This window comes from Carcharhinus amblyrhynchos, chromosome 34, assembly GCF_965287045.1.
Source record: "Carcharhinus amblyrhynchos chromosome 34, sCarAmb.v2.hapA, whole genome shotgun sequence".
Lineage (NCBI taxonomy): Eukaryota > Metazoa > Chordata > Chondrichthyes > Carcharhiniformes > Carcharhinidae > Carcharhinus > Carcharhinus amblyrhynchos.
Genome location: NC_137357.1, coordinates 21,284,243 through 21,428,421, shown reverse-complemented (window position 1 = coordinate 21,428,421; position 144,179 = coordinate 21,284,243). Strand labels below are relative to the sequence as shown.

Genomic DNA, 144,179 nt, shown 5'->3' with positions numbered 1-144,179 from the left:
TTCTGCGGAGTCCTGTTTCCAGGATTATCCTCATCCTAAATCACTCAATAAAAGTTCACTTGTCATAATTTAACATATTTACTAGACCCGGCACACAATGAGTTTAAGCGATGGCAACTAGTTGTACAAAAAAGAAAAACCTTTAAAATGTATTGCAAGATGATGCAGCTCATGAAATACTTGCAATACCTTTCAGTTATAAAACAAAGGTTTTATAAAATCAGGTACATTTTGATATTTTAACATGCATCTCGAATGGTGAAACCTTGTTATCAGGAGAAATCATCAAATGTAGCCCAAGCAAGGAGCTGTGAAAGAATATTGAAACTGACAACCAAGCTGAAAGTCTTTTTAAATCTTATGTTGCAGTCTGTAACTAATTTCCTGGGTAAAAACAGAAAATGATAGAATACTGAGTAGATTCAATAGTAACTACAAGGAGGAAAATCAAGTTACTTTGTTTCACAACTCATTCACAACCAAACAAGTCTATTTTTTTTCTCCTGTTTCAGCATGGCAGCTTTTTTTCTTGCTTGATTCCTAAGGTTGCTTCAGTTTATCTTTTGGAGTATGACTATGATTGCTCCTACTTTGATAAAAATTACAAAAGCCAAAGAGGAATCATTGACAAGTGTTGAAATCAACTATTTTCTGATTGTTTGAATGGAATTGCAATGAAACAACTAAATTATTACTTGAAGAATTGTGTGCTGACATGTAATATAAACATTATGACACTGGGTTGATTATCAGTTTCCTTTTCTTTATAATTTTTTCCCCAGGGAGTTCCATTTCAAACATCCTAAGCATTCAGTCACTCTCAGTATGAGAAAGACTGGAGCAATGAAGAAAGGTGGCGTATTTTCTGCGGAATTTCTGAAAATCATCTTTCCTTCTCTGCTTCTATCTCATATTTTGGCCCTTGGCCTGGGGTAAGTGTTTAATCATGTTCTGAAAACTACTTCTTCCTCAGCCCAAACAATTTGTCTCAGTTCTGAATTCAGAATAAAACTCATCAGCACCAGTAACATTTCCACTATCCTCATCAGTCACTTGTGACCAAAAATTTCAATTTTGTACAATGTGTGAGGTGTTGCTGCAATCAGATTCTATGACTTCTTGGTTTGAAAAATATTTGATTCCAGGTCCTTGCAATTGGCAAAGTCATTCACTTCATCCATCTAGGCTCTGGAAGTTGAGAAATTCTGGTGGTAAAACAAAGTATGTGAATCTACTGTATAACTCAATCCTTTCACAGCTGTTTGTAGATCCTGAATGATAAAATGCTATAAGCAGAGTGCTAGCTCTATCAGCTACTGTCAACAACTCACTCTCCACAATATAATTTGCGGATTTTTTTCTTGTTTGTTTTTAAAGCATAATTTCGACTTCCTGCAAACTTGGAAATTCAGGTCTCCATTCTCCTAAGGAACTGTTCTGCTGACACATGGTTATAGATTGGGCACACACAAGTGTCAGCTCTGGTGACCTAAATGGAAGTTGGTGCTTCAGGCCAACAATGCTGAGACTGGTATCGAGCCAATGTAATTTGGGGAGGGATGGGGTGGGGTGGGGTGGGGGTTGGTGGTGGGAGGGATCTATGTGGATTCTACTGAAAAGTCAGTTCATGTTCAATTTTCACAAACCGATGATACCAAATCAGTTTTATCACCAACAAAGTTAATGGACATGTATGGACGTTTCCAAAAATACAAAGCAAAAAGCTGAAAAAAACGAGGCAGCATCTCAAACAGCAGACCTTAAAAGCAAAACACAATCATCACTGTAAAATCTACTGAAGCAAATGGAAGAAACATGAATGAGTATAATTCATGCAGCCAGAGCTGATAGTCCTTTTGCACAAACTTGATTTTGCTGAGGAACTTGATGATAAGTTTAAAACAGTATCAAAAAAATCAAAAATTGGGTGGTTTTCAAAGAGGAGGGGATATAATGTTTAATGTTGCAACTGAATGATGGCACTAGCACTTTGTTTAGAATCCATCCAAGGTTGGTGGATTTGTGGATAGCGACGAGGACCATCAGAGGATACAGCAGATATAGATCGGTTGGAGACTTGGGTGGAGAGATGGCAGATGGAGTTTAATCCAGACAAATGTGAGGTCATGCATTTTGGGAGATCTAATATAAGTAGGGAATATACAGTAAATGGCAGAATCCTTAAGAATATTGATAGGCAAAGGGATCTGGGTGTACAGGTACACAGGTCACTGGAAGTGGCAATGCAGGAGGAAAAGGTAGTCAAGAAGGCACACAGCATGCTTTCCTTCATGGCTTGGGGCATTGAGTTTAAAAATTGGCAAGTCGTGTTGCAGCTTTATAGAAGCTTAGTTAGGCCGCACTTGGAATATAGTGTTCAGTTCTGGTCACCATGTTACCAGAAGGATGTGGAGGCTTTGGAGAGGGTACAGTAAAGATTTACCAGGATCTTGCCTGGTATGGAGGGCATTATGAGGAAAGGTTGGAGAAACTTGATTTGTTCTCACTGGAATGACGGAGGTTGAGAGGTGACCTGATCAAAGTCTCCAAGATCATGAGAGACGCGGACAGAGTGGATAGTCAGAAGCTTTTTTCCAGGGTGGAAGAGTCAATTACTCGGGGGCACGGGTTTACGGTGCGAGGGGCAAGGTTTAAAAGAGATGTACGAGGCAGATTTTTTTACACAGCAGTTGGTACCTGGAACTCGTTCCCAGGGGAGATAGTGGAAGCGAATATGGTAGTGACTTAAGGAACATCTTGACAAATACATGAATAGGATGGGAATAGAGAGATATGGACCCCGGAAGGGTAGGGGGTTTGAGTTCAGTCGGGCAGCATGGTCGGTGCACGCTTGGAGGGCCGAAGGGCCTGTTCCTGTGCTGTAATTTTCTTTGTCCTTATAAAGCTAGATATCATCACAGCTATTTTTAGATTGGCGGTACATCTTTGTTTACCAAGAGTCTGCTTTTGGCCTTAACATTAAAGACCCTAAAACATGAGACCCAAACTCAGATTTCCATCAGAATCCCCCCACTGCAATTAACAGATTGCCACTTGATGGTGTGTCGAACCTACTTGTTTCATCTCAATTGTCTCAATTTTTCTGTCCTGTTAAATCATTCCAGTTAGACTTCAGTTGGTACTGAGAGCCTCTTTTCCTATAAAATCTCATTCCACTGCAATAAGAGATGTTACAAACAGAAATTTCATCTGACAGCTCAGGCAGACATTAAAAAAATGATATAGTACCTTTCTGAAAAAACACAGGGAGTTATTCCTCCTTCAACCAATACCTTCACAACAGGTTTATTGTTCACTTCTCTTGGTGGTGTGTCCATATCAGCTGCAATGCTTACCAAAAACATAATATCTCCCATACGTCTGAAGTAATTTATTGCCTGTGGACTGCTTGGAACACAGCTTGGTTGTGAGAGGTGCTATCCAAGTCTATTATTACTTCAGTTTTCACACTGAAGCTATGGTGGCTCAAAGTATTTTGAAGTGAGTTTTCCCTTGAGTCACTCATCTTTGATTTCTAAAATGCATTTGACAACATGCTGGATAACAGGCTTGTGGTTCAAGTAAAAGCCTTTGGAATTGGAAGAACTGTGTTAGCATTGATTAAAAACTAGCTGTCACAAAGAGAGAGAGTTGGAATAAATGGATCTGTTTCAGAGTGGAAAGATGTAATAAGCGGAGTGATGCAGGGGTCAGTTCTTTGCCCACAATCATTCACTATTTACATTGATGAACTGGAGGCAGGAACAATACATAAGGTTGATAAGGTTTCCAAATCTGCTGATGATATGAAGATAGGTGGAAGGGCACATTGTGATGTGGATATAGTGATTCTACAATGGGATATCGATAGATTGGGTGACTGGACAAAACCTGGCAAATGGAGTTGAATGTGGGGAAGTGTGAGGTCATGCACTTCGGTAGGAGAAATCAGAAGGCAAATTGTCTAAGTGGAGAGAGGTTGCAGATGAGTGAAGCATAATGGGATCTAAGAGTTTTAGTCCATGAATTACAACAGGTTGGCAGGCAGGTCCTACAAGTAGTTGGACCTCATCTAATTCTTCATTAGATTTTACAGTGATGAGGGTTATTCATTAGATTTATTTATTTGACTTTATGAATCTTCTATTTATTTGACTGAAACTGACATTTTTGCAGCCACTCTGCTCTCCAGGATAAATTACACATAATTTTAAATTTGTCACCAAGTTCCCCAGCAAAATCCAGTCAGTGCAAGAGTACAGTCAGCTCTGGTTGCATGAATCGTAATCATGTTTCTTGACAAAGTTGTTTTTGCATATTAATTTGAACAGTCCTGATCAAGCTCATGTGCATAAATTGTGCAATATAAATGTGCCCCTGACATGGCACAAAATTATCAGTCTCTCCAAAATAGGCCACAGGATGGCCCTTATGTAACATCAGAAGTGTCACGCAAATTTAATTTTTCTTATGCATATGATTGGAAGGGAAAGTTTAATTAAGAATATTGTTAACATGTACAGCAAGAACGTTTAACAATTACAGACAAGAATCACAACAACCATGATAATCTAAAACTGTTAAGGAAATATCTCTGTGTTCCAACCAAAACCAACATCCAGTACACACAACACTCCAAATAAACACAATACAGCATAGGTTATTGCCCACTTGTTACAGGAATCCCGCCTCCTTGGTTGAATGCTGAAAATCCCTTGTCAAGAAATTCAGAAGGGGTTGTAGTCGAATCTGTTTCCCACAACAGTAGGGAGATAAAGGGCCCGATTTTGCAAAAACTTGGTAAAGTCGGATGTGAGGCAAGTAGCGCGATCTGTGCCAATTCCCCTTTACTGAGCGCCCAAAATGGCCATGATTGGCATCGTGCCCGAAACTGGTGCCGTGTCAATTTAAATGTATTTGCATTTAACAGACATGATCTGCAAAAATCTATTTCATGCACTCCAGCTTCTGGAGATAAGTTCAGAGCTTCCAACAGCTCTCTAACTCAGACTGGTGGTGGTGGGGAGGGGGTTAGGTCATTCACTGATTTGTTGGCGGGGGGGAGGGAGGCGGGTCAGATCATTCTCTGATTTGTTGTGGGGGGGGAGGGAGGCGGGTCAGATCATTCTCTGATTTGTTGCGGGGGGGGAGGGAGGCGGGTCAGATCATTCTCTGATTTGTTGCGGGGGGGAGGGAGGCGGGTCAGATCATTCTCTGATTTGTTGCGGGGGGGAGGGAGGCGGGTCAGATCATTCTCTGATTTGTTGGGGGGGGGAGGGGTAAGTCAGATCATTCTCTGATTTGTTGCGGGGGGAGGGAGGCGGGTCAGATCATTCTCTGATTTGTTGCGGGGGGGAGGGAGGCGGGTCAGATCATTCTGTGATTTGTGGGGGGAGGAGGGGCGGGTCAGATAATTCTCTGATTTGTGGGGGGGAGGGGTAGGTCAGATCATTCTCTGATTTGTTGGGGGGGAAGAAGGCGGGTCAGATCATTCTCTGATTTGTTGGGGGGGGGAGAGGGGCGGGTCAGATCATTCTCTGAATTGTGGGGGGGAGAGGGGCAGGTCAGATCATTCGCTGATGGGGGAAGGAAGGCGGGCCAAATCATTGTCTGGTGGGGAGAGGAGAACACAGTAAAAAGTCTGACAACACCAGGTTTTAGTCCAACCTATTTATTTGATAATATACTCGCAAGCTTTCGAGGGGTTACCCTCTTCGTCAGGAGAGGAGAGACATGGGCCGCATCATTATCTGGTTGTGGAAGGTGGGGTGGGGCCACTGCCACTCTGCATGTGATCGGTGTGGGGCAGGATGCTGTGATCCATCTGAGTAGCAGGGAGAGGGTGGTGGGTGGAAACGGCGCAGTGTCTGTGGGGGGGCCATCACTTCTGGGCCACTTTATGCGTGATGTGGCAGGAGAGCGTTTTTCGATTTTCTTTTTACTGCGCATGCACTGTTGAAGGCTCCAATCGGAGCTGCAGTGTTTCTGGCACAAAAAGTCCCACCCTCAGGCTTTTGCAGCGCAGTTCAGAATCACTGCTTTTTTTTCAGGCAGAGTGCATATGGGGATGCCAGAGAATAGATCGGATCTGGGTCACTCCCAGATTCAGCACTTAAAATCAAAATGATCAAATCAGGCCCAAAGAAACTGCTTTTTAGCTTGCTGCTAAACTGCTTCCAACACAAAGTCCAAAACGAAACTAAAAACCCAAAGAAAAAAACCCCTATCACCTGACTGCCACAGCTTAGCTCCACCCCCAGTGGCATCACTGAAGCTGAAGCTGAAGCTGCATGATTTAAAAAAACCTTTCTTAAAGTGGACACTCAAATGACACTTACATTATACTCCACCTGACATCTTGCTGCCCACTCAGCCTGTCTAAATCTCTTTGAAACCCCTCTATGTCCTCCCCACAGCTTTCCTATCCACCTGGAATGGTATATTGAGAAAATCTTGACACATTATCCTTTGTCTCTTCATATAAGTTATGAATGTCGATGGTAAATAGCTGAGGCCCCGACACTTCACTATTCACTGCTTGTCAATCTGAAAATGTCCACTTTATGCCCACTCGCTGTTTTCTGTCCATTAACCAATCCTCTTGCTATGCTAGAATACTATCCCACATCTTGAGCCCTTATCAAGATGTGTTGTACAACTTATCAGAGTTGTACACAACTCTGGTGCGGCCGCACTTGGAGTATTGTGTGCAGTTCTGGTCCCCACATTACAGGAAGGATGTAGAGGCTTTGGAGAGGGTGCAGAGGAGGTTTACCAGGATGTTGCCTGGTATGGAGGGGAGATCCTATGAGGAGAGACTGAGAGATTTGGGGTTGTTTTCGCTGGAAAGAAGGCGGCTAAGAGGGGACCTTATTGAAACATATAAGATGATTAGAGGTTTAGACAGGGTGGATAGTGATAGCCTTTTTCCTAGGATGGAGAAAGCTAGCACGAGGGGGCACGGCTTTAAATTAAGGGGGGGGTAGTTATAGGACTGATGTCAGGGGTAGGTTCTTTACCCAGAGGGTGGTGAGGGACTGGAATGCCCTGCCAGCTGCAGTTGTAAATGCGCCTAGTTTGGGGGCGTTTAAGAGATCTGTGGATAGGTTTATGGACGAAATGGGATTGGTTTAGATTAGTGGGTTAGTGTTGTTTTTTTTAAAAGCTGGTCGGCGCAACATCGTGGGCCGAAGGGCCTGTTCTGCGCTGTAATGTTCTATGTTCTATGTTATGTTCTATCTTGCCTTTTGTGTGGCACCTTTTGGAAATCTACTTCTACTCATTTCCCTTTAACTACCCTGCTGGTTAGAACCTCAAAAAACTCTTCTAAATTTGTCAACAGCATTTTCATTTAGTAAAATCATCTTTATTTGTTCTAATCCGACTGTGCTTTTCTATGTGCATTGTCAAGACTTCCTTAATGATAGATTCTAACTAATGCCCTCTGTGTATTTTGCTGTTTGTAATAGTGAGGAAAGATTTGAAATCCAGTGAATGATGTCCCAGAGGTTTTGTGATTTTAAGTAAAAATAAATATTTATTAAATAAAATAAACAACAATAAGTCAACCAGAAGCACACTTAATTGAAACAGTGGCTATACACAACATCACTAACTTTACCCAGTTCATTCATTACCTTCAGAGTTATTCCTCCTCAAACTTCCAAAATATCTTGTATGTTTTTAAAAACTATAAACACTATCCAGTAACGATTTCCACACCAGACAGTTGTCCCTCTCGGGTTGCTTCTTGGATAGAACAAACCAAAGTCATGTAGACTTGAGACGTTAACTCTCAAGCAGGCTTTCTTCACAGATATGGCTAGCTGGGAGTTCAAACAACTGATCCTGCTGTTATCTGAGGTCTCAGAACAGCTCCCCTTGCATAGGTTAAATGCTTCTGGTATAGAATTTTTCTCTTTTGATCTTCCTTTGTCTGAACTCACCTCTTCAGAGATCAAACTTAATTGGCTTCATTTTGTGAGTCTACCTTTTAGAATGTAAATGCCAAGTTCACACCTTAATCAAAACCCATATGTTCTATTCCCTCCTGTTTGCTTTAGGCAAACATTTAGTTGCGATGTTGCTTGGCTCATGATTTATCAAAAACACTAAATTAAAAACACATGCTGCTGATGTGGAAATCTGAAATTAAAAGAAAGAATGCTGGATAAACTCAGCAAGTTTGGCAGACCTGCTTGAGAGTTAATGTCTGAAGTCTATATGACTCTGACACTCAAAATATTAACTGCTCCTTTTTGTCAGACCTGCTGAGTTTATTCAGCATTTTATACATTTACACCAAAAGCAGTAGTTCCATTAACCTAACCAAATTGTCCAAGCCTTTTAACAGCTTCCAATTTTTCAAAAGTTTTTTAAAGAGATCTAATCAGCAGAACATGTTCCAATTTATTGCACTTCCTGTTATTTTTAAATCATTGCTATTTTTCCTGACACCAGATTTGAATGTTAATTTTTTGGTGAAAGGAAGAATGAAAGCTGAAGGATGAAAAATCTGCAGTGTACCAAAAGGAAACTTTTTTTTTGCATTGAGTGTTAAGTGGTGAATTTAGTTTAACAAAAATAAAATGTATTTAGGGTGCAAATAACATGCCCGCTGGTGTTTCCAATTTACTTAAAATCTTAACTGTAAACTGAAACCAATGTTTCCATTATGCAAAAATGAATTTGGAAAGGCAAAATCTACTTTATTAATTTGACTCCTTTTGTTTTAGGATCTACATTGGGAAAAGACTGACAACTTCTTCATCCAGCACCTTCTGAGAGCCAGATTCAGGTTTTAACATGACCTGTGAAATTGTGTTGCTGTTCTGTCAGTATATTTGAATTGGAGGAAGAAAAAGAACACAAGCACAAGACATCCCATTCCATTGCATTCTTCCCATTGAAGGAACTGCTTGACCACCTGAGCACTAAGTGGGCTGATCACTGTTGTCCTCAACTTTGACTTGTTAAACAGGATGTACATCATGTGACAGAAGCCTAATCTGCTTTAATTAATAGTTTGCTTTGGTGTAAAATAGATTCACCAGCAAGCACTCTTATTCAAGGAGTGTTCACTCCATTTAGATTAGATTATAAAATTGCAAAATCTATGCAGTTAACACAAAATACCAGTGGGGATGGGAGAGGAAGGGGTCAGTGCACAGCAGCAGCATTGAACCAATAAAGCTATAGCGGGCAATACAATCTCATGTTTTGAAATCCACATTCTTTTCCGTTTGAGCAAGGCATACGATCTGACATTAACAAAGCTGACAATGTGCTGCTGTTTGGAGCTGATGCAGGTGGATTTGCTTTTTGATCATAGAAATTGGCATTACATTTTTCTTTTTGTTAAATGCTATATTTTCCTCTATCCCCAATCAGAAATTGTAGTTTTCTTCCAATCCTCTGCAGGAGCAGGCATGCAGCTTGACTTTGACCATGCTTCGAAGGAGCAAAGTTGTTTGTCTCTGGCTTCTAATTCTTCCAGAGTTCTGAAGTTAGTTGTGATTGTTTTTATTTGCTAATTTTTACATTGGAAAACTTAATGCATCTCTCCAAGCTTCTTAAGCGAGCAGAGAACCTTGGCAGCAAGCTTATTGATCAAAGTATGTATAACTAAACTGAGTATCCTGACATGGCATTTCCAGTCTGGGAAATCACTGACTTCTCCATCCTTGAATTCTGTTGCTTTATAAAAGTGATGTTGCATCGCAACAAAGAGTTACGAATTCAGCCCCAAACTAATAATTGTACTAAAAATGAAAGATCTGAATTCTGAGCTATCAGGAAAGAAAGTAGCCTTGAGGAACTTGCCGTTTTCTCTGGCTCTATGAACTGCTTTCATCTTACCTATCTGGGCCTATAAATAATAATTTCCACTATATTGCACTGCACCTTGTGAAACTAACCCGACTCACTGATCACTTCGCCTTTGCTCTATTCCTTTTACTAGGAAGGAGAATGGTACGAGTACAATACCAGTATCCTGTAACCTTTCCAAGTTTTTATCAATTGCTCGCTTTCAGCTTTATGCACTTCAGTTTTGAACTTCCGTTCAGGTAAACAATATTTGAGGATTGAGTGAAGTTTATTCCATTATTGGTTTTTCATGATTGAGCTGTTCCATTTTATTCCAGCAAGAAGGATCCCGGACAAAATGTGTTTGATAGTTTAAATTAGTTCCCAAAATATCGTGTCTGTAACACAAAATTGCCCTTAGTTCATCACTAAATTCACAATCATGCTCAGATCAGCCCCATCGAACTGACTGTGATGTGGGGATGCCGGTGTTGGCCTGGGATGGACAAGATGCAAGCTCGCATGACATCAGGATTGTCGTCCAAAAATCTTATTTGAAATCACAAGCTTTCGGAGTGCTGCTCCTTTGTTAGGTAAAGCCCAACGAAGAACATAGAACACTACAGCACAAACAGGCCCTTCGGCCCACAAGTTGCGCCAATCATATCCATACCTACCAGGCCATAGAACTATCTATAACTCCCAATCCCATTAAATCCCACGTACTCATCAGTGCTGGTGTCATGTGACCTTGCATCTCAGAAACCTGGTTCGTGTGAGAAATAGAAAAATGTCAGTAGAAGAGGCACTTAAAGATTGAAGCATGCAAAGCAAATTTCACCCTACACTCACTTGTGTTATGCTTGTCTTTTGAGTGCCTCAATGCTCTGACGGGGTAATGAAAAATGTTCCGCTCCCCGGCATGAAGACATTGAAGAATGCAAAATTTGCAAAAAAAATGAAAGCATTTAACTAAGGCATTGCATAAAGCAAAAAATAACAGATAACATTGACCGAAAGGTAAGGTCATTAATTATGTAGTACTTTAAGAAAAAAGACAGAAGTACAATTCTAACTTCAGTGGAACTGTTTAAAATACTCCTGCGATTGTGTAGTTCCTGATATAATCAAGTTTAATTCTGATAAATTAGATATATCAGCAAAAGATTATTGTTTTAGAATATATTGATTTGTGATGAATGTGACACTTGCAGAGGAAACTACCCTCACCAGATTAGCTATTTGGCAGCAAGTAGAAGTTTGGTGCAGTTTGAAAATGTATTCTATTCTCCTTCCATTCCAGTTCCTGGGATCCGCACAATTTATTTTACTTACTTCACTTCGATGGAGGTAATGTCTGATTATCAGAGAATCATTCTTTTATTGTGTGCCAATCTCATGTTAAATTCTTAAGAAAGATGTTTATTTTCTGTATTTAAGAAATTGAAGCAGGAAATTGGGAGGTGTTTGCACACTTGTATATTTTCAGGAAATGAAAAAAACATCATCAAGATTGGAATTCTGAGATCAAAACAAAGCGTTGAAAACATCCAATAGATTAGATAACACCTGACAGAAAAAAGGCAGTCAAGATGTGGATCGGACCCTCTCCAACGCTGAGAAAGGGTCCCATCTGAAACTTTCCTCATTCCTCTTGGTGTTGCACCATGCATTTTGAGAATTTAAATGTTTTCATGCCTTGAATGATCTGTTAGAATGGATCAGAAATTGATAAAGGACAGTTGATTGTTTGCATACAATGAGAATGATGCTTTCATTTTGGAGAGGTGGGATGGGTTCAAAAATGATTGCCATCTTAAATTGCTGACGCCTGAATTGATGTAAGGCATTTTTGTAGACTGAAACAATAGAATTGTCTCCCAGTCAAGAAAAAAGTAGCAGAAAGGACCACATTTTCAACTTGAATACAACAAACATACAAACCTGATGAAGAGAACAGGTATTTGTACGTAGATTAAAAGTAACATGCATACTTGCACATTTCTGTGTTGCATGTGTAGCAGTGAAAAAGAAATGAGCTGCAGCACAAACTTTTCTGACTTAAGATATTGATTTTAAAAAAATGAAGTGTTTTTGTTGTTTTCCAATTGGGGGCAGGTTTTGCAAAAAAGAAACTATTGAATTTAACTGAGCCGAAGTAATTATCAACAAATCTGACATTTAGCTAGATAGCACTTTGTATATTGTATGAAGTTTCATGTAAAATTAGTACCATAATCGTTTTTGTGCCATTAAACGCATCAATGCAAGTTTGTATTTTTTCTTTCTAAATCTATTCATAAAAAGCCAAAATTGTTGCATACTTTCAGCGACTTGCTGTGTCATGTGATTAACACAGGAAACTATCTGAAGGTGTGAAACGAGGCTCACTGAAGCACTGAGCAGGAACTTGGATTGAATTTACGCAAACTGACCAAAGGTGACAAGGGAGAAAATATTTGAGGAAGATGTTTGAAGTGGTGAAAAGATAGATCAAGATGGAGGGTTTTTTATGGTGCTATGGTTGGATGGTACCAAGAAATCTTCCAAGAGTTAAGGGAAAAGCATGATGCCTGTTTATGTATGAAGAGATTTTTGTGCAAAAATGTGGCATAAGAACTAGGAGCAGGAAATTGAGCTCCTTGAGCCTGCTCCATCGTTCAGTACGATTATGGCTGATCTCATCTTGCCCATTCTGCATAACCTTTTAACCTATTGCTAATTAAAAATGTCTGTCCCCTACACAATGTCCCGGCATCCACTGCACTCTGGGAGAGAAGTAGCTTCTCCTCATCTCTTTTATATCTATTACCATTTATCCTAAAACTATGACATTTTCTTCTACATTGTCCCACAAGCGGAAGCATCCACTGTACATCTACTTTATCAATATGTTTTATCATATTACCTACCTTAATTCAATCTCCTCTCATTCTTCTAAACTCTAAAGAGTATAGGCCGAAACTGTTGTTCGAAAGACAAATCCCAAATAGTTTAAATGGTGACAACTGGTCATTGTACATATGCGAACCTGAGTGTTTTGGGTCGGCATGTTGATTTTGAAAGGCTGAGCTCTTCTCTCATCTGACATCAACTCATGCACATTCCAACAAGGAATACTGGATGGTAATCAAGTCTGGCTACACTGGCTGATTTTTCCTTCTGAGGGCATTTGCATTGATTCAGTTGCTACCTAGCTGAGATTAGATGACTTCATAGAGACCGAAGTATGAAAATCTTATTGCCATTCCCTATTACCATGTAGTGTATTTATGATTTAGAGCGTTGGGGATCTTGATGCTTTTAAGACAAATTAGCTTAATGATTTTGTTTTGCATCAGCAACTCGTGAAAATGCTGTATTTTAGAAGTTCAAAGTAGACAAATAGATGATTTGTTTTTCAAAATTCTGAACAGGCTGGGGAGTCAGGATATCCTGCACTCTTAGATAACCTGCCAAGTAGTTAAAATAACAAACAGCAGTACAGTTCATTGTGATCATTCTTCCAGCACACTCTAGTTACTCAAAGCAAAAGCAAATACTTTTGTCTGTGTTCCATAAATGTTGAATGATAACTTTTTATTATTTCATAAAAAGTAGAGCATGGACCAGTTGGACTGAATGGCCTGCATCTGAGCTTATGTTTAACATTATTAAATCAAGAGCAAAAATAGAATCTGAAACTTTGTAACCTATTCAGTGCAGTAGAAAAGCCTTATGGACATCAAGGTTCAATCCAAGGTCTCTACTGAGACAGCAGATGTCAGCCAGGGCAACACCGCCAGGATAGAGAAGGACCAACATGCTCTTTTATTTCCAGAGTTGAGTTTCTGCTTTGGTTGCAGTTGGTGATCTGAAGTCATTTTGTGCTTGTTTTAGGAATTGAATTCCTAATTAAACTCTTTTGCAAAGAACGTGGAACCTTTGAAGCATCTTTGAAACAAAATTCCTGGGTTTAATTAATACAGCTGTTAATGCATTATTTAAAAAAATTGCACTTTTAATCAAGCTCTGGTTCACCATCTGAGAGTAATCCAATTTCAATACCTGAAATGACTTCAAAAGACTAGATAGAGCTACTCACTAGTTTACACGGAGTAGTCAATTTCTTCATAAATATTTCTACTCATTAAACAATGCCTGGTACCTTAATTTTAATAGCCTCTTCAAATCGTTAGAAACCCTTCAGTCTAGAAAGAGGCCATTTGGCCCATTGAGTCTGCACTGACCACAATCCCACCCAGGCCCTACCCACATAGCCCTACATGTTTACCCACTAATCCCTCGAATCTACGCGTCTCAGGACACTAAGGGGCAATTTTAGCATGGCCAATTAACCTAACCCGCACATCTTTGGATTGTGGAAGGAAACCAGAGCACCCGGAGGAAACCCGCAAGGAGAATGTGTAAACTCCACACAGACAGTGATCCGAGCCAGGAATCGAACCCAGGTCCCTGGAGCTGTGAAGCAGCAGTGCTGACCACTGTGCTACCTTTTGCCAGCAGAAGGAAGCACTTGGTGGAAACTTGCCATGTTAACAATTCAGTCTGTGAGCAAGAACAGCTTCTAGGACAGTGTCTTTTTAACCAGCACAGATGATCATTGAAACCTGAAATGCGCTGGATGTGATTTTCTTTTGAAATTCCTCCATCTTCCTTGTTCCTTCAGACAAATTGTGCTGGAAATACAAGTCCCAATACAGGAGTATCCTAGGAAGGGAACCTTTGCCTACAGGATAGAGAAGGGCAAAAGAAAGAAACCTTTTACTGATATGAAAGGGAACTTGGCAGGTAATAAATATAAATTATTTTATTTTCAGGTCGATGTTGAACCAACTGTATTTTCCCAAGTTTACTTTGAAGCCGCTGGAAATTTAAAATTTATAATTGCATTTTTCTCCTTTCATCTCTTCTGTAGTACTTTTGCCAGAATGTTGTGTTAAAATTTATTTAGGACAAGAACACCCATTGCAGACCATCTTGCATCATAACAAACATTTTTTCCTTTTGTGTGAAATTTGGAAATAATTGCAAAGTCACCTCACCTTTAATACAAACCTGATACATAAGAACAGAGATGTTAAAGATCTTGAGGAGTATAAGGACTGTAGGAGGGAACTTAAAAGGGAAATTAGGAGAGCCAGAAGGGGTCATGAGAAGACCTTGGCGAGTAAGATTAAGGAGAATCCCAAGGCCTTCTATAAATATGTGAAAGGTAAAAGGATAAGAAGAGAAGGGATAGGACCGATAAAAGGTGAGGGGGGAAAGGTTTGTGTGGAACCAGAAGAAATGGCGGAGGTGCTTAACGAGTACTTCGCCTCAGTATTCACGGTGGAAGCCGATCTGGGAGATTTTGTTATGGATTTGCAGCAGATGGAAAGGATTGAGTACGTGAATATTAAGGAGGAGGATGTGTTGGAACTTTTGAATTCTATCAAGGTAGATAAGTCGCCGGGACCAGATGGGATGTACCCCAGGATACTGTGGGAGGCGAGGGAAGAGATTGCAGAGCCCCTGGCGATGATCTTTGCGTCGTCAATGGAGACGGGAGAGGTTCCAGAGGATTGGAGGATTGCGGATGTAGTTCCTATTTTTAAGAAAGGGAACAGAGATAGCCCGGGAAATTACCGACCGGTGAGTCTGACCTCAGTGGTTGGTAAGCTGATGGAGAGGCTTCTGAGGGACAAGATTTACGAACATTTGGAGAGGTTTGACATGATCAGGAATAGTCAGCATGGATTTGTCAAGGGCAGGTCGTGCCTTACAAGCCTAGTTGAGTTCTTCGATAATGTGACTGAACACATTGACGAAGGAAGTGCCGTGGACGTAGTGTACATGGACTTCAGCAAGGCGTTTGATAAGGTCCCCCATGCAAGACTTCTTGAGAAGGTGAGAGGGCATGGGATCCAAGGGCCTTTGGCCTTGTGGATCCAGAACTGGCTTGCCTGCAGAAGGCAGAGAGTGGTTGTGGATGGGGCTTTTTCTGAATGGAGGTCAGTCACCAGCGGAGTGCCTCAAGGATCTGTTCTGGGACCCTTGTTGTTTGTCATTTTCATAAATGACCTGGATGAGGAAGTGGAGGGATGGGTAAGTAAGTTCGCTGATGACACGAAGGTCGGTGGTGTTGTGGATGATCTGGAAGGATGGCAAAAGTTGCAGCAGGACATAGATAGGATGCAGGACTGGGCGGAGAAGTGGCAGATGGACTTCAACGCGGATAAATGTGTTGTCGTCCATTTTGGCAGAACCAACGGGATGAACGAGTACACTATTAAGGGCAGAAGTCTGAGTAGTGTTGAGGAGCAGAAGGATCTTGGGGTCCGGGTCCACAGGACTCTTAAATCGGCCTCGCAGGTGGAGGAGGTGGTCAAGAAGGCGTATGGTGTACTGGCCTTCATTAATCGAGGGATTGAGTTTAGGAGTCGGGAGGTAATGCTGGAACTTTATAAGACCCTTGTCAGGCCTCATTTGGAGTATTGTGCGCAGTTCTGGTCGCCTCACTATAGGAAAGATGTAGAAGCTATTGAAAGGGTGCAGAGGAGATTTACAAGGATGTTGCCTGGACTGGGAGGCATGCCTTATGAAGTTAGGTTGAGGGAGCTGGGACTCTTTTCCCTGGAGAGACGAAGGTTGAGAGGCGACCTGATAGAAGTTTACAAAATGTTGAGAGGAATAGATAGGGTGGACTCTCAGAGGCTATTTCCCCGGTTTGAAATGGTCGCTACGAGAGGACACAGATTTAAGGTGCGGGGAGGGAGGTTCAGAAGTGATGTTAGGGGTAAGTTTTTCACTCAGAGGGTGGTGAGTGAATGGAATCGGCTGCCGTCAGTGGTGGTGGAGGCGAACTCGCTGGGGTCTTTTAAAAGACTTCTGGATGAGTATATGGGGTTTAATGAGATTGAGGGTTATAGATAGGTCTGTAGGTTGGTAGGTGATGTGGTCGGCGCAACTTGTGGGCCGAAGGGCCTGTTTGTGCTGTAGTGTTCTATGTTCTATGTTCTATGTTCTAACATAACTTATATATCTGTGTTACTTGTCAGAAGCGCTTAACTAAATAGCGCAAAGACAAAAAATATTCCCACACCTCTTTGTACTGAGTACACAACAGTAGAAATTTGTTGTAGGTAACTGGAAAAGTGATTCTTTGAAACTTCCCACAATGAGATGAATAATTGTGTAGTATATTTTCTGGTGCTTTTTTTTGAGGGAGCAAATTGATAAATTATATGGAGAATTCCCTGCTCATTTTTGAATTGTGTAGTATAACACCCACCTGAACCTCATGGATACTTAATTTCAGCGCATAATCCGAAAAAAAATTGCCAACAATGTAGATTAGTAGTGTACTAGAATTTCAGCTTGAATTATGAGACCAAATTCTGGTGGGACAAATGCACTCCGCTTTCTGACCAAGCTTACTACCAACCAATTAAAACCATAGAACACTACAGCACAGAAACAGGCCTCTTGGCCCTCCTTGGCTGTGCCGAACCATTTTTCTGTGTAGTCCTACTGACCTGCACCTGGACCATATCCCTCCACACTCCTCTCATCCATGTACTTGTCATAAATGTTAAAAGTGAGCCCACATTTACCCCTTCATCTGGCAGCTCATTCCACACAATTTGGCCAATTTTCCCATCAGTTGCTTCAATGTCAGACCCTCCCATTTTTGAAGACCAACTAACTCAGGCATACGCTAGCAAAATTGTTCAGTTTAAATCTCTATGGTGTGATGGATAACGAAATGATATGTGCTGTAAGTATCCAGCAGGGGTCACTGTTGTAAGTAATAACACTTGTCGAGGTTATCAAAACTTAACCATTTTAGTATTATATATTTCAAATGTATTTTGAGCTGTGACTTGACAAACAACCCCCTTGGTTGAAAATATGATTTTAAAAACCAGTTTCTTGTTCTTCTCTTTATCCCAAAGCAAACATGTTCTCACATGTTTGTAAGAACGTGTTTGATTTGGGATAAAGTTAAGAACTTAACAGTTGAGAAAGGTCACGATAAAAGCAAATTACAATGGATGCTGGATCTGAAACAAACAGAAAATGCTGGCAAACCTCAGCATGACTGACAGCACCCTAGAGAGAATAGAGCCAACATTTCAAGTCTGGATGACCCTTAGTTAGAGCTGGACAATGTTTTGAGTCTGATGACCCTTTGTCAGAATTGCCTCTGAAGAAGGGTCATCCAGACTCCAAATGTTGGCTCTATTCTCTCTCCACAGATGCTGTCAGACTGGTGGAGATTTTCCAGCATTTTCTGTTTTTTTGAGTTGAGAAAGGCCACCTGACTCCTTTTTATTCTTCAGCCCAGAGAAACTTAGAACTGGTGAGTAATTCCAAAGTTTTCATTTTCAGTATTTTATGGAGAAGCCCATCCCATGAATTGGTTACTTTGTGAAGAACTTCGTTATGTAATTTGAAATAGTTTGATGTTTGGCTTTTCAGTTTACTTGCTTTAAAAGCAAAGGTCATACTTTAAGGCCATAAATCTAATGTTTCTCCTGTCTTCCTCAAAACTTAGTCTTTTGATGTTGCCTTTTGTCTGTGACCACAGCTGCTCCAGAACTCATTTAACAGTTAAAGTATAATTTGGTTCACAAAGAGATTTTTCCTGCCAAAATCAGCTGACATGCAAAATAGGAGTAGGACAAGTTACCTGAGGACAGCTGAATCTCGTGAGTCTTCAGGAGAAAGCAAGAAAACATGATGGAGTTTGTCAACATGTTTGGCAAATTATCAAGAAATCGTCTTTAATATCGATTTGGATCCACATTTAAAATGTTCGCTGATCTTGCCTCACGTATTTTGAAGTCATTGGCAGGGTGGTATCTTTTCCCAAGATTATCAAGAAATCTTCTTTAATATCTATTTTGGATCTACTTTTCAGATGCTTGCTGATCTTGCCTGATGTATTTTTAAGTCACTGCTCGGGTGGTACCTTTTCCCAAGTTGTCTTTTCTCCCTGCAGAAATCTAGAAACTTTTCATCTTTGCTCGTTGCTCAATTTTTTTTCCCTGGAATCAGAGTTCAACTTTTGCTCTCCAAACCTTGAGTGTGCTCTGCAGCAGCATTAACCTGCTTTAGAGTAGATTAAACATGTGGGTTAGTAGTTTCTTTTTGATAACACACAGTAACAGCTAAAACCCTTTTGTGGCAAAATTTTATTATTTCAAGTTATCTCCTTTGACTTTGTCAGTCAGCTTTTGAATTGGCCCTCTCATTAGCAATTCAAATTAATCATTTAATCTGATTACTATGAACCATTTGTGATTTGAACTGCATTGATCTTTAAACAACCCATTTGAATTTTAGTTGGTCACAATTGTCAGTTTTGAATGGCTTCTATGGTTCAGTTGGAGCATGAGGGGATCATTCCTTTTTCATTAGCTGTTGCTGCCACATTGGTGTGAACGTTTACGATTATGGTATTGTCACTTTAAAGTTTAGCAGCAATGCACAAAATGAAATTTCATTGGTCACTATATCTGTTGTCTAGAAAATTGGACATTTACACCTGCCTTGTGCAGTTTTAAATGTTATTCTGTTTACTTACAATTCAACAGTTTATTGAGACAGTGCGATTCAAGATTGACAATTTTAGAGCTTTCGAAAAGTGGTTCATTTAGCTCTGAAGTGTGAAACTTCCTACACATGGGCATATTTTGGTACTGCAATTGATCAGAATTCACCTAACATAGGCTTAGCTATGGAACCCTTCTGTCTGGCTGAGACTGAGGAAGTCAGTACGGAACTGTTTTCAGGTCTCTTTTACCTTGGATATTGACCTATTCTAATCCAATTCCCAATTAAGCTTAATGAAGACAGATAGCTAATTATCAATGCTGTTTTTCCCCAAAGCACATAGTTCATACTATCCAAATATTTTACAGAGGTTGAGGTGTAATTACACAGGAGTTAATTACTGGAGGTGAATAAAGGAGCCTTTAAAAATGCAGTTTTGTACAAATTGTGAGCCATACAATCTGCTGATATCTTGAAATCATTTGTGTGCATTTTCAACCCAATTTATGCCCAGTATTGTCCCTCATTTAACATCATGAAAACAGGTTTGTTGATTTGCTTTATTACTGTCACAGGTATTGCTATACAATGAAAATTATTGTTTTTTGCACGCTACACAGACAAAGCATACCATTCATAGAATCCATGGGGAGAAGGAAAGGAGAGGATGAAAGTTTAAGAGAGTTAGATTTAAGTTTAAATGCATAGAAATAGAGGACATGCTACTCGTAAGAAGTTATCACACCTCGGTGCCATCTTGACACATTGGCCCAGGTTATTTGGTCATCACACTGCTGTGGAAACTTGCTGTGAACAAATTAATACTCTCTTTCCTTCATTACAACAGTGCCTTCACTTTAAATGTACTTCATGGAACATAAATGGTTTGTGGATATCTCTCATTAGGTTTCTTATTAAAGACACTTGTGAATTGCAAATTAATTTGCTTCATTTCAACTAATTCCTGACAAAATTGTCACGGAGTTCAGTTTGTAAATTTGAATTTAAGGGAAGAATATTTTAAACTAATTTTGTAAATATATTTTAAAAAATAATGAAATACCTATTAAACCAGAAATCTAATGTTTGTCCAGGATAAATTGGCAATCTAGTTGTGAGAGAAGCCTTGGGTTTGAGTGACTATAACACGATAGAATTCTTCATTAAGGTGGATAGTGAGGTCGTTGATTCCGAGACCAGGGTCCTGAACCTCAGTCAAGATAACTGTGATGGTATGAGGCATGAGTTGACCCACTACTGAAAGAAATGACAGGGGAGGCAATGGGAGACATTTAATGAATGAATAGGTGAACTCCAGAAATTGTTTATTCCTATTTGGCATAAGAGTGGAAAAAGAACTGTGGCCAATCCATGGCTTAAAGAGAAATTGGTGATTGTATTAGATTCAAGGAAGAAGCATTCAAATGGGCAAGAAAAACATTAGACCTGAGAATTGGGAGCAGTTTAGAATTCAGCAAAGGCGGACTAAGGGATTGATAAAGATGGGGAAAATGGAGTAAGAAAGTATGCTAGTGGAGAACATAAAAAGTGACTGTCAAGAGAAAGAGATTGACAAAAATGAATCCAGGCCCCTTACAGTCAGAAACAGGGGAATTCATAATGGGGAACAAAGACATGACTAAGAAGTAAATTCGAACTTTTCTTCTGTCTTCACAGAGGATGAATTAGATAAAGTACCAGAAGTTCTGAGAGAAACAAGTTTCAGCGAGCAGCTGAAGAAAATCAGTATTAAAAGAGAAATGATTTTGGGGAAATTAATGGGATTGAAGGTGGATAATTCTTCAGGGCCTGATAATCTTCATCCCAAAGTACTTCAGGAAGTGGCCCTGGAAATAATAAATCCATTGGTGGTCATTTTCCAAAATTCTTTGGACTCTGGAATGGTTCCAGATTGGAGGGTGGCAAATGTAAGCCTGGTATTCAAAAAGGGAGGTAGAGAGAAAATGGAACTATAGGCTAGTGAGCCTCACGTCATGAGTAGGGAAATTGCTAGGTCCATAATCAAAGATTTCATGGCACAACATTTAGAAAGCAGCAGTATGATCAGACCAAGTTGATATAGATTTACGAAAGGGAAATCATGCTTGACAAATCTACTGGAATTTTTTGAGAATGGACAACTAGAGTTGACCAGGGAGAACCAATGGCTATGGTTTATTTAGACTTTCAGAAGGCTTTGGATAAGGTCTCACATTGCAGGTTCCCTTGTAATGTCAAAGTGCATGGAATTGTGGTAGTATCTTGAGCTGGATAGAAAGCTGGCTAGCAGACAGGAAGCAGAAAGTTGAAATAAAGGAGTCTTTTCTGATTGGCAGGCAGTGACTAGTGGGGTACTACAGGGACCTGTGTTGGCACCCCAACTGTTTACATTATAAATCATGTGAACTAGGGAATTAAATATATTTTCTCCAAATTTGCAGATGATATAGAGTTGGGTGGGAGGATGAGCTGCGAGGAGGATGCAGAGGTTCTTCAGTGTGATTTGGACAGGCTAAGGGAGTGGGTATATGGATGGCAGTTGCAGTATAGTGGATAAGTGCGAGATTATCCACTTAAGTCACAAAAACAGGAAGGCAGATGGATGGATATAAATTGAGAGAGGTGGATACTCAGCAGGACTTATGCGTTCTTGTGCATCAGTCACTGAATGTTTGCATGCAGGTACAGCAGGCAGGAAAGAAGGTAAATGGTATGTTGACCTTCATAGCGAGAGGTTTTGAGTACAGGAATAGCGATGTTTTACTGTAATTGTATAGATGTTGGTGGGGGCCACACCTGGAATATTGTGTGCAATTTTGGTGTTTTTAATCTGAGGAATGATATTCTTGCTGTAGAGGGAGTGCAGCGAGGGAATCCAGAACTTAGGGGTCGTAGTTTGAGGATAATGGATAAATCTTTTAGGACTGGTGAGGAGAAGTTTCTTCATCTAGAGAGTGGTGAATCTGTGGAATTCACTCCCATAGAAAGCATTTGAAGCCAAAATATTATGATTTCAAGAAAAAGTTAGACATGGCTCTTGAGAATCAAGGGATATGGGAGAAGATGGGATCAGGTGAATTTGACAAACAGCTGTGATAATGAATGGCGGAGCAGGGCTGAATGGTCTATGAATGTTTATATGCTGGTTCAGTCCATGGTGAGTACTTAGCAGTACTTAAGAGATGGGTCTTTTGCCTAAGTACCAGTAACATTTCAAACCAAAAATAAAGCATTACTTTCAATAGATAATTGGAGTTAATTCCCAGAAGTGAATTCCCAGAAGTGAAGTGCAGCGAAGGTTACTGACGAATATTAGGATCTTTGACAGAAAACATGGACCTTATTGATGTAAGTAAGCTTCTCAATTCTGCCTAAAGAATGCAACTGACTTCAATAGTGCTGCATCCATCAAGCACGAAATAGATCTTTTAAACTCTAAATCTGAACTGTTATTTCCACCATACGCAAATAGGAAGAACAGGTGCTTGGTCCTGTTAGGTAAAAATTTTCTCATCCACAATATGTGCAGTATTTCAGCGCTCCACTTTTTTATTATTTTCTCTGTTCCCATTTTGGAAACTGATCAGCAGAAACTGATAGCCAAGTTCCACACATATGAGGACGGCCTCAACCAGGATCTTGGGTTCATGTCACATTATCTGTAACCCCCACGACTTGCCTAGGCTTGCAAAATCTAACTAACTGTCCTGGCTGGAGACAATACACATCTCTTTAACCTGTGCTTAACCTTCTCTCCACTCACATTGTCTGTACATTTAAGACTTGATTACCTGTAAAGACCCGCATTCCAACCGTGATTTTATAAATTGAGTTTGTGTCTTTATATGCCTTATTTGTGAACAGAACTCCTACTCACCTGATGACGGAGCATGCTCTGAAAGCGTGTGGCTTGTGCTACCGAAATAAACCTGTTGGACTTTAACCCTGTTGTGCTGACCCCAGTCCAATGCCGGCATCTCCACATCATGGCCCATTTTGGAAACCAAGTAGTTGGAGGGCTCTTCGCTCTTTAGTTTTCATCCTTCTGGCAGAGGACATGGCCTTCACTTCACATGATAAGCTGAGACAAGAGATTATGTAGTATTATACAGTATCCACAGAAACAGGTTTTCAGGCCAACAAGTCCATTCTGATGTTCAGCTCCTCATGAGCCTTCTTCCAACATGCTTTAGGAAATCTGAGCAACACATTCTTTTGTTGCTATCTTCCTCGGGTGCTTCTCTCGGTTCCTCTGAAATGCATTGTTGCTTGTCACTTCAACTGCACTGTATAATAGCCATTTTTACATTCTATCCAGTCTCTGGGTAAAGAAGTTTATCCTGAAATATCGATAGGATTTATTATTAACTTATATTTATGACATCTAAACTCGTCAATCAACTCAGCCTATGGATAATTTTAGAGCAGTATTATTGGTTATTTGGTCTGTGTCATTCAGCTTCTTAACTGGATAAACTCTGAATCATTGAACCATTCTGGAATCTGAATTCAAATGTAGCTGATACCAAGATTGTAGCTGCAAGAGTACTGTGTAAAAGTTTGGGACAATACCAATTCCTAAAGGGCTTTACTACAAAACACCCCGTAATTTAGGAATAGTTATCGGGGAAGATGTTATACTGATAGGGTAAGGATTGCTTTTCAGAGACAGTGCATTGCAGCGACTGAGCTGTGCACTTAAGCTGCATACACTTGACCTGCATATTAATATCTCAGTTGGTGTTACTACTGGACAGGAAGGTCTCAGAATGGAACCCTGGCTCAGAAAATGTAATGTTTACTTTTTCTACAAAATGTGGAGGAGTCACAGGATTGCCAATTTTTTTTAGCAACAAGAGAAATGTATGTAATAAACATGAAAAGTTTGATTATAATGGAGTCTTCACTCCCCCTTCACAGATGCACACATATTTCAAGGGTCGATGCCACTATTTTGTGGATTTCTCCTCAAATAACCCCCAGATGATTGTCACGTGTGTTTCCAAATTCCACTCACAAAAGTCTTTTTTCAAACAATGTTTCCATCACTTGTTTTTATCAAGAATCCATGTGCAGATTTTCCAACCATCATTTCAAACAAAGCTCCCTGATACTGTTTTAATAAGGATCCACCTCCAGGTTATCAACCCTCCTTTTAGGATTCCTTTGTCTTTAATGCTTTTACACAAACTATGATAGCCAGCCCCAATTACTCCACAGTTGTTTCATTGAATATCTTATGAACTGTAGTAAGATACCCCAATACCACTTCAGATGATCACAGAACTCTACAATGCAGAAAGAGGCCCTTTCGCCCATCGAGTCTGCACTGAACACAATCGCACCCAGGCCCTACCCCCATATCCCTTCATATTATACCTACTAATCCCCTCTACCCTATGCATTTCTGGACACCTAAGGGGCAATTTCTCAGCATGGCCAATCGACCTAACCCGCACATCTTTGGACTGTGGGAGGAAACCGGAGAACCTGGAGGAAACCCACGCAGACATGGGGAGAATGTGCAGTCTCCACACAGACAGTGACCCGACCTGGGAATCAACCCCAGGACCCTGGAGCTGTGAAGCAGCAGTGCTAACCACTGCTACCATGCCATCCACCTTTCTAGCTTCTTACTAGCCAGCCCCTTTTCAGTTCTCTATGACTTCACTGAATGGTATCACATTCTAGTCACCGTTTCCTCTTCCTTTAACTTCAGGCTTCCTGAAAACTTCATTTCTCTAGTTTCCTTAACTAGCTGTCCTTTTGATTTCTGACTCTGATGTTCTTAACCATGACTCCATTCTATGGTTTTTCCTCTCGCAAAGCTGAGAAAGATCGTCCCTCTCCTCACCTCCAAAACTCAACTGCTCTGAATTCAGTTAAAATAAACCACACAAAGCCGCCTTACCCTTAAGGTACACTGGTTGCTAAGCAATCACTGATTCCTTCTCCAATTTTATTTATTTTTCATGCTGTGAGCTGTCTAAGCACAGTAGAAGCACAGTTTGAGCCGCCTTCTAGCATTCTTTAGCAAACCACATCAACATATTCTTTTGTTCCTTTCTTCCTCGGTTGCTTCTGCAGTTTGCTCTGAAATGCATCAATGCTCGTCACTTCACCTGCACTGTGTGGTAGTCACTTGCATTCTATCCAGTCTCCATGCAAACACCTTTGTCTAATGTAAAGCTAACTAGCGCTGTACTCGTTTTCTGTACGCAGAACCATTAAACTAAACCCACTTCAATCTATGTCTTATTTAACAATACAAATGTAGTTTCCTTAGTTTCTTGAAGTGTTACAAAAAGGAGGGGGATCAATTATGATGGCACCGTTTTCCTCTTAACCTCCAGTCCATTCACAGAAAGTGTTTTGAATTAGTTTCTTTTCTCTGAACACATGGTGGTGTATTTTCCCAACTCCTTGTTTTTTCTGTAATCCAATTTTGCTAATAATGCCACAGCATACTTGAGTTTGGATTAATTTAGCAGGTTAGTTTATTGTACACATTCAAAACCCACAAAAAGAAGTGTTCACAATCTCCTGCATTCTCACAATAAAGGGAGGGACTGAGGAAAGGAGTGCAGGAGCCACAGAAAATGTGAATCTTAGCTTATGTAAGTTCCAGGATATCTCAGCCAGAGTTGAATGAGGAAGTCTTTTATGTGTACATTTGATGGTCAGTTGGCTGGAGACCTGTGTTGTAAGATTTGCTTTTTCAGGTAGCAGAGATTGCATCAGTTCTGTCGGTGATGATATAAATTTTCCCATAAAGTCAGATTAGATGGACTGTGGTCCAATCTGGACAGAGCGTGTTTCTGTGTGACTTACCAGTTGGATGTCAAACAGTCGGCTGGCTGCACAGCTAGGAAAGGTAATAAAATGCTCAAAAAAATCAGAGCCCTGGGTCACTTGATCTTCCTTCTTTACAGTGACTTCAACAAAGGATGTTGATCCAGCATCTGAGATTTGGCTTTGTTTTTGGGGCCAATGATATTTCACTCATGATAGGCTGATGTCCTTACAGACCCATGGACTCACAAGCAAGGATGACTCAGAAATGCAGATGGCTTTTCTGTTATTTCTTTTGAAATTGGTTTGATTGGTTCAGAGACGGTCTGTTAGAAGCGCCTTCAGCATATTGAGCTGTGACATTTCAAAACTGAAGAAAATTCTTTTGTCTGGAGGTGGCTGGGGATGATTTCCATACAGAGGATCAACCATCTTAATTATATCTGCCGCAGAAAACTCAAGACGGTGGCACAGTGATTAGCATTGCAGCATCACAGTGCCAGGGACCCAGGTTCGATTCCCAGCTTGGGTCACTATGCAGAATCTGCACATGCTCCCATGTCTGCATGGGTTTCTTCCAGGTACTCCCGCTTCCTCCCACAGTCCAAAAGACATGCTGGTTAGCTGCATTGGCCATGCTAAATTCTCCCTCAGTCCACCTGAACAGACACTGGAGTGTGGCGACCAGGGGATTTTTCACAGGAAATTTAATGCAGGGTTTATGTAAGCTTACTTGTGACACTAATAAATAAACTGAAAGAAATAGGTACAGGATGAAGTATTTAACTATCTACAGGATTGGGTTTTGGTTCCATGTTGGAAGAACACAACAGTTGGCTTGAAGCTAATGTCAAAAGTAGGAAGTGTACCATGCAAATCTCAGATGCTGGATCAACATCCTTTGTTGAAGTCACTGTAAAGAAGGAAGATCAAGTGACCCAGGACTCTGATTTTTTTTGAGCATTTTATTACCTTTCCTAGCTGTGCAGCCAGCCGACTGTTTGACATCCAACTGGTAAGTCACACAGAAACAAGCTCTGTCCAGATTGGACCACAGCCCATCTAATCTGACTTGATGGGAAGATTTTGTATCATCACCGACAGAGCTGATGCAATCTCTGCTACCTGAAAAAGCTGTAAACTGTCCGAGCCTTTTTTAATCAAAAGTGGTATTGATATTATCAACTGTTCATAACTGACAGTTATGCATGACATCTTTAGTTGACATACTTTTGTCCCAAGGCCACACTTGTAATTGCTATTGAATTAAATAGTTGGTAGCATGGAGAAGATTTTCAACTGAGTTTACAACATGGAAGCTGCTCGGAAATCTGACTTGGTGCCACCCAGTGGAAATGAAGTACTTGTGTCTGTTTTTGTAATGAATGCAATAGGATGTGACTTGGAGGAGAAATGGGTTGTGCGCAGCTTGCTTATTGCACTGTGCAGTACTTTCCAGATTACTCTGTGGCCACACATTCGACACAATTTAGAGGACACGTTGCTGTTGACGTTTACAGCATTCGTTCTCAAGCTAAAATGCCTTCACGGTCATGTAGTTTACCCTAATGCCTTTCCTCCTCCCCAAAAAAAAAGGGTGGATTAGAATTGGGGACTGATGGCTTTGCATGTTCAAAATCCTTCAAACACCAGCGTGTTTCAAGTTTTGATTTGCTAACTTGAATCGTGTCAAACTGCAAATTTTTTAAAATCAAACTTTCTGCTCCTTTTTAAAAAGCAGAGACAATAGAAGCTTCCAATGCACTGCTTTTCAAAATGGACAGAGGTTTGTTATTGAAGGATTGGCTGCAGGCTGGTGAAAAGAACAGCAGCTTTACCTTTTCATGAGCAATTATTGCTTCATTTATCTGGTAAAAGATGAAATTGTTTTGGTGATTCTGCACCATTGCTGAGAGCCTAGGTCAAATTATTCAGATCTTTCTGTAACGAGCTGGCGTCAGTCCAGGCATTTGGGAAGGCATCAATCGAAGAAATAATACAGACTATCAGAGAGTGGATATCTGAAGCAGGGGGCCAATCCACAGCTTGAGTGCTTGCATTCTGTGATTGGACCGTTTACAGTGTTCTGATGTTGTGCTACATACTGATTGGTTGGTTCAATGTCATGACAATAGGCCTCACCTATTAAAAACTCCATATATCTGTCAGCAATATGGTGCCATTTATAACAGGTCTGGCAGGCTGCACTAAACCAGAGAAATGTGGAGTTTGATTTCCACCAGTTTAAACTTTGAATAATGAATATTTGATATAATACATGTTACATACAACTTATTAGTACTTGCGCAGGAACTGGATGAATGAAATTTTGTGAAATAAAATTACAAATAACACTTAAAATTTCCTCTGATGCTTTTGCTGTGGATATTGATTCCTGACTTCCAGCTGTATGTGGGTACATGGTTATTGATATGGATCAAGGCAGTGCCAACTGGCTATTTGACTGCTGAGGGTAGCATAGTCAGGCCTGATCCTATCCTCATCTGACATTCTCTGTTATCTGCTCTGTCAGGAATTGTTGGTTTGGAGATAGGAATGTGCTGAGGACAATTGCAACACTCCAGCTGCCGACCTTATTAGATTAGCTAATTTACTAGGAATCTGGTTTGAGACCTCCTGGTGTACGTGCCCAGTTTAAATGACTGGGCTCGCAAGAAACTACCCAGTTTGACCTCAACATATAAAGATGTTTCAGAAAAACCCTTTCATTTATATATGTATCCTTTTACTTTCATGGGATGTGGACCCAGCACAGGCAGAACGATGGCACGGTGACTCGCACTGCTCACAGCACCAAGCACCCGGATTCAATTCCAGCCTGAGGTCACTGTCTGTGTGAAGTTTGCAAATTTTCCCTGCATCTGCATGGGTTTCCTCCAGGTGCTCAGGTTTCCTCCCACAGTTCAAAGATGTGCAGGTTAGGTCGATTGGCTGTACTAAATTGACCTGGGTGTCAGAGGGATTCGCAGAGTAAATATGTGGGATAATGGGAATAGGGCCTGGATGGGACTGTGGTTGGTGCAGACTTGGTGAGCTGAATGGCCTTCTTCTGCACTGTAGAGATTCTGTGGTCCAGCATTGATTATTCATCCTCAGTTGCCTTTGAAATGTAGTGGTTGGTTGTTTCCTTGAACTGCTGTAGTCAGTGTAGTGAATTGGTACTGGCTTTTCAGCTATATGTTCCAAATTCAGGACAACTGTTCTGTGATGGCAGCAATGGCTGAGGAAAGAATATTTTCCGAAATAAGTCCATATTGCTGTTTTAAGCAGGACCATGGAATCTTTCACATTCATAGAATCTGACAGTGCAGAAGGAGGCCATTTGGCCCATTGAGTGCACCAACCACAATCCCACCTAGGCCCTATCCACATAACCCTGTGCATTTATCGTAGCTAGTTCTCCTGACACGAAGGGGCAATTTAGCATGGCCAGTTCATCTAATGTGCACATCTTTGGACTGTGGAAGGAAACCCACACAGACATGGGGAGAATGTGCAAACTCACACAGACGGTGACCCAAACCAGGAATCCAAGCTGGGTCCCTGGTGCTATGAGGCAGCAGGGTTAACCATTGTGTCACCCTGCAATCACTCCCCACCGCACCACACGCCCCCCCCCCCCCCCCCCCGCCACTTGATCAAGGACGTTTTTTTATTAATTCATGCAATATGGGCATTGCTGGCTGGGCAGCATTTATTGCTCATTCCTCGTTGCCTGAGAACAGCTGAGAGTCAACCACATTGCTGTGGCTGTGGAGTCACATGTAGGCCAGACTGGATCCTGCCCTAAAGGACAATAACGAACCAGATTACTACAGTGAATGTTAGATATTGGGTGGAAATGAACAATTCATGACATACAAGACCTGAATGATTCCATATCCAGACCTAAGCAGCATTACCATTCACCAACTTTCAAATAGGAGAGCTGATTTTCAAGGGTTGCTATCAGGCAGTTGGTAGCAGTGCTCCACTTTTCAATTACTCAATTTAACATAACATAATGTGTATATCTTACATACTGCTTTCATCTATTTTTATGGACAAATGGTTCTGTTTATGCCAAGGGTTCTTTTTTATTTTTTCCACCCCTACCCATTTCTGAGTGAGTGCAGTGATGAAGAAAGCCTGTCAAAAAAGGAGAGAGGTAAGAAGTAGGAAACGATAGGCTGGTGAGGTTGACCTCTGTTGTGGGGAATTGCTGGAATCCATCATTAAGGAGGTGACTGAGCATTTGGGAAGGCAAAGGTCAATCCATCATTGCCAACATGGTTTTACTAAGGTAAGAGCGTGACAAACTTGCTTGAGTTCTTTGAGGACGTAACCAGCGAGGTGAATAATGGGGAAGTCTAAGTATACCGAGACTTCCAGATGGCTTTTGACAAGGTATTGCATAAAAGACTGATCCAGAAGGTGAGATTGCGGGTAGAGTACTGGATTGGATTGAGGATTGACTGACTGACAGAGGCATAGGCTTGGGATAAACAGGTTCTTCTCTGGCTGGCAAAATGTACCTAGCAGGGTGTGGTGGAGTCAGTCCTCAGACCTTAACCATTTACAATCTATTTAAATGATCTACAAGCAAGGACAGAGTGTAACATCGCAAAATTTGTGGATGATACTAAAATAGGTGGGAAAGCAGGCAGATTTTACAAATGGAAATAGATAGGCTAGGAGAATAGGCCAAAATTTGTCACATGGAATTTAATGTGGATAAGTGTGAGATTATCCATTTTGGCAGAAAAATTTGGCTAATTATTATCCAAATGGAAAGCAGATTCAAAATGCCTCTGGGCAGAGGGATCTGGATGTCTGTTCATGAATTGCAGAAAGTCGGTGTGAAGGTACAGCATGTCATCAAAAAGGCAAATGGAATGTTGGCATTTATTGTAATTGGATTGGAGTATAAGAGTAGAGAAGTATTGTTGCAATTGTATGGGGTGTTGAAGAGACTGCATCTGGAGTATTGTGCCCAGTTTTAGTCTCCTTATTTGAGGAAGGATGTGGTGCCATTGGAGGCAGTTCAGAGGAGATTCACCTGATTGAAAGGGTTGATGTAAGAGATTAACCAGTTTGGGCTTATACTCCTTGGAGCTTAGAAGGATAAGAAGGGATCTGATCAAAGTATATAAAATTTTTAAAGGGCTTGATAAAGTAAATGTAGACCAAATGTTTCCTCTTATGGGGCAATGTAGAACAAGAGATCACAGGTGTAGGTTGAGAGGTGGTAGATTTAACACTGAGATGAGGAAGAACTACTACTCACTGAGGGTGGTGAATTTGTGGAATTCGCTGCCTCAGCGCGGTGGAGTCTGAATCATTGAATAGTTTTAAGAAAGCAATAGACATATTTATAATTTAAAAAAAAGGGGATTTGGGGAACCTATGGGGAGGTAGATTTGAGTTCAGGGAAAGGTCAGCCATGGTCTGACTGAACAACAGAGCAGGTTCGAAGGGCTGAATTTGCCTACTTTTGCTCCTAATTCCTATGTTCCTATGACACTGTTTACAAGCCCAAGTAAAACGGTCCTATCTGGTGTTTTTTCGGAGACAGACGTAGAATTCCTGTTCATATGAGATCAGGGAGTGATGCACAGGGCCCAGGGACAGAGGAAGCATTCTTGTTGGCATGGACCCCGGAGACTGCATTCTTCTTCCGAGGAAAAGACAGAATTCCTGTTGGGTGAGAATGGTTGAGGTTGTTTTCCTTTTGTTTGGACTGGTGAACCGTTTGAAGTCATGAAGTCTGTAAGGTATTATTGGAAAATATACCTTTTTGTCTTTTGTTACTTTAGTTAATTGGTAAGTGTATTGTTTATTTTATTCTTTATTCAATAAACTTTGGTATAAATTTGCTAATTCTGTGTCTCAGTCTTTGCCTGATGGCTATATCTCTGTCAACCTAAAGCAGGCAAAATGTTAATGTAGGATCCATTAATTGAGCTGTGCACAGCCAAATTAAATCCAGACTAAATTGATTTAAAAAAAACCTTTTTAAACTTGAACACTTCAACTGGAAATATACTAAACGTAGTTAATTCGCTGGCTTGGAATAATGAAACACTTTTTTACCACTTATTGACTCTCTTGGTGGGTATTTGCACGGGCATTAGCCACTCTTGTACTACCTGGTTTGAGTTCTGATCCTCCTTATACTTCTCAACATGAATGTTCATGAGTCACTCAAATATGAAGCTCATCATGGTCAAGAGCAATCAGTCACTGCTCTTGCCTGCAGAGTCTCGAGGTAACAGGAACCCGGACTGATTTTTCTCCTCTAAGTTATGGACATCAAAATAATCCACTGCTCCCACTGTTGAGATTAGAACAGGAATTGAATTTCAGGTTGGTGAAACTTGGTATGATACAGGCTACCAGCTTTTATCTGTTGAATTATTGAAGGACTGTTTCTTCATCTCATATCATTTTTCTGTAACTGTTTGCAGATGAGCTGGATGAGGGATTGGACTTTGGTTATTGGTATGAGATACATACCTTCCTCCTAGGATTGATATTTTCAAAAGAGTAAGCAGCCTGTCATAATGAGCATGTTAAATCCACAGAGAATGTCCAGTATAGGCTGGTTAGGAATGTACTGGGAATAATAAGCAATGGTTATGAGAAAATATTTTATAAACATGAGAAATCCTGGGATTCTTTACATCAGAGCAGAAGAGGCAAAGAGAAGCCTGAGTCAAGGTATTGAAAATTATAGAGGCTTTACTTTGACTGGGGAGCAATGACAATGTATCACATATTTTAAGATCGTGGGAGCGTGGAGAGACATTAAGATGTATTTTGTGTTCAGAAGGTTAAGTCTCTTATCGTGGGCATCAGTTGCAGCGTAGACTGCAACATACTTGAATCGGACAACAATACTGAAGCTGTGGAAGTAGAGCAGGAAAGCATAGAAGATAAGAGCAGGTGGAGGCCATTTGGCCCTTCGAGCCTGCACCACCATTCATTACGATTATGGCTGATCATCCAACTCAATAACCTAATCTTGCTTTCTCCCCATAACCTTTGGTCCCATTCACCCCAAGTGCTATATCCAGCCGCCTCTTGAATACATTAAATGTTTTGGCATCAACTACTTCCTGTGGTAATGAATTTCACAGGCTCACCACTCTGGATAAAAAAAAAAGTCTCCTCACATGTGTCCTAAATGGTCTACCCTGAATCCTCAGACTGTGACCTCTGGTTCTGGACTTCCCCACCATTGGGAATATCGTTCCTGAATCTACCCTGTCTAGTCCTGTTAGAGTTTTATAAGTCTCTGAGATCCTTATTCATCTGAATTCCAGTGAAAACAATCCTGACCTAGTCAATCCCTCCTCATACATCAGTCCCACCATCCCCGGAATCAGCCTGGTAAGCCTTCACAGCATTCCCTCGAGAGCAAGAACATCCTTCCTCAGAAAAGGTCCTGCTGCAGACTTCCCGCTCCCAATTAACAGCCATTTAGATAGTAATCTGCCTTCTTGTTTTCCTTCCAAAGTGAATAAAGTAAATGTGGGCTTCTTCTGAGCCAACACAAGCTCAGTGAATTGAATGGCCTCCCCCTGTGCCATAAGCTGTCTTGGTTCTCTGGACTGCTTCCAACAATGTGGAGAACATCCTAGCTGGTCAGGGATGTGTATAGTACAAAGCAGATACTTTAGCGATGAGAAGAACTAAACTTGGAAAAGCCTACTAACAGAAACAGCTGACTTGATGGACAGGCTCTCTAATTAATGGTCAGGCTTCGTGCCATTTGTTAAGTTGAAGGTCTGAACAGAACTGAATAATGCAAACACAAGGGGTTTATTAATAATTAAGTGATAAATGAGAAGACAGAAAGATAGACTTGCCTCTTTAGACAGAGAAATGTACCATTACCCAAGAGCAAATTTCCATTTCTTTGATGAGCAAAAGATGGTTTTATCCCACTTTGTGTCTCGCTGCATTAAACTGGAGGGAAATGAGAAGCACAGTTAATACCTGAGAGACTTTATACTCAGTTAATTGCCACTGGTCTGATTTGATCTAATATCTGTTTGTCATCACTGCTAATGGGAGATAAGAGAAACATTTTCAAAGATGTAAGTGCATGTTCCTGTCTAATTCTGATATAAATTTCAAGCGATGGAAGGAAAATTAACCAGTTTGCAGCCTCATTATTTGAGAGGCACAGTCAGGAATGAAGTAGAAAGATTCACTATGCAGACGGGAAAAAACAGCTTTAAACAAATCTTGAGGTTGCTCCAAATCTTGGGTAAATTTAGCAAATAAATTTAGTAAATTTATCAGTGAATCAGCATTAGAGAAAGCAAAAAAATTACTATTTCAGTTGGTTCACCTTGGTAGTAAGCATTGGAAAGTGTAATTTTTTCAAAAGCTGAAACTTTTAAATGTTGATGTTTGGTGTATTCATACAAAAAACTGAAAATTCACATGCAGGTACAGCAAGCAATTAGGAAAGCAAGGGTCATATTGGCCTTTATTTCAAAAGGGAATGGAGTTCTGGAAAATGCTGTCGAGCTACAAATATATTTAAATTTTTTTATTAGTGTCATAAGTAGACTGATATTAACACTGCAATGAAGTTACTGTGAAAATCCCCCCCAGTCACCACACTCTAGCACCTGTTTGGGTACACTGAGGGGGAGTTTAGCACAGCCAATGCACCTAACCCACATTTTTCAGACTGTAGGAGGAAACTGGAGCACACGGACGAAACCCACACAGGCACAGAGAGAATGTGCAGACTCCACATGGACAGTGACCCAAGCCAGGAATCGAACTTGGTTTCCTGGTGCTGTGAGGCAGCAGTGTTAACCACTGTGCCACTGTACTGTGTAGAGCTTTGGTAAAACCATAGTTGGAACGTTGTGCACAGTTTTAATCTCCAAATTGAAGTGGTGATATGGTGAACGTTTCCTCAATTTGGTTCCTCTGTCAAGAGGGTTGCTTTGGGAGAAGCTAAGAAAATTGAGCCTATGTTCTCTGAGAGTTTTCCTCCTTGAGAAGTACAAGACTGTGAAGAGACTTGACAGGGTAGATGTTGAGAAGCTGTTTCATGTGGCTGGAGGATTCATAATGCAGGTACACAATCTCAGGATAGTGTGTCCATAAATTATTATAGAGATGAGAAATTTCTCCATGCAGAGGATTGTGAATTTTTGTTGTTGCCTACGTATACTCATTATGTAAATTTAAGATTGAGATAGATGCCGGAATTCTACCGTTAGGAAATTGGAACAGGTAAGGGGCGGACAATGGAAATGGCTGTTGACGACAGGCGGGATTTTCTGGTCTAAGGTCGAGTGAGGCTGCAAAATCCCACCCAAATTTTTTGTGTCTCTAAGAAATCGAGAGTGTAATGTTAGATAGGTAATGAGCCAGAATCTATAAAGGACCATTGCCAACTCTCTCTCTATTTAGAGAGACAATTGGTTATCATCAGGGTGGTGTTGAACTCATCCAGGCAAATAGAGAGGATTTCAACTCACCTTTTATGGATGATGGATGAACTTGGTAGAGTTGGGAGCTGAGTTACTCATTGCAAAATTGCAAGTCTTTGGATCTACATTTGTAGCTGCATTATTTCTGTAATTGGTCCAGTTCAGGTTCTGGTCAATGGTAACCCTTGGGAAGATGTTGACGGGCATTCAGCAATGGTAATTTTATTGAATGTCAAGGGATTCTTCCTGGTTAGAAATGGGATTTGCTTGACAACTTGTGTGTGCAAATGTTAGTTGCCACTTGTCAGCCCGAATCTGAATGTTGGACAGGTTTTCCTGAATGTGGAAATAGATTGCTTCAGTATCTGAGGAGTCATAATTGATGCTGAACAGTGCCAAGACTTGGCTTCCATTTGTTGGAGGGGTGTAGATGATGGTGTTTTGACAAACAAATGCAAATTACAGAGTCAGAGAGGTTTACAGCATGAAACAGGCCCAACTTGTCCATGCTGCCCAGTTTTTACGAGTGAGCTAGTCCCAATTGCCCACGTTTGGCCCATATCCCCCTCTATCCATCTTACTCATGTAACTGTCGAAATGCTTTTTAAGAGACAAAATTACTACCGCACTGGCAGCTCATTCCAGCCACTCTCTGCTCTGTGAATGATAAAATTGCCCCTCTGGACCCTTTTGTATCTCTCCCCTCTCACCTTAAACCTATGCCCTCTAGTTTTAGACTCCCCTAACTTTGATCCAACTCGGCAAGATTAGATGTTAGCAACTGACATAGAAAATGATGTAGAGGGAAAATTTTCAGACTGGAGGCCAGTTACCAGTGGTGTAACGCAGGGATCAGTGCTGGGTCCTCTGCTATTTGTGATTTTTATCAATGACTTGGAAGAGGGGGCTGAAGGGTGGGTCAGCAAATTTGCTGACTGGTGGAGTAGTGGATGAGGTGGAGGGCTCTTGTAGGCTGCAAAGAGACATTGATAAGATGCAGAGCTGGGCCGATAAGTGGCAGATGGAATTTAACCCTGATAATTCATGCTAACCCTGAGATGATTCATTTTGGTAGGACAAACTTGAATGCAATTACAGGGTCAATGGCAGGGCTGTGAGGAATGTGGAGGAACAGAGAAATCTTGGGGTTCCTATCCACAGAACTCTGAAGGTTGCCGCTCAAGTGGATAGAGCCGTGAAGAAGGCTTATAGTGTGTTAGTGTTTATTAACGGGGGTTTGAGTTTAAGAGCAGTGGGGTTATGCTGCAGCTCTACATGATCTTGGTGAAACCACATTTGGAATATTGCGTGCAGTTCTGGTCACCTCACCATAAGAAGGATGTGGAAGCTTTGGAGAGAGTGCAGAGGAGATTTACCAGGATGCTGCCTGGTTTGGAGGGTAGGGTCTTATGAGGAAAGGTTGAGGGAGTTGGGGCTTTTCTCTTTAGAGCGGAGGAGGATGAGAGACAACTTAATGGAGGTTTATAAGATGATGAGAGGGGTAGATAGAGTGGACGTGCAGAGACTATTTCTTTGGCTGGATGTAGCTGTTATGAGGGGGTATAACTATAAGGTTCATGGTGCGAGATATAGGAAGGATGTCTGAGGTAGATTCTTTATTCAGAGAGTGGTTGGGCTGTGGAATACACTGCTGTGATAGTGCAGTCAGACACTTAAGGAACTTTCGAGCGATTATTGGATAGGCACATGGAGCACACCAGAATGATAGGGAGTGGGATAGCTTGATCTTGGGTTTGGACATAGCTTGGCACAACATTGAGGGCCAAAGGGCCTGTACTGTGCTGTTCTGTTCTATGTGTTAGTTTTGAAGTAGGCAATTCAGTCTGTCATATCTAAATTTCTCCTTGTTCTTTCTTCCATTGCTCTAAAATATTCTTCAGCTATAAGTTTTTATCAGTCTCTGCATCATTGACCCCCATGTCATGTAAAGTTTACAGCACAGAAAGAGGCCGTTTGGCTCATTGAGTCTGTGCCAGCCTTCAAACACCTATCTATTCTAATCCCATTTTCCAGCACTTGGTTGTAGCCTTGTATGCTACGGTGTTTCAAGTGCTCATCTAAATGCTTCATGATTGTTGTGAGGGTTTCTCTCTCTACCACCCTCCCAAGCAGTGAGTCCCAGATTGCCAACACCCTCTGGGTGAAGATGTTTTTTCCCAAATCCCCCTGTAAACCTCCTGTTCATTACCTTCAATTTATATCCCCTGGTTATTGACCCTTCTACTAAGGGGTGTATGTTTCTTCCTATCTATGCCCCTGATAATTTTGTTGGTTCCCTTCAGCTTTCTCTGCTCGAAGGAGAACAGCCTCAGCCTGACTAGTCTCCCTTCAGAGCTGAAATGCTCCAGCTCAGGGAACATCCTGGTGCAATCACATCCTTCCACCCTTCATGCTAGTTAATTAATGTTTACATGTTTTCTGTCAGCTTGAGCAGCCTTTCTGAAATTACATCGAGCAGTTCAAATGCAACCTAACCAACTAGTTGTACTGATCCATTATCACTGTGCTGATGACTGTCAGTTTTTTAAGAAATAATTCCGATGATGGGAAGAGAGTAGGAGCTAATGTTGATCGATAGGTCATTTTGGCAAATTCCATGCGTGTGCTAAGACAACAGTTAAATAAGGTCAAACAGGACTTGCACAATTCATCTGTAACATGGATGTCAAATATTGGCTTTAGGGTGCATGATTTGATCCTGTTCAGGGTTTGATTAGCCATAATGTTGGCTAATGGTTCCGCATTGCGTAGTTATTAATGAAGATATCTTTGTTAGATGCAACAGTCAGGCTGTTGAATAATAGAGTTGGTTATTTGACTGGTGAGGGGCCCCATAGCTGAACAATGACTCAATATCATGATGCTCTGGCTGATGATTTCCTTGATGGCACCCTTGCCATTGCTATTAAATATCATATTCCTACACACGTACATACATAGCATGAGGATTTGGCCGAATCCCATGTGATTGAATGAACAGAAGTAAAAACCCTAAACTGCAATTAAATATTAAAATAGTTAAATTTCTCATTCCCAGAATCCTTCCAGCTGTGAATGACATTTAACAGGAATTTATTTTAAAATCAGCAAGCAGAGGCCTTTAGCTGGCCAGGAATCTTTAAAAATTGCTCAGTGGTTTTCTGGATGCTACGGTGAGTGTATAAGATGGTATAATAGAGCTAGGTTCAAAAGGCAGCTTGTTGTTATATGGGTGATTCCTCGTACAGGGGCCAATAGGTTCCAATATTTCCTTTTAGGCTCAAGGTTTTAAAATACCTCTGTGAGGTATGTGAATATTGACATCTTGCCCATTTAGCAAAGCAATGAAATCATTTGAAAAAGTGGGTTGAAAATGTAATTCAAATGGCAGTGTAATAGTACCGGTTCAGCAAGGCATTATTTTTTAATTGAACATTGAAGCCAGCATTGAAAATAGAACACGGAACGACATGTCTAAGTCCAGTCTTTACTCTATTTGACTCAGATTCCGTTCCCAGCATTGAAATCTGGTTTGTAAGGATCTCCATTTCCTATAGCAGATGACTCTTACTGGTCACCAGATTATAATTGCTTCCTTTAGAATAGAGGGATGCTGAATGAAAGTGAGATAATGAATAAAAAGAAAATGAAGTCCTTTGGAATTTGCCATATCATGGCAAAGGAACATAAAAATAGAACACTCGGAAGCCTTCTAGCATTCGTACAGAGAGAAGCAGAGTTAACGTTTCAGGTCAATAACCTTTTAATCAGGGCTGAGATAAGTTTGAAGTGTAATAGATTTTGAACAAATGAAAAAGGAGCAGAGAGGGAAGAAAAACAAAGAGACGGTCTGTCTGTAATAGGTAGAGATGGAATAATATAAATGACATGGGTTTCAGGTTGCGAGGCCAAAGGGAGTGATAATGGGGCAACTAAAGAAATGAGGAGCAGTACGTGTTGGGATTCTCAATAGCTGACATCCACCAGCAAAACAAACTTAAGAAAAACAAGAGAGAAAAAGATAGCAAAGAGAAATAAAATCTCATGGGTTACAATGTAGAATTGGTGAATCTGGAAAGTTATAAAGTGCCCAGTCCAAAGATGGAATTTGATATTGCAAAACTTTAGTGATCAAACAAACTGGCTAAGGAAGAGGCGAAACGAGTACATGTGTGATCACACCGCAGGGGTGCTTTATTATTGAAAGTCTAAATTCTGATGAAAGGTTGAAACTTTAAATCTGTTCCTCTACAGATACTGCCAGACCTGCTCAGCATTTCCAACCTTTTCTGGTTTATTTTCAGATTTCCGATGCCCAGTTTTGCTTGAGTGAATTATGCCCAGCTCTTGTAGCACATCATTTTGAAATATTAAAAAAAATTGCACTTCAGTTTCATTTTCCTTCTCACTTCAGTGCCCAACCCCACTCTGGGTCATTTATTTTGGGCTTCAGTCCTTCAAACGCTGTGATTCTCTGATAACATGACTGAATGGATATTCTGTGATTCTGTTTTTCCCACCTTTCACAAATGTACTATTTTAACTCTCTTTGTGTAATTTAATAATTGTGGACAAAACAATTTTCTAAGATGTTTAAATAGCACATTATGACTGTGTATTTCAAGGAGGTGGTGACGGAGCGTCACTTCAGTTCCACAGTAAATCCTTGATTGATTGGCTTTGATGATGCAGTGTCTGTGTGCTGGGAACTCATAACATCACTGCTCATTTGAAAAGGTTGCGTTTTATTTCCAGTTACTGGCATCAGCCTCTGCAAAACTGTATTCAAACCACTTGCAAGATCTTTGGAGGCTCTGCTGACAAGAGAGAAAGCAATAAGATCACATTGTGACTGAAAGGGAAATGAATAAAATGCAAACCAGACTGGAAGAACTTCCAGCTTGTTTTGCAAAAATGGGATCTGGTAGCCCAAAACCCCGACAGAAGTTTGGGGGCATGTTTGCAGCAGTGGAGGGTTCCCATGAAAACAAAACTCTGAATTTTGGTTCTTTGAGTCGTGACTCGAGCAGACAAACAAGTGAGAAAGAAACTGAATCTGTTCAGTCCCGAACTGATTCCAGTGCTGTTGAGAAAAACAGTGATGAGGAGGAATTGATTTTCAGCAAGGCAGATCAGGAGATTGAAATGAAAGAAATCCTGGAGTGCACTGATTTGCAGGTAAGAATTTTAATTAGTTTGCTGTCATTGCTTTGTGGACTACAGATTATTTGTTTGAGCCCTTTTAAGATTCACATAATCCTTGTGTTGCTTGTTTAATGCTAGCAATATCCAATTAAGTATTTCCTGTATGGAGGTCCTCAGAAAGAAGCAGTTTTGAACAATGAACAAAATTTCTCGATAGCATGAAATGTAAGATGTTGGATATATTGCCAAATCAGACATGTCTTTGCTGGTCATGTCTGGAATTAGTACATACTTTTTTTAAGTTTATTTGTTAGTCACCAGTAAGGCTTACATTCCCTCTGCAATGAAGTTACTGTGAAATTCCCCTAGTCGCCACATTCCGGTGTCCGTTCAGGTCAGTGCACCTTACCAGCACGTCTTTCAGACTGTGGGAGGAAACCAGAGCACCCGGATGAAACCCATGCAGATATGGGATCAACATGCAAACTTCGCACAGACAGTGACCCAAGCTAGGAATCGAACCTGGGTCCTGGTGCTATGAGGCAGCAGTGTTAACCACTATGCTACCATGCCACTCCATGTGCCATCATGCCACTTTTAAGGTATTCCTTAGAGACAGCAGTTCCAAGGTTTGCGAAACTGCTGTGTTTTTGGTCAAGTCATTGTAAAGATGTCGCACTGCGGTGTTTGTTTACGTTGCAGCACTAAAATTCGGAAAATGTAATCAGTTTAACAGTTGCATGTCTATTCAGTTTAGCACATGAATATTGTCAAACCGTTTGGAACCTAAATGAAACCACGAGATCATAAAACAGTTCCAACGATACAAACGGTCTCTTTATATGAGATTGGGTGAGCTCCTACCCCAAAAGATATTGATTGGCAGAACGCAAGTGTGTGTGATTGCACATTTCATTTGAGATGTGAATTGAGGGTATAAGCAGTAATAGTATTATTATTATTGTTTGGGTTTGTATCAGCCACTTCATAAATGGTCTCAGTAAGTAGGGCAGTGGTGGCAAATGGACAAACTAGGAGTAAGGGTGGCTCATTCAACCCTTGAAACAGCTCCATCATTTGGTAAGATCATGGCTAATCTGATTATGGCTTTTACTTTACTGTCTACCCCCATACCCTCAATTCCCTTGTTAATTAAGAGTGTTATTTAACACAGTCATCAGGTATTCAGTGACTCTACAACCCTCTGGCAAACAGAATTTATAGACTCAAACTCTCAGAGAAAAGCATTCTCATTTTCATTTCAAATGGGAGACCACTTACTTTTAAACTGTATCCCTCAATTCCATCCTTCCCTACAAGGGGAAACATCCTTTAAGCTTCCACCCTGTGAAATCTTCCCAGGATCTAGATTTCAAAAACATCACCACTCATTCTTCCAGACTCCAGTGGATACAGGCCAAATCTGTCCAAATATTCCTGATAACACAGCGATTTCATCCCAGTGATCAGTCAGATGAATCTTCTCTGAACTTCAAAAGCATCTATAAGGAGACCAAAACTAGACAAATTGCTCTCGATGTGGTCTTAGCAAAGCCTGGTAAATTGGATTAAAACTTCTGTATTCCATTCTCATCGCAATAAACACCAAAATTACATTTGTCTTCCTAATCATTTGTGGTATCTGCATACTAATGTTTTGTGATTCAGATCCTTCTATATTGCAAAGTTCTCAATTTTTGCCCACTCACATACTCTATCCCTTTGCACCCACCAACATGCTGTTGAGTTATCCACAAATTTAGCAACCATCCATTCTATTCTTTTATCCAAGTCATGAATGTAGATTGTAAATAATTGAGATCCCATACTGATCCCTATGGCATTCTACTGTACATTCTGCCAACCCAAAAATGACCCATTTATGTCAACTCTGTTTCCTTTTAGCTAGCTAGTTCTCTATCCATCTAAATCTATGCTAACCCCTACACTAAGCTCCTATTTTGTGTTGTCATCCTTGATGTGGCACCTTGTCAAATGCGTTCTGAAAATCTAAGGACAGCATATCAACAGGTTCCCCTTTGTTCACGTTGCTTCTTACTTACTCAAAGAACTCCAGTAAGTCAGGTAGTCAAACACAATTTCTTTTCACAAAACTATGTTGTATGCCTTTTGCCGTACTTGGAATATAGTGTTCAATTCTGGTTGCCACATTACCAGAGGGTGGTGGATGCCTGGAACTCACTGCCGGTGGAGGTAGTGGAAGCAGATATGATAGTGATTTTTAAGAAACATCTTGACAAATACATCAATAGGATGGGAATAGAGGGATATGGTTCCCGGAAGATTTGGGGGTTTTAGTTCAGTCACGCAGCACGATCAGTGCAGATTTGGAGGGCCGAAGGGCCTGTTCCTGTGCTGTAATTTTCTTTGCTCTTTAGATTATCCTAGTTCCTTGCTATATCCTCCTGAATAACAGATTCCTTCATTTTTCCAATGACCGATGTTCGGCTAACTGATCTGTAGTTTGCTGATGTAGGATAATAAATAGCGGCTGAATAGAAGAGTTTTTGGTTGATTACTTTTGATGAGCTCAATAATATCAAAGACATCCTTATTTCCCTGTTTGCTAAAGCCTCCTTTCCACATCCCTTACCCCACCCCAACCTCCTGTCCTCTAACTGAGTTTCCTTCCTCTACTGTAGATTTATGTTTCGGTTGGTGTTGACAAACCTCTTTCTACCTCAACCAAATACTTGTATTAACCTTGACATTAAACAGATAGTGTTTCACTCTTAGCAAGGGTGGGGTGAGAGAATGAGCATCAAAACTAAGCCCAATTCTTGTCCTCCCCAGATGTGTAACATGCAGATAGATTATGAAGCACTCAAACTAATCTGATGACCCAAATATTGATAGTCAATTGAAGGGAACTCCTGATATCTGTTATGATTTCAGTTGAGACCAATAACTTTTTTCAAAAGTAACCCAAAATCAGTGGTTGACTTGAAGAATTGAGCCACAAGATTCTATGGTTTCAACCAAATGCATGTTTTACTTTGCAGGTGTCTAACAAAGTATACACTTGGGTAAGCACTTTTATATTCTAACACCCAGAATCAATGGAAGTTAAACCTTAATTCTACAGACTGATCTGTTATAAACTATAAATCACATGTTAAATGGCACATACAACAAAGACAAATCTCACAAATTGGCGGTCCATTCGGCGTATTTGTCATTAATCTCAGTCATGAAGTTCTTGAGAACTGTCTTCCTCCCAAAGAGTTCCAGCCCCGCTTCTCCATTTAACCTGGAGTGCGCCTTTCGGCAAATGAGGGTTGGAATCCTTGGCTGTGAATGTCCCTTTGAAATGGAATGGCAAACACTTAAAATAATGGGAAAGGATTGTCTGAGTGCAGTAAAATACAAAGAGCCAAGTTGAAAGGTGTGTGAGACTGCTCTCCACTTTACTGCAGATTTTCACCCTTTGTTTTGAGATTGGATTTGCAACAAAAAAAACCAGTGAACAAAAATAAATGAAACAAGTCACCCTGGGACAAAGCTGATGTTGTGGTGGCTCCATCCTTTTTAGTGAACTTAGTTTTTGCAATGTGGCATCAAACTGTTTCAAATCATTGAAACACAAGGCCAGGAGAAGGTCTTGTCACAGATCAGTTGACAGAAACCAATGGGGACGGCAGGGGGGTTGGACTTACCTTCATGTTGGGTGCGGCGAGGCGCATGCCTGGTCTAATTGTGTTATTGCTGGAGTCTCTCCCAACTGGGGACGGTCTGGCATAACGGGGGGAGGCTGCAAGAGGCAGAAAAGAAATAGATTATTCAAGAAAAAAATTGTAACCGCTCTGTAAGCTGCAGCTTTTGCATTCTGCGTTTTATCGTTTGTTCGATTCCGATTGATAATCACAGGCATGTCTTACCAGGGCAAGAAAAATATCCCCCGCATCACGGTAAGGATTCAGGGGCTGTTTGTAAAAGGCAATGTCGGATTGATTTTGTAATTTTGGGATAGAAATACCAAGGTCCTGGTGCCTGACATGAACGGTGCTCATTGCAGACCTCGTTTAAGAAGGCTGGCTGCATAATTTGCGCAGTTTTTATCTGTGTGGGACCAAGGACAGCGACTGTGTAGCATTAGGAGGAGATAATGGCGGTGTGTGAATCAGGGCAGATTTCTCCCTCTGTCTGTCTTTCCCCGCCCCCTCCCCGTCTCTGATGATTGTTTATACAATTTGATTTAGAAATAATTCGGTAAAAAGGAAAGTCAGTTCAAAAAAAGGAACGCTTTACTCCAAGACAAGAAATGAAAACATTTTGCAAAATACCACCTATTGTGCAATTAATATCACTATTCATCCATTTGTCCCCAACCGCATTCCAACAAAGAAGGTGTTGAGTGCGACCAATTTAATAATAGCGACTTGAATTATTTAAAAATATTTTAAAAATGGAATTAATTTGTGTAATTTCAAGTTAAGTCAGAATCAACCTTGGACAGTTCTGTGTGTCTTGTAAATATAATGGTCTGGAATATTCAGGGTGGAGTAAATTGTCGATTTTTATTTGCCAAACCCATCCAGATAATGACCTAAATGTATGAAGCTAAAAAAGGAATAATATAACCTAGCCTAAAATTAACAACACAAGACAAACTGATCGAATACATAAATCTCATTGTTAATATTTGTGTTAACATGTAGTAAGATTGCATTTTTATATTAAATGTATTTTATCTAATTTTATTTCTGATTACGTGATGCTCCAAAATTTTGTTTGCTTGTTCGATGAGCTGATCTGGCACACTGGAAAATGCTGAAGCTTTGAGCTTCTAAATTAATGGATCTTTACAAAATCTCTTTCAGAGTGAACGTATGCTGGTAAAAGGTGGAAAAATCGTGAATGATGATCAGTCTTTTTTTGCTGATATTTATGTAGAAGATGGTCTGATCAAGTAAGATGGCTTTATTCAGCTTAGCCTTGTGTCGTGTGTTCAGAGAAAAAAATCAATAAATAAATCCTTTATTTAAATAAAAATGAATACTAACTTGCTTGTCATCTGCATAGGCAAATTGGTGAAAATCTGATCGTGCCTGGTGGGGTTAAAGTTGCTGATGCCCACGGACGGATGGTTATTCCTGGGGGAATCGATGTCCACACCCGTCTGCAGATGCCCGTCAAAGGGATGACAGCAGCTGATGATTTCTCCCAGGGAACAAAAGCAGCTTTGGCTGGGGGCACGACGATGATCTGTAAGATTCAGTTTTTCATTCAGTTTGTGACTTAACTTTCATAATATTTTGTACATGAACTGTTTTCATCGCAAAAAAAGTTTGAAAGAACAGAAGTAAATTGATTGGCAAGAAGGTTGGAAAGGGAAATAATGGATCTAATGATTTATACGTGGGTATTGCAGAGCAGAAAGACTAGGATGTTGTAACGTACATGTATGGATCTGCAGCATCCCGTAATGTGTATTGTATAATGTTTGATATTATTTACACATGAACGGGAGGAGTCAGATGGTATTGTACTCACATGCAGAGAATGAGTGCAAGCTGGCTAAGTAACTGCTGGGAATGAGAAGGGGGCTAGCACAGTTAAACCCAATCTCATTCCTAACGCCAACGCATATTGAAGGGCAACCAGGACCTTGACAATCTTGGGTTTTTTCTGTGTCTTTATTTGGGATAACAGCATTAGAAAGAGGTGCAGGAGTAAGCCCTTGTAAACTCCCTGTGATCCTATCTCACCTACACCTTCCTCCATTGTCTGCATATCAGCTCCCTTTGCAGTGAAAAAATATTGATCTATGTCTTGAATGTACTCACTGACTTAGCATGGGGAGAGAATTCTAACTATTCACAACCCTTGGAGTGAAGAAGTTTCTCTTCATTTCAGTCCTAAATTGCTGACCTTCATTAGTTGAAGAGAGTGATTCATTGTTCTGAACTCGCCAGCAGGGCAAATATCCCATCAGTATCTACGTGCTGAAGTCCTGAAGAATCTTAACGGTTTCAATGAGCTCAGTCTCATTTTTCCTTAACTCTCAGACAAATAGGGCTAGTCCATTTGGTCTCTCCTTAGAGAATAATCCCCCCACTTCAAAACTCAGTCTGAAGAAGCTTGATTAGCCTGCCTCTGAGATAAGTAAATCATTCCTGAGGTAAGACTATCAAAATTGCATACATATTGAAATCAGTAGTTATATCTAACTGAGATGTAGTCACTTGGTATAGATCAGCAGTTGAGTGGGAAATTTCCTAGATTTTGTGGCTTGGTCAATTTAGCCGACAAACCATTAAGAAGTGAATGGATAGTTTTATTATGTGGCACTAATGGAAGATACCAAATTTCTATCATTGCACACAATGGAATTGAAGCTGAAAATAAACAGGTATCAAATGTAATTTGCATTTGTTGTCAGAAACCGCAAAGCGCTTTGATAATTGTTGTAAAAGTTGTGCCGAAACTCATGGGATCTAGAGGAATTTAAATCCATTTTGCTGGATTGGAATTGATGCAGCAGACCCCAGGCTCTTTCTGCCCAATTTGAACTCCCATTCAGGACCCTGAGTTTAACTCCTGGGCCATCGTACTTTTGGATACCATCTGCTCTGATCAGCCAGGCTGTGCCAGCAAATGACTGAGTGTCAAGATGTAGCCCCATGTGGTGGAAAGTGCCACATCCCTTGGCAGGAGTGCTTGTTTCATACCTCCTGTCAGCTGAATGAAGCAGTGCTGTTCTGAAGGGCTGTATGCAGCATGGCAGGAAATAATAAGTTTCACCAAGATAAAAAAAAATCACTCTTTAAATATAGTACTTCTAGCTGTTTTTCAGAGGAAGACATGGAATTGGAAGTTTCAACTATGCAGTTGACTGCAGGCCCTTATTCACAGGCTGCAGTTGGATACTGAAATTAATTGAGGCAAATCCTTCTGTCAACTGGGCTCAACAGTGAGGAAATGTGCTATTTTGATCCTTGGCCGATACAGAGTTGATCAAGCCTTGCCACCAGTTTGGAGATGAGAACTACCAAAATGAAGGAAAAGGATAAAAATTGCATGGGATCCCTTATTCTTTATGGTTCACCAATGACCCATGGTGAAAAGTATGTGCAAGGACATTGAATGAGGACAAGTTTGGACTTTGATTTGCTGCAGCCCACGGTCAGATGGTGTGTCCAAACTTGTTGTTTAGGGCCATGTGAAAATAAGATTAATGTCTATGCCCTTAGAATGGAGCCACATTAGAAATCAGAGTCCTCAGGAGAGAAGGAAAAAAATTGGCAAAAAACATGTTTTTAAATGTTGAATTTTAGCGATGAGTGATGTGATGCAGTCATTGACCAAACACCTTGAGGCAGCAGTTACTTGCGGTATTTATGCATTGGCATTGCCCAATCCCATAATTGAAGCTAGAAGAGGTATGCCTTCCAAAAGCTTGATCACTGTGTCAACACACCAGAGCTCTTGTGTTTACTGAACAGCTTTCTTTTGATGCAAATTTGGTGTTGGTTAAAAAGAAATGTTTGTATGGAATGGTTTGTTGAAGTATTCCGCGGGGCCCCACCCTTTAGATCTGAATGAAGTGCTGAATTTGGAATTACTTGCCATGTTAACCTGCACTTCTCCCAAAAACAGACCTTTGCTTTAGCTCAGTTCCCCCACCATCCCCTTTCTTTGTTTCTCAGATCATTCTGATGCACGCATGCCTTCAAAAAGAAGGCTTTTTTTTTAGAACAGTTGTTTCATTTTGGACTTAACTTTTTTCCTTCATGCTTTTATGGACCAAGCTGTGTTGAAGTCCTCTGCTTCTTCATTCTATGTAAATAATTTGTTTACCTGTGAGGTTGTCACTGTTGAATTGAATCTTAGTCTTGCCCAATGCCTGAGCTCTCCTGACCTGCAGAGGGACACTGCATTCCCCAAACTTGCCTCTTGACTGACAACATTAAAGGCTCTTGCATCCTTCTATCGTTGTCCTTATTTAAGGTTTGTCAGCTTGGCATACACTGCAGATCAAGCCTTCAATCCATGTCCAGAGGGGGGGTATTACAAACGAGAAGAGTACTGCTTCTGAATATTTTTGGTGGCCAGTCAGCAGCTCCGAGTGGGCCAGTTGTGCAAAAAGTATATTTGTCAATTCAAAAATTGCACGATCTTCCACAATCTTATTCAAATCAGTGAATAGCTTTTTCTTGTTGATTTTTCTCCCCTCCCCCCCGTTCTCTGTCAAATGGTGGTAATCCCTTTTCTGGGATGCTGTTCCCTACTTAATGACCGTTAATGTTGCTTTTATTTATTGTATTGACAGTGCCAACAAGCGGTACCGTTGCAGAATGCATTCTGCCAAGCACTCTTCCCCTTAGGGGCTGCTGGCCACTGATCAAGAGTTGCAGATAGAAGCTGAGCTTTTTTTTAAAATGCATAATCCCACTGCAGAGGTTAATTGGAGTACCCCTGCCACCATCCAAACAGAAAGGCGACGTAGCATAGTCTGGTGATTGGGGGATCTTCCTGATGTGTACAGCTCACTGCTTGTTGGCAAAACTCACAACATCTGCCAATACATAATCACAAGTTTCTCATTTTCCCAATCCTCCTTTCCTGTTCTGTAACTTCAGTGGTGTGCAGTGCAGTGTCACTGACCCATCACCCAGGTAACATAATTCAAAGCAGAAATTAATGTGCAGCAGAGCAAATGTAGGAGAGGATATATGCAGGTAAATTATCTTAACAAAAATAGTTAAACCAGATCTCATTTCTGCGTACTCTTCTTGACTACGTTACTTTTGATGTGGATATGCCAGTGTTGGACTGGGGTAAACACAGTAAGAAGTCTGACAACATCAGGTTTAAGTCCAACCGATTTATCTGATAGTAAACTTGCAAGCTTTCAGGGTTTGCCCCTTCGTCAGGTGAGTGGAGAGTTCTGGCCTCAGACAGAGCATATAACAGCACACAGTTTACAGATTACACGGTCCCGAAGCACGGTACATTGGGGAGACCATGCAAACGCTACGACAACGGACGAATGAACATCGCTCGACGATCACCAGGCAAGACTGTTCCCTCCCTGTTGGCGAACACTTCAGTGGTCACGGGTATTCAGCCTCTGACCTTCGGGTAAACATTCTCCAAAGCAGCCTTCACGACACACGACAGCGCAGAGTCACTGAGCAGAGACTGATAGCCAAGTTCCGCACACATGAGGATAGTCTCAACAGGGATCTTGGGTTCATATCGCACTATCTGTAACCCCCATGACTTGCCTGGGTTTGCAAAACCTCACTTAACTGTACTGTCTGGAGACAATACACATCTCTTTAACCTGGGCTTAATGCTCTTTCCACTCACATTGTTGACCAGTTTAAGACTTAAATAGCAGGTTAGGTGTAAAGACTCGCATTCTAATCAGTAATCTGTAAACTGTCTGTGCTGTTATATGCTCTGTCTGAGGCCAGAACATTCCATTCACCTGACGAAGAGGCAAACCCTGAAAGCTTGTGAGTTTACTATCAAGTAAATCGCTTGGACTTAAACCTGGTGTTGTCAGACTTCTTACTATGTTACTTTTGTCATACAAGGCAGACAGATTGAACAAAGGAAGCAATGCACAGTTTCCTTTATGAAGTTTCAGTGTTGTTATTGGTGGAGTGTAGAAAGAAGATTAAATCAATGTGATTTTATGTGGCTTGTTGGCTTGTAAACACCAGTAGTGTTACTCGATTCAAAATGGTGTTGTCAGATACAGTCCAGGTTTATAAATACAACCTTTATTCTCATGATGTTTTTTACAGTTCAATTGCTGCACACTAAAACCATGCAGATTATTAGGTAGTTGATTACATTCTAGCATTGAACAGCTGATTGAACTTCATGCATCTACACTTAAGGCACTTGATTTACATCCTTACATACACTGTTTCAATGCAAATGTTTGTTTATTCTGTGGAAGTGTGGAAAGTACTGTAATTGAAATAACATAGTTATGCATTAATTAGGCCAAAGATTCTGTTTTTTCCGAAATAGTCTGCCATCTAATCTTTGCCCTCTCATCACAAACCTGCAAATACTCCATCTGTGGTGTGGGCAGGCCATGTTAACCTCTGCACCAGCTCTCTGTTTTGCACTTGCATCGAGTGAGACTCTGCACCAAGAATAGATTCTTGTAATTCTGGAACAAATGTGTAGAATCCCATTCTCTATCCAGATAATTTTATAATTTTTACAATGTTTATTTCAGTTGACCATGTGCTGGCTGAACCTGGAATCAGTTTGATCACTGCTTTTGAACAGTGGAGAGAATGGGCAGATAACAAGTCTTGTTGCGACTACTCGCTACATGTTGATATCACAGAGTGGTATAAAGGCCTTCAAGAAGAGATGGATTTCCTTGTGAAGGAACATGGTAAGGTCATATTACGAAACAGTAATAAGCGTCTCAAATCTTGCTTAACAATCGGTACAAAACAGATTTGTAACTCCATTTCATGCTCCCTGCTTCTCGGCCTCCATCACATTGATGATACTGCCTTCCGAAAGGGCGCTTCGGAAATATCTTCCTTTTTCCTGAGATTTCCCCTCAGCTGTGTCTTACCCATTCCTGCACTTCTGCCCTCACCCCATTCCCTGCTTCCCCTTCCAGCCTCAGCATTCAAAGGTTCATCCCCTGCCATTTCCACAAACGACTAAATGATGCCACCACCAAACACATCTATCCCTCATCCTCTTCCCCCCCCCCCCCCCCCCGGGGTCAACATTCTGCAGGGATTGTTGCCCCCACCCCCCATTCGCTCTAAGTTCCTTGTTGTTTCCCCACAGCACCTTTGCATGCAATCACAGGGGCTGTAATGGCTGTTATGTTACCTCCTCCCCCCCTTCTCACTGTCTAAGACCCCATAGCAGGTGAAACAGCGATTCACTTGCACTTCTTTCACTTTTATCTACTGCAGTCACTGTTCACAATAGGATTTTCTCAACAATGAAGAAATTAAATACAGATGGGTGACTGTTTTGCGGAACCCCTTCGCCCAGTCCACAAGCATGATCCTGATCTTCCTGTTGCTTGCCCGTTCACCATCTTGTTATCACGCTCACGTTTCTGTCCTGGACCTGTTGCAGTAAAACCTAATACAAACTGGAGGAACAGCATCTTATTTTATGATTCAGCAGTGCACAGCCTTCTGGAACTAGCATTGAATCCAGCAACTGGGTACTGAAAAGGTTATTCCAGCAGTAATAATTAGATGTGCTCCAGAACTTGGCACTCTCCTAGCCAAGCTGTTCCACTACAGCTACATGGCAATGTGGAAAATTACCCAGGTATTCCTTTTACGCAAGAAACAGAACAAATCCAATCTGGCCAATTGCTGCCCCACCAGTCGACTTTCAAAGTGATGGAAGGAGTCATTAATAGTGCTATCAAGTGGGCACTAAATCAGTAATAACCCATTCATAGATGATAAACTTGAGTTCCACCAAGGTCACTCAGTGCGTATCCCCATTACAGCCTTGGTTCAAACCTGGACAAAGAAGTGAACTCCAGAGTGAAGTATTTGTCATAGAGTCAGAGGGTTACAGCATGGAAACAGGCCCTTCGGCCCAACTTGTCTATCCGCCCCTTTTTTTAAAACCCCGAAGCTAATCCCAATTTTCTGCATTTGACCCATATCTTTCTATATCCATGTAACTGTCTAAACATTTTTTAAAAGACAAAATTGTACCCACGTTTACGACTACCTCTGCCAGTTTGTTCCAGACACTCACCACCCTCTGTGTGAAAAAATTGCCCCTCTGGACACTTTTGTGTATCTCCCCTCTCACCTTAAACCTGTGCCCTCTAGTTTTAGACTCCCCTACCTTTGGGAAAAGATATTGACTGTCTTGCTGATCTATGCCTCTCATTATTTTATAGACCTCTATAAGATCACTCCTCAGCCTTCTACACTCCAGAGATGCAGATTAGTCTATCCAGCCTCTCCTGATAACTCAAACCATCAAGTCCCGGTAGCATCCTAGTAAATCTTTTCTGCACTCCTTCTAGTTTAATAATACCCTTTCTATAATAGGGTGACCAGAATTGTACACAGTACTCCAAGTGTGGCCTTACCAATGCCTTGTACAACTTCAACAAGATATCCCAACTCCTGTATTCAGTGTTCTGACCAATGAAATCAAGCATGCCGAATGCTTCCTTCACCCTCTGTTCACCTATGGCTCCACTTTCAAGGAGCTGTGAACGGGTACCCAAGATTTCTTTGTTCTTTAACTCCCCCTAATGCCCAACCATTAACTGAGTAAGTCCTGCCCTGGTTCAGTCTATCAAAATGCGTCACCTCACATTTATCTAAATTAAACTCCATCTGCTATTCTTTAGTCCACTGGCCCAATTGATCAAGATCTGTCTTTGACATCAAGACAGCATCTGACTGAGGATGATATCAAGAAGCCCTCGCAAAACTCAAGAAGCTGGAATCGGGAAAATCCTCCACAGGCTGGAGTCATAGCTGGCATAAAGGAAAATGGTTGTGATGATTGGAGGTCAATCATCTTAGCTCCAGGACATCACTTCAGGAGATTATCAGGGTAATGTCCTGGGCCCAACCATCTTCAGCTGCTTCATCAATGACCACCTTTCCATTTTAAGATTAGAAATGGGGAGGTTTGCAGATGAAGACACAATGTTCAGCACCATTTGTGACCCCTCACGTATTGAAGTATTCCATGTCCAAATGCAGCAAGACCTGGGCAACATCCAGGCTTGGCTGACAAGTAGCAAGTAGTATTTGCAGCACACAAGTGCCACACAAAGACCTTCTCAAACAAGAGAGGATTTAACCATCAATCTTTGACATTAAATGGCATTGCCATCATTGAATTCCCTCAGCACCCAGAGGGGTTACCATTGACTAGAAACTGAATTGGTCTCGCCACGTAAATACCATGGCCACAAGCAGGTCAGGAATCCTGCAGCGAGAAACACACCTCATGACTCCCCAAAATTTGTCTACCATTTGCAAGTCAGGAGTGTAATGGTATACTCTCCACTTGCTTGGCGTAGCTCCAACGACACTCGAGAAGCTGGACATCATCCAGAATGGAGTTTGATTGCTATCCCTTCCACAAATGTTCACTGCCTCCACCACTGACAAACAGTGGCAGCAAAGTGCACCATTTAGAAGATGCACTGTAGGAACTTACCAGGATTCCTTAGGTGGCACTTTCCAAATCCATGACCACTACCATCTGGAAGGACAAGAGCAGCAGGCACCTGGGAACATCACCATCTGGAGGTTTCCTTGCAAGTCACTCTCACCATCCTGACTTGGAAATATATCGCTGTTCCTTCACTGTCACTGGGTCAAAATCCTGGAGCTACCTCCCTATCAGCAGTGTGGGCGTACCTACACCTCAGAGACTGCAATGGTTCAAGAAGGGTAAAAAGTCTGACAACACCAGGTTTTAGTCCAAACGATTTATTTGATAATAGACTCACAAGCTTTCGAGGTTTCCCTCTTCGTCAGGTGAATGGAGAGTTCTGGCCTCAGACAGAGCATATAAAGCACAGACAGTTTAGAGATTACTGATTAGAATGCGAATCCTTACACCTAACCTGCTGTTCAAGACCTGAAGTGGCTGACAATGTGAGTGGAAGGAGCACTGATCACAGTGTGTTTACTGTGTTTACACCAGTCCAACGCTGGCATACCCACATCATGGTTCAAGAAGGCAGCTTATCATCTCATGCAACTAGAAATGGGCACAAGATGTTAATCTAGTCAGTAACACCTACATCCCGTAAATTAATAAAAAGAACTTCAGACCATGAATTCTGTTGTTCATTTTTATATATTTTTTCCAAATCCCTTTCCCCATAGGGCCAGTTTGTAACTTGTGCTTGTGTTTCCATTTCACAGAATGTCAACCCTTGTTCTGCTGTTAATAAATTCTTTTATCTGACCTTCCTGCCACAATCGGCATCTGTCTGATATCTTTTAACACTGTCACTACCATCCCCTTTGTCTTGTATCCATGATGTGGAGATGCTGGTGTTGGACTGCGACGGACACAGTAAGAAGTCTCTCAACATCAAGTTAAAGTCCGACAGGCTTGCTTGGAACCAGGACCTTTCAGAGCCCCGAAAACTCGTGATTCAAAACAAACCCATTGGACTTTAACCTGGTGTTTGACAAGGTACCTCACAAGAGGTTATTGCAGGTCAGGGGACATGGAGTTGGGGGTAGGGTGTTAGCGTGGATAGAGGATTGGTTGTCAAATAGGAGGCAGAGAGTGGGGGTCAATGGGTGCTATTCGGATTGGCGGATGGTGACTAGTGGAGTGCCCCAGGGGTCGGTGCTGGGGCCTCAGCTATTTACCATTTATATAGATGATCTGGAGGAGGGAACCGAGTGTAGGGTGTCGAAATTTGCTGATGACACCAAGATTGGTGGAACGGCAAATTGTGCGGAGGGTGTGGAGAGTCTACAGAAGGATCTAGTTAGGCTGGGCGAATGGGCCAGGAAATGGCAAATGGAATTTAATGTTGGCAAGTGCGAGGTGGTCCACTTTGGTAGGAATAATGGTAGGAAGGATTATTACTTACGGGGCGAAAAACTGCAGCAGGCGATGGTGCAGAGGGACCTCGGGGTCCTTGTGCATGAGTTGCAAAAACCCAGCTTGCAGGTGCAGCAGGTGGTCAGGAAGGCGAATGGGATGCTGGCCTTCATAGCGAGGGGGATTGAATATAAAAGTAGGGAGGTCTTGCTGCGGCTGTATAGGGCATTGGTGAGGCCGCAGCTGGAGTACTGTGTGCAGTTTTGGGCGCCGTACTTACGCAAGGATATTTTGGCCTTGGAGGGAGTGCAGAGGAGGTTTACTAGGCTGATGCCGGAGTTGAGGGGGTTGAGCTATGAGGAGAGGCTGAATAAACTAGGCTTGTACTCGTTAGAGTTTAGAAGAATGAGGGGAGATCTCATTGAGACGTATAAGATGATGAATGGGATGGATAGGATAGAGGTGGAGAAACTCTTCCCGCTCAGAAAGGATAGTAGGACTAGGGGGCACAGCCTCAAGATAAAGGGGGGGGGGGTGCGGTTTAGAACGGAGTTGAGGAGGAACTTCTTCACTCAAAGGGTGGTGAATCTCTGGAATTCTCTGCCCGTTGAAGTGGTGGAGGCTGCCTCGCTAAATATTTTTAAGACGCGGGTTGATGGGTTTTTGATAAGAGAGGGGATTAAGGGTTATGGGGAGAGGGCGGGAATGTGGAACTGAGCCACGACAGATCAGCCATGATCTTATTGAATGGCGGGGCAGGCTCGAAGGGCTAGATGGCCTACTCCTGCTCCTATTTCTTATGTTCTTATGGTGTTGTGAGACTTCTTCTTGTATCTGTGACATCTTTGTCAAATTTCTTCCCAGCAACCACCTATCTCTGAGCTTGTAGTTTGCTGCACACCCTCTCTTCAACAATCTCAAATCCATGACATTTCTCCCTCTCTTCAGTTGTGAAGAGGAGTCACATGGATGGAAATGTAAATTCTGTTTCTTGCTTCCCAATGCTGCTGGACATGTTGAGCTTTATAGTAGTTCGTGTTTTCATTTGTAATTCCTTGTATGGGTTGGTGAATAAATACACAAAAAGCAGCAAGGTCCCAGGCCCCCATCTCTGATAGCTGGGGAAGTACAGGTGACACAGTAGCAATTCAGAACCTGTGAAACACAGGAGTGTTGGGAGAGGGAGGAAGCCAGACAGAATTTGTGCCTTTTGTTCACTGTCCAGTGATTTCCACTGAAAAGCAGGGACTTCAGGGAAGGACAGAATTAGGCTTGGTTGTGATGCACTCTGCCTAAATAGCTTGTTGATGCTCATTGACCAGACTCAGAAATATGAGCGCACGGATCAGATGTGGAGACTGGCTAGAACTTGTATAAACATAGTAAAGCACGATTCAAGAAAGAGTTGACAGATAATCATAGTCATACAAGTATACAGCACAGAAAAGGCCCTTCAGCCCATCATGTCTGCACCTGTCAAAGAGAAACCATCCAGCTATTCTCAAGTTGTTTTTCACCACCTGGTCTGTGCCTTAGCATCAGAAATGCACATCTGACTGCTCTTTAAATGTTATGCAGTTCTATGTTTTCACCTAGCTTTCAGGCAGTGATCTAAACTCCTACCACCTTTTGGATGAAAAGGGTTTTCCTCACATTCCGCATCTCCCCCACCCCCTCCCCCTCCAAAAGAAAACTCCTGCCTCTTACTTAAACCCTGTGTCTCTCAGACATTGATCCCTCGACCAAGGGGAAAGATTTCTTCCTGTCTGTTTATGCCCCTCATAAATTTATAATTCTCAATCGTGTCCACCTCAGTCTCCTCTGCTCCAAGGAAAACAACCTCATTCTATCCAAACTAAAACTTTTCAGCCCAGGCATCACCCTGGTAAAAGCGGATCTGGAATCTGGAAATAAAAATGCTTTAAAATCTCAACAAGTCTGATAGCATCTGTGGAGGGAGAATAGAGCCAACGTTTTGAGACAGATTGACCCTTTGTCAGAAATCTGCTGAGAACATCCTGGTAAATCTTGTCTTCATCATTACTAATACTATTATATCCCTCGGAAAACATGGATTCCAGAACTGCACTAGCTGTGGCATAATCAAAGTTTTATACAGTTCCAGCATAATCTCTCTGCCTTGAAACTCTACATTGTGGCTAAGAAAGGTAAATACACCAAATGTCTGAGCTATTTTATCCACCTGCCCTGCGACCTTAAGGGAACATTGTTCCCCTCAGTGCTTCCAAGGGTCCTGCCTATCATCATATATTCCTTGCCTTGTTTGTCCTGCCAATTGTACCACCTGACACATATCCAGATTGAATTTAGTTTGCCACTGATCTGCCCAGCCTGACTATATCCTCCTGTAACGATGTCCTGTGAATCTGTTAAAGTTGCAACTGGAGCATTTGCTTGGCCTGTCGTCAGATTGAACTGAACTGCTCCTTCTGTCAATTTGAGGAATTAATAAACTAAGGATGGCATGATTCCGTAGATTTGCACACAATTCAAGATTATGTGCAACAATTGCCTGTCACCTTTTTTACAACTGCCTGGAAATAGTGGAGCTCATCAACTCAAGGCTTTATAACTGGGAGGGACCAGGGTTTGAGCTGTGATGCTCACTTCATGCTGATTTAAAAAAGGATCAGCTGAAAAACTTATCAGAGCATAACTTGATCCAAATAATGCAAAAAAGACACAGAATTTTAAATCCATGCTTTAATTTGTGAAATATCTGGATCAATCACTTTCAAAATAACTGGAAAAGATATTGGCCAAGATTCTCTCATTTTCGCTCTAAGCACTGTGGTGAGCGGGAAAACTGCTGGCGTAAGCAACACTGTCAGATGGAATTCTCCATTAGCATGTTTAAATATGCATTGAGTTAAACAGCCAATCCAAACAGCAGAAACTACTCTTTGTGTTAAAAGAACTCCCCAGTGAAACTGACCATCAAAGCACTTCCAAGAGGTTTTAGGACAGCTGTACCTATAAGAGGAAGCAAGGGGTTCTGCTGGGGAGTCCTGACAGGCCATTTCTATAAGAGCACTTTAGACGTCTTTTAACACTGCCTCAATCCCTAACTTGCAATGGAATGTGGCAGTGATTTTGAAGGCTTCCATCTGTCCCTGGGGCATGGATATCAAAGTGACCAGGGCACTTCACAGTTTAAAGAACAGAGACAATAATGAACACCTTCCAAGAATGATGTCTGAAATCACCATCCTGAAAGTGAACTGCACCTTTCCCAAGGAGCAAGGACAAATGCAGCCATGAGACCCCCAGCCGGAGGTGGCAGATCCAGGTTTATCAGTTCCTGACCCAAGCCTGGCCTATGGACTTCCCGCTGGATGGCTGGGTGACAGCTGCATCAGTGGCGGACCTGTTGAATCGAACTTCCAGTCCAATACTTAAATGCAGATGAGGATTTCTAACTATTCATCTGATTGGCGCTTTGGGCCTGATTCAACGGGCCACCGGATTCCCATTAGGGGCTAGTTGGGCCGAAGGGCTGTTTCCCGTGCTGGGTTGTTCTTTAGTGGCCCCAGTGAATGCCATCCATTACCTGATTGAATGGAAAAATGATGCAAGAGATTGAAGGTAGCAGAAAACCTTGAGTGAGTGAAGAAGAGGAATCAAATAGCCTTGACAGTTCAGCCAGTGAGTCACAGAAAGTCCTTCAAAGTGCAGGTTCTGTCATTAATCAAATCTTGTTCCATGAAGTGATTTGCTGATGCTCTGGAATTGTATCTGGGCAGGCGCCAATACAACAAGGACAGGATGAGAAGGGGAAAAATATGAACGAGTATGTTTTGAACACGTCTGCTCTGACACTGGTTTTACCACTGTGAAGAATAAAACACAGTGAGATCATGAGCTTACAGTTGAAATTGCCACCTCTGGTTTTACCATTTTTGATTTTGTGATCAGAAACATACTTGACCACTTCAGTGTTCCCTTGGCGAACATTCCATCTTGCACGTTTACACAAAACTCTGCTGTTATCAAAGGCAAAGTACGGTGGATGCTGGAAGCGGAAACAAGAACAGAAAATGCTGGAAACACTCAGGTCTGATAGTAGCCGTGGTGAGAGTATAGAGCCAATGTTTTAAGTCAAATTTCTGTGGAGATGTTTAGATCTGCCCACCAGCAGGACCCAGACCTTCCTGTGGCTTACCATTTCATCACCCTGCTATCCTGTCCACATAGCCATCCTTGGCGTTTTGCAATGTTCAAAGGAAGCCCAACAAAAACTAGAGGAACAGCACCTCCTCTTCCAATTGGCACTTTACAGCCTTCTGTAAGTAACATTAAGTTCATCAACTTTAGGGCATGAACTCTCTCCTCTACCACCCTATTTCCATTTATATTAATTTCCTCTTTTCATCTTATCCATCCGTTTTTATTACTTTGTATTATTTTTACTTTTCCGCTTCTGAAGTCTTGTTCTCCATCTTGTCTTCCACGCACACAGACACACACGTCCCAGGGCCAACTGTCACTTTCTCATGTTGTCCTGTGACAATCGGATCCTTTGTTCTGCCATTGGCAAATTGCGATCTCTTTATGGATACTCTTAGCACCTTTGTCACACTTTATCATCACCATAGCCCCCCTCCATCCTTGTGTTATAAATTCTACTTCGATTTTCTTTGTCTAAAGCTCTGACGAATGGCTATCCTGATTTGAAATGCTGACTCTATTTTCTCTCATGATGTGGAGATGCCAGCGTTGGACTGGGGTAAACACAGTAAGAAGTCTGACAACACTAGGTTTTCGTCCAACCGATTAATTTGATAGTAAACTCACAAGCTTTCGAGGGGACTCCCTCTTCGTCAGGTGAATGGAGAGTTCTGGCCTCAGACAGAGCATATAAAGCACAGACTGTTTAGAGATTACTGATTAGAATGCAAATCTTTACACCTAACCTGCTGTTCAAGTCCTAAAGTGGCTGACAATGTGTGTGGAAGGAGCACTGATCACAGGTTAAAGAGATGTGTATTGTCTCCAGACAGTACAGTGAGTGAGGTTTTGCAAACCCAGGCAAGCCATGGGGGTTACAGATAGTGCGACATGAACCCAAGATCCCTGTTGAGACCGTCCTCGTGTGCGGAACTTGGCTATCAGTCTCTGCTCAGCGACTCTGCGCTGTCGTGTGTCGTGAAGGCCGCTTTGGAGAATGCTTACCCGAAGGTCAGAGGCTGAATGCCCGTGACCACTGAAGTGTTCACCAACAGGAAGGGAACAGTCTCCCCAGTGTACATTGGGGACACCATGCAGACGCTACGACAACGGATGAATGAACATCGCTCAACCATCACCAGGCAAGACTGTTCCCTTCGTGTTGGTGAACACTTCAGTGGTCACGGGCATTCAGCCTCTGACCTTCGGGTAAGCGTTCTCCAAGGCGGCCTTCACGACACACGACAGCGCAGAGTCGCTGAACAGAGACTGATAGCCAAGTTCCGCACACATGAAGACGGTCTCAACAGGGATCTTGGGTTCATATCGTAGTATCTGTAACCCCCGTGACTTGCCTGGGTTTGCAAAATCTCACTCACTGTGCTGTCTGGAGACAACACACATCTCTTTAACCTGTGATCAGTGCTCCTGCCACACACATTGTCAGCCACTTTAAGACTTGAACAGCAGGTTAGGTGTAAAGATTCGCATTCTAATCAGTAATCTCTAAACTGTCTGTGCTTTATGTGCTCTGTCCGAGGCCAGAACTCTCCATTCACCTGACGAAGAGGGAGTCCCCTCGAAAGCTTGTGAGTTTACTATCAAATAAATCGGTTGGACTAAAACCTGGTGTTGTCAGACTTTTTACTCTATTTTCTCTCCACAGATGTTGTCAGACTTGCTGACTTTTTCCAGCATTTTCTGCTGTTATTAAGCTTTATTTATTTGTCCACCCCTGTGCCTGCTGCATTGCCTTCTTGTTTGACATACCTCAATTCTAAAATTCTTATCTTTGTTTTCAAATCCCTCCAAGGCTTTGATATTTTCTAACTCTGTAAGCTTTGGAATTATCTCCTTCAGCTTTGCATTCTCTTCTCTCCTTGTTTAAGGTGCTGCATCTGATCGAGCTTTTGGCCAACTGTTTTAGCACCTTATATGGCTTCATGTTAAAGTTTGTTTTATGTAAAAGTCCAATGAAATGCCTTGAGAAAGTTTACTTAAAGGCACAATATAAGCAGAATTAGTTAATGTTGTATGTTCAGTTTCAAGGTTTCTGACCAGGAGCTTAAACAAACGACATTCAATCTATAAATTATAGAGAACACTTGTTAGTCTAAACATTGTGCTGTCGTATGACATAAAATAGCAGCTACCTTTCAGTAAGTCCAAACAGAGTCTCCACAGTTAATTTAGCACGAGGGCACCAGATGCCCCTGATAAGGAATGGCTCCAGCCTTGTGATTGACTGCTTCCACCCAAGCATATTGAGTTGGATGTATACACCTTATTATGTAATCTGTGATATAGCATGTGCCACTTACTTAACCTTGTGCGGGGGCCATGCCTTAACTTCTTGTACTGTGGAATGATGTGTTTAAAATAAATTTGGTCAGGCAGTTGAACGTTAAGTTCTGGCAGTCAGGGTCTGCCTCGGAAAAGATCTTCATTTAAATCATACTTATCTCCCATGATCTGGCAGCCAATCTCCTCAAAGTCAGGATTATGTCTTGTTATGGATGGAACATAGTGAACTCAAAAAACTTACAGCTTTCTGATCCTTTCCATCAGGTGTTAACTCCTTCCTTGTCTACATGGCTTATAAAGATCGTTACCAACTCTCTGATGCCCAGGTAAGGCACCAATGACATAGCTGAGATCTACTGGGGAAAAAAGTGCTCCCCTGTTCAGTTTATCACAATAACTTTTTTGTTGTTTGTCTGTGTTTACTTGCAGATGTATGAAGCCCTGAGTGCAATCCGTGATATGGGTGCCATTGCTCAAGTTCATGCTGAGAATGGTGATATTATTGCTGAGGTATTCTTGTTGCGATGACACCATAAGCATTAAATACTGTTCAACTCAATTGAGGTTGCATTCAGAGTGTGCCATTTTGTAGCACAATGAGTTAAGCAGCCAGTAATTGGACATTATAAATTTGCATTGAAGTCCAATCCAACCTGACTTGAATGGTCTCTTGATACATAACTCTCAGTGAAATTGAGTTTGCCCTTGTTGTGATTCATTGGAGTCTGTGAACAGGAGCAAGGCATTTCAGCCCCTTGAGCTTGTTGCATCATAAATTTCAGATCCGTATCTAAACAACCTAAACCTGCCTTGGCTCCATGTTTATAAATGGAACTGAGTGTATAGGAAATTATTTCATAACTTGGCACCAGTGAGGGTGTTTCATGACACATACTGAATGCTTCTGAATAACTTTATTCCAAATAGTTTTCATGGTGTAGGATGAATTAAACATTAACAAATAGATTCTGCTATTAAAGGGTTAATTCCATCAAACATTAGAAATTTTAATGATGGAACTCAAGTTTGCAATGGGTGAACCTGTCACAACTTAAGGGTAGCTCTGAGAAACTTCCTTTGATACCAACTAGCCTGTTTAACAACAAAACCACATTTGAGCTTGATGTTGTACAGTGACAAGATTCAGAGAAACAAATTTTATTTCTGACTGGAATGGCTGAGACCAGATTTGGGATTCCCAGCCTGAGCTCATGTCTGTAAAATGCTGGACCTGACACTCAGACATAATACTTCGTCAACTGATTTTCATAAGAGACTGCTTGGAAATAAAGGAAGAGAGTGCCTTTCTCGACCTTTGGAAAAATGCTGCTTTTTATTGAAAACAGTAAAGGTAGCGGTGGCATTGTGCTGAGCAAGACAACTGCCTGAGGTTTTTTGTGCTTCATCCAGAGGCTGCTCACATTGATTGGCCCCAAGCTCCATAGCCACTCAATCCCACTGAAGCAGATCTTGTTTGTAGCCTTGATCCTGAGTTGAGTATCAAACTACATGCGTGCTATCACTCAGACTGTCAACTTGCACCTCTGTAGCATTGCCTGATTCCATCCCTACCTGAGCTCATCTATTGTTGAAACCCTAGCCATGCCTTTGTTACTTCTAGACTTGATTATTCTAAGTCACTCATGGTTGACCTGCAACATGCTACTCTAAGTAAGTTTGAGCTCATCCAAAACTCTGCTCCCCATATCCTTACGAGCACCAAGTCTAGTTTATCCATCACCCCTGTGCCTGGTAACCTACAAGCAGCAGCTCGATTTTTAAAATTCTCATAATTGTTTTCAAAGCCTTTCATGTTGTCATCTTTCCCAATCTCTCTGATCACCTCCAGCCCCACACCCTCAGACACTGGCGTACAGCAATCACTGATAAAATTCAATCTCCAGCCAAACTGGTCCATGCTGCTGCCATGAGGAAAGATTGAAGTTGTTGACAGAAATCAGTTACAAGCTACGTTTTCCTTCAAATGACAGAATGACTAAATGCGTAGCAGGTATGGTTTCAAGGCCTGTTCTGAAACCTGGGCATTTCATCCTCGTTGACTCTCCAATGCAGTTGTGACAAGCTACTACAACACTGGATGTGTGACCTTTCAAGGTAAACATGTTGTTTGAGGGAACTGTTGAAGTTCCATAATATTAATTGGTGAAAGGCAGAGCAATGAAGTCTTCCAGTCTCAGGGTCAGCAGTCTTTCTTCAAAAAAGACCATGAAACCAGCCAGCTTACATTAATCTCATTGCTGTATTTGCCAATGTAACAGTCATGGTATTTAAATATAGTTTCTGGTGTCTAAGATATGAGGGCTGTTTGTGAAAGATAGGAAACAGCTATACATTATAATTTTGATTGTCAGCCATTCCTCCAACTCAAATAAGAATTGAAGAGAAATGTTAGATTCCTGGACGTTGCATCAAACAATCTCCACCTGAAATATTTCTCTTGCATTTTCTCTAAATTTCCTCGTAGATTCAGGAGTGGGTCTTGAATTCCTACCTATTGTGTGTTTGTATCCGTCAGTATTTTACTGACAAAGAGTGATAGCAAATCTGTTTTATAATTCTACAAACCTATTTAGTTCACTTGATGTTCTGTTGCCTGGATCAAGGAAGATATATTAACAACTGCTTCCAATGGACAACTTTACATCAAGTCAGGATGACCTGTGAGAAAGGAATGTTGGAGCACAGAGGATCAGGAATTCCAGAGGAGAGATGAATGCGACTACAGTGGCCATCAAGGCAGCATTTGACCCAATCATTAAGAACTCTGTCAAAATTGAAGATAGTGTAAATCAGTGGAAAATCTCCATTTTCAGAGTCATGCTGAGCACAAAGGGAGATGGGTTATGGTTTTGAAGGCCAGTGCCCTCAACCCCAGGACATCACAACAGGAGTTCATCAGGATGGTGTCCTATTCCCAACCGTCTTCAGCTTCTTCATCAATGGGCCTTTCCTCCATCATCAGGTCAGAATACTGAGCAACTAAGAACTTGGAGCAGGAGTCAGCAATGTGGATCCTTGTATCTGCTCTGCAATTTGATAAGATCATGGCTGTGTCCCCAACTCCACAATTCTGTCTGCCCTCCATCACCCTTGACTCCCCTGTTGATCTGAAGCCCAGGAACTCAGCCTTGATTATTTCCAGTGACCCAGCTTCCACTGCTCTCTGAGAAAGGGAATTCTGCAAACTAATGATTGTTTGAAAGATGCAATTTCCCCTGATATCAGTCTTAAATGGGAGACCTCTAATTTTTAAACTGTGTGCCTTATCTAGACTCCTTCCACAGCAGAAAATATCACCTCATCCTTCCAAGTCCCTTCACATGTATGTTTCAGTGAGATCACTTCTTTTTCCTTCAGATTCCAATTTTGTCCCAACCTGCACAAGCTTTCCTCGTAAGATAACCCTTCATCCTGGGAATCAGTTGAGGAAACTTTTTCTGAAGTGCTTCTAATGTAATTACATCTTTTAAGAGAGGAAGTGAAAACTGTACGCAAAACTCCAGATGAGACCTCACCAAAGCTCTATCAGCTGCAGCAACATTTCCCAACTTGTATATACTAAAATCTCTTCATAGTAAATGCCAACGTTCCATTTACCTTGCTAATCTCTTGCTGTATTTGCATACCAACATTTGTGAGTCATGTACTAGGACATGCAGATGCATCTCCACTGTACAGTTTTTAAAAAAATATATTCTTCTACCTTTCTTAAAGTTCCTCCATTCTTCAAGTTAAAAAGCCAATGCATGGAGCTGTCCGAGCAGACCTGAATCCATCTCCTTACCTGATTCAAAAACCAAATTCAAATTAAATCCAATTCACAGTCCTCACAAACGGGGCAAACAAGATCCAAGGGGACAAGATAAGGTATGCACCTGACCTTGGGCTTGATCTGATACTTGACTTAGCCATTGACCAGGAACTATATTCCAGCCAGGAGATTCTGGTTTCACCCCTGCCTGGTCTGTGCTGCACAGTTCTGCAGTCTCTTTCCATTCAAATACATACTGCATTTTCACACTTTCTGCCCAAGTAGATAAGTTTATATTTTCCCACCTTATCTGTCAAATCTGTTAATCTGTCTAAATTCCACTGTAGACCTTTATGTCCTCTTGACAATCTACTTATCTTTCTGTCATCAGCACATTTAGCTACCGTAATGTCTGGCCCCTTCATGCACGTCATTGGTTCAATATCAGGTAATGTTTGCTCCATACGAGTATCAGACCAACTCCAGGATGGGAAAATCTAACATCTCCCCTTGACATATGAACATGTGATTTAGAGGTAGGAATGGTCCTTCAGCCCGTCAAATCTGCTCTGCGGTTCATAAGATCTCTTGTAACCTCAACTCCACATTCCTGCTTTCACCCCTTATTAATCAAGAATCCATCTAGCTCTCCCTTTAAAATATTCAACAACTCTGCTTTCACTGCCTTTTGAGTTCCAAACACTCACTTCTCATTGTTTTCTTAAATGAGCTGTTTTTAAACAGTGATCCTGGTTCCAGATTTTCTGACAAGAGGAAATCTCCTCTCAGATGCACCCTGTCAGTACCCCTTAGGATGTTGTATGTTTCAGCCAAGTTGCCTTTCATCCTTCTTAACTCGAGTGACCATATGCCAAACCAGTCCAACTTTTCATCATGAGTCTACATGCCTATTTCTAGTGTTAGTCTAATAATCCTTCTCTGGACTGCTTCCCGCACATTTACATCTTTCCTTAAATAAGGCAACCAATATGATACACAATACTCCACATGTGTTCTCACCAATGATCTGTACAACTGAAGCATAACCCCCCGAACTTTGGTTATCATTCCCCCTCACTATAAACAGTGACATTTAATTAGCTTTCTAATTACTTGTTGTTCTTGCGTACTAGTTTTTTGTGATTCATACGTAGGGGCACCCACATCCCTCTGAATCTCAGATCTCACAGCCTTCTTTTTATATTTCCTGCCAAAATGAACCTCTTCACATTTTTCTCAATTATACTCCATTTGCCAGATCTTTGCCCATTCGCTTAACCTATCTGTGTCACTTTGTACCTGCCTTGCATCCCGTTCACAATTCACTTCCCTACCAATTTTTGTGTCATCAGCAAATTTCACAACCATACCTTTGGTTCCTTCATCTAAGTCATGTGTATATATGTATATGTACACAGGTTGAGGTCCCAGCAGTGATCCCTGTGGCACACCACTCGTTGCTTCCTGCCAACCAGAAATGGACACATTTGTGCCTACTCTATTTTCTGTTAGCCAGCCAGTCTTCACTCCATGCCAATATGTTAATTCCTGCATCATGTGTTTTTATTTTCTGCAATAACCATTGATGTGGCTCCTTACCAAATGCCTTCTGGAAATTTAAATACAGTGCATTCCCCTTTCTCCACAACACATGTAATTTCTTTGAAGAACTCCAGTGAATTGTTTGCTGGAGCTGAGAGAGAGAGAGACAGAGCTAAGATTTTACCTGTTAAAAACCTGTTTAAAATAAGTTTAAAGCACTTTACTCTTTGTAGAACTGTTTAAAGCATTTATTTATTGTATTTACTGCTTTAAGAATTCTGAGGGTGTGGTGAAAAGGCATTTGTGGACCAGCCTGCTTTAAATCAGCGCCAGGTTTAAAAGGAGGCCTGGTGTAGACAGCGGGCAGCGTCTGAGCGGGCAGCGGAGTGAGGGGAAGCAGAGTGAGTTAATAGGGCTTAATATCAAAAAGGGCTTGAGGGAAAAAAGGCCAGGTGAGTTTGTTTGAAAAAAAACAAGGAAAAAAAATTTTTTCCCATAAAAAATTACAGTGAATAATGGAGGGGCATGTGATGTGTGGTTTGTGTATGATGTGGGAACTGGCAGACCCCAGGGTCCTTCCCAGTGACCATGTCTGCAGTAAGTGCAGGTTGCTGGAGGAGCTCCAGCTCAAGGTGGATGAGCTGGCCTCTGAGCTACAGACACTGAGGCTCATCAGGGGGAGAGAGGGTGCCCCTAGACTGGCTAAATCTAAGGGTCAGGGACAAAAGGGGGCTGCTGGGAGGAGGAGGAAGGGGGGTGAGGAGCGGAGGCCTCAGCCTCTTAATCTGCATAACAGGTTTGAGGTTCTTGCTTCCAGTCTGGAAGAGGACAAGGCAGGTGAGGTTGGTGAGCAAACTGCACACGGTACAGTGATGCAGCAGGACATAGGCAAAGAGAAGGGGAAAAGGAACGTAGTAGTGATTGGAGATAGTGGGGTGAAGAGTATTGACACTGTCCTTTGTCACAATGACAAAGTGCACAGAAGGGTGTGTTGTCTGCCTGGTGCTCGGGTACAGGATGTCACAGCTGGGCTGCAGAGGAACCTGGAGTGGGAGGGTGAGAACCCGGTCGTTGTAGTACATGTGGGTGCCGGCGACGTAGGCAAAGTGCGGACTGAGGATCTGCGGAGGGAGTATGAGAAGCTGGGAATGGAATTAAAAAGTAGAACCGACAAGGTGGTCGTCTCTGGGCTACTGCCTGAACTGAGTGCAGACGGGCGTAGGGTTGACAGGATAAAGGAAGTGAATGGGTGGCTCAGGGATTGGTGTGGGAGGAATGGGTTCGAATTTATGGGGCATTGGCACCAGTATTGGGGTAGGTGGGACTTGTTCGGGCGGGATGGGGTTGGTCTGAATCGTGCTGGGACCAGAGTGTTGGCGAATCGAGTAAAGAGGACTGTAGACAGGGCTTTAAACTAATTAGGGGGGGGGAGGGTGCGAGGGTAGGTGACGCTACGAGGTCTAAAGTTAAGGATAGGGTACAGGTAAGGGAAGAGGCCGAGGATGTCCCAATTGGTGGCGTTACGGCAAATAGGGTCCAGGTGAAGGCTGGGATGAAAGCGCTTTATCTGAATGCACGAAGCATTCGGAATAAAGTGGATGAGCTGGTGGCGCAGATCGACACAAATGGATACGATCTGGTGGCCATTACAGAGATGTGGCTGCAAGGTGACAGGGACTGGGAGATGAATGTACAGGGCTATCAAGTGTTTAGGAAGGATAGGCAGGAGGAAAGAGGGGGTGGCGTAGCTCTGCTGATTAAGGATAGTATCAAGGTGGTAGCAAGGGATGATATCGGAGCCAAAGAGCAGAAAGTGGAATCGTTGTGGGTGGAGATTAGGAACAGCAAAGGGAGGAAGACGCTGGTGGGTGTCGTCTATAGGCCCCCGAATAATGATCTGGAGGTGGGGCGGGCTGTTAACACGCAAATAAGTGCGGCGTGCAGAAATGGGACGGCAGTAGTTATGGGAGATTTCAATCTGCATATTGATTGGTCGACCCATGTTGGACGAGGTGGGCTCGAGGAGGAGTTCTTGGAATGCTGTCGGGATAATTTCCTTGAACAGTGTGTGTTGGAGCCGACGAGGGAGCAAGCTATCTTGGATCTGGTGCTATGTAATGAGGCGGGTAGAATTAGGGACCTTGCGGTGAAGGATCCTCTTGGAGAGAGTGATCATTGTATGGTGGAGTTTCTGGTGCAGATGGAGGAGGAGAAAGTGGGTTCCCGGACACGCGTCCTTTGTTTGAATAGAGGGGAGTACGGTAGGATGAGAGAAGAATTGGCGAATGTGGACTGGGGGAATGTGTTGGAAGGTAGGTCTGCTGAGGAGCAGTGGAGGATCTTTAAGGAGATCTTTCTTGGTGCTCAGCAGAAATTTATTCCGATGGTTAAAAAGGACAGTAGGAAGAGAGGTAATAAGCCGTGGATAACGAAGGAGGTGAAGGAAAGTGTTAAATTAAAAGCGGAGGAATTTAGAGTAGCTAAGAGCAGTGGGCGAGAAGAGGATTGGGAAAGGTTTAAATGTCAACAAAGATTGACAAAGAAGTTGATAAAGGAGGGTAGGAGAAGCTATGAAGCTGGGCTAGCACTTAATATAAAAAAGGATAGCAAGAGTTTTTATAAATATATAAAAAGGAAGAGGCTGGCTAGGGTGAACGTTGGTCCTTTAGAGGATGAGAAAGGGGAGCTAGTGGTAGGGGATGGGGATATGGCGAAGGTCTTGAATAACTTTTTTGTTTCTGTCTTCACGGAGGAGGACGTGAATAATTTGCCGGGTGTTAGCGATGGAAAGGTGGTAGGAATGGAGGGTCTTAATGACATTACTGTTACTAGAGAGGTGGTGCTCGACAGACTGGAGGGGCTGATTGTGGACAAGTCCCCAGGACCGGATGGAATGCATCCGAGGGTTCTGAAAGAAATGGCGGAGGTGATAGTGGATGCCTTGGTGGTTATTTTCCAGACGTCGCTGGATTCCGGGGAAGTGCCGGAAGATTGGAAAACGGCTAATGTTACGCCGTTGTTTAAGAAGGGTGCCAGGCAAAAGGCGGGGAATTATAGGCCGGTTAGTTTAACGTCTGTGGTAGGTAAAATGTTAGAATCCATCATTAAGCAGGAAATTGCGAGGCATCTTGAAGGGAATTGCTTGATAGGGCGGACGCAACACGGTTTCATTAAAGGGAAGTCGTGTCTGACAAATTTACTGGAGTTCTATGAGGATGTGTCTAGGGCAGTGGATAGAGGAGAGCAGGTGGATGTGGTCTTTCTGGATTTTCAGAAGGCGTTTGACAAGGTACCTCACAAGAGGTTATTGCAGAAGGTCAGGGGACATGGAGTTGGGGGTAGGGTGTTAGCGTGGATAGAGGATTGGTTGTCAAATAGGAGGCAGAGAGTGGGGGTCAATGGGTGCTATTCGGATTGGCGGATGGTGACTAGTGGGGTGCCCCAGGGGTCGGTGCTGGGGCCTCAGCTATTTACCATTTATATAGATGATCTGGAGGAGGGAACCGAGTGCAGGGTGTCGAAATTTGCTGATGACACCAAGATTGGGGGAACGGCAAATTGTGCGGAGGGTGTGGAGAGTCTGCAGAAGGATCTAGATAGGCTGGGCGAATGGGCCAGGAAATGGCAAATGGAATTTAATGTTGGCAAGTGTGAGGTGGTCCACTTTGGTAGGAAGAATGGTAGGAAGGACTATTACTTACGTGGCGAAAAACTGCAGCAGGCGACGGTGCAGAGGGACCTCGGGGTCCTTGTGCATGAATCGCAAAAACCCAGCTTGCAGGTGCAGCAGGTGGTCAGGAAGGCGAATGGGATGCTGGCCTTCATAGCGAGGGGGATTGAATATAAAAGTAGGGAGGTCTTGCTGCAGCTGTATAGGGCATTGGTGAGGCCGCAGCTGGAGTACTGTGTGCAGTTTTGGGCGCCGCACCTGCGCAAGGATATTTTGGCCCTGGAGGGAGTGCAGAGGAGGTTTACTAGGCTGATACCGGAGTTGAGGGGATTGAGCTATGAGGAGAGGCTGAATAAACTAGGCTTGTACTCGTTAGAGTTTAGAAGAATGAGGGGAGATCTCATTGAGACGTATAAGATGATGAATGGGATGGATAGGATAGAGGTGGAGAGACTCTTCCCGCTCAAAAAAGACAGTAGGACTAGGGGGCACAGCCTCAAGATAAAGGGGAGGCGGTTTAGAACGGAGTTGAGGAGGAACTTCTTCACTCAAAGGGTGGTGAATCTCTGGAATTCTCTGCCCGTTGAAGTGGTGGAGGCTGCCTCGCTAAATATTTTTAAGAAGCGGGTTGATGGGTTTTTGATAAGAGAAGGGATTAAGGGTTATGGGGAGAGGGCGGGAAAGTGGAACTGAGCCACGACAGATCAGCCATGATCTTATTGAATGGCGGGGCAGGCTCGAAGGGCTAGATGGCCTACTCCTGCTCCTATTTCTTATGTTCTTATGTTCTTATGAATTGGTTGAACGTGATTTCCCTTTCACAAAGCCATGTTGATTCTGCTGATTGCCTCGGATTTTTGTAACTGCCCTACTAGAACAACTTGAATAATGACTTTTATCATTTTCCACACGCCAGATGTCAGGCTAACTGGCCTGTAGTTTCCCACTTTGTCTCCCTGCCCTTTTAAATAAAGGAGTTAGATTTGCAATTCTTCAATCTGATGGCATTCAATGCCATTACTCCGGAGGACATCAGCTCAGAATTCAATGATGAGTAAGTAAGCTCATCTCCCCATTCATTGATACCCCATCCATTAGCTTCAGCATTCACTCCTTCCACCACCAATGCACAGTGATCACAGTATGTACCATCTAAAAGATGTATGCAGCAGCGAAGCAAGATTCCTTCTTCAGCAACCTCCAAACCTATGACCTCTGCTGCCAAGAAGGACAGGGTCACTGGTGTATGGGAATACCACCAGCTGCAAGTTACCTTCCAAGTCACAAACCATCCTAACATGGAATGATGTTGCCATTTCTTCACTGTTGCTGGGTCAAAATCCTGGAACTTCCTTCCTGACATCAACATAGGTGTACCTGTACCACATGGACTCGAGACTCAAGAACATGGCTCACTACCACTTTCTCCAGGGCAAGCATGGTAGGCTATAAATACTGACATTGCCAATGATGGTGATGTAGTGTAAAGGCATTTAAAAATTAGGCTTAGGATATGGCATCCTTGCCAGCTGTCTGTTTCTAGGAAATTTCCCAGTAAAATTAATTTGAATTTTCAGTGCTTCTTATTGATGTGACTTGTACCAATTCTTCAACTTTGCAAAAAGACTCAAATTTGCAATTTATTTTTCATGACTTTTAGGATGTCTCACAGCACTTGATAATCCATAAAACACTTCTTAAGTGTTGTCACTGTTGTGGGAGACAGAGCAGCCAATTTGCATAGAGCAGGCTCTCACAAACAGCAGTGCAATAATGACTAGATACTCGTATCTACTGTTCCATTTTGTTCTCTTAGAGACCAGGGAAAACAACCCTGGCTCCTCTTCGAAGTAGTGCTATGGAATCTTTTATGTCTCCTTAAGAAAGCTTGAATACCTCATCTGAAGGATGATAGTTCCAACAGTGGAGCACAACCTGGGTACTACATTGTGAGTGTTAATCAGTATGTTTGTGCTCAATCTCTGCATTGGGACTTGAACCCACAAGCTCCCAACTGGAGAGCCACAGCTGAAAGAAGTGAAGAACACCAAAGTTGAACAATTCTGCCTCAACTCCCAATTAATTCCTGCCTCTTGAAGGTAATGGTTTCTGCTGATTTATGGATTTACGCCACTAGCAGGTAATGGCTGCCTTGTCCATATTAGTACACTTTTTATATTCGTCAACTTTACCATGATTGAAATAAAGAAATCTTAGTGCGATTTTGTTTTTTGGTGAGAGTATGTCACTTGGCCTTTGTTCCTCGCTGTGAAATAAGAGCTGGATTCTGCTGTTAGTATTAATTATCCCTTAGGGATACATGGACTGTTTGTGACACCATCTCCTAATCACCATGCCTCCTATTGCAGGAACAGCAGAGGATTCTTGCACTGGGTATCACTGGACCTGAAGGCCACGTACTGAGCCGGCCAGAGGAGGTAGGTTTTGAAACGCAGGGATAACATTCTGATCCACCTGATTTTAGGATCAGGATTTTTGTTTAAACAATTACTGCTGTATGAGACCAAGCAACATTATAACTGGTTATGAGGCAGAAACCCATGACATACTTTGTTCAGTTCAGCCATTAGTTCATGACTCTTCCAACTGAAATTTTATTCTTGGGACCTTAAACCATCTGCTCTATTGTCTATTACCAAGTTGCTTGACCATCAAATGGCAGCAAGAGTTCAAACGATGCTGGTTCTGATGGTTTGTCAGTAATTTAAATGTTGTAATAATGTGGCACGTGGCACACTTCTGGTTTTGTCAAGACACTTGAGGCTTAATTACAAACAAATTAATTACAACAATTTTTTATTGCTAAAGAGAAAATATGTAAAGGGGTTTGCTGCTCTGGAACAGCCTCCCCCACTGCTCCAGTCCTCACATGTTTACTACAAGGCTTTCACATATAGAACATAGAACACTACAGCACAAACAGGCCCTTCGGCCCACGAGTTGCGCTGATCACATCAACACCTACCAATCCATAGACCTATCTGTAACCCCCAATCCCATTAAATCCCATATACTCATCCAGAAGTCTTTTAAAAGACCCCAGCGAGTTTGCCTCCACCACCACTGACGGCAGCCGATTCCATTCACTCACCACCCTCTGAGTGAAAAACTTACCCCTAACATCACTTCTGTACTTGCCTCCCCGCACCTTAAATCTGTGTCCTCTCGTAGCGACCATTTCAACCCGGGGAAATAGCCTCTGAGAATCCACCCTATCTATTCCTCTCAACATTTTATAAACTTCTATCAGGTCGCCTCTCAACCTTTGTCTCTCCAGGGAAAAGAGTCCCAGCTCCCTCAACCTAACTTCATAAGGCATGCCTCCCAGTCCAGGCAACATCCTTGTAAATCTCCCCTGTACCCTTTCAATAGCTTCTACGTCCTTCCTATAGTGAGGCGACCAGAACTGCGCACAGTACTCCAAGTGAGGCCTGACAAGGGTCTTGTAAAGTTGCAGCATTACCTCCCGATTCCGAAACGCAATCCCTCGATTAATGAAGGCCAGTACACCATACGCCTTCTTGACCACCTCCTCCACCTGCGAGGCTGATTTAAGAGTCCTGTGAACCCGGACCCCAAGATCCTTCTGCTCTTCAACACTACTAAGACTCCTGCCCTTGATAGTGTACTCGTTCATCCCATTGGTTCTGCCAAAATGGACGACCACACATTTATCCGCGTTGAAGTCCATCTGCCACTTCTCCGCCCAGTCCTGCATCCCATTTATGTCCTGCTGCAACTTCTGACATCCTTCCAGACCATCCACAACACCACCGACCTTCGTGTCATCAGCGAACTTACTAACCCATCCCTCCACTTCCTCATCTAGGTCATTTATGAAAATGACAAACAGCAAGGGTCCTAGAACAGATCCCTGGGGCACTCCATTGGTGACTGACCTGCCCAAGAGAGGACTTCCCCTCTGGGATGGGGGCACAGTGGTTAGCACTGCTGCCTCACAGTACCAGGGACCCAGGCCTTGGGTCACTGTCTGTGTGGAGTTTGCACATTCTCCCCATGCCTGTGTGGGTTTCCTCTAGCTGCTCTGGTTTTCTCTCAGAGTCCAAATATATGTGGGTTAGGTTGATTGGCCATGATAAATTGCTCCATAATGTTAGGGGGATTAGGAGGGTAAATATGCGGGGTTACGGGAATAGAACAGGACCTGGGTGGGTTTGATGTTGGTGCATGCTTGATGGGTAATGATCATTCACTCTTGGTTCCCATTTGTCCTTCAAGCCAAATGACCCTCTTCTGCTGTGCTGCCTTAAAGAGACAGACCCCACAATCATTACATATGTGTTGTGAGTTCAGATCAGGCCTTGGAAGTGTTGGTCCTGTAAAACCCAATGGGCGACAAAGTCGTACAGGTCGAGATAATCAAAGAGTGTACTTGTAGCTTGCGCTTAGTTTGCAGTTACAGTTGTGACGTTAAAGCTGAACTCAGTGTTATTTAGTGGCTGCCAATGTGAAGTGTATCATTGTGGACTGATTATTACAACAGAATTTAGAGAACTGTTTTTTGAGCAGGTAGAAATTGGTTAATTAAGTTACACAGTGTACCATAGTTGGTTCGAGAGTTAAAGCGTAAAAGCAAATATATTGCAAATACTATTTCCATGTCTTATAGCTTTGACAGAGGGTCATTGAGACTCGAAGTCAGCTCTTTTCTCTCCTTACAGATGCTGCCAGCCCTGCTGAGATTTTTTTTTGGTTCATGAATTACTCTGCTTCAAGCAGTATTTGGAAATGAGACTTTCTCCCACAAGTGAATACAATGCAGTTCTGTGTGAACAAAACTAGAGCTGATTACTATAAGAAATAGAAGTAGGAGGAAATAATCCTGTCCTTTGAGCCTGCTCCAGTGTTTGTTCAAATCATGGGTGATCTGATTGTATGAAGTTTTTTTCCCCATGTGTCCCAACATATTTCTCCCTCTGCAGGTTGAAGCAGAAGCAGTGAACCGGGCCATCACTATTGCAAATCAAACCAACTGCCCACTCTACGTGACCAAAGTAATGAGTAAGACTGCTGCCGATATCATTGCTCAAGCCAGAAAGAAAGGTATGTATCTGCCCTTCTCCTGAATATTTGTTCTTTCACCCCCATTGCCTGGATATTTACCAACTCCAGGCCTGCAAGTTGAATGTTTCTCCTCTGCTTCTCCAGGTCTTCACAAAACTTGGACATCAAAAGATCAAACATTGCCAGTTATAGTGTTCATCAGTAGTTTTGCTTAATGTTATTGTTTGGGAGCGAGGGAATCTGTTATTCCATCTAATGCATGATTTATTTGGGTTGGAAGCACTTAGCTGGAGTACTGTGTGCAGTTTTGGGCGCCGCACCTGCGCAAGGATATTTTGGCCTTGGAGGGAGTGCAGAGGAGGTTTACTAGGCTGATACCGGAGTTGAGGGGGTTGAGCTATGAGGAGAGGCTGAATAAACTAGGCTTGTACTCGTTAGAGTTTAGAAGAATGAGGGGAGATCTCATTGAGACGTATAAGATGATGAATGGGATGGATAGGATAGAGGTGGAAAGACTCTTCCCGCTCAAAAAAGACAGTAGGACTAGGGGGCACAGCCTCAAGATAAAGGGGGGGCGGTTCAGAACGGAGTTGAGGAGGAACTTCTTCACTCAAAGGGTGGTGAATCTCTGGAATTCTCTGCCCGTTGAAGTGGTGGAGGCTGCCTCGCTAAATATTTTTAAGAAGCGGGTTGATGGGTTTTTGATAAGAGAGGGGATTAAGGGTTATGGGGAGAGGGCGGGAAAGTGGAACTGAGCCACGACAGATCAGCCATGATCTTATTGAATGGCGGGGCAGGCTCGAAGGGCCAGATGGCCTACTCCTGCTCCTATTTCTTATGTTCTTATGTTCTTATGTTCTTAATGGGTCCTTTGCTGTGGATCGTCAACTTGTTTTAAAATTGGGATTGTTCCTCTTTGTGTCCATTGTAGCTTTAGTAGCAGTGCAAAAAAAAAGTACTTCTTGCCTGACAGTATCATCCCATTACAGCAAATCTCCAAATAATGGAGTAATTTTAAAGTATGCCAATAATGCAGAAGCCATTTTATATCAACGGTGCAACACAGACGACACCCGAGATGAACGACCAATCCACCTTCCTTTAAAGTATTGTTTGAGGACAGAATGTTAGCCGGGACACCAGGAGAACTTTGTGCACCTCTTCAGTTTGGGACACTTGCTGGACTGATAAGTTAACAAAGATAACCCCAAAACTGTTGCATGTCTTCCCTCCAATCAGGAAGTGCCAGTGGAGGTCATGTGCTCAAGCATCAAAGTCAAGCTTCAAGGTCGATTTTTCGATTTGCATGCGAGAGTGAACCTGTTGGAAATTGTAGTGATGTGAAAAAAAATGTTCTGCTCCAAAGCTAAAATGGTGCAAGCAGAAGTCGATCATTGTACTTGAAAGAGGAAAGTAATTAAGATGTTTCAATAAGCCAATGAGCTTTGTCCTCAGTCCCCACAGTTATCCATGCACAATATCAACTACGTAGTCAGATCAATTCTTGTCTGTAGGGGAAATGCCCACCTCTGTTGGGTAAACAGTTATTTCCTATAACTAGGATCCAGCTATCAATAGAAAAGACAACAAAGAAACAGGCCATTTGGCCCAACCAGTCCTTGTTGGTATTTGTGCTCCAAAAATGCAGTAGTCCCAATCCCATATGCTTGCCTGCTATCCTGTCTTGGATTCCCAGATGAGGTTTGTTTATGCTGGTTCTCTTTATTAAGGGGAATTACTTCAGTTGGGACATTGTGGAACAGGCTGATGTGAATCAAAGCTGTGGTGAGTGCCTTTTTTAGTGTGGAGCCTGCGGGTGATGTATTTAAGTGTGTGGCCTATTTAAACTTTTTTGCATGACCACACACGCATAGTGATTTTTGCAGCCTGTGCAAGTACTTTCGAGGTGCCACATTAGCTTACATGAGCTTTGGCTTGAATAACAACTCATCATAGCACAGAATGAGACTATTTGGTCTATCAGCCCTGTGCCAGCTCTCTGAAAGAGTTGTCCAATTTTGGTCTCTCACCCCAGGTTTTCTTCATTGAACTCTGCAAATTAAACTTGTTCAAGAAAATGCTCAAGTGCCTTCTGAGAGTTCCTGTGCAATCTGATACATTTCATCTATATTCCTGATCTTAACAGTCCTCTGCATGAAGAATTTCTTCTTGTTTCTTCTCTAACTCTTCTGGTTATAATTTTAAACCTGACCTCTGATTACCTGCCCACTTGCCAGGAGAATTAATTTTTCCCTGCTAACCAGGAATTTATTGATTTGAACAGAAGAACTGGCACTGTGTGCGTATGTGTTTGTGCATGATCAGAATAAAACTGATCATAAATCATGCAATACTTGTAAACCCATGAACAATGCAACTAAAAACAGCACATCTTTCTCATTCAACTCTAGGTGGCAGTAGGGTTTGAAAGTAAACCAGCTTCTCTCAATTCAAGTCTTTATTTAAATAAAAGAGCTAATGATATGCTCTTTTCCCTACAGGCACTGTGGTGTATGGAGAACCGATCACTGCAAGCCTGGGAACTGATGGATCTCATTACTGGAGCAAGAACTGGGCCAAAGCAGCTGCTTTTGTGACTTCCCCTCCACTGAGTCCCGATCCGACTACTCCAGACTATCTGAACTCCTTGTTATCTTGGTACATGGAAGTCTATTGAGCAACAGATCTTAGCTGATAATATGTTATCCTGAACATTGAAATTCACAAGTGGGACAGCTTGGTGCAAAATCCATAACTGAAAGATTTTGATACTAAATAGAGTTTAAGTTTTCTGCATAATCAATAGTGACAGACTCTCAGATATCACTGGGTGAATGAGTAGGAAAAGTAAAGCCAGTTTAACCAAATCAAAGAAAATTTGGGCATGGACCAATTTACCACAAGTGGTAAATACAAATTGTATCTGTATTTGAGGAGCAAGACTATAACAGGGCAGAAAGTGGAGTAAAGGACCCCAGAGGAACCTTTTATAGAGGTGTGAGATAGAAATGGGATGTAAAAGCACATCTTGAATGCTTAATTCAAGACCAGGATTTAAAATAAAGTAATAGCATAAAACACTGAAAGATCCATTTAGGAAGGCATTTTTCATTGAAGCAGTTGGACCTCTTGGTTGTATTTTGTGAAATAAGCAACTGGGTGCAAAGAAGTAAGGGCACATTCACCCTCTGTCAGAATGCTCCCAGTTTTGTGACTATTTCAGTGAGATATCCTGGGGTTTGTGAATTGAACCTTGGCTGCAAAATGAAAGGGTCCATTTTTCTTTCTAAAAATACTGACAGTTTCACTCTGCTGTCCACTGTTGATTGTTGGGTGTACGGGAAGATGCTTTGCACTGCACTCAAGTTCTCCTTTCATCAGCTCCCCATCCACCTTCCCGGTTATTTTTGTAGCTTGTTTTTCCATCAACTGTGAGTCAGACAGCTTCACAGTAATGAGAATTGGAGAGATTTCTGAAATGTTCATACCCTCTCCCCTGCTTCCCAGTTTTGCTCTACTTTTCCACTCCTTTCTCTTCAGAGGGCGGAGAAAGGAAGAAAAAATAATTCTTATATTTAAGTCATGCTTTCACAACCTCATGTTGACCCAAAACCTTTTGGAGCTGCAGAAGTGGTTTTGAAGTATAGTCATTGCAGCCAGTTTGTGCACAGTGAGCTCCCACAAACTGAAATATAATGGCCCATAAAGTCTAAGCTTCTGGGAGATGTTTCAGGGACAAGTCCAAAAATGCACAGGGGAATGCCCAGCCCCCAGAGGACCCCAGGTAAATATTGCCCAGTAAGTTCAAACTTCTCTTGGGCAATTGACCTGTCATCAAAACCATCCGAAAGTATGACTTAAATTGCAAAACTTTGGATAGCTCCAATTGTCTTGCAATAATGATACTTCTAACTCCTGGGTAACTGTAGTACTGACTTCCCCACAGAACCCCAGGAACACTTGACACCACAGCCTCATCGCTGAGTCAAAACATTGCTGCGGAATCTTTTACATCCACCTGAAAGAATTGATTGTCTTTGGTTTAATGTTACTGCCACTTTGGTATTTGCACTGGGGTATTAGCGTTGATTTTTGTCTCTAGAGTGAGATTTGAACCTACAACTTCTGACTCGGCTGTGCTATCCACTGCATCACAGCTGAGACTGGGGCTGGGATATCCTGGCCACGCTCGCCCTAAAACCAGAAAATCCCGTCCGAGTTGGACAGACCGTTGCATGCTCTGCCCTCGCCCTACCCTGCCCACGACAATTCCAATGACGAGTGGGATGGGAAGACTCTGGTGTGAGTCTTGCCAGGCATTGCTGCACAGAAACAAACTGATTTTTTGCCACATTGCCCAGATTGCCCAGTCAGCAGGGAGCAAGCCAACTTCACCGATTAGCGGATGACTGTTGGAAGCTCAACTAATTTTTCTTTCAAACTATGCAGTGTTGGGTGTTTCTAACTTTTCATTTAGTAGTTATTCTGCAGAGGCCGAATTGTTGTGGTCTGTTTTGTTTAAAATCTTGGTACTGATTAGGTAGTGAAAGTCTGTTTTTTAAAACAAAAGGTTTGTCAGTGTGTTGAATGGATCCAGGTAAGCACCCTTATTGATCCTCAATCTTTCTTTGTACTTTCAGTGGTGATTTGCAGGTCACTGGCAGTGCACACTGTACTTTCAACACCTCTCAAAAGGCATTAGGAAAGGATGACTTCACCCTGATTCCTGAAGGAACCAATGGAATTGAGGAGAGAATGTCCATTGTTTGGGATAAAGCTGTGGTAAGTAGAATCCATGTCAAGGAAAGAATGAAAAACCAAGTGCTGATGTGTCTTAGGCTGTGGAAGTATCCAAGTCTCACCTTTATACTTCTGGAGCATTCAGCTCTGACAAAATTGCTAAGAAGCTATGAGACTTGAAAGGAGGCCACGAAGAGAGCTTTTTATTGATTTTTAATTTGATTTACTATTGCCACATGTATTAGTATACAGTGAAAAGTATTGTTTCTTGTGTGCTATACAGACAAAGCATGTTGTTCATTGTTCAAGGAAAGGAGAGGGTGCAGAATGTACTGTTAACAGTCATAGCTAGGGTGTAGAGAAATATCAACTTAACACAAGGTAGGTCCATTCAAAAGTCTATTGGCAGCAGGGAAGAAGCTGTTCTTGCGTGACCTCAGACTTTTGTATCTTTTTTCCGATGGAAGTAGGTGGAAGAGAGAATGTCCGGGATGCATGAGGTCCTTGATTATGTTGGCTGCTTTTCTGAGGCAGCGGGAAATGTTGAAAGAGAAAATTGAAGATATGAAGTTTGAGATATAAATTTCTCCTTCAAAGCAAGCCTGAATAATAGAATGAAGATGCATAAGATAAAAGAGAGGGAAAGTGCGTGGATTTCAATGACATTCATCACCGAGATCTTTATTCAAAACTAAATTCCTGAACAATTTAGTACAGTGGAAATTGGATTTTATGGGGTGAGGAATGTGCCTGCAGTATTGTAATAGACTAAGACTAAATGAGAAGCAGTGGCACAGTGGTGATGTTGAGACTCAGGGTAATGTTTTGGTATCCAGGTTCGAATTCTACCATGCATTCAACAAACATCTGTAATTAAGAAGAATGGTGACCATGAAACCTTTGTTGGTTGTCATAAAAACCCGTTTGGCTCACTTTAGGGGAGGAAATCTGCTTTCCTTATCCTATTTGGCCTATATGATCCACAGTAACGTGATTGACCTTTGAATGTCTTAGGGATAATTGCTAGCCCAGCCAGTGACACCTACATGAATGAATAAAGCCCAGTAATTATTTGTTAGATGCCTTCATGGTGTCCCCAATGGTCAGTGTTCTTTAACTGAAATGTATTTTGTTACAGGTCTCTGGAAAAATGGATGAAAATCAATTTGTAGCAGTGACCAGCACCAATGCTGCCAAGATTTTCAATTTGTACCCAAGGAAGGGACGCATTGCAGTAGGTTCAGATGCTGACCTTGTGATCTGGGACCCTGATATTGTCAAGACCATCACTGCAAAAAATCATAGCCTGGTAATTTGACCACTTTCTGTGCTATTTAATAGACCAGTTAGTCGCTGCAATCAAATGTTTTTGCAGAGGCAAATAAATCACTGTCCAAAGTTGTTACTTTCACCAAGGAACAAAAGGCTCTATTGATATCATGGGCTGTAATAGTAAATATTTACCAGGAAGTTTCTTGGAGCATTCTCCTCCTCTGCCACCATAACATTTGCAGTTGGGTGGACACCTCCAATTATGCAGAACTTGCTGTTTTATAATTTCTGATGAAGGAGTAGAGTGTGAGAAGCTGTCAGGAAATTCCCAGCAACTCAAGTGTTGGTTGCACAAGTTGGGTGGTGTAGCCTTCAAATCTGGTAAAAAGTTCAACCGGTGAGCATGGAACTGAAGCAAAGAGCAGTTGGATACTTGTTGAGATTGTCTGATGCAGTTAGTTGTGTGTCCCAGTGAATTATGCTGGAGCCTGTGTTGTTTTTATTTAACAAAGAATTCTAAATGATATAGCACAGGAGGAGGCCGTTCAGCCCAACAGGCCTGTGTCAACTCCTCGGTAGAGCTATTCAGTGAGTCTCAGCTGTTTCTTCTTCACTTCCAAAGTTATGGATAAACCTTTTTCCACCATCCTTTGAGGTGGTGCATTCTAGGAAATATCAAGCATTTGGAGATGGGGCAAGAGAAATAAAAGATAACTGATGAAGATGACAACTGAGCAGTGATCACAAGTGTGAGGAATGCAAAACAGAATGAGGTCTGTTCTGAATTGGCTGATCTGAGTGGACTTCAACAATTCATAGGTTTCTTGCTCTTAATCACTGTACTGAGACTTCTGATGGGAAGTGTCCATGGATGGGCTTAGGGTCATAGAGGTTTACAGCATGGAAACAGGCCCTTCAGCCCAACTTGTCCGTGCTGCCCTTAAGCAATTCCCAGTTGCCCACGTTTGGCCCATATCCCTCTATACCCATCTTACCCAGGTAACTGTCTTAATGCTTTTTAAATGACAAAATTGTACCCGCCTCTACTACTATCTCTGGCAGCTTATTCCAGACACTCACCACCCTTTGTATGAAAAAATTGCCCCTCTGGACACTTTTGTATCTCTCCCCTCTCACCTTAAACCTATGCCCTCTAGTTTTAGTCTCCCCTACCTTGGGAAAAAATATTGACTGTCGAGCTGATCTGTGCCCCTCATTATAAGATCACCTCTCAGCCTTCTACACGCCAAAGAAAAGTCCCAGTCTATCCAGCCTCTCCTTATAACTCAATCCATCAAGTTGTGGTGGCATCCTAATAAATCTTTTCTGTACTCTCTAGTTTAATAATATGCTTTCTATAATCGGGTTTCCAGAACTGCACACACTATTCCAAGTGTGGCCTTACCAGTGTCTTGTACAACTTCAGCAAGACATCCCAGCTCCTGTATTCAGTGTTCTGACCGATGAAACCAAGCATGCCAAATGCCGCCTTCACCACCCTGTCTACCTGTGACTCCACTTTCAAGGAGCTGTGAACATGTGCCTCTAGATCTCTTTGTTCTGTATCTCTCCCCAACACCCTACCATTAACTGAGCAAGTCCTGTCCTGGTTCAATCTACTGAAATGCATCTCCTCGCATTTATCTAAATTAAACTCCATCTGCCATTTGTCTGGCCCAATTGATCAAGATCCCATTGCAATCCGAGATAACTTTCTTCACTATCCACTATGCCACCAATCTTGGGGTCATCTGCAAATTTATTAACCATGCCCCCTGTTCTCATCCAAATCATTAATATAAATGACAAATAACAGTGCATCCAGCACTGATCCCTGACGTGCACCGCTGGCCACAGGCCTCCACTTTGAAAAACAACCCTTGATAACCACCATCTGGATTTTGTAAGCAATTAGATAGCTCACCCTGGATCCTGTGAGATTTAACCTTATTGAACAACCTACTATGTGGTACCTTGTCAAAGGCCTTGCTAAAGTCCATGTAGACAACATCAACTGCACTGCCCTCATCAATCTTCTTGGTTACCCCTTCACAATACTCAATCAAATTTGTGAGATATGATTTTCCACTCATAAAACCATGCTGACTGTTCCTAATCTGTCCTTGCATCTCTAAATGCCTGTAGATCCTGTCTCTCAAAATACCTTCCAATAACTTACCCACTACAGGCACTGGCCTGTAGTTCCCAGGCTTTTCCCTGCAGCCTTTTATAAACAAAGGCACAACATTTGCCACCCTCCAATCTTCAGGCACCTTCCCCATGACTATCGATGATTCAGTTTGTTGAGGGAGGACAGGATTGTGCTCGGTGGTAATGCTTTTCACAGTCAATTAGTTTGCCAGTGTTTCCTTATCAGGTTTGGACAGTGAAAATGAGCACTTTGACATGTTTCCAGATAGATGTTGGTGCTCCTGCATCTGAGCTCCATCAAGAATCAGGAGGGGAGGAGAGAAATATGATAAGCCAGTCAACCATGTGTTTTGCAGCACTTTTGTCATTTTCTTCCAGGTGCGTGTGTATAATCCTGCCACTCTCATGTTTTTCCCCCCTCTTATTGCAATTAGGCAGTGGAATACAATATTTTTGAAGGAATGGAGTGTCGTGGGGCACCCTTGGTTGTCATCAGCCAAGGCAAAATTGTCTTTGAGGATGGCACAGTTCATGCTACTGAGGGATCTGGACGCTTTATCCCCAAGAAACCATTCCCTGACTATGTGTACAAGCGAGTAAAAGCAAGGAGCAAGGTAATTACTTTCATACATTGTCGCATATCAGGCTTAAGAGTGTTGATTTTGCTTTGATACTCTGTTGGCGACATGTCCTGTTCAAATTCAGCCTGTGCTTCTGACTCAGCGAAGCTTGGCCCCACACATCAGCTGCTTAATTGAAAACTGCTCACAGTTGACCCTTGGGACAGCTTCTGTCTTCACCATTAAGTTGTCAATCCCATTTTTTGTTACTTTCATTGATCCTGCCCTGTGAAGATTGTGTATTTTTTTTTGTCACGCGGTTTTGTTCCACATTGGGACTTGAGCTGATAATTGAGGGTGACACTGTAGCTCAGTGTGTCACAGATCTCGAGATATGACTTCACAGTGAGGCATGTTTCACTGGATCAGTGAAGATCTTGTAGCACCATGTTAAGAAGAACAGTCTTTCCTCAAGTCACGCTGTCAAAAGTAGATGAACTGGTCATTCATTCTCAAGCTGATTGTGGGATCCTGATGTGTGCAAAGTGAGGCTATGTTTGTTAAGGTCATAACAATCATGCTTCAAGATGTACATTGATCCCATCTTGAAGAATACCATGAAGTTCTATGTAATAAAAGTCATATTTCCCATCCACCCTCCTTTCCCCACCACCACTCTTTGATTCTTGCAATCCTAGGCACATGACCACTGCCAACTTCACTTTGATCTGGGAATGATGATGTATCTGTTATGCAGTACGTCAGCCAATGTATGTGCTTAACTCCTGATGCAGAAGCAAAGCACAGGAAGAAGTTCCCAAGCTTTGCAGGAACAGTAGCAAAGATATACCTCTCTTTGGAATACAACAATGCGCTGCTATTGAATGTCGGTATTGCCAGCTCTCACTCTTCTGCCACATAGTCCCATGAACAAACGACTGGGCCATGTGTTTAACCTCCATATTTGCAATAGTTGTTGGAAATGTTAGAGTTGAAATGATGTTTCCAGCAAGGGAGAAATGTAATTGTATGTTGATGCTTCATGAAGATGAACAGAGACTCCCCACCACACACTGCCTCCCAAGCCCCCTGCAACATAGCTTCAGCCTCTAACTTAAATGTTCCTCAAGTTTTTGCTTCCATGAGTTGTCCTGTGCATTCAGCACACTCTTAAGAAAACAAATTTCTTGACACTGCTAATTTCTGATTTGAACCTGTATCCTTTGTGCAACCTCCACAATTTTGTTGTTGGTACATGCAAAAAGAGGAGATCTTGAGCAAGAATCATTAATATTTTATTGATTTCACATCAGTTGAATTGGACTCAATCAATTCCCTCAGTATTGGTACATTGAAATGTTGCACTACTGCATGTTGCACATGAACTGCAACAAATATTGCTTTTGTCAGCATCTCAACCACGCATAGTTTGTAACGCCATCACTTTTTGCCTCCCAGTTAACAGAACTGCGAGGAGTCCCCCGTGGGCTGTATGATGGTCCTGTCTGTGAGGTTTCAGTGACACCCAAATCAGTCACACCTGCTTCCTCTGCCAGAACTTCACCTGCCAAGCAACAAGCACCACCAGTGCGAAACCTGCACCAGTCAGGATTCAGTTTGTCTGGTAAATGTGTGTTTCCTGTTTTATTACCTCTCAACATATTGATGTGGCAGTATAATACTTTGTACTTGCTTTAGCTCCTTACCTTGACATTGTACTAAAGTAGCAGATCCATAAATATGAAGTTAATTTATGATTACAGTCTTTCACGTCTTTATGACTTTGAAACCAGTGATGGGTGGATTTCTCAGCCTGTCTCAGATGGACTCGCGTTGAAAGTGTTCAGGGCCCTTTTAGTGAAATGTGTTTTACTGCGTTCACTTAGATAATAAATAAGGTGTGGCGATGCACTCGCTGCTGGTTGATGTGCAGCAGCCTCTGCCAGAGCATGTGGGGCGGGGGTGGGAGGCCAGCTAATGGCAGGATGTAAACTGCCCCCACTTTAAGACCAGGAAGGGGAAGGGCACAGAGCAGAGAGTGCCCAGCTATTTCAGGAGACAAAGAGGAACAACAACAAAAGCAGCAAAAAGAAATGATACGGGTCATAAATTTGTCAACTCACTTGCAGTATTAGAAGCAAGCTGACCACTGTTTAGGGTTTCACCCTTGCAGTTCATGCAGTGTGCCAAGATCAGCCATGCTTTGTTGGAAATTCAAAGAACAAAGAAAAGTACACTAACAGGCCTTTTGGCACTCCAAGCCTCTGCTGATCATGATGCCCGAACTGAACTTTTAAAAAAAACCTGCCCTTAAATGGTCTATATCCCTCTGTTCCTGCCTTATTCATGTACCCATCCAGATGCCTCTTAAATACTGTTAACGTGTTTGCTTCCATCACCACCTCTTGCAGCGCGTTCCAGGCACCCACCATTCCCCTACAAAACTTTCCCTACATCTCCCTTAAACTTTTCCACCTCTCACTTTCAACTTGTGCCTCCTTGTAATTGACACTTCCACCCTAGGAAAAAGCCTCTGATAAGCCGCCCTGATTATCCTTTCATCATCTTGTAGATTTCTATCAGATCTGCCCTCAGCCTTCATCTTTCCAGTGAAAAGAATCTTAGTTTATTCAACCTCCCTGCAGAGCCAACACCCTCGAGTCCAGGCAACATCCAGTTGAACCTTCTTTGCACTCTGTCCAAAGCTTCCACATCCTTCTGGTAGTGTGGTGACCAGAATTGCATGTAATACTGCAAATGTAGCCTAAATCAGAATTTGTATAGCTGCACCATGATTTCCCAACTCTTGTCCTCAGTGCCCCGGCTGATGAAGGCAAGCATGCCATATGCCGCCTTAATTATCTTGGTCACCTCTGTTGCCACTTTTAGGCAATTGTGGACCTGCACGCCCAGATCCCTCTGTAAATTAATGTCACTAAGGGTCTGCCATTTACGGTATAATTCACTATCTGCAACTCCAGCAACCTTCATGTCATCTGCAAACTTATCAGACCACCCACATTTTCTTCCAGATCATTTATATATACTACAAACAACAGAGGCCCCAGCAGTGATCCCTGTGGAACACCACTAGCTACAGATCTCCATTTGAAAAACACCCTTCCACAGAATCCCATCTGATTATAGTTTTTGTACCAGTCTGCCATGTGGGAACATATCGAACACCTTACTAAAGTCCATATAAACTACATCCACTGTCCTTTCCTCATCAGTTATCTTTGAGCTTGTTTGAAAAGGTGCCAGTCAAGTTGGTGTCACATATCCTGAATGAGAATGGAAAACTGCTCCTTGAGTTTTAACCAAAAGCTTTTCCACAGAATGTTCTACAGTTAGCTATTCAAAAGAAAATGTTGGGATGGTTCCGGCAGTGAATGGGTGGATTGGGAATGTGGGTGGGGTGGAAACTGGAGGGGTGAATCAATTATCTTGTTGCATGTATCTCTCTCTGCATTCTAATTCTTCCCCCTTTTTAACAGGTGCACAGGTAGATGACAATCTACCTCGCCGTACTGGCCAGCGCATCGTGATGCCTCCTGGTGGTCATGCGAATATCACAACGCTCGGATGAACTTCCATTGTGTAGTGGTGTTGGCGGAGCCATCATCTTTTTTCATCTTTTTTTTTAAGAGCCTGTGATGGTTACTGTGGACAAACAATCCTGGATTTGCGTAACCCGTTCCCAGTATTATATTTATCACCAACAATTAAATTCAGAGAGAAACACTCTCTCGTTCTTAAACCCACGCCTGATGCAATATGACACACACAGTATTTAAGAGATGAAGGAATTTCTGCATCCATCTGATTGAGGGAGATAGGAGTGACTTCCCTGGAGCTGTACATTCTCATACAAAGCAGTTGTCATTTATGTTTTCTCTTAGCTGTGTGGCAGAATGAACCAAAACGTTCCCACGCAGATTGAGGAATGTGTCAGTTCCTTGAGTTTTACAGCCATGCAAAATAATTTGAGAGGCTCTCAAATCTGACTAAATAGGCCACAGTTCACAAAAGAAATTGCAAGGTTCACTTATCATGAGTATGGCAGCAGTAGTTAATGGATGGTCAGTAAGTCAGTGCCGTAATGCAATTTGTTTTCAGTATATATAATTTACATTCTACAGGCTTGAAAAGCAGTACGCAAATAATGTTTAAATTGTGTTAAACATGGTTTGAATTTCAAGTTGTTTAACACAAGTTACTAAAAGTACGCACTTATAATAATTTAATACAGTTTCCTGAAGATGCAACAAGTGACAATTTTGGGTATTTGGTTCTGCAGGGAAGATTTGTTATTTGTGGAAAAACTGACAGCTGGAAATGTGAAGTGAAATAATGTAAATACAACATCTAAAAAATGAAAACATAGGTTGATATTAACTAGTCTTTTCAGTTTTAGCCCATGAGGAGCATACTGTAAATTTCCAGCATCCTTTGGTTTTAGCTGTAGAATGCTTTTGCTTTCCAATTCTGAGTTTGACACAGCATTGTTAATTATAATTTGTCCTGAGATAAATTCTAAGAACAGAAGAATAGGTTTTTAATGGTAAGGCTGTCTGACTAACAAGCTTGCTCCTTTCTTGGTCTATTCATGGGCTATCACCCTTCCACCACTTGGAAATCTCTTCCTAGCTGCCCTGTGGGATGGTCCCACTTTCCCATGACACTGTATGTCATGAGGCCTTGCCCACATCATCTCAACAGGATTCACTGTTGTCTTCCTCTATGGATGCTTAAAGTACATTTTCCTTAATTTTTCAAACTGGGAACACAAGATGGGCTAGCTGTATGTTCATTGACAGCTTCCTTGAATTTGTCACTGGATAAGCCTAATTCATATTTGGGGGAGTTTGGAAGATTAATTGACTGCAGTGACTTGATGCTCTAAAACTCATTGTAGTTTTGAAATGTCGTATCGATGGCTTTTCCCCCTCTAATTCTGTATTGTATTATTAAAGAAACCTACTTTGTGTTTTCATGACATTCCTGATGATAGGGTTCTGCTCTTGTACTTTTCTTCCTCCTTCCATTGTGTTCAATAAAGGTCTTGTGATTTATCCCATTAGGGAAGCTTGATAAAATACCGTACTTTACTGACATGAACTGTTCAGAAAACACATTGCTGTGTTATCATGTCAGAGTGAATGGAATTTGAAAGCCTGCGTGTGTGTGTCTATGTGTGAGTTTATGTGTCTCATTGCATTATGAAGGGCCTGCATCATTCTGGGACAAGCAGAGGTAGGAGTTTCTCAGTAGATTGTGCTGCTAAGTAAGGTGATGCCTGGTTCGTCTGTTCTACTCTTATTCCTGCAAGATAAAAGATACAGGGGAATTTGATATGGAAAATCCATTGTTTCCTCTTCAAAGGTTTGGATGCTCTCAGAGGTATGTTTAAATACGTGTTAAAATAAGTAGCAAAGTGAAACGAGCAAGAAACTAACATCACATTTTTCATGATGCTGATTACATTTTGACTGCAGAAATCCTGCAAATATTATGTTAGATTTGGAATCATTTTCACTGGATGCTTTGTGGACGTCTGTCCTCACTTAGTGTTGAATTAAATCAAAGCAGGTTTGAATGTAAAAATTCTCCCTATATTTGTAATTCACAGAGTTGTGTGAGTAATCATTGTTGAGTTGATTGCAATCTCCCACTCTCCATGAATTAGTTTATGCAAAAACTCTGATAGTTCTGATGACAGATGGCCACAGCAGGCTGAGAGTGCAGGTGTAAAGTAAGGCCCATTGCTTCGCTCATTCAGTTAACCAGCTGGGCTGGCTTTCTCAGTGTTTTGATGCCATTTCTTCAAGAATGTCTGGGAGAGCAGCAGGTGGCATTGGCAACTAAACAAGGCACCAAGGCATGACACGGGAAAAGATCATGGGACTTGAGGAATCTGTCTGATGTACAAGGTCTGTTGGGTGAGTTAGAGAGCAGGAACAGTAGGTTACTAGGTGCCTGTGGCGGGGAACATGACATAAATGACACATATACAACGTGGTGAGGGTTGACATGCTCAGTGTCCCTACTGTGCTGACCTACATTGGCTCTTGCTCCAGCAACCCCTTGATTGTAAGATTCCAGCCCTTGTTTTCATAACCTCACGCCTCCTAATCCTGTTGATCTGATTGATCAGTTCACAAACACGTCACAATCTCTGCACTCATCCAGTTGCGCATCTCCAATTTCCTCCTCTTCACTCTTTTTGGCTGTGCCTTCAACTGCCTGGGCCCCAAATTTGGAATCTGCCTCCAAAACTTATCTGACCTCTTGAACAAAGTCTTTAAAATCTAATTCTTGGACCAAGCTAATGGTCATCTGTCCCATGATTTTATGATCTGGCTCTGTCAAATGTTGATAACACTCCTGTGAAGGTCCCTGGGATCTTTTACTGCATTTAAACTGCTATACAAAGAAAAAATAATTTTTTTCACCTAATATCAACAGCTGCACCCTTTTGAGTGGAGTGAGGCAGAGAAGGAATTGAAAATGCTGTTAACTGTTCCTATTGCAGGAGGAAGGAGGCTAATTGTACCCATACTGCTTCACCAGTAGAGATCAGCTAACATAGCACATGGTCAAGGATTTTCTTCACCCATATGACTTTGAATGGAGGCCCATGCAGTAAATTGCACCATTTTTATGCCAATATGGAAAAACTCACATCATAGAATTCCAACAGTGCAGAAAAAGGCTATTCAGTCCAGCGAGTCTGCACTGGCTCACCTAAAGAGCATCCCGCCCAGATCCTCCTGTCCGCTCTTCTTTCCATAGGCCAGTGCATTTACTATGGCTAATCCACCTAGCCCACATATCTCTAGACACTTACGGGGCAATTTAGCATGGCCAATCTACAGTGCTCTGGCGATGTGCTTCCACCAGAATTTCCTAGCTACACAAATGTGTGGATTTTACACCTCCCACTGATGAGTATGGGAGGTATAAAAAGGCATGGGCTTGGACGTTAAACAGGCTCCTTCTAAAACTGAATTCTGGTTATAGATGGTAGCAGCAGACTGGAAGAACAGGAGGGAATTAAAGGTTCCATTGCATGGCTCACTCACTTGAGCAGCTGGGCTGCCTTTGTCATGGTTTTGATGCCACCTTTTCAAGAATATCCACCAAACAAGGCACCAAGGTATGAGGCAGAGCTGGAGAAGATACAAGAACTTAGACTCTTGTTTGATTTCCTGGATCTACTGGGTGAAATGGACAGCAGAAAATGTAGGTTGTTAGAAGCCAATGGTAGGAAATTTGCCTAAAATGAGACTTGTTTTCAGGAATGAATTGGTGAACCCCAAAAGTTGTTTATTTGTTTTTGGTGCAAGAGTGGTAAGGGAACTTACCATGGCTTACAAGGGCAATTGGAGATAGTATTAGATTCAAAGAAGAAACATACAAATTGGCAAAAGAAAGCAATAGATCTGAGGATAGGGAGCAGTTTAAAATTCAGCAAAGGAGGACCAAGAAATTGATTAAGAAGGAGAAAATAGAGTCCGAAAGCAAGCTAGCAGGGAACATAAAAAGTGTCTAAAAGTTTCTATGGGCATGTAAAAAAAAATTGACAAAAACGAACGTGGGCCTCTTACATTCAGAAACAAGAAAATTCATAACTGGGAACAAAGAAATGGCTGAGGAACGAAAACAAAGGCAGACATAATTAATGTATCGGAAGTTCCAAGAGAAACAGGTTTTAGTGAGGAGCTCAGGGAAATTGATGGTATTGAAGTTGGATAAATCTCCAGGGCCTGATAATCTTCATCCCAGAGTACTTAAGGAAGTGGGCCTGGAAATAGTAGATCCGTTGGTGGTTATTTTCCAAAACATTTTGGACTCTGGACTTGCTCCCACAGATTGGAGGGTAGCTTATGTAAGCTCATGATTCAAAGAGAGAGAGAAAGCATAAGTATAGACCAAAGAGCCTTGTGTTGGTGCTGTGGAAGTTGTGAGAGTCCATGACCAAGGATTCCATATCTCAGCATTTGGAAGGCAGTGGTATAATCAGACAAAATCAGCATGGATTTACAAAAGGGAAATCATGCTTGACAAATCTACTGGAATTCTTTGAGGATCTAACGAGTGGAGTTGACCAAGGAGAACTGGTGGATATGGTTTATTTAGACTTTGAGAAGGCTTTTGACAAGGTCTCACATAACAGACTGCTATGTAAAGTTACAGTGCATGGGATTGCGGGTAATATCCTGAGGTGGACAGAAAGCTGCTTCGCAAACTGTAAGCAAAGAATTGAAATTAATGAGTCAAGCAGGGTATTGCAGGGATCTGTACCAGGACTCGAACTGTTCACGTTATATATTAATAATTTGGAAGAGGGAACTAAATGTATTATCTCCAAATTTGCAGATGACGCAAAGCTGGGTGAGCTGTGGGGAGGGTGCTTCTATTTTCTATGTTTCCATGTACGACATGGGAATTGTCTGCTGATCACACTCTCTTGCTCTCAGTGTTGACAAAGACATGCCAAATGGGATATTGTACTTAGCCCTGTGACACACTCACTTTGGTTGGGGCTGAAAATCTGTGACCTTGGCATGTGAGGCAAGTGCAGGTCGATATTAGACAGGAGCAAATCAAAACAGCTGTCCAAATGTATTTTGCAGCAACAGAAATGGCAAGTGCAACTCTTTAAATCAGGAGGTTGTCACCTCATTCGTATCTGCTGATTGTGGCTGGAATGGTACCAGTTTCCTGTAACCCAAACACTCAGCCAGTCCAAACTGGGAACAAGCTTGCAAGTGAGGCCACTCAGTGTGTGAATCAAGAGAAAGCGTCACAAAATGTGAGGAAGGATTGGAATGGGGTCAAGGGCACGGTATGTAATAGCTTGGAAAAACAGCTCTGTTTCACCACTGATTCTGCACGAAAAGTCCTCATGCCCAGATATTTAAATTCTGAACCACCAAGAAAGGAATATTTTGAGGTCACTGTCATGCGATCTGTAAAGGCAGCAAAGCCTATTGAGAATTGCTCAGTGTGTCACCTCCAACATGATTTACAGCTGAATAATGGAGTGGCACGGCTCAAATGAAGTCTTTTTAAAAGTGAGTTACATGGTAATGTAGCAAGCAAGGAGATTATAGGTTATAAATATATATGAGGCTATTAAGTCGTTTTTGGAAGATGAAGAGAAATGTTATTCAGGACAAGGCAATATTATCTGGAGGAGAATTTATGATTTTGGTTTCTTTTCAGCTTTCCCTGTGTTTAATCATCTCCCATGAGGAAATCGAAGTAAAGAAAAGGAAATACAGCAAAAAGTCCATATACTTGGTGGACTTGTGTTAAACTCTGGCTGTCAAGTTATAGCAGTGGAAGAGCCGTAAGACTGATCCTGGATGTAAAGGTATTATTAGACCACGTGAAGATCGGAGAGATTTAAACTATAGCGATCTTTTAGGTAGAATTTAGAGGAGACTGACACTGAGAAATATGAATTAAATTCTACCAATGGGGTGTCTTTTTTAAATTCAAGGGATTTGAACTTCGCTGGCTAGGCTAGCATTTATTCCATTCCAATCCTCTTCCCGTACCTAGCAGTGCATGCAGACAGACCATCGTCTGTTTTCATAGCTAGTAATTTCTGCCTATTTTAATTAAAATGTTAATGTAAGCCTACTTGATTTAATTTGATGTATTATTGTCATGTGTATTAGTATACAGTAAAAAGTGCACTCTGCAGACAAAGCATACCATTCATAGAGAAGGAAATGAGAGAGTGCAGAATGTCGTGTTACAGTCATAGCTAGGGTGTAGAGAAAGATCAACTTAATGCAAGGTAAGTCCATTTAAAAGTCTGACAGCAGCAGGGAAGAAGCTGTTCTTGAGGCAGTTAGTCAGTGACCTCAGATTTTTGTCTCTTTTTCCCAGTGGAACAAGGTGGAAGAGAGTATGTCTGGGGTGTGTGGGGGTCCATAATTATGCTGGCTGCTTTTCTGAAGCTATGGCAAGTGTAGGCAGAGTCAATGGATGGGAGGCTGGTTTGCCTGATGGATTGGGCTACATTCACGACCTTTTGTAGTTCTTTGGGTTCTTGGGCAGAGCAGGAGCCCATACCAAACTGTAATGCAACCAGAGAGAATGTTTTCTATGGTGACTACTTGTGACTAATGAATGAACTTGTATTTTATTCTGTTGTCAGAGGCTTATTGCTTGAGGGGCATCACTCCACACCAAGCATGGCTGACCAAGCGTGCCTCCTGCTCTGACCTCCAACCAATTGCAAGTTTGGAAGCATTTGCAGCTTGGTACTCAGCTTGTTTGACTGTGTTATGAAAGCACCTTCCTTGGCCAGCAAGTCCTTGGGTTGGCTCAAATTTGGAGCTTCTGCTCAGAGGCAGGGATGCTATTCACTATCCAGCATTTATAGCTGATCCCCAGGTTTACTTGAAAAGATGATGGTGTTGTCCAGTGTATTTCTCATATCATGTGGACTCAACCAGCACTGTGTATAATGGATCTTACTGAAACACCTCTGCTTATATTAGGCAAAGGAACAACACAAAAACTGAGTCGCAACTTTATTCCAAACAGTAAAAGATTTCAGTTTTACAACTTGAACAAATCTCTCTCTCTCTCTGCTAATTAATCATTTAGAAATTCGTATACTACCTCAGATCCTTGTGATTCCGTCAGTACATTAAACTCCCAAGTCTCTTTCTCTTTTTGGTCTGGAGGTGAGCAGTTCTTGTCGCTGCCGTCTCCTGACACGCTTCTGCGGGAAGCTGGAGAGGTGGGTTCTCTCGAACGCTGCTAGCATAGGTTTCTTTAACTTAACTGGCTACCTTCTGGGATCTTTGAGGATTTGGCCTGTCAGTGCTTAGGTCTGGTTAGTTTCACGTCATTGCTGATGGGTATTCGTTAGTTTCAAAGGTGAACCCTTTGTGTTTGTGTGCTACATACCTAGATGCCTCATTTCAGCTTCGAATATACATCAAATCTGATGCATGTCTGTTCCATGTATATAGTGGTGATTTGTTTCCCAAGAAATGTACAACTGTCCTTATACACATACTATTGTACCCTGGTGAATCTTTTCAATTGTCTAGGCTTGAATCTTGCAGAGGGCCTGTCTTCAGGCAGACTTTTTGGACTGAAGTAATCCCAGCGTACCTTGCTTTTAGGCTAATTTCTGTGTCGGTCTCAACATCATTTTGCTGTGCCTGCATTCCTGGCCTGTTGCTTGTACACAGCTGGCCTCACCCCAAAGATTCCACACTACTCAAGCAGAGACAGGCTGCTACAACGGTGAGCTGCCTTCTTGAACTGCTGTAGTCCAAGTGCTGTAGTTATGACCACTGCTGCGAGGGACGGAGTTTGATGGTTTTGATCCAAAACAGCGAAGGAAGAGTGAGATATTTTCAAGTCAGGGTGGTGTGTGACTTGGAAGGGAACTTCCAGATGGTGGTGGTCCCGTGTGTCTGCTGCCCTTGTCCTTCTCGATGGTCATAGTTATGGTTGTGGATTTGGAAGGTTCTGTCGAAGGAGTCTTTGTGAGTCCTGCAGTGGATCTTTTGGATTTGGCCAGAACGTTTTTGGAAAGTAAGAAAGCAGAACCAAAAGAATGGTAGATTTAAATGACTGAAATGTATATTTAAACTTAAGACAATTGAAAATGTCTTTACTTAAATAATGACAAATATCAAATAATTTGTGGGAGGAAGTAGTCATTGTTCAAACTTCAGAAAAACCTATTTACTCCAATCCATTAAGTGTTGCTTTGCAACTTGGGGCATCATATCTGATATTGAATTGCTGTTTTCCTTCTCTTTGCTTTGGTTTACCATCAAGGCAAAATTGATGTCAGATCACCTACTTTTGATTGCAGCACGAATCTCAAAACTTGCTTTCTCCTCACAGTTACTTTTTATTCCAGCTGTAGTTGTCTTGACGTATAGTTGACACCAGAGGGCAACATTGTCTAGAGCACAGGTTGTCCAAAATGTCACACCTTGCTTTGAGCCCCAGCACTCAGATCCATTCAAAGCTCTTGGGGTTGGAGAGGTGGCAATGGGGTGGGGGAGAGTTGGGAATAATTAATTAGTAAGTGTTTTCAAGAATGAGTCAAGTTAAAAGATTTGTACACTCATTTTGTTGAGAGAGGCAAACAGATGGAACTTGTGACATGTTGAAGGAGTCTGCTGACTGGAATAGGGAATCAGAAACACCAATTAGAAGGCTTTTGGGCTGTGATTTACATTTCCCCAGTTGCCCATTAATGTAATTCATTGCTTACAGAAGTAAGATGAATTGATGGCATCATAACAGTGCAAATTCGTAACCTTTGTGAGGGATTGCAGCAGACCGGAATGATATTGCTTCCTTTCTCAGGCTTTGCAGGCTTACACTGTGCACAGCTCCCTGCTCACTGGTTTTCTGAATACCAGCCAAACTTGAAAGTTAGCAGCGGGTCGATGGGACGAATGTTTTCCCTCTGCGAGCTTCCTGTAGACTTGTATTCTGAGACTGAATGAGAGAAAATGATCTTCCTTGGCTGAAAACAGCCAAATCTACTACAACCGCAGAACATCTCCATCTTTTCCCCTGTGAAACATGGGGTTCGGACAATCGGATCTAGCCTTGGAAAGGATGGTGAGGAGGGCAAAGTTACTTCCAAGTTTGAGGCACCACGTTGCCAAGAGAGGTGCCAGGAACTGGGGCTGCAACGTTGTAGACAACTGTAGAATTTGGATTGATTTGACTGGTAGAAGACAACGAAAGAAATAGATTTAGTTTGTGTAGACAGTTTGTTTGAACTAACGCGGTTTGGGAGAACTGGGCGGGGGGGGTCACGTTCTAACTTCTGTAAAGCCAGATTGAGGTCAGATGTCAGGAGGTGCTTCCTTTCCCAGAGAATCGAGGACCACCGGTACAGTCTGCTTTTTGTTTTGCATAAATATACATTGCAAACATTCCAAAGTGGCCAACACACATAATGCAGTAATATTCCGATTCTTTACATGGTGCTCAATACAGTCAAAAGAATATTTCAAAATGGTCTTCACAAATGGTGCAACGGTTTTTAAAACTGTCAACGTAGGTCAAGTTGTAATCCAAGGTGCTTCAAGAGAGCTGAGATGCATGTCGTATTTATTGTATACATCCAGTCAATCATTTGGCCCAAGGGTGTTCTGCTCCCCTGGTTCACTGTGGCTGAAAGGTTTCAGCAGGGACTTCCTCACTGTGCCTCTGCAGTCACTGCCTCAAGCTTTGGTGTATCCCTCAGTATGTGTCCTGGGCTTTGGAATGTGCCAGTCTACAACATCTGGGGACAATCCTTGCACTGAAAGACTAACATGTTTCAGGCAGGCTGAAGAGCACCTTTCACCGACTTGATGATCCTCAGGTGACAGCTGATGTTAGTCTCAGAGTATGTCTCTGCGACGTAGAGCACAAAGTCCTGTGTCAGGGAGCTGCTCAGGGTAACAAATACAGTTGCATTTCTCTCCAAACTTACTCTGCGAAGTCATATTCTACTCGGAGGTGGACAATGATCTCTTCCCTACCACAGCAAATTCGAGGGCAACATGCAGCCGGAGTGAGACTCTAATCGTGTGGGGGGGGGGGGGGGTCCTTTCTCACCACCAGCCACCTTGGCCCTGATGCTGCTTGTAGTGAAGTAAATAAAGTTTATTTATTAGTCGCAAGTAAGGCTTGCATTAACACTGCATTGAAGTTACTGTGAAATTCCCCTAGTTGCCACATTCCGGCAGGCACCTAACCAACATGTCTTTCAAATTGTGGGAGGAAACCGGAGCACCCGGAAGAAACCTGCACAGACAGGGAGAGAATGCGCAAACTGACAGTGACCCAAGACGGGAATCGAACCCAGGTCCCAGTTGCTCCAGGAATCATCCAACAGGATCCATCATTATCTTTTCCTAAAGGTAGGGGAATCTAAAATTAGAAGGCACAGGTTTAAGGTGAGAGGGGAGAGATAGTAAAGAGCTCCTAGGACATGCTGTGCAGATGCTTGCCTGACGGACTTGTGGTTTTTCTGCATAAAGTTTTCCACAAAGGACAGATGGTATGGCATGGTCCAATAACTTGGCGCATTCTGTGGCAACATGGCCAAACCCATCCGATGTCAACACAGGACAAGTAGAACCTCAGTACGTAGTGATACTTGGCATTTGCCTACTGAAGATCTACACGAGTTTGATGCAGCCACACAACAAAGGTGGCCATCAGACTTAGGATATTGTTGGGCATGTTTCTCTCTCTCTCTCTCTCTCTTCTTCCCCCCCCCCCCCCCCAAATTATCTAGAGTTTGTACATTGTGTCCCTCCCAACGCAATGCATTTGTGATCTTCCAAATGAAACGGAAAATGGTTTGGGTGATTGCCACAGCACAGGAGTGAAGAGTGGGCCAGATCATGGCCCATACTGGACCATGTACAGCAACACATGAGTACCTCACACCTGATGATTTTTGATCTGATTTGATTTATTATTGTCACGTGTATTAACATACAGTGAAAAATATTGTTTCTTGCACGCTATACAAACAAAACATACTGTTCATAGAGAAGGATACAAGAAAGTGCAGAATGTAGTGTTACAGTCATAGATAGGGTGTAGAGAAAGATCAACTTAATGCAAGGCAAGTCCATTGAAAAGTCTGACAGCAGCAGAGAAGAAGCTGTTCTTGAGCCGATTGGTATGTGATCTCTGACTCTCGTATCTTTTTCCTGAAGGAAGAAGGTGGAAGAGAGAGTATCCGGGGTGTGTGGGATCCTTAATTATGCTGGCTGCTTTGCCAAGGCAGCGGGAAGTGTAGACAGAATCAATGGATGGGAGGCTGGTTTGCATGATGGATTGGGCTACATTCACAACCTTTTGTAGTTCCTTGCAGTCTTGGGCAGAGCAGGAGTCATACCAAGCTGTGATACAATCAGAAAGAATGCTTTCCATAGTGCATCTGTAAAAGTTGGTGAGAGTTGTAGCTGACATGTCAAATTTCCTTAGTCTTCTGAGAAAATAGAAGCATTGGTGGGGCTTTCTCAACTATAGTGTTGGCATAAGGCGACCAGGACAGGTTGTTGGTAATCTGGATACCTAAAAACTTGAAGCTCTCAACGCTTTCTACTTCATCCACGTTGATGTAGACAGGAGCATGTTCTCTTTTATGCTTCCTGAAGTTGATGACAATCTCCTGTGTTTTGTTGACATTGAGGGGGAGATTAGTTCACCAGATTCTCTATCTCATTCCTGTACTCTGTCTCATTATGGTTTAGATCTGACCCATTATGGTGATGTCATCAGTAAACTTGCAAATCGAATTGGAGGGGAATTTGGCTGCAGAGTCATAGGTGTGTAAGGAGTATGGTAGGGGGCAGAGAACACAGCCTTGTGGATGATGACCAGATGATCACCGGTGATGACCAGGTTCTTCACTGGAGTGGAGAGGGAGCTTTGCTCCCACATGCTCAGTAGTTTATTTCATTATACCTACTTGTTCTTTCCAGTTTCTAACATATGGCCTAGTCCCTGCAAACCAAAACCCTGGCACCCTTTGGATGCCTTACTGACGGTGAAGGGGACGAAGGGTTGATCCACTCAGTGCCCTCTTATGACTGAAACCTTCCTGATGGACTCAACATGATCGTCAGTGCAATCCATTGGCTTGCATGCTCAAATTGTGGGTCCACTGTTATTTGTCATTTATATTAATGATTTGGATGAGAATATAGAGGCATAGTTAGTAAGTTTGCAAATGACACCAAGATTAGTGGTATAGTGGACAGTGAAAGAAGTATCTCGGATTGCAATGGGATCTTGATGAATTGGGCCAGTGGCCGAACAAATGGCAGATGGAGTTTAATTTAGATAAATATGAGGTGATGCACTTTGGTATATTGAACCAGGGCAGGACTTACTCAGTTAATGGTAGAGCTTTGGGAGAGTTACAGAACAAAAAGATTTAGGGATACATGTTCATTGCTCCTTGAAAGTGGAGTCACAGGTTGACAGAGTGGTGAAGAAAGCATTCAGCATGCTTGGTTTCATTGGTCAGAACATTGAATACAAAAGTTGGGATGTCTTGTTCAAGTTGGAATTCTGTGTACAGTTCTGGTCACCCTATTATAGAAAGGATATTATTAAACTAGAAACAGTGCAGAAAAGATTTACAAGGTTGCTACTAGGACTGGATGTTTTGAGTTATAAGGAGAGGCTGGATAGACTGGAGCAAAGAAGGCTTAGGGGTGATTTTATAGAGGTCCATAAAATAATGAGGGACACAGATCAGCTCGATAGTCAATATATTTTCCCAAAGGTAGGGCGTCTAAAACTAGAGGGCATAGGTTTAGGATGAGAGGGGAGAGATACAAAGGTGTCCAGAGGGGCAATTTTTTTCATGCAGAGGGTGTGAGTGTCTGAAACAAGCTGTCATAGGTCAGAGGTGGGTATAATTTTATATTTTAAAAAGCATTCAGACAGTTACATGGATAAGATGGGTATTGAGGGATATGGGCCAAATGTCGGCAATTGGGATGAGTTTTGGAGTTTTAAAGAAAAGGGCTGCATGGATAAGTTGGGCTGAAGGGCCTGTTTCCATGATGTAAACCTCAATGACTCGAAGATGATTTGCTGAATTCCTTTAAGTGATAATTGAGTTTAGTTTTCAACTGGGGTGGCAATCACTTCTTCCTGAAGGTAGGTACTTTTAGGGGAATTCACACCATCTGCATGAAAAAATTGCCCCTCTGGACACCTTTGTATCTCTTCCCTCTCACTCTAAACCTATGCCCTCTAGTTTTAGACACCCCTACCTTTGGGAAAATATATTGACTATCGAGCTGATGTATGCCCCTCACTATTTTATAGGTCTCTATAAGATCACCCCTGCCAGGGAAAAAAGCCCCAGTCTATCAAGCCTTTCCTTGTAACTCAAAACATCCAGTCCCAGTAGCATCCTAGTAAATCTTTTCTGCACTGTTTCTAGTTTAATAATATCCTTTCTATAATAGGGTGACCAGACTGTACACAGTATTCTGAGTGTGGCCTTACCAATGCCTTGTACAACTTGAACAAGATATCCCAACTCCTGTACTCAGTGTTCTGGTGAATGATTGCTAAGGGAAAGTTGGATGGAAATGAACAACCCCCTCCTACACACACACACACACACACACATACGACTGCACCCTTTCCAGACTCGTATGGATTTTGAAGCTTTTTTTTGCCTTTCACAAGAGATCATATATTTTTGGAGGAGGTGGGTGGACTCAAGATGTTGCACTTGTATGGGATGGATTGGATGGAAAAAAGAGCCTTTTGTCACGCCTAACTGAAGGTCCTGGCCTGTTGACATACAGTGATGGCCAGGACCCTCAGTAAATGGCAATCAGACTTGTATGAAACATTGTTTGAAGAGAGTGTTAATTTTTGGCTTTGTTACTCATGAACCAATTTAGGCTGCACTCAGTAAATAGGACAATATTCTGAAAAGGCTTTTGTTGTTGAAGCACTTCAATCTAATTTCTGTCATTCCTGTTGATTTTTACTCATACTTAGCCTCAGGCTACACCTCAGTCTGCTTCTGTTTGAGAAACCTGTTGCCATTTGAATTTTCCCCTCTCTATCTCTGTAATCTCTTGCAGCCCTGCCCTCCCTGCATTCCTGGTTTCTGGCCCCTTGTTCATCCTCAATTGGTGGCCATGCCTTCATCTGCCATGACTCTTGGCTCTTTCATTCCTTCCTGAAACCTCTCTGCATTTCAACCTTGTACTTTTCATTAAAGACATTGATCAAAAGCGTGTTTTTGGTCATCTGTCCTAACACCCTGGGTTGCTCAGTGTTGAGTTTTGGTAATTGTTTTTACCAATCTGTTTTATTCATTTACGAAAATGTTGTCAGCTGCTTGGGATGAGAAATGACCAAAGGTAGGGGTGTCTAAAACTAGAGGGCATAGGTTTAGAGTGAGAGGGAAGAGGTACAAAGGTGTCCAGCACCCCTATTGGTGTTAATGTTGTGTTCATTCTAATATAGATGGAGCTTGGGTCCTACCAAGTTTCTGTGGCCTTTGAGCAGGAATCTCAGCCTTTGAAAACTGTTGTTCGAGCTGGTGGTAGATCTGAGATGGTTAACAGCACTGTGGAATTGGAAGTTGGCAGGAGAAGCAAGGGTGTGTTCCCTTATTTGCACAAGATAAATTTTCGACAGGAATTGTAATCAAACTTTTAGGGGAACTATTGTTTACCACACATTCCAACTCAATGTTCTCCCTGCAACTGATGTAGATATTTTGTTCAATTTTTCTTTCAGTGCTGTTGATTTTTGGACATTACCACAAATGTCTGTCTTTTCCATTAAAAAAGTAAGTCTGTTCCCAGGCTAAGAAAGACATTAATCTCCTCTTGGCCTTGAACAAGCTTAATAATCTCTGAGCGAATTTGAGAAGTTGGGATCAGCACTCTGAGAAAGCAGGTTGTTGGTTCAACCCTGACTCCAGGATATGAACATGCAGCCGAGGCTCACACTTGAGTTCAGCCTTGCTACCACACTTGTCATCATCTGGATATCACATTTAGCTGAGGTTGTGCCTGCTCGTTCCACAATTTTGTTTACAAATGCAAAATAATCTGGTTGTTGGACGTTTTAAAGTGAAAGTGGTCATGCAGTATCTGTGGTGAGAGAGACCGAGCTAATATTTCAGGTTTCCTGATCTTTATTCAGAATTAGTAAAAGTCTATTGAAATGTTGGGTTGTTATTTCAGATTAACGATCACTGTGAAAATGTTCTGTGGTCTCACGATGTCTTGGCCAACATGCCTCACTTTACCAACATAAGCAAAAGTAACTCCGCCACCCCCCCCCCCCCCCCCCCCCACAACTGTTTGATGCAAAATGTTTGTTGCTTTTGTCAGTTTGATTTGGATGGTGTTTTGAAGGCCGTGGGGGAATCAGTGATAGATCTCCCCATGGGCTTCATGGAGTATGAGCTTCCCTTATTGAGTGAACAGGCTTGCCCAATGAAAAGTGGTCAGTGAAGGTTTTAAAATCAGGACCAGTGTTGTAAATCCCAAGGTTGTAGCCTTGTCCAACTGTGAACCGCAGGCATGGCCTTTCTCTTAGGTGCACAGTCGAAGGATGTTTGGCTGAATTACTGCAGCTGGATTGAGAGAGAATATTTCCACTTGTTGGGGAATGTCAAGGAGACACAATCTAAAAATGAGAGCCAGACCATTCAGCAATGAAATTTGGAAATGTGCTTGTGCATACACAGAATAGCCGAAGTTTTGAACCTTCTTTTGCAAATGACAGTTGATGCGAGGATCAATTTGAATATATTTTTGTTATCCCAGTGGATCAAAGGATAAGGAGCAAAGGTAGATAATATGGACTTTGGATGTAGATATCGGCCTTGAGCTCAGTGAATGACAGAGCAGGCTCAAAGATTGTGACCTCCACTTGCCCCTGAGTGTCTCTGTGTAATGAGAGTCATGGCACTTCTTTGCACAGATAACATTAACTGTGTCATGAGAATACGTTTTGGAAAAGAGTTTCTTGGTTGTGTCCTTTTAAGCAAATTTAAGAACAGCAATATGTTGCTCAATATTTTCAAGCCCATATTTTTCTCATTTGAAACTCAATGTTCATTAAATTTTGACTTTTTTTGAATCTAGTAGTGAGTAGTTTTCATAACACAATTTAGATGTAATTACATCAAAATCAGACCAGTTGAAGCCACATTCCATTGGAAGGATGATTGTATTTTGCTCATGTATCAGTCATGCTGCTGTGTGCAAAACCGACAAAGATTCTGTCATTTTATTCGATTTAACTCTTTTGTGATGATAAAACATACACTGGAATATTCAATAATGTTTGGACAGTGCTGTTTCTTTGGATCATCAGTCCACTTAATAGTGTGTGTATCTCTCCCAGGTTTTTGTCTGTGTCTCTTGTTTGTCTTTTTGGTTACATAAGAAATAGGAGCAGGAGTAGGCCATCTAGCCCTTCGAGCCTGCCCTGCCATTCAATAAGGTCATGGCTGATCTGAAGTGGATCAGTTTCACTTTCCTGCTCTCTCCCCATAATCCTTAATTCCCTTGCCTACCAAAAACCTATCTACCCGTGACTTAAATATATTTAGCGAGGTAGCCTCCACCACTTCAACGGGCAGAGAATTCCAGAGATTCACCACCCTTTGAGTGAAGAAGTTCCTCCTCACTCCGATCTAAACTGCTCCCCCCCTCTTATCTTGAGGCTGTGTCCTCTACTCCTGCTGTCCTTTCTGAGCAGGAAGAATCTCTCCACCTCTATCCTATCCATCCCCTTCATTATCTTATACGTCTCTATAAGATCCCCCCTCATCCTTCTAAACTCCAACAAGTACAGACCCAGTCTATTTAGTCTCTCTTCATAGTCCAACCCCCTCATCTCCAGTGTCAGCCTAGTGAACCTGCTCTGCACTCCCTCCAAAGCCAAAATATCCTTGCGCAAGTGCGGCGACCAAAACTGCACACAGTACTCCAGCTGCAGCCTCACCAGTACCCTGTACAGTTGGTTACCTTTAACCTTTCGATTTCTGTTGTCTCAAATTAAAACAGTGTGACAGAGAAAGAGAAACATTATTAGTCAGTCTTTGTCACTGTCCTTCAATCTTCAATTCCCCCCACCCCCAGCCCTGAGAATGTTTGTCCCTCCTAAAAGTCCTTCATATTTGGAAGACATTTGACCCCTTCTGTAGCAATGCACTATGTATAAACCTCTTGTCACACATAGGTACTTGAGAACAGGTAGGAGGCTTTTCAGCTGTTCAGCCATTCACTGAGATCATGGCTGATGTGTGGCCTAACTCCATATTACCCACATTTACTCCATATCCTTTAGTAGCTGTGGATAAAAAGAAAATTTATGAATTTTTTTTATCTTGCAGAAGTCCGAAAGGTGTTTGCACAGTTGGAGCAATTTTGAATCGACAACTGATGTTTGGGACTTATGTGTCATTCATCCCCTACACCACCCCATGCAATGCCTGAAACAAGGTCAAACACTGATGCACTGGAAAGTTTTCCCAACATTATTTTTTCAAAAAGAAACTTTTGAGAAGGAGTGCCACTTCGGGAAGAGGTTAACTTTGACTCGTAGTTTTTGGGAATGCTAGATTACTACTTATCCTCATTAACCTGAAGTCTCGGGTTTGTGGGCGGGGGGCAGTATTCAAATGAGAAAAGATCTACTTGTGCTGGCTGTTTCAAAATGAGTTGCTATGGCAGGAAGGGAGCTTATCAAGTCAGTAGCATTCAGGAGAAATATTTCCCTCTGGGGAAGTGATGGTACTTCAAAGTTGAATGGAACTTGGTGTAACAATGATGCTTTATATTAATGAATATCACTGCTCCCCAAGCCTTTCACTTTCTTTTGTCATTCACCAGTTGTTGGGTGTGTAATAGAAATGTAGAAAGTAGTTTCACTTTCATAAATCCATGTTGACTGTGTCTGATTCTACCACTTTTACCAAGTGCTTTGATACAAAATCAGTGATAACAGACTGTAGAATTTTCCCCACTACTGAAATCAGACTGACTGGTCTATAATTTCCCTCTACTTCCCTTTCGAAATAGTGGGTTAAATTAGCCATTGTCCAATTGTTTGGAACTGTTTCAGAACCTATAGACTTTTGGAAGATGATCACCAATGTATCCACTATTTCTCGGGTCACTTTCTTAAGTACTCTGGGATGTAGACGATCAGGCCCCGGGGATTCATTGGCCTTCAATCACATCAATTTCTCCAATACTGTTCTTCTTCTGATTTCTAGTATAGACCATTCATCGCTTTGAGCTATTCTGCTATTTATTATGATCACGGCTGATCATCTTACTCAGCCTTCCCACCGATAAAAGCAAAATACAGTGGATGCTGGAATCTGAAACAAAATCAGAAAATGCTGGAAAATCTCAGCAGCTCTGACAGCATCTGTGGGGAGAGAAGAGAGTCAATGTTTTGAGTCTGGATGACCCTTCGTCAGGATAGCCCTTTACCCTTTGATCTCCTTCACCCACAAGTATGATATCTAACTCCTTCTTGAGAACACAATGTTTTGGCCTCAACTTCTTTCTGTGGTAGAGAATTCCACAGGCTTAACACTCTCTCTGGATGAATAAATTTCTCCTCAGCTCAGTCCTCGAATACCCGGTATCCTCAGACTATGACCCCTGGTTGCAGACTCCCCCACCATCGGGAGCATCCTCCCTGCATCAACCCTGTCTGATCCTGTTAGAATTTTGTAGGTTTCAATGAGATCACCCCTCATTCTTCTGAACTATAGTGAATATAATGGTAATGGATTTGTATGTTAGTCCCACCATGCAGCACTCCCTCTGTAGCAATAACATCCTTCCTCAGATATGGAGCCCAAAACTGCATCCAGTATTCCAGGTGTGGCCTCACCAAGGCCCTGTATAACTGGAGCAATACATCCCTCTTCTTGTATTTGAATCCTCTCACTATGAAGGCCAACATACTATTTGCCTTCTTTGCCTCCTGCTCCACCTCTCTGCTTGCCTTCAGCGACACCCATGTCTTCTCTGTACATTCCCACCTCTCAATGTATAGCCATTCAGATAATAATCCACCTTCCTGTTTTTGCTACTGAAATCGATAACCTCACATTTATCCACATTATAGTGTCACCGTTGGATGATTTTCCTGAGCTGGGTTTTCTCAGTTTCTTCGGAAGATTTTCCAACTTTACATTTATTTTTATTTTCTTAAATCTGCAGTCACTCAAAATTAATTCCTTGCCAGCTTTCAGATTCACAAAACATTGTAGGCAAAGTTTGAACTGTGAGGGTTACAGGTTGACAAGGGGGCGTACGATAAAAAGACTGGAAGAACCATTGTCTCTGTGACAGAGTAATGGCAGATCTTTTAATGCTCAGAAAATCACAATGAATTGCAAGTTGATCTTCCTCCCTCCCCTGCCATGGCCCCTTTTAGGTATGCTCAAAAAAACAGGTTAATCAATCAATCCTGCAATCTATTTAACCTCAATCAGATAATTGACTTAACATTAACAACAGTGACAAGATTGTTGAGTGAATCAGCCCTGTCCCCCAGCTCAGTCAGTGGAACCACTTTCCTGCTAGGCCAGAAGATGATGGATTCAAACCTCACACTGGATTTGCATGCATAATGAGAGCTGAGTTCTCCTCCAGTCCCTTTCCAGCTCAATATTGCTGTCATTTTGGATTGTCGATCTGAGAGAGCTGTGGATGCTCTCCTAAGCATATTCAGAGAATGATGGATTGTTTTTGGACTATACAAGAATGAAGGGAAATGGGGACAGTGCTGTGAAGTGAGGTCAGCCATGTTACTGAACAGCAACATAAATTCAACAGGCCTTTTGAGCTGCTCCTACTCCTATATCTTATGATGAGTCATTAGGCTGATTCATTAAATGTTGTATAACGTCTGATGCACAGTTCTTTGCCAACATTTTTTCCTTCAACCAACAATATCTGCTCTTTCATTTATCAGGTGAAACCTTGCTGAAGCGAATGTGGCTGTTCCTTTGTCAGTTACATTGGAATTTCTTTACATGCAATAAGGCACTTTATTAATATTGATGTCATGGTTGCTGAAATCCCATGGCACGAATCAAAGATGAAGAAAGAGTTTGTCCCAGTGCCCTGACCAACATTTCCCCTTCAAACAGCATCCCCAGTTTATGGATTTGTTTATGTAAGCACACTGTGCAAATTGACTGTCACCTTTACCCTGGGAGGTAGGATAAGGTCTTGCATATATACACCAAATCTTTCTTTCCTCTGTGATATGGAAAGAAGGACCATGCTAATGCAAATCCAGTACCTCTGCTCAGCACCATCTCCCTCATGACATTAACTGATATGAGATTGGAAATTGATCTGTGTATTGCTTCTGATCGTCTATTGTAGTGCTTAGTTCAACTGTTGCTACAGTTCGCATATGCACAGTATGAATTTATTCATACAAAAGACAGCCTTTGACAGAGTCTTTCAAAACCCTCCCCTCTGTCACCAAGAGGCAGCAGATTCTTTAGGAACACCACAACCTGCAAGTTACCCTCCAAGTCAAACACCAACTGGACTCAGAACTTGTTCCTTGTTACTGGGTCAAAAACCTGGAACTCCTAATAATAGTGCAGGTGTGCCGCCACACCTGGACTAAAGCAATTCAAGGAGGTGACCCTTGGCAACTCGGGATGAGAAACAGGTGCTGGTCTAGTCAGGGATGCTCACATCTCACAGAAGAATAATTAAATTCAGTTACAGAAAAAAAAGATGGACATACAAAATTAAGATTATTTATTATTACAAATTATTACTAATTTATTACAATCTTTTATGTATCTAATCTTGCTGTATGTGTCCTGGGAATATTCCATGTTGACACTGGTACACTCTGTCAGGTTAATGTTGAGGGAGCTGTACACTCGACCTGAGCCATGCTGTACCTGTTCTGGGAGTGCTCAATGCTGACAGTGGGTCTAAAGTGGGGTACACGCTGTCTAGGTAATTACAGGGAGATCTAAACTCTATCTTCTACTGAGGAAATGATTTACCTTCGCTCCAGCTCATCCGGTGTTGGACAGTGATCGGTACCAGTAAACAATGCTGATCTCTTTCAAAAGAAAAGGGATGGCACAATGGTTAACACTACTGCCTCACAGCGCTGGGGACCCGGGGTTCAATTTCAGCTTTGGGTCACCGTCTGTGTGGAATTTTCACATTCTGCCTGTGTCTGCATGGGTTTCCTCCGGGTGCTCTGGTTGCCTCCCACAGTCCAAAGATGTGTGGTCAGGTGGATTGACCATGCTGAGTTGCCCCTTAGTGTACCAAGATGTGTGGGTTAAGGAGTTCAGTGGGGTAAATATGTGAGGTAAGTAGGATATGTGGGTGGGATGCTCTGTCGGAGAGTTGGTGCGAACTCAATGGGCTGAATGGCCTCCTCCTGAGCTATAGGGATTCTCTGATTATATAATATGGTGGTCCTGATTCCTTTGCAGCTTTTATTCAAACTAACAATTTTTTGCTGGCATCAGGCATCTTGTGTTCTGTTTTCCCCCAACAAAGCTAAGTGAGAATATTTCAAGACTGAGAGACCACGTAATCTCGAAGGCAGGGTGGAATGTCTCAGTCAATCCTGTCAGATGTTTTATAATTTTTCTGAATTCAGTCAAAGTTGAAAAATATATTTTTTTCCTCCTGATATCATGTTTAACTCTGCTATCAGTCCTCCTCATTGTGAAAGTTAGATTCTGTCGTGGCTTCCCATGACCGCACGTGAACAGGTAAATGAGTCAATCAGGAAGGTGCTCCAAATTACCTTTTATCTTCGCAAGTTGTACCCTACTGGAATCTTGCCAAGAGAGTCAACACTTGGGTACGTGAAAGGTGCAATAGTTTGACGATGCAAATCCAATGAATCGACCACAAAGAAGTGGCATGGTAACTCTCTGGTTCTGAAAATGGATTTCTGCAAATATGGAGTCTTGTTCCTCAAAACTTTTATTATCATTATAGATTTTTATAAAACAGGAATACATTTGGGGTTCTTTCTTTCCCTCTGTTTATTTTGTTTCTTGCAACTGATTTGAATTGAATTAAATAGTCTAACTGACACTTCCTGATTCAGACTGTGCTGCTCAGTAAGAAATCTTAAATCTGATTTGTTCAGGAAATCTCGTTTCTTGCCCTATCTGCTCAGGTCCCAGATGTCCTATAGAGCATGTCATGCCATTTAAATTACAGTAAGTTCAAGTGCAAATTCCTACTGGTGTCAAATGGCTGGCACTTTGGTCACAGACCTCGAAATTCAGACCTGAATGAAAGACGTTGGGCTCAGCTGCCTTAAGGACCACGTTTGCTTCTGCTGGGGCTTCAAAGTGTGGACCACTGGCATTTTGGCCAGGAAATGATGACTTCTGTACATGGGATTTAATGGGATTGAAAGTTATAGATAGGCCTGGTAGGTAGGGATATGATCGGCGCAACTTGTGGGCCGAAGGGCCTGTTTGTGCTGTGGTATTCTATGTTTTGGAAAGCTTGACTGTAGAACTTGGCTTGCAGCACAGTTAGGTGGGGAACGGAAAATCCAGAGAGGTTGCCTACTTGAGTGTGGCTGGCATCACTGCCATGCATGATCCTGTCAACATTCAATATCCACAGAATGTGCTTGTGCACAACAGTCACTGGCATTTCAACCTTCTGATGTTACTTAGTCTGATATCATTCACATATCCATAACTGGGCATTGTCAGAATGCATGTTTTAATATTACATTTATTCTGTAACCATCTCCAGCTGGGACTGGAGAAGAATTTTGTGGTATCCCAGTATGTAAAGTATATTGTATTTGGAATGTAATACTGTCATAAAGTTTGACACCCCTTGCTTTGTAACATCGTGAAACATTAACTTCACCTACAATATAAAATCTCCTACTGTGTTCTGCAATGCAACAACAATTGTTCCAGAAATGTGGTTCCTCCTGTTGTGTTGTGAAATCCAGATGTGCAAGTCTGAGAACTTCCCAACAGCTGTTTGAATTTATGATGTTTTCAGATGGAAAATAGATTTGGTGGCTAATCACATGCTGTATCGTTTCATGAAAAGAGATCATTGCAGTTGATTGAATTTACCAGTCAGTGAAGGTTAATTACACCAGCCAGAACTTAAAACAGTATTAAAATATAATTGCTTTTGAATTATTTTTGAGACTTTGAAATAATTAAACAATTGCTGGCAATGTTGGACCCGAGAGAAATATTGGAAGTGAATGATTTTGCAATGTGTTTTCTGCCAAGAATCTATTAATCATCAAGTTTGCCAGAGTATTATATTCCAGTATTGTGGTTTCAGTGCAAACCAGCTGGGTAAATATGAAAGCTTGTGACACACATTTTCATAGCAAATTGTTTCCTGAGGAAAGTATGGTGATTTCCAGGCTCGGTTCCCTGAATTGCATCGTGACCATTATTTTGCCTGCACAGCTTTCTTTCATTTGTTTTTGTTTTCTTATGTCTTATGTCAAGTTGATCCAGTTGGAAGCACTGTCACCTCGAGGTCAGAATTTGTGAGATTGAATCAGCACGAGTCTAGGTAGGTGCCCTTGTCAATTTTCTTTGAAGTGATCTTGCGTTACGATCTTCTAAGTCTGAATGGAGGCCCCAGGTGGATAATGAAGCTTCCTTAATAATGTCCAAAGAATAACCAGCAGTTCTCCTGGTGTCATCAGCTAAATTGATGCCTCCATTAAATATTCTAAAATAACAACGGAGATACTTGGTCTCTCATCTCATTCTTCATGGGATCCTGCTGTGAAAGCTCTGGCTGCTATGCTGTCTTCATAAAGCCAAACAAAGTACCAGAATAATGTTGGACTGTCAATCTAATAATGTGTGACATTTCTGAGAGATGTAGCCAATTTCTGTATATATTAAATCTCCATGTTTCTTAAATTTTTGGAGGGAGTCAAAATTGAACTCGAGAACACCCATTGTTTGGGTATTATAAGGCTCCATAAAGTTCAGAATGCTGTCTGTAGCATGGCCACACAATTCTGGAATGAAGCGCCCCCAATTGATACCAATTGGGGTGGTACTGCTGCCTCACAGCGCCAGGGACCCGGGTTCGTTTCCTGGCTTGGATCGCTGTCATTGTGGAGTCTGCACCTTCTCCCCGTGTCTGCGTGGGTTTCCTACCACATTCCGAGAGACGTACTGGTTAGGTGCATTGGCCGTGTCAAATTCTCCAAACAGGTGCTGAAGTGTGACAATGAGAGGATTTTCACAACTTTGTTGCAGTGCTAATGTAAGACTACTTGTGACACTAATAAATAAACTTAAAAAACCTCAGGACCGAGTCTGTATTGGTTTTCAAATCTTGCCTGTTATAATCCCAGCTGATAACTGCTGGACAATTCAGATCCCAGACTTAATCGATTCCACCTTTTAATTTTTGTTTAGAAACGTGGAGGATGGCTACTAAACAGTCATGGAGGCTGCTGATGAACTTTTAACAAAAGAATAAAACATTTATTAAAGAAGAAAATATGAACTGTATTACTCTACTTCACCCACAACTGTACTTTTACAGATATATACAGATTTGTAAGGATAATGCAGGTTACAAAATCTTATACTCTAAACATTTACAGTTAGGATAAAGTTCACGTAAACCAATAGGTGACCCGTGGTCAGATACACCACAGTCTGAAACCAGATGCCATCCAAACCAACTTCTATGGATCTCTCATCAACTCCCAATAAACATTTGTCACACCATGAACAACCAGTCTCATTGAACTCTGTCTTTCTCCAGAGGTTTTCCAACCTCAAAACTCAGGTATTCTAAATCTTCCCCCAGCGATGCTTTCACTTCGATCTCTTCCATAAGGATCGCTATGAGCATTCAACACATCCTCTCAGATATTCAGCCATGCCACTGGAACACCACTGCTACACACAGCTATTATAAAAGAGTCACAAACCTTTGGCCATTTCCTTGGACCTTCTGGTTTCTCACAAGCTCACTTTGCCTTGATTCTGTACCCCGCAGCTTTCTCTCTGTAATTCAGAACCATTTCCTCTGCTTTTTACTTTAACTGATCAAGTTCCGTTCCAGATTCCTGTCTTTGTCCTTGGATTTAACTATTGTGGCCTTTTCTTATCCTGCTCCCTGGTTTTGGGACTTTTCTTCTTTGTCCTTTTGGGAAGCCTGCTGTCTCAGCTCCTGTCTGCCTACTCTGGCAGTTTGTGTGGAATGATCCTACCTACTGAAATCAAACTGCTTCTCTGTTATTCCAATGTCTCTGTGGATCTTTCTGTAAACTTAATCTAAAATGCATCTGTACAAACAAAGCTCCACACTTGCTGATTCCCCTCCAAAGTAAAACTCATGTTTCACCTTTCTCAACACACACAAAAAAATCAGTTAACCTTAAAGATTAAAGCTACAGTTTATTCCAAACACACACACACACACACACACGTGTACCTGGCAACACAGGTATACTGATGCTCTCTGGTATTTACCAATCCACCGAGTAATTGTGTGTGCACCCCTCAGTCCTTTTCTGTAACACATGCCAAATATGTCATCATCTGAATCCTGTGGTGAGCTTTTATCTGAACGATGCTAATCCCTTTCTCTACCTGCAGCGTAGTTGTGTTCAGTGTCTGACCACACACAGGTAACATCTGTGTGTGGTAACATGCTATCAACGAAGATTATCACAGTGTCGGTATCTGAGCTGCCAGTTTGTATGTGAGTGACTGCGTGTATTCATTCTCACTGCAATGTTTTCCACTGACTGGGCAGCTTGCAGTTCATGGGTATTTGAAAGGAGAAAAGACACAAGCGTAGGATCATGGTGAATGATGGGGAAAGAAAGTATGAAATACTTGTTTTCCTGATCAGCTTCTCCGTCAGAACAGACTTGAGGGGGAAGTGGAATGAGGGAAGACAGATTAGACTTGCAGATATCCTCTCTTCAATGGCTTCAGCCCTGCTGCTTGGACGTGACCTCAGCAATAGCCATTCTCATAATGGGCATCAACGTGTCCATGAAGGTGCACCGGCAGCTCATCTCTCCCAGTGAGATCTTGGTGCCTCCATTTGTGTGCCATCTGCTCCTATAAGAGTGTACCACACCCAATGATACTATGTGTTTTGGGTAATGTGCTGTCATAGTTGAATAGCTGGTAGTGTGTGCAAACCGTGAGAAATGGGTATGACACTTAGAGCACTACAAAGTGTGAGAGGGAATTTGAGTTTATGTACATCAGAAGTCCTGCTGGACATTACTGGTAGGTGTGTGAGTAATGGAGGCAGAGTGATTGTTATGAGTAATATGCCTGAGAATAATGGTGCAGTTGTTAGACAATGTCATATGAAGATACATTGACTGACTTTAACCAATCTCATGAGTTTTCTTGTACTGCATCCAGTCTCTCAGGAATTGACTGCTGACACTGACCTCCATGGCTATCTGATCCCAGTATCTGTGCTTCATGTCCATGGAGATCCTCCTGCCCCTATGTATAAAGGGCATCTCACCTTTTTCCACCGACTCCTTCAAGACTTCCAATGCAGTGTACAAAAAAACTGGTGGTTCACTCCCTCCCATGATGAACCATTGATCTTGCTTTCCAAGGTGCAGAATCAGTTACAGAATGATGCCCAATACCTACTGCAGCTACAATTCACTTCCCCTTTCAGAGGTGCAGGATGGTTTTAAGAAGTGTGAGTTGACAAGTATATTGGATATCTTGATGGTACATGGAACTATTAAACAGTTTAGTAAGTTCTGATTAAATGCAGTAATAATAATAATCTGGTGTGGAAAGTTGGCATGCTCCATGGATGTTTTGGGGATAATCAATTTATTGCCCTAATTCCTCAACTACTCCACCAAAGCTGTGTATTTCTACCTATACCCTGTTCTATCTCTTTTTTCTATTTAATTTCCATCTGAATGTTTTTCTGTTTCTTTTGGAGAAATTGCAGCCAAGGTCAGCATGACATCGGCTCTGCAAACACTTGATGTGTGCTGAGGTGATGGTATTGTTTGGTTCAATCATTTCAACAGCCAGCTGTACAATCACACCGTTGCAAACTCAAGGCTTTTCAGCCAGCATTGAGTTGTGTTCAGAAATAAAAATGAACAGAATGAGTAAGGAGGCCACACGCTTTCTGGAAAATGAATGGTGAAGTAGGAGGTGAACAGAGGAAACAGAACCACCACTAAAAGCAATGACCAAGGTCAATAAATGCATTAAGAAAAAGCAAACATGGAACTGAGGTTCATTTTCTAGAACTGAAAAGCACTGAAGTTCTTTCGAACTTGTATCTAATCTTGGTAGGAGCTCTTTGGAAACTGGAAGATTGATCTTGGTACAGATTAGGAAAGGATTTGAAAGGATAAAATTTTTAGACACTGATTTTTTAAAAAATTATTTCATAGGATGTGGGCATTGTGATGCCTGCATTTATTGCCCATCCCTAATTGCCTTTGAGAAACTGATGCTGAGCCAGTTTCTTGACAGCTGTGGTCCATATAGTGTAGGTACATTTACAGTACTGATAGGGAGGGACTTCCAGGATTTTGATCCACTAAAAGTGAAAAAATGGCAATATAATTCCTATTCGGGATGGTGTGGGTGTCGGAGGGGAACTTCCAGCTGTTGGTGTTTCCACACATTTCAAGTGAGGCGTAGATTAGAAAAATAGAGAAGTTATGTTGGAGTTGTATGGAACTTTGGTGAAGCCACAGCTGGAGCATAGTGTGCAGTTCTGGTTGCCACGTTACAAGAAGAATGGGAAAGCGTTGGAGGGGGTGCAGAAGTGATTCACCTCGATGCTGCCTAAGATGGAAAATTTATGTAATAGAGAGATTGGGTAGACTTGGGTTGTTTTTGTTGGAACAGAGAAGACTGAGGGGTGACCTGATCGAGGTGTACAAAATTATGAGAGGCATGAACAGAGTGGATAAGGAGCAGCTGTTCCCCTGAGTTGAAGGGTCATTTACAAGGGAACAGAGGGTCGAGTTGAAGGGCAGGGGGTTTGTGGGGGGGGGGGGGGGGGGTGCGGAATGTGAGAAAAACATTTTACCCAGACAGAGGTGATGGTCTGGATTACATTGGTTGGGAGAGTGGTAGGGGAGGTTGCCCCTCATCCTTATCTGTATGAACACTTGGAAGATCATAACATCCAAGGCTATGGGCCAAGTACTGGTCGATGGGATTAGGTGGGAGTCCAGGTGTTTCTAATGTACACGCTCGATGGACCGAAGGGCCTCTTCTTCACTGTATGATTCTGTGATCTGCTGCCCTTGACCTTCTAGGTGGTCGTGGGTTGGAAGGAACTTTGAGTTCCTGCAGTGCATCTTGTAGATGGTACACAGCACTGCCACTGTGCATTAAGGGTGGATGGAGTGAATATTTGTTGAAGCGGTGCCCATATGTATGTAGATAATATGAATTGTTGTTACTCATGTTGTTACCACCTTTTCAATTCCAGCAGCTACAAAAATTAATTAGTTTGAAGCAGTTCATTATTAAATTAGTAGGAGAGAGGGAGTGCAGCTAAATAAGTCACAGTGCAGAAGGACAAGGAGGAAACAAAGATTTCTTATTATTACATCTCTGCAGCAAAATAGAATGGAAATATTCCATGCTTGTTTGTTATTTGTTGAGGCCTATTGGTTTTCATTTTAATGTCATTCATCTTTTGCACTGATTGCCTTGTCATTGTTCTTTTCAAAAATTAGCTCCACAACTACAGTTGAGGCAGAAGTCACTTCATCTTTAAATGTATGCACCAATTTTGAGCAACTAATCCATTAAAAAGAACCTTGTGGAGCTGTTTGTTCAGAAGGAAGACTGTCATTGCTTTGGAAAGGTTTGACACCCTATTTTCTATTTATATCCTAATCGGTTCCATCCGTAGCGACTCTCACTCCTGCTAAATCCAGCAGAGTGAGTTCTTCACCTAGCCTAACTCTAAGGTATAGGACTGAGGGAATGCTGCATGGTCAGAGATGCCATCCTTAGGATTGTTCTGTGTTCCTAAGAACCTAGGAAGAGGATCCCCAAGAATCTGTTCTGCCATTCAGTCGGGTCATGACTGAACACTATGGGTGGGATTTTACAAGAAAAGTTCTAAGTGTCCAGTTAGTGTGAAAATGGGAGCGTTGCAGATTCTTTTTGCTGGGTGAATTTTTACTCTTTTGTGCACATGGGCTACACTGTTTCGAGCTACTCCAGGCAGTGGGTGGGGCTCAATTCACCAGCCAGCTTGATCAGGCTGCAGAGGGAGCCAGTACTTATGTGCAAACCTTTGTGGCTGCACATGTGCAATTTCAACAGCAGAGAGACCTGACAGAGAGAGAGAGAGGGAGAGCAGCAAGCCTCAACATAGCAGCCCCCCAACCCCCACTCAAGCACCACACCATCGGAAAAAATATCTCCCACCCCACAACTGCAGGCAGAGTGGGAGGGGGCCCGGCCCTCCTTCCACCCATTGCATACAAAATGTGCAGGAGGCCCCTTCCATCTCCCACCCTTCCCTCTTCCACTTCCTCCCTATGGCCCCCTCGATTCCTCTCCCCTCCCCTCAGCTTCAGAGTGGGCAGTGCTCCCCCCCACTCCCCCATAGGCCCTGCCCCTTCAGACAATATAAGAAGTCTCCCAACACGAGGTTATCTCCATCTTTACTCATTTTCATCTCCATTTTAGACACTGCCAGGTGGGCATTGCCAATGTGCCAGACTGGCACTACCCAAGGGGACTCCTCCCTTGCCCTCAACCTCCCTGATGGGCCTCAATGGCCTCTGGTTCTACTGGCAACAGCAACACAACTGTTCCCTGTTTGTGGGAGTAGGTGTTTTTCTTTGCTGGAGAGAACCTCCCCTGGTGAAGCCAGAAAGGCAAGTGAGCCTGGGCGATTGAGCGCAGTGCAAAACAGTATTTAAACAAAGTTAAATCATTTATTCAGTCTCTTGCCGGAAATGGGCAAGAGGCTGACCGCGCTGGAAATCCGGTGTTGATGAGGAGAGCCGAGGAATTGGGTGTAATCCTGATTCCTGAGTGGTTGCATGGTTTTACCGGATGGGTAGGGCAAGCCAATAAAATCTTGGCCCACGTTGCTTAAACCTCAGATTTAAAATTACAACTGACCCAGCATCAATAGCCTCAATCTCGATCTCTACTTGTTGAGATTTCTCAAAAGATTTTCACATGAGTTTTTTATATTACTGAGAAGAGCAGGAATTCACTTGAGAATCTTGTTAATAAAAATGTTCAGGATTATAGAAACAGCAAAATAAACATTCCTACATTCCAAGAGAAATCTTTCAAGACATGGAGAGCTGGGTCAAGTAAATTAGTTTTTTTATACTCTTGTGAAAAGACCAAATACAAGCATTAATTAAAAAAAATTGTTTTCTTTTCTGTTCTCATGTTTCTTGTTGCCTCCGAGTATACGTACTGTGGTACAATTATGTGTACCCCAATTGCCCTTTGGTGATTTTCCCCTCCCTGAACCTCATCCTAAGCCAGCATTTTGCACTACTGTTCCCAATCATTGGGCGAGATAGAAGGCATCACCTCATATTTAATATTAATTCTTGCTGTGGTCCATACATAGTCATATTGTTGAAGGAACTATTTGATGCTGAGAAATTGGAAGAAAACTACTTGGTTCTTCTCCCTTACTCAGGAACACAAAGAAAAAATGCAATGTCCCTGATGGAATACTAAGATCTAACAAGTTAATACAAACAAGGAATCCACAATTGTTGACCTTCTTGGCTTGTGTTATTTTCGTTGGATCTATATTGTAATTATATCAATCCTGCTGTGATGGTCATCCAGTACTGCCCAACCTCTCTTACAATTAATGCATAGTTTAAGAAATATCTGCTGTGGTTTTCATCTGAAACTAGTGTCAGTGTATCCAGCCATCTTATATTTCTATCATACCTGTGGGACACATGCAGACCGGACGGGTTGCATCTGAACAGAACCCTTACTGAGTTCCTTGTAGGGTATTTGGTTGGTGCTGTTGGAGAGGTTTTAAACTAATTCAGCAGGGGTGTGGGGACCAGGAGGTAATGCTCGAGAGAAATACCAAGAAGCACAGATTATTGACAGCACCTAGAATGGAGAATAAAAAGTTGAAAAGTGGGGGTCAAGTAAAGGAGAAAATAATTAAGAGTCAAAATTAGCATTATCATGTATGCATTTGAATGCACTTTGAGTGGTAAATAAGACTGCTGAGTCATAGGTGTGGATTGTCGTGTGAAAATATGTCACTACAATAGAGAGCAGAACGAGGGATTAAAAGTTCCTGAATATAAGATGTTCAGGAAAGGGAGAAAAAGAAGAGAGGTGGTACTGTTAATTGAGAGCATTGCAGTGCTGGATAAACTAGGGTCAAGGACAGAGTCTACTTGACCAGAACCCAGGGACCATTACATTGCTTGGTGTGAAGGATGTAGAGGAACAAATTTGCAAAGAAAGGTGCAAAAATTATAGAGGCATTATAATGGGGGATCTTTATACTTCTACTATTCCAGTCTATATTCAGATAAAGTGCAGAGAGGGTGAAGAATTCCTTGTGTGTTCAGGAAAATTTTCTTCAGTATGTTTGCAATCCAGCAAAGAAGGAGGTTCATTTTAACCTCATCTGGAATACTGGGAGTTAAGGTGATGTGAGGAGATGTATTTTAACCCAAAGGGTAGTTGGAATCTGGAACAAGCTTCCTGGGGGCAAATTCAATCAATATGTGTTCAACAGGAATTGCAATTTGAAAATGAAGAATGTGCAAGGTTTCAGGGATAAACAGGGAAATGGGACTAGATAGAATGCTCTTTCTGAGAGCCAGTGCAAACTCGATTGGCCGAATGACCAGCTTCTGCACTGCAAATATTTGATTTTTGATTCTGGGGTAATCTGAGCGGTGCAATGGCACTGTTGTTGGCACTGCTGCCTCACAGCGCCCGGGACCTGAGTTCGATTCCTGGCTTGTGTCACTGCCTGTGTGGAGTCTGCACGTTCTCCTGTGTTTGCATGGGTTTCCTCCGGGTGCTCCGGTTTCCTCCCACAGTCCGAAAGACACGCAGGTCAGGTGCATTGGCCATGATAAATTCTCTTTCAGTGTACCTGAACAAACCCTGGAGTGTGACGTCTGGGAGATTTTCACAGTAACTTCATTGCAGTGCTTATATTAATATAAGCCTACATGTGACAATAAATAAATAAAGTTAATCTTAAGAACAGATTTGGGCTGAATAAGTTGGAGTCAAAGGTTGGCAGGGATAATAGCAGCTGATCGATATGCTAACTTCAAAGAAGAGGTAGTTCTGACACAGTGGAGATATGTTCCCTCAAAGGAGAAAAATCCAGAGCTGCCTGGATGACAAAGGAGATAGATAGTAAGACACAGAAGCAAAAGTATGCTTTTGACAGGTTTCAGATAGAAACTACAGTTGAGAAGCAGACTGAATAGAGAAGGTTCAGAGGGAGGTGGAAAAGAAGTGAGAAAGAATGGGAAGAGCCTGGCAGTCAATAGGAAAGGGAATCCCAAACTTTTCTATAGACCTGTAAGTAGTAAATGGGTAGTATGTGGGATTGAAAAGAGAATGTACACATGGCATAGCTGAGAAATGAATCCTTGCATTTGTTTTTATCAAGGAAGAAGATGCCACTTTGGCCATGGTAAGAGAGGAGCTAATTCAAAGGGTTTAAAACTGAAAAGGGCACTGGATAGGTTATCTGTACTTGGATGTTATGGTGGTGCAGTAACACTGATGTGAGACACCCAAGTGCAGGGAATTGAAGTTGCAGAGGCACTGACCATTAATTTTCAGTCTTCCTTCTACTGGAGACTGGCAAATTATAAATGTTCCAACTTCGTTTTAAAAAGGCTGTAAGGATACACACAGCAATTACAGGTCAGTTAGTGTAATTTCAGTGATGGTGAAACATCCAGAAACAATATTTAGGGACAAATTTAATAGTCACATGGTTAATTAAGTAAAGCTGCTCTGGATTTATTAAGGGAAAATCATATTAACTATCTTGCTGGAGTATTGTGAAGAAGTGATAGAGGGGATTGATGAAAGCACTGCTGATGTGGTGCACATGGATTTCCAAAAAGCTTTTGATACAATGCCTTACAACAGACTTGTGAATAAAGTTATCGCTGATGGAACAAAGTGGGCAGTAGCAACGTGAATATGGAATTGATTGAACGGCAGGAGATGGAGTTGTGGTGAATGAAGTTTTTTTTTGGGCTGTTGGAAGGGTTGTAGTGGAGTTCATCTTGGTCCACAGGACACAATTCCAAAGTTTGTGGATGAAACAAAACTTGGAAGCAATGTAAACTGTGAGGAGCATCATGTTGAACTACAGAAGAACATAGACATAGTAGAGGAATCGGTGGACAGGTGCCAGATGACGTTCAGCGCAATAAAATGTGAAGTGATTCATTTTGGTAGAAGGAACATGAAGCCAGAATAAGATAGGGGCTGCAAATCATGATTGAAGGTGGCAGGATAGGGTGAGGGAACTGTCAGTGAAGGGTTTTATTATTAGAGTACACAAACATGGAAAATATGTTGAACTTAAGCTTCAGTATTTCATCCAGTTCTTGCACTTGAGGAAAGATGTGAAGGCATTGGAGGTAGTCCAGGGATGAGTCATGAGAATGGTTTCAGGGATGAGCAACTTCAGTTGTGAAGATAGTTTGGAGAAGTTTGGACAGTTCTTCCTGGAGAAAAGAAGGCTGAGAGGAGATTTGATAGAGAATTAAGAATCATGAGTGGTCTGGACAGAGTTGATTGGGAGAAACTGTTGGCACATGTGAAGTAATTGAGAATGAGAGGGCACAGATTGAAAGTAATCAGTACAAGAAGGAGAAGTGATATGAGGAAAAAACTTTTTAACGCAATGGATGGTTAGGATCTGGAATGCACTGTCTGATTAAATTGAAGCATTCAGAAGGGAATGAAACCATTTGTTGAAAGAACATTGTTAGTGAGAAGCTGGAAAAATTGAACTAGATGAGTTGTTCCATGGACACCATGGTGCAGACACCATGGGGCACACCCGCCACTCTGTGCGGTCCCTTTCCTGATCCAAGATCCAGATATCTTATGTTATAAATCTTTATTCTCTCTACCTTTCAATATCTATCAAAAGAAAGCTAACTCTGATCTTGACAGGCACAAAGTGGAATCGAGAGATGGGGGACAGATAAGGAAAATAGAACATAGAACATTACAGCGCAGAACAGGCCCTTCGGCCCACGATGTTGCGCCGACCAATTAAAAAAGCAATGACCCTCTAACCTAAACCAATCCCTTTCCATCCATAAACCTATCCACTGATCTCTTAAACGCCCCCAAACTAGGCGCATCTACAACTGCAGCAGGCAGGGCATTCCAATCCCTCACCACCCTCTGGGTAAAGAACCTACCCCTGACATCCGTCCTATATCTACCACCCCTTAATTTAAAGCTATGCCCCCTCATGCTAGCTTTCTCCATCCGAGGAAAAAGGCTATCACTGTCCACCCTATGTAAACCTCTAATCATCTTGTATGTTTCAATAAGGTCCCCTCGCAGCCGCCTTCTTTCTAACGAAAACAACCCCAAATCCCTCAGTCTCTCCTCATAGGACTTTCTCTCCATACCAGGCAACATCCTGGTAAACCTCCTCTGCACCCTCTCCAACGCCTCCACATCCTTCCTGTAATGTGGGGACCAGAACTGCACACAGTACTCCAAGTGCGGCCGCACCAGAGTTTTGTACAGTTGCAACATGACGTTGCAGCTCCTAAATTCAATCCCCCTACCAATAAACGCCAAGACACTGTATGCCTTCCTAACAACCTTATCTACTTGATTCCCAACTTTCAGGGATCTATGCACACATACACCTAGATCCCTCTGTTCGTCAACACTATTCAGAGTCCTACCGTTAGCCCTATACTCTACACAACTGTTATTCCTGCCAAAGTGAATTACCTCACACTTTTCCGCATTAAACACCATCTGCCACCTCTCAGCCCAGCTCTGCAACTTGTCCAAGTCTCTCTGTAAACTATGACACCCCTCTTCACTATCTACCACTGCTCCGACTTTGGTGTCATCAGCAAATTTACTGATCCACCCAACTGTACCCTCATCCAGATCATTTATAAAAATTACAAACAGCAGTAGCCCCAAAACAGATCCCTGAGGCACACCACTTGTAATCGGTTATAAGGAAAATGGAGTTGATGTACAGGCTAATGATCTCAGAGAATAGTGAAACATAGTCAAGGGGTTGCACAGCCTATTCATTCAATTCCTTCAATCTTTCACATCTTATCAGAGCACAGGAGATCCCAGGGATCAGGTCCTTGTGCATATGTTCCACTAAACAGCATTGGCCTCAATCGAGAATACTGACGCTTTCCTTGAGAGTTCATTCTGGCACCAATTTCACATCCCAGCTGGCAGCCAATTCAGCTGTTTGAATTGAATTTCCACACTCAGGACTGTCCCTGACCTTCTCCTCTGACAGGAAGTAGCTTCACAACACCATGTTAAATTCCAACAGGGTTTAGTTGGTAGCAGGAGCTTACGGAGTGTTGCCCCTTCAGCAGGTGAGTGCCAAATTGACTCCAGTCCACCACCAGCAGCTCCACATTATGGCTTCCTCTGGCAGCCGGCGGGCAATCAGGGACAGGGGCGTGTGTCTCCCGGGGACCGGGGGACAGGGGCGTGTGTACCTCCCGGTGACCGGGGGACAGGGGTGTGTGTACCTCCCGGGGACAGGGGGACAGGGGTGTGTGTACCTCCCGGGGACAGGGGGACAGGGGTGTGTGTACCTCCCGGGGACAGGGGGACAGGGGTGTGTGTACCTCCCGGGGACAGGGGGACAGGGGTGTGTGTACCTCCCGGGGACAGGGGGACAGGGGTGTGTGTACCTCCCGGGGACAGGGGGACAGGGGTGTGTGTACCTCCCGGGGACAGGGGGACAGGGGTGTGTGTACCTCCCGGGGACAGGGGGACAGGGGTGTGTGTACCTCCCGGGGACAGGGGGACAGGGGTGTGTGTACCTCCCGGGGACAGGGGGACAGGGGTGTGTGTACCTCCCGGGGACAGGGGGACAGGGGTGTGTGTACCTCCCGGGGACAGGGGGACAGGGGTGTGTGTACCTCCCGGGGACAGGGGGACAGGGGTGTGTGTACCTCCCGGGGACAGGGGGACAGGGGTGTGTGTACCTCCCGGGGACAGGGGGACAGGGGTGTGTGTACCTCCCGGGGACAGGGGGACAGGGGTGTGTGTACCTCCCGGGGACAGGGGGACAGGGGTGTGTGTACCTCCCGGGGACAGGGGGACAGGGGTGTGTGTACCTCCCGGGGACAGGGGGACAGGGGTGTGTGTACCTCCCGGGGACAGGGGGACAGGGGTGTGTGTACCTCCCGGGGACAGGGGGACAGGGGTGTGTGTACCTCCCGGGGACAGGGGGACAGGGGTGTGTGTACCTCCCGGGGACAGGGGCGTGTACCTCCCGGGGACAGGGGTGTGTGTACCTCCCGGGGACAGGGGGACAGGGGTGTGTGTACCTCCCGGGGACAGGGGCGTGTGTACCTCCCGGGGACAGGGGGACAGGGGTGTGTGTACCTCCCGGGGACAGGGGCGTGTACCTCCCGGGGACAGGGGTGTGTGTACCTCCCGGGGACAGGGGGACAGGGGTGTGTGTACCTCCCGGGGACAGGGGCGTGTACCTCCCGGGGACAGGGGTGTGTGTACCTCCCGGGGACAGGGGGACAGGGGTGTGTGTACCTCCCGGGGACAGGGGGACAGGGGTGTGTGTACCTCCCGGGGACAGGGGCGTGTACCTCCCGGGGACAGGGGTGTGTGTACCTCCCGGGGACAGGGGGACAGGGGTGTGTGTACCTCCCGGGGACAGGGGGACAGGGGTGTGTGTACCTCCCGGGGACAGGGGCGTGTACCTCCCGGGGACAGGGGTGTGTGTACCTCCCGGGGACAGGGGGACAGGGGTGTGTGTACCTCCCGGGGACAGGGGGACAGGGGTGTGTGTACCTCCCGGGGACAGGGGGACAGGGGTGTGTGTACCTCCCGGGGACAGGGGGACAGGGGTGTGTGTACCTCCCGGGGACAGGGGCGTGTACCTCCCGGGGACAGGGGTGTGTGTACCTCCCGGGGACAGGGGGACAGGGGTGTGTGTACCTCCCGGGGACAGGGGGACAGGGGTGTGTGTACCTCCCGGGGACAGGGGCGTGTACCTCCCGGGGACAGGGGTGTGTGTACCTCCCGGGGACAGGGGGACAGGGGTGTGTGTACCTCCCGGGGACAGGGGCGTGTACCTCCCGGGGACAGGGGGACAGGGGCGTGTGTACCTCCCGGGGACAGGGGGACAGGGGCGTGTGTACCTCCCGGGGACCGGGGGACAGGGGCGTGTGTACCTCCCGGGGACCGGGGGACAGGGGCGTGTGTACCTCCCGGGGACAGGGGGACAGGGGCGTGTGTACCTCCCGGGGACAGGGGGACAGGGGTGTGTGTACCTCCCGGGGACAGGGGCGTGTACCTCCCGGGGACAGGGGCGTGTACCTCCCGGGGACAGGGGGACAGGGGTGTGTGTACCTCCCGGGGACAGGGGGACAGGGGTGTGTGTACCTCCCGGGGACAGGGGGACAGGGGTGTGTGTACCTCCCGGGGACAGGGGCGTGTACCTCCCGGGGACAGGGGCGTGTACCTCCCGGGGACAGGGGCGTGTACCTCCCGGGGACAGGGGTGTGTACCTCCCGGGGACAGGGGGACAGGGGCGTGTGTACCTCCCGGGGACAGGGGGACAGGGGCGTGTACCTCCCGGGGACAGTGGGACAGGGGCGTGTGTACCTCCCGGGGACCGGGGGACAGGGGCGTGTGTACCTCCCGGGGACCGGGGGACAGGGGCGTGTGTACCTCCCGGGGACCGGGGGACAGGGGCGTGTACCTCCCGGGGACAGGGGGACAGGGGCGTGTGTACCTCCCGGGGACAGGGGGACAGGGGCGTGTGTACCTCCCGGGGACCGGGGGACAGGGGCGTGTGTACCTCCCGGGGACAGGGGGACCGGGGGACAGGGGTGTGTGTACCTCAGGGGGACAGGGGCGTGTGTACCTCCCGGGGACAGGGGGACAGGGGCGTGTGTACCTCCCGGGGACAGGGGGACAGGGGCGTGTGTACCTCCCGGTGACCGGGGGACAGGGGCGTGTGTACCTCCCGGTGACCGGGGGACAGGGGCGTGTGTACCTCCCGGGGACAGGGGGACAGGGGCGTGTGTACCTCCCGGTGACCGGGGGACAGGGGCGTGTGTACCTCCCGGGGACAGGGGCGTGTGTACCTCCCGGGGACAGGGGGACAGGGGCGTGTGTACCTCCCGGTGACCGGGGGACAGGGGCGTGTGTACCTCCCGGGGACAGGGGCGTGTGTACCTCCCGGGGACAGGGGGACAGGGGCGTGTGTACCTCCCGGGGACAGGGGGACAGGGGCGTGTGTACCTCCCGGGGACAGGGGCGTGTGTACCTCCCAGGGACAGGGGGACAGGGGCGTGTGTACCTCCCGGGGACCGGGGGACAGGGGCGTGTACCTCCCGGGGACAGGGGGACAGGGGGACAGGGGCGTGTGTACCTCCCGGGGACCGGGGGACAGGGGCGTGTGTACCTCCCGGGGACAGGGGCGTGTGTACCTCCCGGGGACAGGGGCGTGTGTACCTCCCGGGGACAGGGGCGTGTGTACCTCCCGGGGACAGGGGCGTGTACCTCCCGGGGACAGGGGGACAGGGGCGTGTGTACCTCCCGGGGACCGGGGGACAGGGGCGTGTGTACCTCCCGGGGACCGGGGGACAGGGGCGTGTGTACCTCCCGGGGACAGGGGGACAGGGGCGTGTGTACCTCCCGGTGACCGGGGGACAGGGGCGTGTGTACCTCCCGGTGACCGGGGGACAGGGGCGTGTGTACCTCCCGGGGACAGGGGGACAGGGGCGTGTGTACCTCCCGGGGACAGGGGGACAGGGGCGTGTGTACCTCCCGGGGACAGGGGCGTGTGTACCTCCCGGGGACAGGGGCGTGTGTACCTCCCGGGGACCGGGGGACAGGGGCGTGTGTACCTCCCGGGGACCGGGGGACAGGGGCGTGTGTACCTCCCGGGGACAGGGGGACAGGGGCGTGTGTACCTCCCGGGGACAGGGGGACAGGGGCGTGTACCTCCCGGGGACAGGGGCGTGTGTACCTCCCGGGGACCGGGGGACAGGGGCGTGTGTACCTCCCGGGGACAGGGGCGTGTGTACCTCCCGGGGACAGGGGCGTGTGTACCTCCCGGGGACAGGGGCGTGTACATCCCGGGGACCGGGGGACAGGGGCGTGTACCTCCCGGGGACAGGGGGACAGGGGCGTGTACCTCGCGGGGACAGGGGCGTGTGTACCTCCCGGGGACCGGGGGACAGGGGCGTGTGTACCTCCCGGGGACCGGGGGACAGGGGCGTGTGTACCTCCCGGGGACAGGGGCGTGTGTACCTCCCGGGGACAGGGGGACAGGGGCGTGTGTACCTCCCGGTGACCGGGGGACAGGGGCGTGTGTACCTCCCGGGGACAGGGGGACAGGGGCGTGTGTACCTCCCGGGGACAGGGGGACAGGGGCGTGTGTACCTCCCGGGGACAGGGGCGTGTGTACCTCCCGGGGACAGGGGCGTGTGTACCTCCCGGGGACAGGGGCGTGTGTACCTCCCGGGGACAGGGGCGTGTGTACCTCCCGGGGACAGGGGCGTGTGTACCTCCCGGGGACAGGGGGACAGGGGCGTGTGTACCTCCCGGGGACAGGGGGACAGGGGCGTGTGTACCTCCCGGGGACAGGGGGACAGGGGCGTGTGTACCTCCCGGGGACAGGGGGACAGGGGCGTGTGTACCTCCCGGGGACAGGGGGACAGGGGCGTGTGTACCTCCCGGGGACAGGGGGACAGGGGCGTGTGTACCTCCCGGGGACAGGGGCGTGTGTACCTCCCGGGGACCGGGGGACAGGGGCGTGTGTACCTCCCGGGGACAGGGGGACAGGGGCGTGTGTACCTCCCGGGGACAGGGGGACAGGGGCGTGTGTACCTCCCGGGGACAGGGGCGTGTACCTCCCGGGGACAGGGGCGTGTACCTCCCGGGGACAGGGGCGTGTACCTCCCGGGGACAGGGGGACAGGGGTGTGTGTACCTCCCGGGGACAGGGGGACAGGGGTGTGTGTACCTCCCGGGGACAGGGGCGTGTACCTCCCGGGGACAGGGGCGTGTACCTCCCGGGGACAGGGGCGTGTACCTCCCGGGGACAGGGGCGTGTACCTCCCGGGGACAGGGGCGTGTGTACCTCCCGGGGACAGGGGGACAGGGGCGTGTGTACCTCCCGGGGACAGGGGGACAGGGGCGTGTGTACCTCCCGGGGACAGGGGGACAGGGGCGTGTACCTCCCGGGGACAGTGGGACAGGGGCGTGTGTACCTCCCGGGGACCGGGGGACAGGGGCGTGTGTACCTCCCGGGGACCGGGGGACAGGGGCGTGTACCTCCCGGGGACAGGGGGACAGGGGCGTGTACCTCCCGGGGACAGGGGGACAGGGGCGTGTGTACCTCCCGGGGACCGGGGGACAGGGGCGTGTGTACCTCCCGGGGACCGGGGGACAGGGGCGTGTGTACCTCCCGGGGACCGGGGGACAGGGGCGTGTGTACCTCCCGGGGACAGGGGGACCGGGGGACAGGGGCGTGTGTACCTCCCGGGGACAGGGGGACCGGGGGACAGGGGCGTGTGTACCTCCCGGGGACAGGGGGACAGGGGCGTGTGTACCTCCCGGGGACAGGGGGACAGGGGCGTGTGTACCTCCCGGTGACCGGGGGACAGGGGCGTGTGTACCTCCCGGTGACCGGGGGACAGGGGCGTGTGTACCTCCCGGGGACAGGGGGACAGGGGCGTGTGTACCTCCCGGTGACCGGGGGACAGGGGCGTGTGTACCTCCCGGGGACAGGGGCGTGTGTACCTCCCGGGGACAGGGGGACAGGGGCGTGTGTACCTCCCGGGGACAGGGGGACAGGGGCGTGTGTACCTCCCGGGGACAGGGGGACAGGGGCGTGTGTACCTCCCGGGGACAGGGGCGTGTGTACCTCCCGGGGACAGGGGGACAGGGGCGTGTGTACCTCCCGGGGACAGGGGGACAGGGGCGTGTGTACCTCCCGGGGACCGGGGGACAGGGGCGTGTACCTCCCGGGGACAGGGGGACAGGGGGACAGGGGCGTGTGTACCTCCCGGGGACCGGGGGACAGGGGCGTGTACCTCCCGGGGACAGGGGGACAGGGGCGTGTACCTCCCGGGGACAGGGGCGTGTGTACCTCCCGGGGACCGGGGGACAGGGGCGTGTGTACCTCCCGGGGACCGGGGGACAGGGGCGTGTGTACCTCCTGGGGACAGGGGGACAGGGGCGTGTGTACCTCCCGGGGACAGGGGCGTGTGTACCTCCCGGGGACAGGGGGACAGGGGCGTGTGTACCTCCCGGGGACCGGGGGACAGGGGCGTGTGTACCTCCCGGGGACAGGGGGACAGGGGCGTGTGTACCTCCCGGGGACAGGGGCGTGTGTACCTCCCGGGGACAGGGGGACAGGGGCGTGTGTACCTCCCGGGGACAGGGGCGTGTGTACCTCCCGGGGACAGGGGCGTGTGTACCTCCCGGGGACAGGGGCGTGTGTACCTCCCGGGGACAGGGGCGTGTGTACCTCCCGGGGACAGGGGCGTGTGTACCTCCCGGGGACCGGGGGACAGGGGCGTGTGTACCTCCCGGGGACCGGGGGACAGGGGCGTGTACCTCCCGGGGACAGGGGGACAGGGGGACAGGGGCGTGTGTACCTCCCGGGGACAGGGGGACAGGGGGACAGGGGCGTGTGTACCTCCCGGGGACAGGGGCGTGTGTACCTCCCGGGGACAGGGGCGTGTGTACCTCCCGGGGACAGGGGCGTGTGTACCTCCCGGGGACAGGGGCGTGTGTACCTCCCGGGGACAGGGGCGTGTGTACCTCCCGGGGACAGGGGCGTGTGTACCTCCCGGGGACAGGGGCGTGTGTACCTCCCGGGGACAGGGGCGTGTGTACCTCCTGGGGACAGGGGCGTGTGTACCTCCCGGGGACAGGGGCGTGTGTACCTCCCGGGGACAGGGGCGTGTGTACCTCCCGGGGACAGGGGCGTGTGTACCTCCCGGGGACAGGGGCGTGTGTACCTCCCGGGGACAGGGGCGTGTGTACCTCCCGGGGACAGGGGCGTGTGTACCTCCCGGGGACAGGGGCGTGTGTACCTCCCGGGGACAGGGGCGTGTGTACCTCCCGGGGACAGGGGGACAGGGGCGTGTGTACCTCCCGGGGACCGGGGGCCAGGGGCGTGTGTACCTCCCGGGGACCGGGGCGCGTGTACCTCCCGGGGACCGGGGGACAGGGGCGCGTGTACCTCCCGGGGACAGGGGGACAGGGGCGCGTGTACCTCCCGGGGACAGGGGGACAGGGGCGCGTGTACCTCCCGGGGACAGGGGGACAGGGGCGCGTGTACCTCCCGGGGACAGGGGGACAGGGGCGCGTGTACCTCCCGGGGACAGGGGGACAGGGGCGCGTGTACCTCCCGGGGACAGGGGGACAGGGGCGCGTGTACCTCCCGGGGACAGGGGGACAGGGGCGCGTGTACCTCCCGGGGACAGGGGGACAGGGGCGCGTGTACCTCCCGGGGACAGGGGGACAGGGGCGCGTGTACCTCCCGGGGACAGGGGGACAGGGGCGCGTGTACCTCCCGGGGACAGGGGGACAGGGGCGCGTGTACCTCCCGGGGACAGGGGGACAGGGGCGCGTGTACCTCCCGGGGACAGGGGGACAGGGGCGCGTGTACCTCCCGGGGACAGGGGGACAGGGGCGCGTGTACCTCCCGGGGACAGGGGGACAGGGGCGTGTGTACCTCCCGGGGACAGGGGCGTGTGTACCTCCCGGGGACAGGGGGACAGGGGCGTGTGTACCTCCCGGGGACAGGGGGACAGGGGCGTGTGTACCTCCCGGGGACACGGGGACAGGTGTTCCAATCTGACCCAAAAACATCAACACTTTCAAACTTCATCAACGGACGAACTGGCGGAACGTCTTTGTGTCGGAAACTTTTTAATAACCCCCCCACTCCCCCTCCCCCTCCCCCTCCCCCCCACTCCCCCTCCCCCCCACTCCCCCTCCCCCACAGAGTGACAATATCCTCGAGCGGTGACTTGGCCCCTGAGGATCTCCCTCCCGGTTTGGGTCTGATGGGGAACCGCGGGAGGTTGTTCCCGCCGCGCCCCAGGAAACGGAGCTCGACCGAGAGAGACGGATTTCAGGGTAAACTCACAGACCGGGGGGGGGGGGGGAGGAGGAGGAGGTGTCCCTCCCTCATCGTGTCCCTCCCCCCCTCCTCCCCTCCTCATCATGTCGGGAACCTCTCTGCACAAACACCACAATATTCGTTAATGTCCCTGGTTTTGAGAGACCTTCCAACTTGAACACCAATTTGAGGTGAGTCAACATTTTAACATGTTCTTCGGTACAGCCTTACCAAACGCTCTTTTGGGAAGACGAGGGGGAAAGGAAGGATATCTTTTAAAATTCGACACATTTCCCAAATTATTTCACCATTAAAAAAAATCCTAGTTACTCAAAACAATTTGGCAGTAATTTAAGGTGTACTTTTAGTTTTCCCATTTTCGCATATCTTTGGCGAGGGATGAATCTGAAGGTACTGCTCATACCGTGACAATGATAGAACTGAGTGAGAAGTATGTTTGCCGAGCCATTAAAAAGCTTCTACTCTCTCTACTCCATCAATAATCCTGCAAGCTCCATGTACCTCAGCCTGAAAAAGGTGAGTGAAAGCTCCATTCAGTTCAACCTTGTATACAAAAAACAGCATCTCTGACACTGCAGCACTCTCTCCAGTACTGCACCAAAGTGTGTGACAATCTCTGTGGCAACTTGGGTCAGGTTTTAACTGTTCAAAGGTCGAACAACCCCCACAGCTAAGATTTCCAACCTCACCCCTTTCCGAGATTCTTTGTGGTTCCACTTTAAAGTGACATCTCACCCAGCATATGTTGTGTGGTCATTGTGCCCTGATATTGCGTAGAAAAATTATTACCTTATGCTAATTTTGACCAAATGCAAAGCTCATCACAAATCACAGCCCAGATTGTGTATGTGGTTAAGTCTTGAGATGTGTAAAACTACAACTTTCTGACTTTGAGATTCAAGTGCCATCAATCATGAACTAACAGGAGGAGTAGTTTTGTATATTGTGAAGCCTGACCAGGGATTGCTACCTTCCAAGTTGACCACTGCACTTCTCAAGTGCGTTCTCTTTCTTTGTCCCATTTTGTATCCTGAATTCTCATTTAATATTTCCTTCATTCTCATTACATATGACTCTTCCATGAATGTCCTTGCGTTCCTCCTCCTCCTCCTCTGGTTTCTCTCAAAGGCAATTATAGATGCAACCCAATTACCTCCTGAAGGGTACATGTTGGACCTGTACTTACCCCACTCCTTTTGAATTGCGCCCCCTCCCCCCCCATTGCTCTGCTGTAGACTTAGCCGCAAGGAGCTGTTCCCAGCCAAATAAGAACATAAGAAATAGGAGCAGGAGTAAGCCATCTAGCTCTTCGAGTCTGCCCCACCATTCAATAAGATCATGGCTGATCTGAAGTGGATCAGTTCCACTTTCCCACTCTCTCCCCATAACCCTTAATTCCCCGTCTATCAAAAACCTATCTCCCCGTGACTGAAATACATTTAGTGGGGTAGCCTCCACCACTTCAATGGGCAGAGAATTCCAAATTTGGCCAGGTCCTACCTTATTTTAATGAAATCTGCCTTCTCTTTCATCCCCCGCCACCCCGAGTCCAAAGCCATCTTTTGCAGGGCACCTTTCTTCTTACCCATAACAAATTTGAACCGTATGGTGTTGTGGGTACTATTGCTAAATGCCCTCCCCCACTGCCACATTGAAGACTTGTTTGGTACTTTGTTCCCCAGTACCAGATCCAGCGTATGTCGTGTGGTCATTTTGCCCTGATGTTGCGTAGAAAAATTATCATCTTTGTGCTAATTTTAAGATCTGGATTCTGGAAACAATTTTTGAGCTTCACCGATTCAGATCAATTTACAGACTGATTTCTGGAAACAGAAGTTTTAGATCACAGGCCCTGAGGAGTTTAAGAATGGAGTTGCAGTCATAAATAATTTCAATTTCTACAGATGCTGAAGATTTTTAAACTTTTTCAACAAACTCGCCCCATACTGGTTAAGAGCTATTTGGTATCTGTACTCGAGCTATTGGTGAATGCTGCTTCTCTCTGGTGACTATGGTTTTCATAAATTAGTGGGATTAAATGTTGGGGTTCCGGGGACAGGGCAGGGGTGTCAGAGAGTCGGTGCAGCCTTGATGGGCCGACTGGCCTCCTGCATTGTAGGGATCTCACGTGGCTGGAGGGTGTGGGTCTTGGGTAGCCTGTGTAAGCCTGAGAAGTTGTTTGAGGCTGGGCAGGGTTCATCACAGACCTTCAACACAATGAGGACATTAATCTAAGTCATCCATCAGTAAGTGACAGGATCTGCTGACAAGTAGTACTTAGTCAGCAATAACCATCTCTTCAGTGCTTATTTTGAGTTCCGCCAGAACCGCTAAACTGTCAACCTGATTGTAGCCTTGGACAAACTTGGGCCAATTATTATCTTGGGATATTTTATGAAAGTAATGGTGCCAAGGATATTTGGCATATATAATGCAGCTGTCACCAACTTCTACAGATGCATCATAGAAAGCATTCTTTCTGATTGTATCACAGCTTGGCATGGCTCCTGCTCTGTCCAAGACTGCAAGAAACTATGAAGGATTGTGAACGAAGCCCAATCCATCACTCAAACCAGCCTCTCACCCATAGACTCTGTCGACACTTCGTGCTACCTCAGAACAGCAGCCAGCATGATCAAGGACCCCACACACCCTAGACATTTTCTCTTCCACGTTCTTCCACTGGGAAAATGGTACCAAAGTCTGAGGCCATGTACCAATCAACTCAAGAACAATTTCTTCCCCGCTGCCATCAGACTTCTTAATGAACCTACCTTGCATTAAATTGATCTTTCTCTACACCCTAGCTATGACTGTAACACTACATTCTGTGCCCTCTCCTTGCCTTCTCTATGAATGTTACACTTTGTCTGCATAGCGCAAGATACAATACTTTTCACTATGTTAATATGTGTGACGATAATAAATGAAATTACTACTTACTACGTTCTGCCAATAATTGTTTTATCCTATTTCATCTGTTTGTTATCCTTCATGTGGGATAATTGAAGTACACCCCAACATTCAGTCCAAGATACAAGTGAGGATTGTGATGGAGGAATACTTGCAACTTGTCTAGACAGGAGCAGCTACCACGAAACATGAGAAGCTCAACACCAAGGCAGTTTGCTTGATTGGTGTTCACTTGCATAATGGGCATACTCTGGCTCTGGTGTGTAGAATCTTTGAGACGCTATCCAGCAAGACCCAAATGGCACAAAGGAACACCCTTACCACCACACATCATGCTGACATTAAATAGTTTGCTGTTTTTTCATCGGTGCTTGGTCAAAATCCTGAAACTTCCACCTGAACATTACTGTGGGAGTACCTGTAAGATGAGAAGTCATTGCAATCGCTCAAGGCCATAATCTTCTCTAGGCTAACGAGGAATGGTCAGTAAACGCTGACCATAAAAGGGGAAGCCATCTTGCTTGAAATTATTTTAAAAATCACACGTACAATACTCTTAACATTTCAGACAGCGGTGCTGCTGAAAATAGTATATGCTGTTTAATCAATATTTCCAAACACAAATTAATTGACAATAATTCAAGTATACATAATGTAGCTGACATGTATAGACTCAAAATCCACAACACTTGCCTCCATTTCAGTTAATTTGTGCGTCGACAGGTGATAGATTTTGTCGGGTTTTCTTTGGATCATTTGAGAGCCAGATTGCAGCTTTGTTCATTAAAATCACATTGGAGTTTAATGTTAAAGATTTTCAACTCCTGCAAAGCTTTCTAAAATTGATCGATATACAACAGAGAGTTCTCAACACTAAACTGTTAGTGCATGTCAGTCAGGTTAGGGAAGAGGAATACAGCCAGTGATTTAATTCCTGTGGTTCACAAGGACAGAGTTTCATTCTCCTGCCTTCTACGGCTCATGAGCCCACTGATGGGTACTGCTCAGGCTCCCCCAGGAGAAGCGGGAACTTGAAGAAGACATTGAATGTCCTGGTCACCTGCTGGTCAAGCACAAATCAACATATTCTCCAAGATGATGACAGCAGAGAAGTGTTTGCTTCATAAAATAATCAAGAGGCAAAACTTGAGGATGCTTTCAGTTTGAGTGTAAGGTTTCTCTGAACTAATAGCCCTGCATGTAAACAATTTTAAGCATGTCAAGAAGGATAACCACAACAACCCATGCTTTCTCAGCCTTAGCCTGCAATGAAGATTTCAATAACAGGGCAAACAAACATTAATGACAACACAAAATATCAATAAATATTGAACTCCACTGCTCCATTGCATCCAAAGACTGTGTTTTTAAGCATGTTTGCTGGCAGTAAGAATCATCACGATGACATGACTTCAGTAAACTTATTCTCCAGTCAGTAAACTATTGGATGTACTCATGTCAGAAATCACCTTTTGCACTTCAAAGAACACCAGGCAACACAGCCATAACCCACTTAATTACAACCCCACCACACATCCCAGAAACAGAAGTTGAGAGCATGCAAGTTGCTCATCAATGTTTCTTGCTAACACTGCACTAATGAAGAAAATTGGGATGTCAGGGAGCAAGGGAACTGCAGAGCAGATCATTCAAATTCACAAATGGTGCTAGACTGGTTCAGAGTACTGTACATCATTTCCACTGCGGTGATAACAACATCCACTGTAATGACTTGTATGCAAGATGTGCTCTTGTTTCCATCCCTGAGAAAAAAGACCTGCCCATTGGATCTGTGCCAGTTTCTTGTGAGAGCAATTCAAAAATTAATCCTAGAGCCCTGGTCTTTCCCTGTAGCCCTTTATCTTCTCTACTGCAAACATTTACTTTTATCTTCTCTCTTCCAAATATTTATGCATTTTTTAAACCACTGTAATCTCTCTTTACGCTTTAAGTGATATGATAGAAACCTTTTCATTAAACTCTACTCGAGTGCACCATCTTTGCAAATGCAAATTCAAATATATTTCTCACCACGGTCGTTAATATTGTAACTTGTTGGCCTAAAGTTGAGCTGAACTTCAGAAAAATCGAGGTTTGCAGGTAGCATGTCCCGATCTGCTGAAAGAGTTTGCTGAACAATTTCAGATGGGTGGCACAGTGGTTAACACTGCTGCCTCACAGTGCCAGGGACCGAGGTTTGATTCTCGGCTTGGATCACTGTCTGTGTGGAGTTAGACGTGGGGAGAATGTGCAATTTGGGGTTTGCTCCAGCTGCTCCAGTTTCCTCCTGCGTTCTGAAAGACATGCTGGTTAGGTGCATTGACCTGAACAGGTGCCAAAGTGTGGCGACTTGGGGGATTTCACAGTAACTTTGCAGTGTTAACGGAGGCCTTTCTTGTGACTCATAAATAAACTTTAAAGAATCTGTGAAGATATATGGATAATACAGTGTGATGCAGTCACTGCATGTTGATAGTCTTTGGAGTATTTGAGTGGAGCTCCTCATTACTAGGCTAGGGTGTATTTTTTTTCTCTGCTGTGGCTTTTCCCAAGATTGCAGGTCTGTGGGAAGGCAAGAAGGAAGGTCAAATCGGAAGGGAGTTGAGGATGATGCTGTGCAGATGTTTAACCGTGCAAGGACGGGAAGAGCTTTGACCAGCTGTTCTTTTGTTTCGATGTAGCAGGATGGGGGATTAAGATTTTCAGCTCCACTGTTCTACCTTGAAGACCAATCTGAGTACTGATTCTCTTCAGGTTAAGAAAATTCTTCTGACGTTGACTTTCAATTTTTTGGACTTTGAACTTGATTCTCATTTAAGTCATGATCTGGAGTTACTTTCCCAGTACCACTTCTTATCAATCATACCTCTCTCTGTTCCTATTTAAAAACCTGCTTTTAAAACAATTGTGGGCAAAATTCCCATTTTGATTAGAGGTTGTTCCACAGAATTGCTCCATAACTACAAATGGTTCGGAATGGCAACTGTTTAGCTCCGAGCTTTGGTTCTATTTCACGAAGGAAAACTGCAAAGGCTGGAGGCTGGAAACTGAAAACCATTCATGAGCATCTTTAGAATGAAACAAATTGGACAGGTAATGTTTGGGCTCAAAACAAAACACTCAAAAATGCTATCCAATGTTTTTTCTTTCTCTATAGACGCTGACAGATCTGCTGCATATTTGAGTATTTTCAAGGCTGTATCAATGTTTCTAATTCTTGCTTTGTAATTTAAGATTTAAAGCTACTGGTTCCCACATCCATTTTGTCATGTGTCCTTGTGAGCAGAATGATTTTTCATTGTGGGACTCCATGAATGCAGAGGGGTGGGTGGGTTGGACCTTGCCATTGCCCAGACTATGAAAAATGGACACACATCTTACAGTCGACCAAGTGCCAAAGGTAATCTTGGATTTCTGGCAAAATTGTCTTCAAAGAAATATTCAAGTTTAACTTCAATAAAAACTATTGGAGATCTTTAGGGGAGGGGGGTGGTGTCCATTCCTGTTTTATCATTGGGCCTAACCTCTGCACAAACGGTCACAGAATCCCTCCTTTCTGTCCTTTGCCAACTTCATCTCAACGTGCCAGTTATGGAGAGAATGGATGTAACAGCACATGATCTTAATCACACCAGTTAGTATGTAGAATTTGAAGTTGAAGGGTGGCATGGTGGTGATGGTTAGGACTACCAGGTTCCTAGGTTCAATTCTGGCCTCAGATCACTATCTGTGTGGAGTTTGCACATTTTCCCTTTGTCTGAGTGGGTTTCCTCCAGGTACTCTGGTTTCCTCCCACACTCCAAAGATGAGTGGGTTTAGTTGATTGGTCGATTTAGCATGGCCATAGTGTCGGGGGGATTAACTGGGTAAATATGTAGAGTTACCAAAATAGGGCCTGGGTGGGATTGTGGTCAGTGCAAACTTGATGGGCTGAATGGTCTCCTGCACTGGAGAGATTCTATTCTGGGTGCGTCAATCTGCAATGCAAGTGCAAATACAGCAACAGACGTCTGCCAGAGTTTTTTTTTGCAGATATCTCTCTCTTCTGAAACAAACTAAGTCAGCAGAAGCAACCTAGGTAGCTTTTCATCTGAACCGTAGTACACTGGAATCTTGAAACCAACTATTCACCTGCTGAAGTCAGTGCTACTGGAATCATGAATCACAATGGCCGCAATGTTCCATCTCACAGACAAGTCTAAGATTGAATCATTTTTAAACTTTCTTTGAGACTCAGTTCAAAATATAATTATGTGCACATTCTTCTACATGCTTCTCACATTTAGCAACCAATGAACACACTTGCGCTTTTACTAAAAAAAAAGCCTGGTTAAATTGGCTCCTTGTAAAAGGGAAAAAGAGGAGGGAATACTTCTTAAAATTAATATTATTGTTCTGACTGAGTGAGGCGGGTGAATGATGAAAGGGAACCAGACCCTCCCTTCCTCACCTGGGAGCATAACGACTTGTGAGTATCTGAGTTGAAATTGAAAGATCTTGTCCAGGATAACCAATTTGTGAAACCTCGCCTCAGAATTGGTTGTAGCAAAAAAGTGGAGATGGATGTGAGTTCAGGGCTAGGGTTCAAAAGTTTGTCTCAGTGGGCATGTGGAAAGGAGGGAGGTGGGAGCAGCTGATGAGATGGTCTCGGTTTCAGTGACAACTCCACTGTTTGCAATGAGGATGCAAGACACATGAAGAGGACCCATGTAACTGGCCAAGTACCGTTGTTAAACCTCTTTTGAAGTACTTATGCACCAATTTAAGAAAAAAAGCAGGAACATATTTCTTTTCCTGTCATTTACTGGAAATAGCTCCTTGGAAAACATCCAACATAGGATGAAATACGGCCAGAATTAGGTTTGACTTTCTCATCCTTGAGCAGGCAGTGGAAGGACCTTGCTTTGCATGGCCTTTATGTAACATTATCTTGAGAGTTGTGACATTGAACTGCCATTTCTCTTTGGAAATTAGGCAACCAATTTCATATTAACTCATATAATCTGTCCAAATACACCATGATGGTGAACTAGAATTTTATTTTGTGAAGGAATTGCCTTTTTGGGTGTGGATTTTTTAAAAAATCAACTCTGCTACTTATTTGCCCTTTGGGTTTTTTGACTTTATTTCTGACAGATACTGAGGTACAAGCTTCAGTCACCTTTTAGCATTTGGCCAACCTGTACAGGGGCTATTTATGAGAATCCCTACAATGCAGAAGGAAGCCACGCGGCCCATATAGCCTGCATCACCGACAATCTCACCCAGGCCCCATCCCCACAACATCAAGCATTCACTCTGCGAATACCTCTGCCACTGAGGGGACAGTTTAGCATGGCCAATCAGCCTAACCCGCAGATCTTTGGAGAATTCCACCAGGAATGGAGAATTTTAGCTCTGAGGAAAGGTTGGAGAGATTATCGTTCTTTTATTTGGAACAAAAGAGTCAAAGAAGAGATTGGATTGCAGGCCTGGCTACAGTAGATGGGAAGGGCCTATATTGCATAGCTGAGATCGGTGAACGAGGTGCAAACATGCTCAGTAAGTGGTAGAAGGATTAGAGGAGAGATGAGAATTATTCTTACCTATGAAGGTGGTGGACGTTTGGAAGTCACTGTCTGAAAGGCTGACCACAATTACATTTGACAAAGCACATAGCCGATAGACCAAGAGTTTATCCTTTATTTGCTTACACAGACTCCATGGGCTGAATGGACCACCTGCTGTGCTTTAAACTTACACATATTCAATTAGAAATATTGAATGCTTTCTGACCTATGAAGGTATCAGGGTATATCTTGCTTCTTGCTGCCTATACACTTGCACTTTCCACAAAGATTAAGCATGGAAATCATGAGTGAAACTCAATTTGAGTTACCTTCCTCCCACTTCCTATCCTTGGGCCACTGAATTGAATTGTGGCATCCCCACTAACAATTATTTGATTATTTTTGAAATACTTTGCTGAGTTCTTAGTTTGCATGAATCTGAAGTGGATTACAATGGGAGAGATGGGGGATTTCAGCTTGAGGTTAATTTTGTGGAACTTGGAATGTATCTGAGAAGCACTAGTGCTGAGCACATTGTTGCCTTTGTGGAGATCATTCGTAATGCAAATTACCCAATAGGAAATGGCATTGTAATGTATGTTAGAGTACATGTTCAAGTGTGTTTCAAGTTGATGCAAATAATGAAAGCTTTGAGAAGAGTATGGAAATTTCAGTGAGATTCAAGTGCAGTCATTGGCCATGTGCAGGCAAATGGACAGTCAATTTGTGCACAATATGATCGAGTGCCCAACAGCAACTGATGCATAACCTGCTCAGCAGTGTTGTCTGAGGTACCTGGGTGCTAAGATAACACCTTACTGCTAATTGAATAACGTAATGGAATAAGCATTGCATCAGAGAAGATAGCTTGGCCAAGATATTGAGGCAAAGCTTCCTGCTGAAGATAGCATCTGGAACAATGGTTCACTCCCTGAAAACCAGGCTGAAAAACCAGCTGAGGTTATGGGCTCAATCCCACATTGAGCAAATAATCTAAGGCCAGAGCATGATGTATCACAACGTGTTGTGAAACCAGGATAAATCGTGTCCACAGTTGTGGGAAAATCAGTTTGAATAAATCAGATGAAGAGACCGTGTGATGAAGGCTAATTTAAACAGGTTAAGGAGGAACAGCAATTGATGCGTTTTGGAACTGGGTGGGAATAAGTGAGGAAACTTAAGTTTCACTGGTTAGAGTAGCTTCTGTTTGAAAAGAAAGACAAGGCAAAGATTTGAATGGTTGGGATATTCCTGAAGAATTTTCACACGACGCGAAGCAACTTAGTTGAAAATGTTTTCCAATCCTTGACCATGAAAATATGTTTTAGTTTATTTCATTCAACAACTGAAAGATGTTGGATGAGAGAGATTGAAATTATAACCATTCTGCAAGTAGGAAGAGGACATGTCCAGACCAAAGCAATTTTCCACAGTAAAAATGCACTTTTGAATACAGACGTGTATTTTGCTGGATGAGAGGAAATATGAAGGCAGTATTTAAAGAATTTGGGTTGAGTTGTGTGGGCTGTTCTTCATTTGATATAGTAACTGTTAATTACTATATAATCTTCAGATTGACTCATTTGCCAGGGCAATAATGGCATAGTGGTATTCGTGCCATTAATCAGCTAATGTTCTGGAGACCTGGGTTTGAATCTCGTCACAGCAGATGGTGGAATTTGAATTCAATCTAAAAAAAAATAAACCTGGAATTAAGAATCTAGTGATGGCCATGAAACAGTTGTCAGAAAAACCCATCCGGTTCCTTAATGTCCCTTTTTAGGAAGGAAATCTGCTGTCATTACCTGGCCTGGCCTCCATGTGACTCCAGAGCACAAGTGTAGTTGACTCTCAACTGCACCCCCCGCCCCCTCCACCACACCAAGGTCAATTAGGAATGGACAATAAATGCTGGCCAGCCAGCGACACCCATGTACCACTAATGTTTAAAAAACAAATTTGCTATGCTGGTTATAGCAACCATCATCTCAAATAGACAAATTGTGTGTTCTTACAAAGAAGACTGGGATCAGTTGGCAAGTTCTGATCAACTGAGGCCAGGGTTGAAGTTTGCAAAGTTGAAGATGGCCTGAGCCACGGAGAACCTGAGAGGCAAGCATTTCTGGAGTTTTAAGCTTCCAAGAAAGTATGACAAAACAGAGGAAAGAGACAGTTTGGAGGCAGGCAAGGCGTTGGAGCTTAGTGGGGCAGAGAACGTAAAGGGCATGGAGAGGAATTTAGAAAACCGCTCACACACGTGAAGAGTTTGTAAAGTGAGGGGCTTCTGCTGTCTCCTATTTATCATGTTTAGTTGGGTTCTGTATGGTGGAGAATGCAGAGTACATTCCCTTTACTGGGCACCACACTGCAGGGAGGCCAAGCACATCTCAGGAAGACAGAAACAGGAGAAGGTCACTTAATCCTTTGAATCTGTTCTGTTATGCCATGGCTAATCTACAATCCAACTCAATATATACACCTTTGCTTTAATACCTTTGGTAAAACAACACTATCAGATTTGTTAATTAATAATTGACCTAGCATCAATCTGCAGAGTAGAATTCTAACTTGCTGCCATTCTTTGCATCTTCGAGTGTTAACTAATTTCACCGCTGAAAAGTCTGGCTCTAATTTTTGGACCCTGCCCTTTTGTCTGAGACTTCCCAACCACTGTAAACTGCTTCTATCTATTCCACTTGTTTCCTGAGATTTAAAAACTTCAATCAAATCACTCCCTAATCTTCGCTCCAGGGAATTTGATTGCAAAATTTATCAAGTGCATTCATAGTTCTGCTAATTCCACAATGCACTTCAAACATCTCGTTCCCAAGGTGTGGTACCCAGGACTGCTTCAAATGGGGTTCGGGTTAAAATGAGCAAATGTTAACTTCTGAGTTCTTTTTATCACATTCCCCAACCTTTTGTCTGCTGGTCTCTGGAAGTCTTTGACTCGTGTGGGGATAGAATTTCTTTTTCTCTACTCTTCTACGCTGGCTCCTCTTCCTGTGCTAATGTCTATTGAGAGTGTTGACAGTCTGTTTCAACTGTGCAGGGCAGCCTAACCAAGACTTCAACACATACTTTGTGGCCAGAGTGAAGAGTTGGTGAATCATTTATTCTTTCCTCTCTCTCTCTCTCTCTCTCTTCCTCAACCCAAGAAGTTGAAGTCAGCCACTCCGAATAACGGAACTCAATCAACACATTAAAGAGTAACTCGGTACCTTGGGGTCCTCTGCTCAACTGAGTTTCACAGCAACCTGCATCACTTACTTGGACCATCTACTAATCTTTTGCAACCTATTGCAATCCAGTAATGGATGGTGGAAAGCTGAGGATGCAGGGGAAACCCACAATGAGGAGAGAGGAATCTTAGCAGAAGGGATTTGCCTTCAGCACCAATGAATAAATCGTCTCAATTCCACTGCATCCCAAAAGCCAGATGTAATGTCATCGTGGGCCTGTCTTGACTGCTGCCTGACTTTCACAATATTTAATTTCTTACAACCTAAAAAACTAATTTTTATCGGCATAATCTCATTCGGTGTAATCTGGTGCGAAAATTGTTTTCACGACGTAATAGGTTGAGTTTGGTTTTTTTTAAAGAAGAGAATCTTTAATCTTGCCCACACCCCAGCCAAAACAGTGCTTTTTATGGTGTGGATGCCTGATAGTTTTTTTCAGTTTTTAATGGACTCTGAGTAATCGAACTGTCACAGCCTGATTTTTGAGTTGTCAGGAATTGTAGGGTAGGACTTTTTCAAGCATTAAAGTTTAAGAAACCATCCCCTGATGCACACATTCATTCACCATCTCCTCCGAGAAAAGTCTCACATTATCTTGGGCTCTGTCCTTTTATTAGTCTTTTAACTCTGAGCCCGAATTTTCTCCGCCTGCAGACTCTATTCACATGTGATTTCTTTCCAAATATGTTTTCATCCTCCATAGAGAAGAACCTTGCATTCGGTTTGGAAATAGAAAGTTGAAAAGTCTCAGAACGCCTGTGGGGGATGGGGGGGAGTTGAGGGGAAGAAATGCGAGTAGAAACTGCTTCACATTTTAGGTAAACCGTAGAATTGAAGGAAAGCGTTCAATGGTTGTTACTGAGTGAGTCTGTTCTTGTATCTTCTTTCGGAGTGGCCTGCGGATTTCTCAGTGATCCAGCAATGATTTGAAAATATCATTCCCTTAGCCTCAGCTGTGAGGTGGAGATGCTGATGTTGGATTGGGGTGGGCTC

General features: G+C 43.7%; 2 protein-coding genes across 3 annotated transcripts in view; both read left to right on the top strand.

Moving 5' to 3' along the window:
* LOC145361298 (BCL2/adenovirus E1B 19 kDa protein-interacting protein 3-like) overlaps positions 1-12,093 on the top strand; it is a 41,559-nt gene extending 29,466 nt beyond the window's left edge. The window contains exons 5-6 of the mRNA XM_080216949.1: positions 783-932; positions 8,736-12,093. Coding sequence (XP_080073075.1) covers positions 783-932; positions 8,736-8,784 — 199 coding nt within the window. The 3' untranslated portion in view covers positions 8,785-12,093. The remainder of the gene's footprint in view (positions 1-782; positions 933-8,735) is intronic.
* A 32,365-nt stretch (positions 12,094-44,458) lies between these two features.
* On the top strand, positions 44,459-89,603 carry LOC145361448 (dihydropyrimidinase-related protein 2). Of its 2 annotated transcripts, none has more exons than XM_080217266.1 (14): positions 44,459-44,677; positions 45,590-45,678; positions 45,792-45,976; positions 50,974-51,138; positions 62,040-62,101; positions 62,205-62,285; positions 73,129-73,197; positions 75,724-75,844; positions 78,307-78,463; positions 80,446-80,587; positions 81,684-81,854; positions 84,403-84,582; positions 85,987-86,152; positions 88,026-89,603. In XM_080217266.1, exons 1-14 carry the CDS (start codon positions 44,639-44,641, stop codon positions 88,115-88,117), a joined length of 1,719 nt encoding a protein of 572 aa, XP_080073392.1. In that variant the 5' UTR covers positions 44,459-44,638; the 3' UTR covers positions 88,118-89,603. The 2 variants fall into 2 exon arrangements, with proteins under 2 accessions (XP_080073392.1, XP_080073391.1); XM_080217265.1 differs by having other exon boundaries at positions 85,987-86,158.
* The last annotated feature ends 54,576 nt before the right edge of the window (positions 89,604-144,179 follow it).

Excerpts from the sequence above, each read along its gene's own strand:
- LOC145361448 (XM_080217265.1), top strand. The coding sequence starts at position 44,639 with ATGTCTTACCAGGGCAAGAAAAATATCCCCCGCATCACG. Across the intron at positions 45,977-50,973 it reads TGGGGGCACGACGATGATCT|TTGACCATGTGCTGGCTGAA; the intron begins GTAAGATTCAGT and ends TGTTTATTTCAG. Across the intron at positions 51,139-62,039 it reads TTTCCTTGTGAAGGAACATG|GTGTTAACTCCTTCCTTGTC; the intron begins GTAAGGTCATAT and ends CCTTTCCATCAG.